The 107,146-nt window shown below is 33.4% G+C and overlaps 7 protein-coding genes, 1 long non-coding RNA gene and 3 other non-coding genes across 14 annotated transcripts in view; 2 read left to right on the forward strand and 9 right to left on the reverse strand.

Annotated features, from left to right (window-relative positions):
* The window catches only part of LOC147387790 (Ribosomal RNA processing Brix domain protein), a 3,827-nt gene extending 3,814 nt beyond the window's left edge, over positions 1 to 13 (forward strand). For all 3 annotated transcript variants that reach the window (XM_086421646.1, XM_086421645.1, XM_086421644.1), the window contains one exon: positions 1 to 13. This exon is cut by the window's left edge and continues 246 nt beyond it. The gene's annotated coding sequence lies outside the window, so the exon portion shown is untranslated.
* A 21,677-nt stretch (positions 14 to 21,690) lies between these two features.
* On the forward strand, positions 21,691 to 26,234 carry LOC147387791 (uncharacterized). Its single transcript, XM_086421615.1, has 3 exons — positions 21,691 to 22,099; positions 22,225 to 22,675; positions 25,345 to 26,234. The coding sequence occupies exons 2-3, from the start codon at positions 22,239 to 22,241 to the stop codon at positions 25,562 to 25,564; spliced, it is 657 nt and encodes a 218-aa protein (XP_086277741.1). The 5' UTR covers positions 21,691 to 22,099; positions 22,225 to 22,238; the 3' UTR covers positions 25,565 to 26,234.
* A 3,146-nt stretch (positions 26,235 to 29,380) lies between these two features.
* On the reverse strand, positions 29,381 to 34,324 carry LOC147387792 (large ribosomal subunit protein uL5z-like). Its single transcript, XM_086420996.1, has 5 exons — positions 34,179 to 34,324; positions 33,969 to 34,076; positions 33,837 to 33,879; positions 32,553 to 32,748; positions 29,381 to 29,784 (listed from the first exon to the last, which is right to left on the reverse strand). Exons 1-5 carry the CDS (start codon positions 34,179 to 34,181, stop codon positions 29,586 to 29,588), a joined length of 549 nt encoding a protein of 182 aa, XP_086277122.1. The 5' UTR covers positions 34,182 to 34,324; the 3' UTR covers positions 29,381 to 29,585.
* On the reverse strand, positions 30,797 to 30,937 carry LOC147387793 (small nucleolar RNA snoR77). The gene has a single exon (XR_015171645.1). It is a non-coding gene; the product is annotated as a small nucleolar RNA snoR77 (small nucleolar RNA).
* LOC147387794 (uncharacterized) lies at positions 31,305 to 32,546 on the reverse strand. The gene is made up of 2 exons (XR_015171319.1): positions 31,716 to 32,546; positions 31,305 to 31,637 (listed from the first exon to the last, which is right to left on the reverse strand). It is a non-coding gene; the product is annotated as an uncharacterized LOC147387794 (long non-coding RNA).
* Positions 31,325 to 31,466, reverse strand: LOC147387795 (small nucleolar RNA snoR77). Its single transcript, XR_015171644.1, has one exon. It is a non-coding gene; the product is annotated as a small nucleolar RNA snoR77 (small nucleolar RNA).
* LOC147387796 (small nucleolar RNA snoR77) lies at positions 31,751 to 31,892 on the reverse strand. Its single transcript, XR_015171646.1, has one exon. It is a non-coding gene; the product is annotated as a small nucleolar RNA snoR77 (small nucleolar RNA).
* Positions 34,325 to 36,755: 2,431 nt separating the features above from the next.
* LOC147387797 (Rho termination factor) lies at positions 36,756 to 47,151 on the reverse strand. 2 transcript variants are annotated; one of them, XM_086421498.1, is made up of 3 exons: positions 46,992 to 47,151; positions 38,352 to 38,693; positions 36,756 to 37,302 (listed from the first exon to the last, which is right to left on the reverse strand). In XM_086421498.1, exons 1-3 carry the CDS (start codon positions 47,092 to 47,094, stop codon positions 36,992 to 36,994), a joined length of 756 nt encoding a protein of 251 aa, XP_086277624.1. In that variant the 5' UTR covers positions 47,095 to 47,151; the 3' UTR covers positions 36,756 to 36,991. The 2 variants fall into 2 exon arrangements, with proteins under 2 accessions (XP_086277624.1, XP_086277623.1); XM_086421497.1 differs by having other exon boundaries at positions 36,756 to 37,305; positions 46,992 to 47,150.
* Positions 47,152 to 52,805: 5,654 nt separating this feature from the next.
* Positions 52,806 to 54,740, reverse strand: RLP51 (receptor like protein 51). Its single transcript, XM_086421802.1, has one exon. The coding sequence runs from the start codon at positions 54,641 to 54,643 to the stop codon at positions 53,183 to 53,185; it is 1,461 nt and encodes a 486-aa protein (XP_086277928.1). The 5' UTR covers positions 54,644 to 54,740; the 3' UTR covers positions 52,806 to 53,182.
* A 14,854-nt stretch (positions 54,741 to 69,594) lies between these two features.
* Positions 69,595 to 79,294, reverse strand: LOC147387799 (ras-related protein RIC2). The gene is made up of 2 exons (XM_086420381.1): positions 78,832 to 79,294; positions 69,595 to 70,310 (listed from the first exon to the last, which is right to left on the reverse strand). Exons 1-2 carry the CDS (start codon positions 79,050 to 79,052, stop codon positions 69,875 to 69,877), a joined length of 657 nt encoding a protein of 218 aa, XP_086276507.1. The 5' UTR covers positions 79,053 to 79,294; the 3' UTR covers positions 69,595 to 69,874.
* A 7,773-nt stretch (positions 79,295 to 87,067) lies between these two features.
* LOC147387800 (NAD(P)-binding Rossmann-fold superfamily protein) lies at positions 87,068 to 96,640 on the reverse strand. The gene is made up of 17 exons (XM_086421073.1): positions 96,480 to 96,640; positions 96,129 to 96,362; positions 95,190 to 95,351; positions 94,292 to 94,342; positions 94,072 to 94,206; positions 93,844 to 93,867; positions 93,579 to 93,690; positions 92,495 to 92,620; positions 92,297 to 92,346; positions 90,537 to 90,695; positions 90,333 to 90,428; positions 90,109 to 90,224; positions 89,898 to 90,021; positions 88,723 to 88,836; positions 88,070 to 88,150; positions 87,381 to 87,558; positions 87,068 to 87,259 (listed from the first exon to the last, which is right to left on the reverse strand). Exons 1-16 carry the CDS (start codon positions 96,540 to 96,542, stop codon positions 87,412 to 87,414), a joined length of 1,794 nt encoding a protein of 597 aa, XP_086277199.1. The 5' UTR covers positions 96,543 to 96,640; the 3' UTR covers positions 87,068 to 87,259; positions 87,381 to 87,411.
* Between the last annotated feature and the right edge of the window lie 10,506 nt (positions 96,641 to 107,146).

Below are 107,146 nucleotides of genomic sequence, written 5' to 3' on the forward strand. Positions count from 1 at the left end.
TAGCGATTTGACATCTTATTTTCCAACCGATTTGCCCCTCTCACAGGTCGTGTGAAAAGAGCTTATATTGAAGCATCAACTTCCAATATAGAATGAGATTGATTGCACCCCCTTCTATGTTACTTATTCTTCTCCCAAGTTCTTCGATTTGGGTTTTCCCGGGCGAGAAAAGCTCTTTTGAGCTTTTACAAAGGTGCCTACTTGGTGAGTAGTTAAAGACTGATTTATTATCAGGATCAAAACTCCACCTTCACCTATATCTGAAAAAAATATTAAGAAGAAAATACTTTTCAAGTTCTGAAGGCTAGGTTATGAGAATGAAAGATTATCTTGGAAAAAATATGAGATTGATCACCCTTCGGATTGATATTGTAGCTGCTCAGATCAAAAAATTACCTTCACCTATAAATTTTTTTTAAAAAATGCTTTTTTTTTTAAGGGTGTCTTCTTATTTCTTATGTTGTATGTAAAATGGTATAACACAAAAGTTTTAGTGGCAATGTAAACTGATGAAAACGGCCACTAAATTAAATTTATCTGATTCATATGTCCTTCCACTGATTGTGCTAGCCAGATCATCCAAACCATTTAAAACAAGAAAATGTCATTTACCATTGAACGGGCACAGCAATGTAGCCTATTACTAGGCCTCAAAGATTGCCCCAGTTCACCTGTCTGATGCGGGCAACAATGCCCATAATTTGCCATTTTAGAGAAAATGGGTCTTATTTAACATCTCGATTTCACACTTTTACTTCTCGATGTCATACATGTCCATGCCCAATGCAATGTCTGTTATAACTGAAAATGCAAAATCATAACTTCATCAAAGCTAGTAATCTTCAGAGAGTCAATTATGTTAAGTGAGCATTAATCTAAGACCAATAATGAAAAATCTTAACCAGTGTAAAGTGGAAGATTCAAAACACACGACTTGATAATGTCCAGCCCAATGTGTCCATTTATGCCAAAAGAAAAACTCATTATGCCCCTTCAAACAATTGAACTATTTTGGATCACTAAAACATCCCAATTCCAATCATTGAACAGTGAATCTGTTACCTGTTACAAAAGCCAGCAATCATAGTTTTCTCTCATACCTAGAACTCAAATTCAAGAACGAGTTTTCACTTAAACAGAATATCAAAGCGAGCAAGATAAATAAAGAAAATCAAAATAGAGCAATAAGAACTCTGAAATCAATTACTGTCCTTCACTTCATAATTCAAGTGCATCAAATTAATCTTTTGGAACATTAGTTACAAGCTACACCACTACAAACTGAAAGCAATGCTTTCGAATTTAGTAGATTACACGGAGGACTCACAAAATGCCCATGGTGTGTCAATTTACATTCAAAAAACGGATGTGTGGTTAACATGGGATAAACTCGTGCATCCTCAACAATATTACAAGCACAAGAAATGGAGAAACAAACTTGTATGAAAGAATTAATCAGCTAAATAAATCATCACCTAGTATTCACGTAGGCTTTTCTTAGGCATACCACCACATAATGCTTATTATCTAACAAATGGGCCTCTGGAAGATTGGAGATCTCTCTAGCAGAGTAATTCCAATATGCACTTTACTATGTTTTTTAAATTGCTAGTTATGTTAATGTACTTAGTATTGAGGGTATTTTTTCAATTTGAATAATTTCTTTGATGAAGTCGAATAAATATTTTTTTTTTCGTGTTTTATTTTAAGAAGAAATTACTACAATTTTTTTTCGTCAAAAATATCAACTAAGCTCAAAAAATGATTTAGCAAGAAGTTTCCTGGTGATTACCAAGTGAAAGAAAATTTTTCATTACAAAACATATGCGGTGCAAATGATTTGTTGTGTACCAAGCAGAGCCATAGTTTATTTGCTAAGAATAATCAAATGTGTGAGATCATTGGAGGGAATGGGCACTAACACTTCCTATCTCAAAGAAGAAAAAAAATCTGATTTTGGTCTGCTTTACGCATTTGACATGGAAAGATTGGTCACTCGCACGAGCGATTGATGTGAGTAGTGACCAGCGCACGAAGTCATGTCTTCGACGCAAGCCAACGACAGATGTAACCTCCAACCACATCAAAAATCAACCCTCGACTCATCTTCATGTGGGTCACTATGGAATGATATAAGCACACTAAGGAAAGATATGATTAATTTTAATTAGTCATTTGAAAAACAGTTTAATTCAAATTAAAATTATTAGGGTCTTTGAAAGTGCCATTGGATTTTGCAATTGCAAATTAAATAATTTCTTTTAGAATATTTATTTTTTAAGATAATGCTTCGATGGATGACTACAATATGATTGTCTATCACATCTTAAATAATACATTAAAGTTCGCCCGTGCACAAACATCCACTTTACGGCTAAAGAGGTTCAAAGTGGAAAAATACTTGAAAGGGTATTATTAAAAATCTGAGGTCAAAGAGAAAAAATAATAAAGTTGGAGAGGTATAATTATGAAAGGGGGAAAAGAGAAAAGACAATAAAGTGGGTTAAATGGGTAAAAGAAGAAAGTTAAAAAATAGGGATGTTAGTGAAAATGGGGTAAAAGAGAAAATATAGTAAAATTGAAAGAGTATTATTAGAAAATGTGTGTGTGTGTGTGTGTGTGTGTGTGTGGTGGAGGGGGGGGGGAGAGGATAAAATAGGGTAGTGTGGACCCAATTGTGTTTTATTATAGAGAGATTTACTCGGCAAACCCAGTTTGCTTTATGAAGCTTGTTAAACCTCCAAACATTGCTTTATGAAGCTCGCTACCCAGCCAACCTTGGAGTGGGTATCACGTCATAAAATTCAAATTGATGATGTTAATTTGTTACTTAACATACCTTGGAGTGGATTGCATAACAAAAAAAAACATGATCTAATGTGAAAGGGTAATAAAGGACAAAATTCTAAGAATCTTTCTTTTAAATAAAAAATAAAAAAATTTATCATTGAATTTTAGTTTTAAATTTGTGAGTTCGGTAGCCATCCATTTTCAACACCTCGATCAAGCTCAAAATGGATTTTATTTTTCTTTTGAATATGAGTTTTTCCATAAAATCTAGAAATTGGTGGTGTTGTATTGCCAATTTTATAATCCATGAGGCCCAATGACACTTAGTAAGATTGAAAATCTTATTAAACTAGTCAAGTTAGTCAGATTCATAAAGTGAGGTTTGTTCACTAATCAACTTGATAAAGTAAGGGAGTTACTGTTAATAAAATTGCAACATATAGGTCTTGCCAGATACATCTCTCTTTATTTTATGAAAATTAAAAAAAAAAAGAAAAAGAAAAATAATTTAAGAAAATTTATATATGTTTTTAATATGAGAATATTCTTCCAATGGATGGCAAAATTATCCAAACACTATTTTCGGAACATTGCCCTGGAGCGAATTTATAGTGGGGGCACTTGCCCCCACAATAAATTTTAAAGTCTATGAATTAGTGAGTTATTGTGATGAAAAAAAAAATCTGTCACTATTGTCCCCACAAAAAATTTCTCCACTCAGAGTTGCCCAAGTAACTATTTTATTTTATTTTTTCACTCTTAATTGCGCCCACATAAGCAAAATCCTAGTTTCGCCTTGACATTGTCCCTAGGCCTAAAACTAAAAACCATAGTTTTGAGAGTTAAGTTTACTCATCTTTGATGAATCAAATGAGAATATATTAAATTTATAAGTATTTTAAAAATAGGTTTCAAAATATATGTTTTTTTTTTCTTCACAAAAATTTAATGTTAGGGTACAATAACTTGGAGTTTTTTACTTGACTTTTAAAATTTTCTAGTTGACTTGACAAGTTGGTATCGAGTTTTAGGAATTTAGGGTATGTTTGATTGCACATGGAAAATAAGGTGGAAAATCAATTTCCATGGAAAATGACATTTTTCAAGTGTTTGATTGCACATGGAAATGGAATTCATTTTCCACCCCATTCAAAAAGTCCATTAAATCATGGATTTCACTTTCCCACCCATGTTTTCCATCATCAATTATTCCCTACCACCACCACCATTACACTAACCTTGCCGTCGTCGTCATCGCCGTAGTCACCATCGCCGCCGCCGTCGGCTCCGTCTCCGACCACCTTCTCTCTCTCTCTTCTTATTTTTCTTCTTCTCCATCCCTCACCTCCTCCGCCACCACCACCACTAAGTTCTCCCCCCATTTTTCTCACTTACCTTCATCGTCGTCGCCGTCGCCACCGCCACCGTCGTCGTCGTCGTCGCCGCCACCGCCTCCACCATCGTCGTCGTAGCAGCCACCGCCACCGTCGCCCTCGTCGTCGCCACATCCTCCTTCTCCTCTTCTTATTTTTTCTCATATTTTTTCCATGATTTTATCCAAGTGAAATCAAACAATGGAATTTGATTTTCCAACCGTACCTATTTTCCACAACTAATTTTCCATGGATTTCAAATTCCATGGAAAGTGACTTTCCATGCAATCAAACATACCCTTAGTTGATTTGATGAGTTTTCAAACTATCGTAAAATTCAAATATCTTATTTCACAATGGAAATTTCTCAAATAGTTACTAATATTTTACTTTATTCAGAATATGTCACTGAAAATTTTGCTTTTCCTATTTTATTACAATAGGATAAAAAATCCTTAAACCTAATGAAAATTACAGATCTGCTATGAAAACTATATTGAAAAGCAACTATCTCTACTCACATTGATCAAGAAAATCTAACAATGATGTGATATAATGGTTGGATTGTGAACCATCCAATTTAATCAAGATATGCATTATTTTGTATTCATCCATGAAATAAAAATAGTAATAAAATCTGAAACAAATTTTAAGCAATGTAAATCATAGATATATTTAAAAATGAACATGATCGAATGATTGAGAATTATATCAACGCAAAATTCAAAATCACCAACACTATCTATATTATTACACACGATTAATTTTCATCAGTAGTCGAATTTTGAACCTTTTAATTTTCTTAAGATACTTTTTTCTTTTCTTTTTCTTATTTAAAAATTAATAATAAAAAAATGAATACAATATGATGACGATAAATTTTTTTGTAAATCATACATTATTTAAAAATGTACATAATCAAACGATTAAGACTTTTATCAACAAAGTGGAAAAATCACAAATTTTATTTATCCTTTGAGAATGTTTTGTTTGCACTATGTGATAGCTCTGTCAACACCTTGACACAAATATGTGTCCACACAATGTGTTCACAAATCTTTCACAAATTAGTCATTGGAGTAGAGCTTACTAATATTTAATTATGTTTAAAAATTAATAAGTTCATTAATATATCAAGGCTCTTTACATGTTTATTTGACCTATCGATGTAATCAACATTCCATCAAAGTGATAACAAATCCTACACAAATGGATTTAAACCCATAATTCAGTTGGTTCTACATATTACAAAATAATTTTGAGGTCGTGAGGTTTAAGTTACTCTTACCCATATAAAAAAACCTATGCAAAAAAGTTGATATGCACTTCAAAAAGTCCATAGCTCCTATTCAAATATGTTGTCAAACATTTTTGAATTTGGTATTTCATCGTCCACATGAAAGGGATATTGTAATTTTATTATCTATTAACACTTAGAAAATGTATGTAACGCTTTGTGAAAGATTTGTTAACACCTAGAGAATGATATGTTAATACTATGTGTTCATAGACCCTTCATAAACAAACCGTTAGATAAAAACTTACAAATCTTTGTTCATATTTAAAAATTCATATGATCATAGCAATATCAAGGTTTATTTTTATGCTTCTTCAACATATCAAGCAGACGATTGAGATGAGCAGGGGCGGATTTAGAGTGGGGGCACTTGCCTCCATAAGAATTTTCAAGGTCTATAAATTAGTGAGATATTGCAATAGATTTTAGCGGTAGATAAAAAAATCTGCCACTATTACCCCCACAATTTTTTCCCAACTTAGTTGCCCCCATAACTATTTTGTTTCATTCTTAGTTGTTCCCACAAAAAATTTCTACTCCTGATTGTCCACACATGGGTAAAATCTTAGCTTCGCCCCTGGAGATGAGATAACTATTTTATAATTTTAGATTGAATGGTCTAAAGAAAATACGTATCAATATTTCAAACTTAGCATTCTAGTTAATACTTTGCAAAAACAAAAACAAAAAAAGTATCTTCGAACGTATCTTCATTTATCTACTTCTATATTCATATCTTATAAGCAAATACAAATCAAACTGCTTGATTCTGAACGATAAGTAGTGTTAGAAGAAATACATAGTGATTTGAGGTCCGCTCAATTAAACGACTGAGGTAAGAGAACTATTTTTACATATTCAAATCGAATGGGTAATTAGGTTAAAAATAAATATGATTAAACAAAGATAAAAACATATTTCGTGCGAGAGTATGTATTAATTATTGTGACAAACATAACATGCTAGATTAAATCCAATAATATATAGCATAACGGTTGAGAGGAAAAAATACTAGAAGAGAAATAGACTTACTAAATTGTTGACCTCATAAAAAAAAATCTTATTATTAAATAAATTTAATAACCTTTAGATTACATAAACTTTAAAAAAAATTAAAATAGGGTTGTAATTCAAATGGATAGTCTCTTAGCAAGTCAAATGGTCCCAAGTACAAATAAAAAAAATAAAAAAGAAGCCAATGCTATTTATTGCACCCTTTCATAGCAAAAAATAAAAATTCATCAAACAACTTATTGTTTGCAAATGCTCAAAAAACCATTGGATTTATTTCCTTCCTCTTTCATTTTCTTATTGTTTGCAACTTATTGTGTTTGATGCTTCTAAGTTTTAGGTCCACTAGAAAAAAAAAAAAACCAAATCTAACCAATGAAGAAATTGTTGTCAATCTTATTTTTGAAATGTAGTTCATCAAGGATAATCCCACTTTTATTAGACCAACTCAATTCAAATATAAACCATCTTATATGAACAAATCATTTTCTTTTCTGAAATATATGTTTTTATCGTAAAATTGAGTGAGCTTTTAATTTCTACAATGAAAAATTTATTAACAGATCATAATAGTAAATACTTAAGATCATTCTTTTGAATACATTCGAAGTTAAGAATTATTGGATGCTCCATTAATTATGTGTTATTAATTTATAATATAAAAAATGTTGGGTTATTTCTTCTATTCTTGATATATGAAGAGTTGTCATGAATTTAACCTAGATCTTTTGATGATCTGCTAATGATTTGTATGACCCGTTTAATTCGCCCCTAGTCAAAATATTAAACCTATTGAGTTTGGATTTGAATCCGACCCATTTACCCTCTTTGTAACCCTAAGATAGTTAGAGAAATATACGAAAGGTAGAGAAATTGTAACCTTGTTCTTCTTTGGTTATCATAGTGAAATCGTCGTTTTCGCCTGTGGACGTAGATCGATGCTTTGACCAAACCACGTATATTTTGTGTCTTGTGAGATTATTTATGTTCTTGTTGATTTATACTTCGGATTTGAGGGTTCTTTCTAACAAAAAATAATTTAAAATAGTAGTAAGTAGCTTCAAGCCTTTGGATTTAAATATAACGATATCAACGACATCAAGGCCCACAGACAAGGGGATTCAAACTCAAATGCTACTTTATCGAGTTAGTAAGGGAGAATTATCATAATCACAAAAAAAAGAAAAAAAAAGAAGGAGGATGATCACACCATGTCTTTCTTTCTTTTTAATATATATATTTTGCATGTACATGTTTTGAGCTCCTAATTCAGATCCTATAAAAAGTTTCAAGAAGATTTTGTTTAAATAGTTAACATGGTAGTTGTAGAAATTTTTTGAACTTGGGATTTCGACCATTTAGTCCGATCCCCTATGCTTGAAAAATGATCATTTACTTCTGTTTAGTCTCATCAAATCCAACCCTAGCAAGAAAATTAAAAGTATTACAATAGTAACATCTTAATCTAAAAGAGGACTACATTCACATCCACCACCCCAAATCACTAAATTATCTTTACTTGTACTCATGAAGTCGATGTTATTTATAAAATTGTTCTTATTCTCTTGTTCATCGCATACACTATCGTCCTTGCAAAAAACTTAGGGCGAGGGTGGAGGTGATGGTGGTAGTAGACATTTTCGATGTTGTTGTATTAATCCATAGTGTTGTCCATGGGGGTTCATACATAGGGATGAATTAACACCATGTGTCATCCTCTTCTTTAATATAGTGTTTGATTTTCATCAAAATCACACACGTAACAATTTACATAGTGTTTGAAGGATATACGTATTTTTCAATATTTTTTAAGTTGATTTCTTCAAGAATATCAACCGTTTATGAAAGTTATGTCGACAATTTATTCAAAGTCTATATTTTTAAATTTTGTATGATTTGTCAACACTTTGTCCAACATTGAAATGGAGATTTGACATGAAATAGTATATCTCAGGTTTATCAAGTGGAAGTATCCATCCATAACCAAAAAAAATAAAAAAATAAAAAAGAATTAAAAAATAAAAACTCTAATAGAAATTTGACTTGTAAAAGAAGCTTTAATGGAGATTTAGAATGTTGAAAATAGTATTTATTGAAAGATCCATCCTGCACAATGTGAAAAAGCCCAAATTTGACGGACAAAGGGTTCGAACTGGCATTGAATTTTTCATTATCAATTTTTTTTTTGACAAGCCGAAACTATCAAATTAATGAAGGATGGGAGAAACTCGGCAGCTCTAAGCTGTCAAATCGGTGAATATCTAGAATTTCGACGGTCCTAGACCGTCAAAATTCAGTTTCTAAAATTCGTGGGCCTTGGCCCGTCAATTTTTTCTGTCGAATTTTCCAGTGTTCACATAGTGCTGAACAAAGAAAGAGGAAGAGGAGGAGAAGAAAAAAAAACCTCCTTTGTTTGATGGCACATGAAAAATATGTGGGAAAATCACATTTCTCTTGTCTTTGATTGATTTTTGCCATAGAAAATTGTTTTCACCCTTTTCGAAAATCTAGCCTTTGACGGATATCATTTCCTACATATCTACACAGAAAAATAAATTCACCCTCAAATAAAATCCTAATTCATCCCCCCCTCACACACACAATCATAATCGCCACCATCATTGTCGTTGTCGCTTCAATACCATCTCCGGCCACCCTCCTCATCCTCCTTCCAACTTTGTGTTAGGTTTCTACTTTCTATTTTATTATCATAGGAAAATATTTTCAATTAGAGAATGGTTAGGAATTTTATTTGGAGTAAAATTAGTGGTTATTTAGAGATTGCTTAGTAGTGTAGAATTCTATTTGTTTAAGGAATCTTTATCTATATAAAGAATTTAACTCATTAATAAAAAGAGGAGAATAGTAATTGCTTTAATTGTGTTTTACACAAGAGGAAGTCCCTTGCCTTTATAATCATGGGCTAGATAGGTTGGGAACCTATCACTCTATTCTCTTTCTTTTTCTTATCCTCCCTTTGCCCCACTCCTACTCATTTCCCCCTCTATCTTTCCCTTCTTCTTCTTCCTTCCAATCCTCTATTTTTTCTTGATATTTTCTAAATGCAATCAAACAATGAGTTTGATTTCCACCCTACCCATTTTCCATGTGTTTAGGTTAATTGCACATAGAAAATTGGAAAAAAATTCATTTTCCATGGAAAATCTCATTTTCACGTGTTTGATTAGCTTTTACAAGGAAAATAGATTTTCACCGTCATCCAAAAATCTAATAAAGTGTGGATTTCAGTTTAATTTCACCTTTACCCTGGGAAAATGAAATCCACCACCAAATAGAAATCGTAGGGCATGTTTGATTACATGGAAAGTGACTTTCCATAGAATTTGAAATCCATGAAAAAATAATGGTGGAAAATGAGTAGGATTGGAAAATCAAATTTCATTATTTGATTTTACTTGGATAAAATCATGAAAAAAATATTTGATGAAGATGAAAAAGAAGAAGAAGGAAAAGAGGAGGATGAGGAGAAAGAAGATGAGAGGAGAGGGAGAGGTTTGGGAAATGAGAAGAATGAGGGGGGAGGAAGTGGTGGTGGTGGTGGCGGAGGTAATGAGGAAGAAGAGGGGATAATATAGTGGTGGTGGCAGTAGAAGTGAGGGAATGAGAAGAAGAAGAAGAAGAATAAGAGTGAAAGAGAGAGAGAGAGTGTGTGTGTGTGTGTGTGTGTGGCCGGAGATGGTAACGACAGCAATGTTAGTGTGATGGTGGCTATGGTGGTGGTAATGGTGGTGGTAAAGAAGAAGTAGGTGGTCGGAGATAGTATTTTTGAAGTGAAAAATATGGGTTGATTTCACTTTCCCACCCATATAGGTGAGAAAGTGAAATACATGTTTTGGTGGACTTTTTGATTGGGGTGAAAAATCAATTTAAATGGAAAATGCAATCAAACATATGAAAAATGTCACTTTTATGGAAATTGATTTTCCACCGCCACTACCATCATCTTCATCATTATTGTTACCACTACTGTCATCAACGACCTTCTCCTTTTCCTCTCTCTCTCTCTCTCCACCTTTTTTCTTCTTCTTTTTTCTCTTCTACCCCCGCCACAGATCCGCCCCCCTCTCTCCTTTTTCTCTCATTCTTTCTAATCATTTAGTTTCTTTCCGAAGGCAATCAAACACAAAAAAACTAATTTTCCCACCTATGCATTTTCCCCATCTATCTTTTCATGAATTTCATTTTCAAGGAAAAATGAAAATCCATGCAATCAAACAAATCCTTCAAGTTTTCCATGGAATTTAAATTTAAAGGAAAATGACTTTTTATGTAATCAAACACGCTCTAATGGAGATTTTTCTTCTAAAAGAAGATTTATTGGGGATTGGGCATAAACCCAGAGCTCAGCTGGTTTGAAATATTGCAAAATGACTTTGAGATCGTGGGTTCAAGTCCAGCTTACCATCATAAAAAAGTTATAAAAAAGAAGAATATTTAATTGGGATTTAGAATATTTAAACTTATCACGTCGAATGATCATTCTAAAATAAGTAAGAAGTATAAGAAGATGACGAAATAAGAAGAGAAAAAACGCTTGTAAAACAAGATTTTTTTTTTTGCTTTTATTGTACTTTACCTACCACCTACTCATATCATTGTTGTCAAATCAAGTCAAAAGCTCATTTTTAACTTTTAAGGGCGTTTTGATCCAATGCACCATTTTTTGTAACGTTTTTAGAATAAATGAAAAAAATTAATTATCATTTGAAAAAATTTCCTTTTCACAATTAAACGATGAAATTCATTTTTTTCAAAAATTTTATTTTCTCCTCCTCCCTTTTGTTTTTTTTTTTTTTGGAAAATTAGTATTCCCTTGAAAACAAATTCCTAACAATTATATAGACAGTGAGGGAAAGAGTCAAAGTTATAAAATATAAGTACTCATTGCCCCCCACCCCCACCCAAATCCCTCCACTCTTAGAAAAAAATAAAAAATCAAATTACCCCCTCTTATTCCATTATTTCTCGCATGAAAAAATACCAAAAAGAATATGAGAGGGGTTTAAGGAGGAGGGCAATGGTGGAGACAAAGAAGAAGATAGACAGAGTACAATTTAAGAAAATTGGGAGATAAGATTGTCATTTTTATTTTATTTTTCAAGTATGGGCTGATTTGAAAGAATTTGGGGGACAACCCGACAAATAACCTTCCCATTATTAAAGGAAAATGTGGAACTTGCTTTGTTGAACTCTACATTCAACACTACATTGATGTGGTAGTGCATAGAGAACTGTATTACTACGACTATACAGTGGAGTGGTAACATCCTCAAGGAGTATAATGCCACGACTATATCCTTGATCCCTAAGGTGGACTTGCCTTCAAGGCTAGCTGACTTTAGACTGATTTCTTGCTGTAATGTTATTTATAAGATTATTTCTAAAATCCTTACTAACAGAATCAGACAAGTGACACACAAGTTGGTAGGCTTAAACCAATCAGCCTTTATCAAAGGCTGCAACATTTCAGACAACATCCTCCTGGCTCATGAATTGGTTAGGAATTATCAGAGGAAGAACTCTAGCCCGAAAAAAACTGTCAAAGTTGATTTGAGGAAAGCTTATGACACTGTGGAGTGGGGAGCTATTGTTGGCAGCTTAAGGTGTTCAAATGTCCTCAAAGGTTCATATATTTGATTTACATGTGCATTTCTACACAATTTCGCTCAATGACTCCTTTGTTGGTTGGTTTGAGTGTAAGAGACGTATTAGACAAGGGGACCCTCTTTCCCCATACCTCTTTGTTCTCATCATGGAAGCTCTTAATCCCCACACTAGGTGCAAAAGTCAGAATATCACTCACTTTTGCTTCGTCGATGATCTCTTGATTTTCTCCAAGAGGAATCGCTCAAGTAATTTAGCCATTCAGGCAGTGCTAACGGAATTCTTTGCGCTCACTGGCCTAAAGGTCAATTTGGAAAAGAGTTCCTTATTTATGGCGGGCCATGACCGTGTGATCCTTGAAAAAGCTATGGCCACCCTTGGTGTCAGGAGAGGCAATCTGCCCGTGAGGTACTTGGGTCTTCCATTGCCGTCTTCAAGGCTTTCTTACAGAGATTGTCTCCCTCTCGTAGAGAAAATGTCCAAAAGAATTCTATTGTGGAAGGGAAGGTTCCTTTCTTATTGGTGCAACTATTTTGTTCTCCCTTCCAAGATTGTGAAGGAGTTGGAAAGGGTTTGTGCTCGGTTCTTATGGTTTGGGTTGGATAAACAGAGTAGTAACAGTGCGGTCAGTTGGGAAGAAGTTTGCAAGCCTTTCAAGATGGGCGGGTTAGGTGTGGTGAGCATATCCACGTGGAACTCTTTTGCCATTGCCCAATATGCTTGGAAAATTGCCTCAAGCGAAAGCTCTCTTTGGTTGAACTGGGTTAGCAAGCACTTAATCAAGGGCAAGAATTTTGGTCGATGAAGATCCCGAGAGAAGCTTCATGGAGTTGGAAAAAAAATCTTAAAGGCTAAGCAGTTAGCCTTGAGTAACATAGCTCATCTTATTGGCAATGGCTCGTCTACCTCTCTTTGTAATGACCCGTGGCACCCCTTGGGGATGCTTAGGGGCTGTTCGTTTGGGCTTCGAAAGCCCGCTCCTTATGCTCTTTTAACTTTTAAGCCTAAAAAGCCCAATAAACACTGTTCGTTTGGGCTTCTTCAGCTCTTATCAATATCAAAAAAAGTCTGAAAATGGCTCTTATCAAGAGTCCTCTAAAGAGGACTTCTTCATTCAGCTTCTGCGCAAAGCAAATCACCGAAAACGATTCAGGTATAAAGACTAAAATACCCTTCGTCTTTTTCTGAATTTCCAACAACATTACAAACCTAAAACCCTTCGTTTTGTTGATTTCCAACACAGACAACAGCACAAACAGCGTCGTTCTTGTTGAATCTCTCAATACCTCTCTATAATCTCATCTTCTTCCCCAAAATTTCTCATCAACTCCGCCAACTCCGCCAACTCCTCTTTGTAATATCTTCTTCTTCAAGCTTCTTTCAACTCCGCCAACTCCGTTAGGGTTTCTCAAATCAAACAAAGGTAAGTTTCTTTTACATCACTTTCAAGTTATATATATATATTTCTGATTTAAGTTCTGTTCTTAGTGATTTTTTTAAAGAATTTTGATGTTGATTTTTGGATGTTTTTCATTGATTATATTTTTAGGGGTTTTTTTCTGATTTTTTTGGGATATATGTGTTATGTGAATGGGTATCCACCTTGGTTTTGGATTCCTTTTTATTGGAATCAATTACAATGTAATCTCTTGGAATGGAGTCGATTGAACAATTTTATTGGATTCCTTTTTTGGGATATATTCCTTTTTCTTCTCTTCCTGACTTCGTCTAAGAGGCAAATATGATGAATAATTTTCCACCTGAAAATCTGAATTTTATGAGGACATTCCAATTTTCAGATTATTGTCCATTTCTGATTTATTTTAGTGATGAGCCCAAACAACCTCCAAAGCAGATTTTGAAGTGAACAGCCCATCAGATTAATACCCTGTTGCACCTGAATAAAGCCATGCAAGTTTGCAACATCTTCACCATAAAGAACTTCAACCCTCTCTAGATTCCACCTTCTATTTGTCCACGCTTGTCCCAACTGAAGAGAACCGCTGGCGAAAGGAAATAATTCAACTAGTGCGTCATTGCCTCTCCAATTATGAAACATCAAAGAGATATTTTTACCATTGCCCACAATAAATTTGACATTTTGAAGCATCAATGGCATTAATTTGACCATAGCTTTCCAAATAAGAGAAGAATTTTGAAAATCTTTAGCTGTATACATGCATTGATCCTTAAGGTATTTACCTTTTAGGAATTATGTCCATAAGGACTGAATAGTGTGAAATTTCCAACATAGTTTCATCATCTTAATTTTGTGGGGTCACGTTCAATGGCTAACTTTTTGGCAAAACATTTTTTAAAACATGAGTTAGAAGTTTTGGAATGGGCTGATTTTTGGTGAGGATGATCTCTACTGTGAGGAGATCATCCTCACCAAAAATCAGCCCATTCCAAAACTTCTAACCCATGTTTACAAGTTGAAAAATCGTGGACTGTCCATTTTTTGTAAACTGTTTTTGATGGGGTTAGAAGTTTTGGAATGGGCTGATTTTTGATAATGATGATCTCCTCACCGTAGAGATCATCCTCACTAAAAATCAGCCCATTTCAAAACTTCTAACTCATGTTTTGAAAAATGTTTTGCCAAAAGTTAGCCATTGAACGCTACCCAATTTTGTGTATGTCTTCTAAACGACAAAGTCCTAGACCTCCTTCCTTCTTTGGAGTTGCCAACTTATCCCATCGCATAAGGTGAATTTTTTTCGAGTCACAATCTTGTTCAATTGTATGAATTATTGATTTAGGAATTGGAAGGATCGAAAGAAGGTAAATTGGCATGGAAGCAAAAACATGCTTTAATAAGGTTAGCCTTCCTCCATCCGCTAATAGCAGATTTCCAACCTTCCATTCGCTTGAGAATTTTTTCAACCAAACCATTGCAGCTCTCCCTAGTAATCTTGGACATTAATGTAGTAGTGAACACACAGCAGAGAACCATATAGTGGTGCTATGCTTCTAAGGATAAGCCTACCATATGCATAGTTATAGTGACTTAAGGATATGTAATATTTACAATAATTTGAGTTTTCAGTATTTATAGTAAAAGTGTGATAATATTACATTAAGCAAGTGGAAATAATCAGTCAAAAAAATGTATATTGTCACCATTAGTTTCAACTATAATGTATATTCATACATTTGCAAAAGAAATAAGCCCACTGGATGAAAGGCCATTTATTTTTGATGAATTAACTGTAGTTAGTAGATTGTTCATATAATTTATTTCTTTAAAGCAATATTTTGTGTTACCTTATCATGTTATCTACATTTCTCCTTATGTTTTCATATAAGTTTCTTCCTATGAATATCTTCTTTTTGTTAGGACTTCTTTGAATTAGTTCATCTATGTCATCTTGTGTATTGGATATGGTTTCTCATAATCTAACTTGGAGTTTGTGGGGACTATTTATGGTTAGCAAGTTAGGTTAATTTTTCTTCTTTTAAAGTTGTGGGATAGTTCATAATCAATGTGTCAATCAATTAATGATTGAAATTAGTCGAGATTACTGTTTTAGCTATGTTCTATCATGTGTATTGGATATTCTATCAATTAATGAGGAAAATTTTATTTAAATTCACCTCACATGAAAATTTTATATAGATAAATGCAAATTTATATAGTTATTTGCTTTATGAATTTATTGATTATTCCTTATTCATTATTTATTTTTAAATGAATATTTAAGTTTTCAGATGCCGAGACAAAAAGTAACAGAACCAAAAGAGACAGAGTCAAAAATTGATTCTGCAAGATGGACACCCTATCTTCATAAGATTTGGGTTGATATCTGCGTGGAATTGGTTAAGAAGGGGAAAAGACCTGGTACTTCACTGAATGTATCGGGGTATTCATCTCTGATGAAACAATTCCAAACAACGACAGGGATCAATTACACTAAGAAGCAACATAAAAATCATTAGGATAAAAGTAACGATGAAGATATCTATGTGGTGAATGTAAAACATGTCTATTGTGTTATCTATGTTATTTGAGTGCTATGGTTTGGATTTATATAATTTGTAATTGTGTATTTATACAGACTTATGGATTCCGATGAAGATATTTCCACGCATGATGATATGTCTAGTAACGATGAAGTTCATGATATGAATACCGTAGATGATGATCTATCGTTAGATATTTTGGTAACAGGTGCCATTGTTGCAATACAACAATATGCTGACACTTTTATCTATAGGGAACCACATAGGAGTTCTGTTTATACTGGAGCAGATTATGTGCGTCATATCATTGATGAAGAGAGTAACACATGCAATGATTTATTTAGGATGGAACGACATGTTTTTCTAAATTTGTGTGACATATTAGAAGGAAGGGGTTTGTTAAAAGATGAAAAGAAGATCTCGGTCCAAGAACAAGTTGCAATGTTTGTTTATACTGTGGGTCACAATGAAAGACATAGGGTACTGAGGGCCAGTTTTAGACATTCATTAGATACAATTAACAAATATTTTCATATAGTTCTAAGAGGCTTAATTGAAATTTCAAAACTTTTGATCGTTCCTCCTAATCTCAACGAAGTCTCGATGCATATACGAACCAATGAAAGATATTGGCCATATTTCAAGGTATTTTCTTAATGATTTTCCTTTATTTACCATTATTTCTAATAACGTCAAATATCGTTATTTATATTTGAAATATGTAAATATAAGGACTGCGTTGGGGCGATTGATGGGACACACATTAGTGCACATATCCCGTTAGTGCATCAGAATAGATTTCGAGGACACAAAGGCATAACACAAAATGTTATGGCTACTTGTACTTTTGATATGACATTTACAAATGTCGTAGCTGGATGGGAGGGATCAGCTAATGATTCTCGCGTGTACCTCGACACTATTACGAAGTCATCATTACAATTTCCACATCCTCCTCCAGGTTAGTTATTTTAAAGTTAAGATGAAATACAATAGTAAAATATAGTAAAATGTAATTTTCACATCTTCGTTCTTAATATGTTATTTTCTTTTTTCAAGACAAATATTACTTGGTCGACTCTGGATATCCATTGATGGAAGGCTACCTTGCACCTTATCGGGGTGTAACATATCATTTACAAGATTTTAGAAGAGAGTCGAGGTCAAGAACAGATAAAGAATTCTTTAATTATATGCATTCTTCACTTAGGAATGTCATAGAGCGATGTTTTGGAGTTTTAAAGGCAAAATGGCCAATTTTTAAACAAATGCCACGTTACAAATTCGAAACACAACGAGATATTACATTAGCTTGCATGACACTCCATAACTTCATAAGAAAGCATGCAATTGCAGATGAAGAATTCTTACGTTTTGAAGAAGAACAAATTGTGGAAGATGAAGGGGGTACACCTGAACATGATAATAATGGTGAGCCTGTAGATCGTCGATCTCGTGTTACCATGGAGAGGACAAGGACTGGAATAACTAATGCATTATATGTCGTTTATAATAGAGCTTGAGAGCTTTGATTTATTTTAGATTTGTTCTTAATGAAAATTATATTTCTCTTTTTGTACGACATTGTAATACTTTTTATTTGATAAAATGTGATTTGTGTATGGGATGTTATGTGGATGTTCGAATGTGTATAGGATGTTATGTGGATGTTGGAATGTGTATAGGATGTTATGTGGAGGTTGGATTGTGTATGGAATTTTAATGTGTATGGGATATTATGTGGAGGTTGGATTTTGTATGGAATGCTAATGTGTATGAGATGTTATGTGGATATTGGATTATATATTATGCAGGTATTTTCTTTTTCAGGAAAATCTCATATGTCCATTTTTAAGAGGAGATGCTGTCGAAATTTCGATAGAATTATAAAATTTACAAATTTTGTTAAAGTAAAATAATTAATTTTATAATATATATATATATATATATATATATATATATATAGTGTAATTATATATTTATTAAGACATTCTGATCATTTTTTATTATAATATTAATAGTAATATTTCTCTTAAAATAATGATGAACTATAATGACTTAAAACATATTGATGTACGTATTATGTATTTTTTTAAATGTTAATGTGCATTAGATATTGCGTAGATGATAGATTATGTATCATGCGATGCATTATGCAGGTATTTTTTTTATCAGGAAAATTTCATATGTCCATTTTTAAGAGAAGATGCTGCCGAAATTTCGATAGAATTAAAAACTTTATAAATTTATTTAAATTAAAAATAATTATTTTTATAATTTTTTAATATAAATTCATTATATTTATATATGTATTTAGTGTAATTATATATTTATTAAGGTGTTCTGATAATTTTTTATGCATTCTGGGTGCATTATAAACATTAAGGGTATTTTGGTCATTTTATCAGAATCCAGTAATAAAAAGCTATCAAACGAACATGTTTTTTGGCTTCTGTGCTTATGTAACGAACAAGCTTCTGCTGGATATGGCTTTTCAGGCTCCAGGCTTCTGCTTCTTCTATAAGCCAGCTTCTGAAGCTGAAGTTGACTTCTGTAAAGAACAGACCCTTAATACCTCATTTCCTGAAGAGCTCATCAATGACTCTAGGATTGGGCCGAATGCAAAGGTTGCAGCCATCATCAGATATGGTAATTGGAGGCTTTTAGGGGGAAGAGGAAATCTCATGCATTATATTGACCAGCTTCTTCCTCAAGTCTCTATTTTGGGGGGATCCTCAGACAAGGTGGTTTGGAAAGGTCGTTCGAATGGTACCTTCTCGGTGAGTTTAGCAATAAGATCCATGCTAGCTTCTCCTCCTTCTACTCCTCTTAATTGGGTCCACCTAGTTTGGAGCAAGAACATGATTCCTAGGCATAACTTCATCGCGTGGTTAGCAATCAAAAGGAGATTTAAGACCTTGATCAAGCTAAATGAGTGGGGTCTCATCAATGAAGCTAAGTGCAACCTGTGTAGAGTGCAAAAGATAAGGATTCAAACCATATCTTTGGGGGCTGCCCTTTTTCGAGGTAGGTATGGGTTGGTATTCTCATAAAGCGTCTCATGCGAAGAGTCTCCAATACTTGGGTTGGGGAGGTTGAATAGGCTGCCGAAAACTTTAAAGGAAAGTTGGTTATTCAAAGGGTGAAGTAAGTGGCTGTATGTGCCTTTATTTACCACATTTGGAGGGAGCGTTGCAATAGAATTTATCAAAATAAATGCTTTGATCCGGAGTTGATTATTCGCAAGATTGTTGAAGATATTAGGATCAACTTCGAGGGATTACTAAAAGACATTGAAGACTCTGATTTGAATCGTGCCTTCACTCATGTTTGGGGCCTTCAGGCTAGCTTTATCCACAAGGCGAGAAGGTATTGCGCTTGGCCTAAACCAGATAGAGGTATTTGAGCCATTAACTCAGATGGTTCCTTCTCTACGAGTAGAGGAGGGTTTGGTGCAATCATTAGGAAGTGAAGGAGAAGTTTTGACTGCTATTGCTGGATGTGAAACTCCGATCTCTGTCATTTCTCATGATCTCTGGGGCATTCTCCATGGGATCAAGTTAGCATTCTCTAAAGGATGCTCTAAGATTCAGATTCAATCTGATTCCTTACAAGCTATCCAAGTCTTGAAGGGTAGGTGGAGCCCCCCATGGAGTGTTCTTCATGTGGTCCTTGCTTCACAAATTTGGCGAAGTTTCCTTCTCCCAAGCATTTAGAGAGGCCAACAAGGCTACCGACATGCTTACTTCTTATCAGAATAGCTTAGGTTGTACTGAATTAGATTGTGAGTTGCTCTCTAATGACATTGTTTTTGTTATTTTTCAGGACGCTTGTGGTGTCCCAATTCTTCGGTTGTAGCTAGTCTAGGTCTGCCTTAACCCTGTTGACCTTTCAAAAAAAACTGTATTTATTTTTTTTACTTCGTATCTAGAAGAAATAAACTATGGTTATCTATGCACTGCTATGTCAGCACGATGTTGAACGCAATGTCCAACGAATTTAGTGTAGCATGACTCTTAAAGGAAAATGTTGAATTGATTTTGTTGGACATCGCGTTCAACACTACGCTGATATGGCAATGCATATAGAATCGTACGTTTTTTTAATTTGAATCTCAAGGAAATATTCTATGGTTATCTATACACTGCCATGTCAATACTAGTGTTGAACGCAGTGTCCAATGAAATCAGTGTAGCACAACTCTTGAAGGAAAATACTTATCTGACTTCGTCGGACATTGCGTTCAACACTGTGTTGATATGGCAATATATAAAGGATCGTAGTTTTTTTACTCGTATCTTGAGGAATTAATCTATCGTTATTTGTGCACTGCCATGTCAGCATAGTGTTGAACGCAGTGTCCGACAAAGTTAAAGGAAAATGCTGAATTGACTTCATTCGACACTATGTTGATGTGGAAGTGCATAGAGAACCACAATTTTTACTAGTATCTCAAGGAAATAATCTATGGCTATTTGTGCGCTACCACATCAACATAATGTTGAACGCAATTTCCAACAAAATCTGTGTAACACAACTCATAAAGGAAAATGTTGAACTGACTCCGTTGGACATTGTGTTGATGTGGTAGTGCATAAAGAATCATACATTTTTTTTACCTTTATCTCTTAAAAATAATCTATAGTTATCTCTGCATTGCCACATCAACACAATGTTAAACGCAGTGTCCAACGAAGTCACTGTAGCACATAGGCTTGTTAATGGATTGGATAAAACCCAAAATTCGATCTGATAACTTCAGGTTTGGATGGTTGTTTTGAATTCCAATAAGAATCTTGACCTGATAAGGTTTTGATCCAATATCTTATTAGATAGAATCTGAACCAACCATATATTGATTCAATAATTTGTTTGAAAGTATAAATTATATTATATATTTGTTGAGATATCTACAATTAACTTAGATTTTAAATATAAAAAATGAGTTTGACCCAATCCGATTGTTAATGAATCAAATCTATATCTTAGTATTGAAATCCGATAAAAGTCCAATCTAATCCTTATTGGATCGATACCAAATTAACATTGATCCAATCCATTAACCCTAATAGCACAACACTTCATTAAATCCAAATTTTATTTAAATTTTAGGATTTTTTTATTATCATGTGTCCTAAGGGCCCACCTTAAGGTACATTAAATACACCTTAAGACGTACAACAATTTGTATTTAATGTACCTTAACGTGTTCCCTTATGCACCTTAATAATTAATGTAACCTTATAAATGTGGATTTCGGTAAACTACCGACGTCCCAACCAAAGTTGGTGGTGGAATATATATAAACCACTTTTTAAAGGTTGGATGATTTGACACGCTGGCATGGACACGTGTCCTCGTATTATACGTAAACACCTCGAACCTGTAATTATGCTTAATTGATTCATTAATTCATCCACTTTGTCCCACTGAAATGTCCACATCACTAATGTATCATCTACGATTGAATCGCACTGGTGCTTGAATGACCATTTTACCCTCCATTCCCACCAAAATAATTCTTAAAATCTTATAAGAAACCAAAACAATCCAAGGGTATCTTACGTCCATAAAAAACTTTTCTTCTCACGGAACAACAACTACCATTTTTATTTGCAGAGAAAACGAAATGAAACTAAACGAAGATTCCGTTTGGTTCTTTTTTTTTTAAATAAAAAATCTATTAATTTTTTAAAGTAACGGAGCTGGAAACCCTAGATTTTGATGTCTCGTTTGTAGAAGAATTATATCGATTAATCGATAAATCAATTGCGAATTTGCAGGATTTAAGTGATTACGAAGTAATCGATGGAGACTTTGAGGTTGTGAGCTGGTCTTGAAAGAGTGAAAACGAAGTTTTATTTGTTTTTTAATTGTTTTTTGAGGGATCTGAGCTGTTTGATTTGAGGAGGCAATCGAGATTTTTTTTATCTTAAAAAAATTTGGAGAAACTTTGAAGATTTGACTTTGGAATCTGGAAATAAATTATTTGGACATTAAGTCTGCTCGAGTGCGATCGGTTTGGAGTTTATTAGGCAATGTGAGTTTGAGCTCTGGATTTGCAGAGAATTGCGTAGATTTTTGTTTTTCTCATTTTTGAGAAATTGAGAGATTTTGATTCACATTTTTTTGTTTAATTTTTTGATTTGTTGATTGAAATTGTAGAATTTGATGATGCAATGAGTTGTTCAGTAATGGATGATCAGATACAAAAACAGCAAGAAATGAGTGAGGATTCATCGAGTCCGATTGATTCGGTTGCGAATGAGACTGTAATTGTGATTAGATCAGCTGAAACAGCGAGTGTTAGTGAACAAGATGGAGTTTCGAAACCTAAAGCCAATGTTTTGGAGATAAGTAACGTTTCGAAGGTAAAACTGAAATCGAAGATCTCTGAACCAGAGAGACATAGTTGCGTAGTTGATATTAAATGCAATTGTGGAGCATTGGATAAAGATAATTGGGATGGCGAGAAGGTTTGCAGAATCTGTCATTTGAGTGACGACCGACCGTCCGAAACATCGGATCTGATTCAGCTTGGTTGTGGATGTAAGGATGAGCTTGGTATTGCACATCGTCACTGCGCCGAGGCTTGGTTTAAGCTAAAAGGGAACAGGTAATTGTTTCTCGTCGTTTACGATTGTGATCTCTTTTATGTGCATCTTGAATATTGTGGATGAAATTAGTTCTTAATGTGCAAGGTTTCTAATTGAATTTGCTTCCACATGTTCTAGCTAAGGACATTGAGTTTTGCTTTTAATCTTGAATTCAGGCTTAGATTACAATTACATGTGAATTTTCTATTTTGAATTGATCGGAGAACTGTGAAATGGTGAATTATGAGGTTTAAAAATTCATTTTAATGGATGATATAATTGGGACCCTTTGGCCTCAATCAACCATCTTCATCCCTAACCCTAAAATTGTACTGAACTTTTATTTTTCTTATTGGATTACTTTTTCCTGTTTTCCCAGTGTAATCAAATAAAATATTAGTAGAACTAAATATAAAAAAAAAAGATAATTTGGTGTAGTAGAATTTCGATAAAATGGATCATGCACGGAACCATTTGAAAGTCTATGGTGGATAAGTATTACTCAAGTCAATATGGTTGCGTGAATTATGAATCTATAAGCCATAAAATATAAAATAGGGAATAAAATATATCAACTTACCAAGCAGTAGTTGATTAGAAAACGATCTGTCAACTAAGAAATACTAATCACTGGATTTAGGTTTAAATATGTTGGCTTAAAAACTTGAATTTGTCAAAAGACAATTTAACAATGTAGGCTTAAAAAATATCAACTTACTAAGTAATGGTTGATGGAAAAACTACATCTGCCAACTAAGAGATACAAATCACCAGATTTAAGTTTAAAATGTTGGCTAAAAACTTGCACCATGCACAACTAGTGAAGTTTTGGTTAATAATTACAAAACAAATAAGTCAACCCAAAACTTGAAGGATGAATATTCCCAACACTCATGGCCACAGCCAATGCCAAATTCTAAATTTTTATGGTGAAAATCAATCTTCCAAGATCACCAGTGTAGAATCTTAGTGGAATTAGCAAGGACAATTTTGTAGGTAAGGATTCTGGGAAAGCCCTCTTACAAGTAAAAGGAAGGGTATCTATCCCTTTTATGGTCTTGACCCCATTTTTTTTCCCTCCATACAACTGTGGTAACAATGATGTCATCTCATAGTGGGTTTGCTTGCTGTACTTCAAATTCATTCTGTTAACAGCAGTTGTGTAGATGTTGGCTTATAGTTGTAAACAGAAGTGTAAGGCTCTACTTTTTTTCGTGGTCATTCTTGGTTGCTTCTGTGATAAGTGAAACCAACACCAGAATCAGACAAGTTGCATCTTGATCTAAGCTACATTGCTTATATCACGTCTATTATTTCTGAATTGTATGTATAGTGACACCGAAGTTTTGTAAATTCTGTATCTACCTGATGTCTTATTGTCTTATATTCTTTTCCTTTGTGCCATCTAAATTTCCAAGGCCTGTGAGAAGTTATTGTTGGCATTATTGTAATCTTCAGTCCTAGAACCTAAAATTGTAACTATCAAAACGGGAAATTGTTAGTAAATCTTACATTTTGGAGATTTATCATTGATAGAATAAGTTTTCTTATGATAGAGACTAATTTAAACCATTTAGCCACATGTGCACAAACAGCCAAGACATGCAAGTATCTGTCATCTTTGAGGTGGATTAACAATCAAAGATTAATGTTCAAAAGAAGCATAAATGGTGTTTAATGTGCATCAATTTGCCAAAGTTGGTGACTTCAAATCTCACCAAATAGGAGTCTATCATTATAGACTTACAAAAGAATCAGTTATGTGCCACATATTTCCAAGCTTTTGTCTAACAGGGAGATAACATGTTTTATTTAATAGTCTTAACCAGACATTGCTCTGCTACACCATCCCTGTGGGTGGCCAACAATTCTATATTGAGTGTTTACTGATGTAATATGAAATTGTCTGTACATCAATCTTCTTTGACAATTTAAATTATTTGATAATTTTTGGGGGGATTGAAGTGTTATAACGTAAGGTTTATTTACCAATAAAAAAGTGAAGAGGCAACCCCGCTTCTCAAAGTACTTACAATAAAAAAAGAAAAAAGAAGCATCACTAGTTTTTCTTATTTGGTGCTTTTTCTTTCATTATAATATATGGATTACTTAAATCTATGTGAAATGGAGGCTTTCACTTCAATCATACAATATATGTATAAATGGGAAGTCTGTTGGTCTTGGATCAATGAAGGTGCAATTGTTGAAATGCCACGACTTCCAGTATGTCATGGTTTACAACTTTTAAACAAACAACTGTTTCTATGCAAATTGTTTGCTCCATCAGACATTTGGAGTAGTTTTCTGGATATGACGTGTTGAAGGGAAAAAAATGCATACATTTGAAGATAAGTAGTATATCTATACAATTAGCAAAAAATATAAAAAATGTAGCATGGTTACTTAGATTCAGTAGTAAGGAACATCAAAGTTACTATTGTACATTGGTCCAATATTCTCAGGACATTCAGCGCACATTTCCTTTATGGAATGTGTGAATTTTTGTGAGACTCTAGATTAAGGCATCAATTATTTTTAGCTGATATGGTCTCCCCTCCCATTATTTCTATTATGTGGGATCTTGCTCATTATTTCCATTTTAGTGTACTATATTTATAAATCAAAATAAAGGCGGGAATCTGAAGGTTTATGTTGTATAATTATTATTTTTGGTATTGGTTGTTGTCAGATGTTGCGAAATCTGTGGTGAGGCTGCAAAAAATATCACAGGTGCAGGGGACAACAGATTCATGGAGGAGTGGAACGAGAGGAGATCAAGTGAAAGCAATACCAACCCCTCGAATAGCAGGGGAGGATTCTGGCGAGGACAGCCATTTTGTAATTTCCTCATGGGATGCCTGGTAATAGCCTTTGTACTCCCATGGTTTTTCCGTGTAAATATGTTTTGATAGGGTTGAGAATGAGATACAATGCTGGTGCATCAACAATCACGTATTATCTTCTTTCATGCCGGCATGTGCGAAACAATATGGTGTGGTTTGATCTAGCATGGCCTGATCTCTATAATCCCTATTCTTACAGTCTTGAGTGTGGCCAATTATGTTTTTTGTTTAGGCAATCTGTTTAGCACACATATTGCACTAGTATTTGTTAGACCTTAGTATCTAGGATTCCTCTAATTGTTTGTCGTTTGAGATTGCTATTTATATTGGTGGATTCGATGCACATATGATATGCTTGATGTTTTTACATTGGGTTTTGTTAAATATTTGTCCGCCCACTGTATTTTGATTGTTCGTTGATGAAGGTCAATTTGATTATTTAAATTTGCATTTTTCTACGTCTCAAGGTGTAGTACGCTTGGGTACTTTTGAGACACTTTGCACTTGCACTTCACACGTACTTGTTGATGTGGAGTTCGAGGTACCTTTCTTATTTGTTATACCCCCTTTGATCTTTGACAAGTTAATTAACATGATCTCAAATGGTCGATTAAATTGTTGAATAGTGTAGGATGATTAAGGTATGACACCTAGGCATCAAAGGCATGGTGCCTAGGAATGGGCATGACATGCATATGCTTGTGGCACCTAGGAGCGGCAAAACACATATGAGTGGGCGAGATGCGCGCATAGATTTGGGTAACACAACTTGGTGTATGGGCATGAGCAATAGAGACTATTTTGACTGAGTTGATGTTGATCATCAATTGATCATAGTGAATAATGTTTGTTTCGGAAGAGTGTGACCATCCATCCCTGTTTGATTTTGATAATCATTGATCAGATCAATATCGGTTTTTTATTACAAAATCCCATGAGTAGATGTGATCTTGGCCATCTTGTCAAACCTTTGGGGTTTATGGAGTTGAATTTGTCAATAATCTTTTGCATAGTTAAGGAATAATATCTTTTTAAAGCCAGCTTAGCTTACCCATCCAAATCCAAAAAATAAAAATATCATTTTAAAAGGAGTGGTGCTCATTATGTTGTAAAGCCATACCAGCAAATCAAACCTTACACGACTTTAAGAACTAAAGTTTTTGTCGAGTTTTGAGTCGACCCTACCCATGGTTTTACAAAAAAATATATATATATATTCCAGCAACATGTCTATTTTTAAACAGATAAAAATGCAAATAGCAAAAAAATAAAAATAAAAGCAGCAAAATTTCTAAAAAATCGGCACCATCTTCTAGGACTGTCCGGTTTGGTACCAAAAAAGGAATTTATTAGACAGATCCAATCGAGTCCATTATGATATGTATCGTTTTGCATCATTTCCAAAAATATCCAAATCTGAAAAAAAAAAAAAAACAATGTTTTAGGATCCATCATAATCTAATTTGATCCAATTTAATAAAAATGTAGTGTATACATATATAGGGTTGGGTTCAAGGGATTACAAGATAGCCAAAGTTTTTGCACAATATGTGAGGAGATTATCCTCACCAAAAATTTGTTCATTCCAAAGCTTTTGACCCCAGTTTACAAGTTGAAGAATTGTGGACCGTCAATTTCTAGTGTTAATTTGTAAATCACTTTTGATGAGATTAGAAGTTTCTGGGCATATAGATCATCCTCACCAAAAATCAGCCCATTCTACAACTTCTAACCCAATCAAAAGTGATTTATTAAAAAAGATTGTCTATCTTGTTATCCCTTAAACCCAACCCATACATATAATATACATCATAAAGGGAAGTTTTATTCACATGCCATGAAACTCTAAGGGCGGATCAAAATTCAAAAAATGCACTGATCTGTTCTTTACAAAAGTCAACTTCAACTCCAGAAATTATCTTCTGGAAAAAGCAGAAGCCCAGAATCTGAAAAACTACATCCAATAGAAGCTTATTCGTTACATAAACACATAAGTCAGAAATTGCTGGTCTCCTTTCATTGAAATCTCATTTCTCATTTCGAGCTTTGTCTTCCCTTTACGCCATCAAATATTTTTTCTTCGATCTTTTAGAGCTCTCCAATCATAATAGATTTTTTTTTTTTTTTTTGGTAAAAAAACAAAACCAGTGAAATAGATTAGGTACTTGAATGGGAATCCATTCAATTTTATGGAAAATGACTTCTTTATTAGGACAAATTTTTATTAATAAAGAGGACATATATCCTCAATAGAAACAAACAGACAACAAATTCATCACCATCTACATACTAAAAAGTCCTCAAAGAAAAACCTTATTTACACCAGTAAAACAAACAGGCCTACAATACTAATGATTATTCCCTGTGACTAGATTTTGATCCTTTCCTGGAAAGATTCGCCTGTTCCTTTCTTTCCATACACCCCCAACAAACCAAGGGGATGAAATTTCAAAGAATCATCTTCTTGAAAATTATTAGCTGTAAACTTTCAACTTCGCAAAACCAAACAGAATGAGCTAGGAGAAGCCAAGAACCAGTGAATTTTTTTTTTTTTTTTTTATCGATAACGAAGAACCAGTGAATAAGAAGGTGATAAACTGATTCCCCACTCCATATGCACAAGAAACAAAAGTCAACGATTACAACACCCCTCACCTTGAGGTGATCACTGGAAGGAGTTTATCCAAAGCAGCAAACCACAGAAAGAATGACACTTTTGAGGGGATAGGGAGAGACCAAATCTCAGAAACAGGACCAGAGAGCCTTGAAGAAACATCAGGAAATAGAAAATTCTAACCAAAAAAGAAAAAAATCACGACACCAACCCAAATCATGGAATATCTTTGAGTAGAGAAAGTATGAGGTGGATAAGAGTTTGTAAGAGAGGCTATCTAACTAATCTCCCAACCTTTAAAGTTTCTTCTGAACTCAAAGTCTAACCAAGGTCGTGTCGTGGTGGATAACATTCATCAAATACCCAAACCTCTTGGGATGAGGGGGGATAAGAGAGAATTGGTGCAAGGGAAAATAAGAAATTTTCGGATTTTGGGTTTGGAAAATCTACGATTTTACAAGTCTTATGATTCTTAGGACGGTTGATCATTCACAAACATAGATGTAAATAAAGTGACGAAATTACTATTACACAAACCATGGTTGCAAATTCACCACGTCATACATAATTTCAAGCAAGGTAAAAGAGACGGAGGGACACTCCGTTAATTAATTGCTGAGGGAATTTAGTGGCAAAACCCTATATCTTCTATCAAGCCTTTTTCCCTCTAGTCTTTTTTAATATTTTTATTAGCCCATCCTATCATCTTCACCACCATTATGTACATTTCAACTATTACTTATTTGCCTCTGTTATTTCCTACTCTATGAAATATGATTAGTCTTCTTGTTCAGTTGTATATATTTATCCCAATATACAACCAACAATCGCATCAATCGGGTCATACAGCATAGGTGACTGTTCACAGGCTCGATAGAAACAAAATACTAGTTGTCTATGTAAGCTTCACCTTGCACTACAACACTTTTGGTCTTCCATTTTTATTAGAGCCTTCAACCTGCACTAAAGAAATCAACTGTTGTTGTCATCCATCATGGTTTTCAATGTATATTGCCCAAACCATCTCAATGAACTTCTTTGACGGAAACTATTTCTAAATTCCCTCAAATATACTCATTTCTAATTCTGCATTTCCTGTTCTATCCCATATAAACCCCCTACATCTCAACTACACTCCTATGCAATGTTTCTCAGTTGTCTCAACATTAGGCTCCATGACGACTGAAACCAAACACCTCTTATATTCCAATTTATTGATTTTTTTTTAGGGGATTCTGAGTCTTAATAAGTTCTAAACAAGAAAAAAATTCATAAGAAAGCATTCATTCTCACATAAAAAATAAATCAGTCAAATGGTTAAATCATGAAAACTATTAGCAATACTACAACCATAGCTCGAAATTCTGATCATTCGAAAAAAAGGTTCAACTCCTGGTCTAGCAAAAACAATATAAAGTAACCTGAGATTCCCAAGACTTGAAAACCAATCCAACCATTGATGGGATATTTCTACTACCCCGTGATATTCTGGGCCTTATTAAGGATCACACCCTCGTATTTGACCTGGAACCACTTCATTGAGTCCTCCTTGGTGACCCTGTGCTGGATTCCAACACGAGACTTACACCTACGACGACGACCCACACGATACCCAGGGCGTTCCAGAACAACATAGAAGTCCATACCATAAATACCTGTTGAAGGATCGTACCTGAAATAGAAGACATTGGTCAATGCAAACATATGATGTCCAGTACATTCTGTAATTCATAACTAGGTTGATATTATCTTCTAAAAAGAAGTTCCAACTACAATTAGCGCAGAAGAGCTGAAAAGCTTTACAAGCTATGTCAAACTCCCTAACTGAGCTGTTCATGTTCAGGCCAGATCAATATCTCCTGCTGTAAAGTAACTACTAAACTTCATGAATTTTGAATATTGTGAACTTTTTTTTTTTTTTGGAAGACCAATATATAGTTAACTTCTGTCAAGTATACACCTCTTAAAAAGTCAAAAAAAAAAAACAGCATACCTATATAATGTTATTACAGTAGACCAGTAAAACAAAACTAGAAACAGATTCTAAAAACTCATTGTGAAGACAATTGACAAACCAGAAAATCTGTAATCAAGCGAATCTGTCTCACAGCTTGTAGAAATCACAAAGTAACTATGGTTGAAACTGGGCGAAAATTTGCTTTAAAAAAATCCATGATTAACTGTATGGCAGCTACAAATAAGCCAAAGGACCTTAAGACATATTGCAATCCACCACAACAAGAAAAGAGTTTTTGATTAGTATAAAAACTTGCACAGTTTTCATAGAAATAATAAAAAATGTAGAGATTTTTTAATTAATAATATAGGAAATAATATAACATACATTAAAATATTCTCATAATTCAAAAAAATACAAAAATAACAATCCGAATGTGAAATTAAAAATGAAGAAATTCCACTACACTTGTACATGAGTATTTGAGAGCTTGAGGGTGAGTCACCAAGGATTGTAGATTTTAAGATATAATTTTTTTTGGTGATCTCACCACATATTCAAATCCTTCCACTTATATTTGAAAGGTCGTGCAACCCCTGGTTGGATTTTATTTTCTGAACAACACCATTAAAAATCAGAATTCCATCTAATGTTTTTTTCCAAAACGATAGAAAAATGATGGAGAACAAAACCTTTTATTTTTTCCCCCAAAATACATTGGAGAAGAAATGTGCTTAGGCTTACTAGACCAGCTTCAGAGAATGGATTAAAAAACCCATCTCAGCAAGTCTGAAGAGCAAAGAACAATTGATATTCGAGCAGAGCAACGCCTCCCCAGCCATTTCACTTTATTCACAAGGGGCCACCTGCTTCTCTGCTCGTTTTTGTGTTTAAAATTAAACATAAATGAAATCGAAGCAAAATAAATCTAATACCATTCTAGATCAATCACATATTCGTTTTTGTTGGTGGTCTCACCACATATTCAAATCCTTCCACTTATATTTGAAAGGTCGTGCAAAATAAATCTACTACCATTCTAGATCAATCACATATTTGTTTTTGTTGGTGGTCTCACCACATGTTCAAATCCTTCCACTTATATTTGAAAGGTCATGCAACCCCTGGTTGGATTTTATATTCTGAACAACACCATTAAAAATCAGAATTCCATGTAATGTTTTTTTCCAAAACAATAGAAAAATGATGGAGAACAAAACCTTTTATTTTTTCCCCCAACATACATTGGAGAAGAAATGTGCTTAGGCTTACTAGACCAGCTTCAGAGAATGGATTAAAAAACCCATCTCAGCAAGTCTGAAGAGCAAAAGAACAATTGATATTCGAGCAGAGCAACGCCTCCCCAGCCATTTCACTTTATTCACAAGGGGGCACCTGCTTCTCTGCTCGTTTTCGTGTTTAAAATTAAACATAAATGAAATCGAAGCAAAATAAATCTACTACCATTCTAGATCAATCACATATTCGTTTTTGTTGGTCTCACCACATATTCAAATCCTTCCACTTATATTTGAAAGGTCGTGCAACCCCTGGTTGGAATTTATTTTCTGAAAACCACCATTAAAAATCAGAATTCCATGTAATGTTTTTTTCCAAAACAATAGAAAAATTATGGAGAACAAAACCTTTTATTTTTTCTCCCAAAATACATTGGAGAAGAAATGTGCGTAGGCTTACTAGACCAGCTTCAGAGAATGGATTAAAAAACCCATCTCAGCAAGTCTGAAGAGCAAGAGAACAATTGATATCCGAGCAGAGCAACGCCTCCCCAGCCATTTCACTTTATTCACAAGGGGGCACCTGCTTCTCTGCTCGTTTTAATGTTTAAAATTAAACATAAAAGAAATCGAAGTAAAATAAATCTACTACAATTCGAGATCAATCACATAAGATATGGGAAGAAAAAAAAATCCAAACCCAACCCTACAACACTATGTAGAGCGACAGAGGAGGTTTTGATCTCACAAGAAGAAAATATTGAAAGAAAGATAAAACGACAGACCAATTGGCATCTACTCAAAATGCCTAAAAAATATCATATTTAGGGTGGTGTATTGAGCACGATATATTGTTTAATTCCCTCACTCAATAACATTAAGTAAGTCACTAATCCACAAGAAGTAACGACCTGAGAGCTTTATACCATTAAAGGACATATCCATCAATCAACGAAACAATATCATTATCAGTTTAAACACCCCAACAAATAATCCATATGTCCAACCTTATTTGCAAACAAAAACTTAATTTTCCAAAATCCTATAGAATACACAAGTTGAAATAGAGCTTTAGAGAACTATAACATTTAAAGATACAACAAAAAGCTATTGGTAAGGTGTTGGAGCATGACCTTTAACAAATTGTAACCGAAAAGTCTCAAATCAAAGAAATTGCAATACACACAACAACATTGATAAATAGCACACCAATTATGTTCAAAAACAAGGAAATGTGGGGCTTACTTGATTCCAAGATCGATGTGTTCCTGAATACCAAATCCAAAGCAACCAGTATCACTGAAGTTCCTCCTCAACAGCTCGTATTCTTTCACCTTCAACCCACTCTCGAGAAGCTGCATAGCCTTCTCACCCCTGACGGTGACATAACAAGCAATCTTCTCGTTACGTCTGATCCCAAATGATCTAACAGTGTACCTTGCTGTTGGAACCAAAACATCAATGGTCAAAAATGATAAATTAAGACAAAACACTGAGCAAACTTATACACAGAATTAGAAGCAGTAGAATAATAGTTATGATGATCAGATTGCCAAAGAAGAATTAAAAATAAAAATAATGATGAAGAGTGAATGATCTGAGTTGAGACACCTCTTGGACCAATTCAAGATGGTCAATATCCCAAATCCAAAAGGATTTTGATAAATTTCTAATGATTAATTTTTTAACTAACTAATCATACTTCTAATTAAATTCAAACTATTAAGAATCCAAATCCTGTTGATCTCATCAACCAATCTACTAATATGTAGCATTACCCATTATATTATCATACTCCCTACTACTAATGTTTAGGTAGGTAACACCATAGTCACAAAATTTCACAAAATTTTCTAAATATTCACAAAATTCTCCAACTAAGGGACCAGTTAATTAAATGGGTAAATCAACAAATACATCAATTAATTGCTGAATATAGTGACATTTTTACCCTTCACCCTAAAAAAAATCAACATTCAAATATCAAGAACAAGATGTGATTTTTATGCAGGTATAACATGAAAAGATTGGTGAAGAAACCCTAAAACATCATTGGTACAATCCCTCAAATTTTCTCAAATTTCTTACAAAACGTTCATGTACATATCCGAATGAATCGTACTGAACCTCTACCAAATAGCTTCTGAATCTGAACTTTATTACTATGGGTCGATCCCAAAAATTTTCAAAAGTTCATAAAATTCTCTTAATAAGGAACCAGTTGATTAAATTGGTGGATCAGCAATTAATAAAAAAAATTATCCATTAGTCACTGAATACGATGACATTTTTACCATTCATCCTCCAAATTTTATTTCTTCAACATCCAATCTCAAGAACAAGATAGGGTTTTAACATAGGTTTAAGATGACAGGTTTTGGGAAGAAACCCAAAACCATCATTTGTATAATCCCCAAAAAAATCAAATTTCTTATGAAACTTTCACGAACTTATCAAAATTAACCGTACTGGACATCAACATTTGCCGAATTCGAACTTTATTACTATGGGTAATTACAAAAATCTTACCTTTGGAGAATACAGGGGTTTGTCCACTCAACTGTTCCAAGACCTGTGCGTGAATCAAAGAAGATTTTAGGGTTTGGGGTCTGATTGGTTGAAATAGAAGTATGTAACATATTAACGTGGGTAAGAGTGTACCTTAGCAGCTCTGGTGAGGCGATCTCCACTTTCACCAACAGAGATGTTGAGGACGAGCTTCTGAACCTTAATTTCCCTCATTGGGTTCGAGAGTTTCTTCTCTGAAGCCTGTTTTCATTTTAGAGACAAAGATACAGTAAGAAAAATGGATCACAAATCAAAGAAGAAACACACACACACACAGAGAGGGAGAGAGAGAGAGAGACGCACCATTGCTCTCCACAGCAAATGTTGGGGTGGAAGAGAAGAGACGGACCAAAAAACCCTAGAAATATGAGACTGGTGATCCTAGGGTTTCTGTTTATGGTTTAGGGTTCAAATTACCATAATACCCTCAGGTTCCCTTTGAAACATGCCTGGAATCGGGGGTTTGGAAGTAATTTTCTGCCTTAATCGAAATAATTCTTGGGCTTGGTGTAGTGGGCTGGCAATGGTTCGGGCCGGATTGGATCAGAGTCTTTCCCGAACCAATTCGAGAACGATGGGATTAGAACCATCCAATAAGATATAGACCGGACCTTGTTGGATCTGATTTTTATCTCAGTATGAAGATCCAAATCTAATTCGATAACAATAGAATTAAGTAGGAGTGGTCAAAAAATCCAGAATCGAAAATTCAGACCAACCTAGAACGGTTGTTTAAACTAGAAATCGGATTGGAATTGGTTTCTTACCCGGACCGGAATCATCTCGATCCTCATAGGTTCGGTTTCAAGTTAAGTGTTTAAAACCGGACCAAAAACTGAACCAGACTAATAATCGCATTTATGGGGAAAAAATGTTATGGATTTCGGGTCAAAACCCAGAACACAATTTCATGGGTTTTGTGTGGGGTGGGTTCACCTTCATGCCATCAGTTTGGGTTGAATTCAGAATCCGTTAGGTCGGTCCAAGTTTCAATTCACCCCTAAATTGGACCAAAACCTGGTAAACCAGTTCGGCCCAAATTACCCGGTTGAACACCCCTAGAATCAAGTTTATATCAAAGCAAATCCGATTTGACATAAATAAATAAATAAAAACCCTGATATGTGACGCTCCCCTCTGACAAACGCCCCCCTACACCCCCATCACAGAACTGTATATCAAATGCCTTGGGATACACAAGAAAGAGACATTTGATCTACAATTCTGTTATAGGGGTGTTTGCCAGAAAGGGGCGCCATATTATCACGACCCTAAAAAATATGAGTGAACTTTATTTATATAGGCAAAATATATAATATAATTTAAATAACTTCTCATTTATCATATAAAGCCCCTCAAATCGTTTTTTTTTTTTTTTCTTCTGTCGATGGACCCCTATGACTTGTATTTAAAGTTAATTTGGTGAATATTGGCTTTCCAATTCCTACAAAAGCAAGAAACCAAAAGTGAAAGCGGCTCAAACTCACTTCTTGCTTCTCGTGGTTGCATGATGGATGATGAATATGTGCTTTTTCAATTTGTTGATTTGCTAAACGTAACTTGGTTGCATTTCCAATCACCTACGTATGATCATCAATTATCATCACTAATTTTGTTATTCCTTGATCTCTCAACCTCCATCTATTTCTCATGATGTTATTCCTTATCAATAATAATAATAATTCTTTTTTTTTTTTTTTTCTTTCTTTCGATCCCAACGGAATTTTCGTTCCTTGAAATACAAGAATTAATCAACCAATGACTTAGTTTAAGCGAAAGCCAAATCCACTTCACTTCCATAAAATCCCCCACACTCCCTCATTCATTCACCACATAAACTAGTTCTTATTTGCACTCTTACACATAAACATTACTAGAAACTTTGTACAAATCTTGGCAAACTTTTTATAATAAAAAAATATATATCCTAAACTATACCAAAACTTCAAAGAAAGAAGAGGAAGATATATAAATTTACCAAATTATTAGATAAGAAGACTAATAAAACCTCCCAATGGAACTATATACAATCTTCAAGTATCTTTCCACCACTCTCTTTTAAATCACCTAACAAAGAGTACAGGTAACAATACTTCAACAAAGGATTTGTTCATCAAAGAGGGTAGTTATCATGCAAAGATAATTGAACTAGAACCTCTTAATATTTCCAGTTCACTAAATTCGATTTTTTTTTTTTTTTTGAAAATTCATAAAAATTTATCAAATAATGGATTAGACATTCTAATGCCCCTCCATACCCTCTTTCATATAAAGGTTTTGATTGTATTTTATTTTCTGAAACATTCCAACTCCAAAAACTGCATCTCCTCTCCCTCTACTCCATCTTCATTTTCATTTTCATTTGAACGTTTATTATTTTTTTTGCAACCTTGATTTTTTTCTCCTAAATATCCATCATCTTCAACACTTCATTCTCCTTATTCCAAAATCTCATAACTATTTTTTTTTTAAATGTTTATCCTTCAACCTCAAGATTCTATCTTCTTCATTCTTCAACTTTCAAGAACAATATGACTTTTATGGAGGTTGAAGATGATAGATTTTTGCGAATATATCCAAAATTATGATTTGTACAACACTCTTTGAATGGGTAAGGAATCTGAACTTGGATACCCATGCCCATCAGTTGTATTGAAAATGTAAAATAAATAAGCAATAAAAAAACATATTCTATTAAAAATGTAAAATAAACAAATAAATAATAAGAGGAAAAAGGCTCTATCAAAAGAAACTTGACACACTTGGCATTCTACATACCCATGAGCTTCGTATTGAAAGGTAAATGAACATATATTTTCACAAATTTAGATTGCCAAAAGATTCAGAAAAGAGTGTTTCAAAGAACAAATCAATTTCAGATGAGATCACAAACACCAAGACGACAATTTGATTCAAAATTTAACATGTAAATTTGAATTTCCTCCACAAATAATTTTACAAGGAACTTCAGAAAGCAATGTTACAACACTCAAATGAACCCAACAAAGCACATGAAGAATACAAGTTAAAGGATTAGAGAACATTCTTTTTCTCAAGAAGAATGAAGAAAACTTGGACAGCAAAATCTCTTTGGCAGTAAATAACTAGGATCCCATCTACCCTTTCAACAGTGCAACTAAATCTGCTTTCTTCAGCTTTGAGTAACCCTTAATTCCTCGGGATTTTGCAAGTTCTTTCAGCTCAGTAAGCTTCATATCCTCAATTCTTGGTGATTCTAATTCCTCGACAGGTGATCCTTCTCCGATCACCTCAACAACCTTTCCTTTTGGGATCGATGGCGTTGGAATTGGAGATTGCTTCACAAAATTTGATGGGGGTCTTGTTAATTTGACGTCAGGTCTTGAAGAATTATCCTTTGTTCTCGCTTCTTTTTTGGGCGCTCTTCTTCTCCGTGGCAACACCTGATCTTCTTCTTGGTTAAAAAATTTAATCACAATTAGAAGAATTGAAATCAGAAAGCATTCAGAAAGACGAGATTAATGGAAGACATGGTTTTAGACATAATTGAATGGAGGAACAAGATTCATTCAGCCGACTCCAACTTTTTGGGATGAGAGATTCTATTGCGACACTAACTTTTGCTAATGCCACCCCAATTCCCTGTAAGGTCTAAAGAGAACTTGGCCGATCCTCTTACCAAGGGACTTGCAAAAGATTATATTTATAAATCAATGAAAGGAATGGGTTTGATGTCTATAAACTAAAATCATCAACAACAGGAACCCAATCTAGTTTTGTGACCCATCACTACGGTTCAATGGGAAAAACAAGTTGTGGGAATGATTGTTTAAACACTAGTAACAGTTAGAATATCTTTGTTCTAATTAACTCATTTTTGGTTGTTTGACAGACTAGCGTTAACCCTGTAAGATGGTAGGATGAGAATATTTTTTCTCTTAATGAATCTTTTAACTTATTTAGTTGAAGTTTTACTACAAGGAAAACTTCTGATTGATTTACCTATTTGAGTGTGGAAGTCAGGCTGCTACCCATGGGGTTATACACTCCCCTAGAGCACTCATGAATCTGGGATAAGGCACGTGGCCATAAATGTGCTAGCTTGTAAAAGAACACTAAGTACTTGTAAAAACTATTGTGTGTGCTGTTTTTCCAGTTTCTTAAATAGGGTCCTTAGTTCAAGACTAAATGTCACTGAGCACCATGAAGAGCATTGAAATGCTTACACTACGTGAAGGTTTATGGGGGGGTATTAGCAAAAGTTGGTGCGGCCATAGAAGCTCTCTTTTGGGATAAGGCTTTGATAACGATGATGATTAAGGATGACAAAAAAATACGAAATGTCGAAGAGTAAGGAATAGCGTTAGAAGTTAGCACAACCAACTCATAATTCTATGTGAGTAGGTTCAACCTAAAAGTACACAGTAAAATAATCTAATGCCAAACACAATAAAGTAAATATTTTTCAGTAATTAATGTGACACAAATGCATGTTACCTTTTACTTGCTTCCTTGATTGGCGAAGAACATCCAAGACTGATTCAGTTGATTGCTTCTTTTCATGATTATCAGAGCTTCTCTTTTTGGTATTTGCAGACCCACTCTTTGAAATTGAAGATTGTATCTTTCTAAACAATGCAATTATCTCCTCCTGATCAGATAAGTTGGAGGATTCACCATCAGATGATTGAGGACTTCTCTGATTTTTATCCCCCTTCGCCGTTCTACTGGAGACATTGTTTCTTTGAGGAAGACGCTCTCTTCCATTTCCTTCATATCTTATGCCCCACAAAGGTGATTTGAATAGGACACTCTGACAAGCAAAGGGTGAAGTCCCATCTGCCAAGTTCAATAAGCTGCATCAAAAAATGATCCCTCAGTTTCTACTGGAATTGCAATTTAAGTCTAGTGCCAAGCAGCTAAGAAGCATGAAACAAACGTAAATATGTAAGTGTGCCTTTGCTAGGTGGGATCATGATTCGACATACAATTCTATTTAGGAATGTTTTGGCTAAAATGTATCAATATGAAACAATCAAGTTTGTAGAAGCATGCATGCCCATACATGATAAAGGGTTGGGATCACGACACAACATTATTTTGACAACATGTCTGATATGGGTTAGAAGTTTTGGAAGGACTGATTTTTTGCAAGGATGATCTCTATGAAACAATCAAGTTTGTATCCAAATTTCTTCTATTACTACCAACCAAGCGTGACAAACTGCCAGCTAGCTCCCAGGCCATAATCATGCCATTAAAAAAACCTTTTCTAAGTCCATTTTTTTAAAAACAGATTTTATTAAGTTAAAACACATTTTTTAACTTTATTTTTGCACAAAAAACATTTTTTGAATATGTAGCAAGTTTTGTCTCAGAATGTAATGATATGCTTCAGTTGACTGGAATACCGAAACTAGACGATATTTTAAACCATGGGTGGCATAGAATTCTTATAATTATTTCAAATTCTAGGCTCCTAATACCTGATAATTCAGGAAGATGGTATCTCAATAATTTAGAGCAAAATGGCTTCAATTATTTTTTGCAAGTTCTCCCCAAGTTTTGCATAGCTTCTATGAACACTGTCGAACATAATGTAAGCTCACATCCATGACAGTAAAAGTCCTACCTCCAGACAACTCAGTACCTTTGTTTCGGAAATAAACACAGAAGAAAAAAACCCAAATTCAACCAATCCCAATCTAGGCCAACCTACATGTCACGCCCCAAAAACTCAACCCGAATCCTCATGATTCCCAAGTTGAATCCCGAGGCATGATATAAAACCCATATCATGATACTCAATACATAAACGTAAACGACAAATAATATAACTATATGTCATACCTGATCATTACTCAATAGAGCAGATGCGTATCCTCAAACATCAGAACACTTGACATATATACATAAAACAGTAATGACATAATATGGTATTCATAATTACATAACAAAAACGACAGCTAAAGACTTAAACCTAACTCTAGTTTAAGCCTCATTACTAGTAATACCCATGCTCCACTCCTGGAAGCTTGGACTGATCTTCTATAAGGCCCTAACACTGAGCCTCCTCGGAAGAATCACCTAAACTAGGTGCGCCTGAAATTTGTGATGTCGTAGGGGTGAGTAACAGGGGAGTTACCCAATAGGGGAATCTTACAATTCTAAATAACAGCATCCTATATGCAGTTTAAACATTCTAGAAATTCATAAATCATGCATATTTGATATTCAACACAATTGAACACCGATGTCATAAAACTTAGTAGGAAATTGAAACACTTAAAAATTTGAAGAAATAATTGTTCCTAATATAACATCAAATAATAGAGTACTATAATAGAGAGTTGAGGGTCACGACTGATGTGAACATCTCAGTCAAAATAAGATTATTCCAATACTTCACCAGTGTGGAACCCCACCGTTAGTTCCTGATTCTATGGCCAGCCTCTGCCATAATTTGGGTAACTGTTTTCCGGCTCAGGTTGGCCGTTGACCAAGGCCTTAAGAAACGGGCAAAATCAAGTAGGTCATTCTTTCTTAAGTACTTTAGACTATTAATGATCATTAACTAGCCATCTTCATCTATGCTAATCTGGCGTGCATGTGATCCTCGATATTCTCTATCAATCATATAACTATCTACATCTTGTTCTCTATTAAAGATAGAAAAGAAATTCCCAGATTCCTGTTGTGATGATGTGTTCTTATGCATCCCATAATACATAAGAACTCAAACAACGCAACTATTATCTTAGAATAACACATCATTCCGGAAATATCACAACATGTTATTCTTTATAGGTTTTCACAATCTCTTTAATAAATTACTAAAATACTACATATAAGTATTTATTTTCTTTTCAAAACGTAATGAAAGTAAAACATACACGTGTTTTAAATACCCAGTCCACTCTTAAATGTACAGTCTCATCTCTATTTTCTTTTTCTTTATTTCGTGTCTTACACAGTCTATGACTGAAGCATCACTTCATCTTTTCTCTCATTTTCGTGTCTTATACGGAATACGCCGAAGCATCTTACTAACTGGGTATTTTAAAAGCACGACATTCAATTGAAAACTCGTTTTCATATTTATTTTAATAAATTACTTTTCTACCCAACTTTTTAATTAGAAACATTTCTTGGAAATCCATCGCTAAAATGATTAAAGTAAACTGTCTACCAGTTTAACTTATTCAAAAATCATGTATGCTTATAAAAAATGTGAACAAAATATATGTATTGTGTGTAAAAACAGCAACTTATATAGTTGCTGTATTTTCTTTTTGACAAGTACAAAAATACGTATAAAGTAACAAATATTTTGAGCATTCAATTAAAGTATACATAGTAAAATATTAGATAAAAATAGCAACTTTCATAGTTGTTGTATTTTATATTTAACACGTATAAATACGTATAACGTACGTATAAAACACGTATAACGTATGTATAAAGCAACAATTTTTTTTTATATCCTATCTAGCATACATGTTGTCAATTTAATACAAAAACAGCAACTTTCATAGTTGCTGTATTTTGTTTTTAGCATATATAATTACGTATAAAACATGTATAAATCAACTACAAACATGTAATAATTCTTTTTAAACAAAACAACAACTACTAGCATGCTTTAAACTCATAAAAAAAAAAATAATAATATAAATATGTATAAAGTATATGCATGTTGTTAAAAAATTTACAAAACAACTTTAGTTTTAAAATTACTAAATCAGAATTGTTTTAAAAACAAAACAAATTCTATTTTTTACAACTATAAAATCAGCAATATATATATTTTTAAATTACTAAAACTATTATAAAAAGTTGTAAGGGCCTACCTTCTTTTTTTTCTTTTCCTTTCCTTCTTTTCTTTCTCTTCCTTCTTTCTTTTCTCTTCTTTGTTTGTATAAAAAGTGAAACAACAAACAAAAATCAGCTAATATCATATTTGATATTTTCAAAAAAAATATCTAGATATTACAAAAATTCTAATTCTTTTAGAATTTCTTAAAAAGATCTTAGTCAATTTGACTTAGTCAAAGTTGTTTGACTAGTCAACAATAATTGACTTGACTTGAGTCAACAATGGTTGACTCAGTCAACCTTAGTTGACTTGGTCATATTTTTATTTTTTTTTAAACATTACACTACAACTTGGTTGAACTCAGTGGTCTAAGATGACTAACAGCGGTAAGTGTGATTGAAGTGACGATTAGTCTATTATGAAACTACCTCCAATAAGAACACGTTGATCCACGGTTACCATAATGGAGGTGAGACTTGCATAGCCAACAACTCAACCAAGATAAACAACTCTTATTGTACCTATGTTTTTGTAATGTTTAAAAAAAAACCAAGTCAACTAAGGTTGACTGAGTCAACCATTGTTGACTCAAGTCAAGTCAATTATAGTTGACTAGTCAAACAACTTTGACTAAGTCAAATTGACTAAGATCTTTTTAAGAAATTCTAAAAGAATTAGAATTTTTATAATATCTAGATATTTAAAATATCTAGATTTTTTTTTTTGAAAATATCAAATATGATATTAGCTGATTTTTGTTTGTTGTTTCACTTTTTACACAAACAAAGAAGAGAAAAGAAAGAAAGAAGAGAAAGAAAAGAAGGAAAGGAAAAGAAAGATAAAATAAAAAAGGAAGTAGGCCCTTACAACTCTTTATAATAGTTTTAGTAATTTAAAAAAATATATATTGCTGATTTTATAGTTGTAAAAAATAGAATTTGTTTTGTTTTTAAAACAATTCTGATTTAGTAATTTTAAAGCTAAAATTGTTTTGTAAATTTTTAACAACATGCATATACTTTATACATATTTATATTATTATTTTTTTTGAGTTTAAAGCATGCTAGTAGTTGTTGTTTTGTTTAAAAAGAATTATTACATGTTTGTAGTTGATTTATACATGTTTTATACGTAATTGTATATGCTAAAAACAAAATACAGCAACTATGAAAGTTGCTGTTTTTGTATTAAATTGACAACATGTATGCTAGATAGGATATAAAAAATAATGGTTGCTTTATACGTATTTTATACGTACGTTATACGTATTTATACGTGTTAAATATAAAATACAGCAACTATGAAAGTTGTTGTTTTTATATAATATTTTACTATGTATACTTTAATTGAATGTTCAAAATATTTATTACTTTATACGTATTTTGTACTTATCAAAAAGAAAATACAGCAACTATATAAGTTGCTATTTTTACACACAATACATATATTTTGTTCACATTTTTCTTATAAACATACATGATTTTTGAATAAGTTAAACTGGTAGACAGTTTACTTTAATCATTTTAGCGATGGATTTCCAAGAAATGTTTCTAATTAAAAAGTTGGGTAGAAAAGTAATTTATTAAAATAAATATGAAAACAAGTTTTCAATTGAATGTCGTGCTTTTAAAATACCCAGTTAGTAAGATGCTTCGGCGTATTCCGTATAAGACACGAAAATGAGAGAAAAGATGAAGTGATGCTTCAGTCATAAACTGTGTAAGACACGAAATAAAGAAAAAGAAAATAGAGATGAGACTGTACATTTAAGAGTGGACTGGGTATTTAAAACACGTGTATGTTTTACTTTCATTACGTTTTGAAAAGAAAACAAATACTTATATGTAGTATTTTAGTAATTTATTAAAGAGATTGTGAAAACCTATAAAGAATAACATGTTGTGACATTTCCGGAATGATGTGTTATTCTAGGATAATAGTTGCATTGTTTGAGTTCTTATGTATTATGGGATGCATAAGAACACATCATCACAACAGGAATCCGGAAATTTCTTTTCTATCTTTAATAGAGAATAAGATGTAGATAGTTGTGTGATTGATAGAGAATATCGAGGATCACATGCACGTCAGATTAGCATAGATGAAGATGGCTAGTTAATAATCATTAATAGTCTAAAGTACTCAAGAAAGAATGACCTACTTGATTTGGCCCGTTTCTTAAGGCCTTGGTCAACGGCCAACCTGAGCCGAAAATAGTTACCCAAATTATGGCAGAGGCTGGCCATAGAATCAGGAACTAACGGTGGGGTTCCACACTGGTGAAATATTGGAATAATCTTATTTTGACTGAGATGTTCACATCAGTCGTGACCCTCAACTCTCTATTATAGTACTCTATTATTTGATGTTATATTAGGAACAATTATTTCTTCAAATTTTTAAGTGTTTCAATTTCCTACTAAGTTTTATGACATCGGTGTTCAATTGTGTTGAATATCAAATATGTATGATTTATAAATTTCTAGAATGTTTAAACTGCATATAGGATGCTGTTATTTAGAATTGTAAGATTCCCCTATTGGGTAACTCCCATGTTACTCACCCCTACGACATCACAAATTTCAGGCGCACCTGGTTTAGGTAATCTTTCCGAGGAGGCTCAGTGTCAGAGCCTTATAGATGATCAGTCCAAGCTTCCAGGAGTGGAGCATGGGTATTACTAGTATGAGGCTTAAACTAGAGTTAGGTTTAAATCTTTACCTGTCGTTTTTGTTATGTAATTATGAACACCATATTATGTTATTGTTGTTTTATGTATATATGTCAAGTGTTCTGATGTTTGAGGATACGAATCTGTTCTGTTGAGTAATGATCAGGTATGACATATAGTTATATTATTTGTCGTTTACGTTTATGTATTGATTATCATGATATGGGTTTTATATCATACCTTCGGATTCAACTTGGGAATCATGGGGATTCGGGTTGAGTTTTTGGGGTGTGATAGTTTCACTTCAACACCAACACCAACACCACCTTAGCACCCTCATCATTGTATTTAATTACTGTGCAGACAACAATGCATCACGAGGCACAATGACATGTGATTCCACACCCTTCTCACATATATTTAATTGACATGGGATTATTAGATGTCTACATTGGACTTAGAATGTTCTATGCCTTTGCTACCTATCACTTGAGGGAAAAGTTAACTCATTCATACAAACTTATTGACTAATTAATTATTAAATAGTTATCCCAAATAACACATTTAATATTAAATAACAAAAACAACCACCACAACAATGATAACGATGTCTTAAAATCAATATGCAAATTCCATATCAAATATGAGGCTATTTGCTAATATAGAAACGGGAATACCAAGAAGCCCATCAAGCAAAGGGATCACATGACCACAGTAACCAAGTTCGGATTCGGCTATTATTTGACAAGGGAGTCTGCTCAATTAATTTGATAAATTCGGAAAAATTCAGGATGGGTAGACCCAGAAGAAAAAAAAGTGGAAGGATAGAGTCATTGTTTCCAGACACTAAGGCGTGAGGCAAGGCGCTTGGTTGACTAATGCCTCAAGGCGTAAGCCTTACAGGCATGATATTTTTAAATAAATAATATGATATTAAAAACTAAAGATTAGGATAGGTATTGCATATTTACAAATTTCAAATCCAAACAATCGGATTTCAAGTTTTAATCCATAACAATAAATAATAATATAAAATATTATTACTACACATTTTAGCAAAATAAAATTATATTGTAGTTGAATAGTTGAAAGTCTCTATAATAACTAATTATTTTATATTCATTATTAAAATACAATTAAATATGATTTTTTCACAAACTTCATCTGAATATTACTAAATACTATGAAAAATGATTTATAAATCAGCTTCACACAATGATTTTCTATGTATATTTATTATTATTTTATATTAGAATTCATTTCTAAGTGTTCCAATTATATTGCGTACTACAATAATAAATAAAAAGAAGTTAAAAATAAATAAAAAAAATTTAGAAGCTCTTAATTCAATAATAAAAAAGAAATAAAGAAGTAAATTAGCAAGAAAAGAATATGAATGAAGAAGAATGCATTATTTAAAATAATAACAATAATAATGTGGGGCATGTGCCCCACATTGAGGCGTATGCCTTTTAAGTGCCTCATGGTTTGAGGCATAAACCTTAGCTACTTTAAGGTTTCAACATTATGCCTCAAGACAGTTTTAATGAGCCTCATCTTGAGGCACGCCTTGAGAATTAAGCCTCGCACACCTCGAAAAACACTCGATAGAGTAAAAAAAATGTTCCAATCATTTCGAAAAAATCGGTTTTTAATAAATAGTACTATTTCCCGACTAATTGATTGATTGCTGGGTTTTTGGAAGACCACTTTTCAGTGATCTTTTCTAATATTCGGCGATTGTTGTGCTCATGGCCATGAATTTGAAGTATCTACATTACATAGGTCAGTAATTACTCCCAAGTGATTGAGTCATCTAGCCTGGAAATCCAAAGTTAGCACTAATACTGATCCACTAATAGCTTAGTTTAACCTATAGATCATGTTTATCTACTTCAAGCAGTAAATGCAAGAATGAAAGTATACAAGTACAACCAATAATTGAATATACTATGAAACAAAATTTGAAAAACAACGAGTTTTCTACTGACCTCCCTCATTAATGTCGCATATTAAACACGCCTACATGGATTCGAAAACCTTAACATTGTCTACTTGACTGTTTGACTTGGACAAATTCAACCATGTTTGACCAAAAAAATCCCTTTATCTTTTACATTTTGATTTTTTGCTGTTATTTCAAACCCATGTCTCAAAAATCGTCATCAATTTAATGATTCTTGAAAAATTGGATCCCAGATTACAAGAACTCTAATCAGGTTGATATAGAAAAAGTACAAAGAAATCCTAATTTAAAAAAAAAAAAAATTATAACTAATCTAATTTATATCTTAGTCTCCATTAGAAGATAATCTAGTATATCATTCATCCTATCTAACACTTTATTAATCCAAAGTTTTAAATAGTCAATTATAGTCAGAATTAGTCAAAATCAAAAAATTAGAGACAACTTTTTTTTTTTAATCTAGTGAAGCATGTCTAATATTCCACATTAATGAGAAGGGAAAATCTAAAAAACCCAAAAACAATAAACAATAAGTATTAAAATTAAATTAATAAATAATAAAAAATAAAAAATAAAACTATATTTTTCATGAACAAATCTAAGTTTTTTAAAAAATGTAGGAAAACTAGGGTTTCTGAAAAGAAGATGAATAAATAAGAATTGGGTTTTGAAAAGTAAGGTTACCCTTTTGAGGAAAAATGGATATTCCAAGCTTGGCTTCTGTGAAAGCTGAGAACTTGGGAAAGTGAAGGCCACAGTTTGGGAAGACAGCAACAGCAACACTCATCTCTCTCTCTCTCTCTTAATTCCTTACTTTTCTTTTTGTAGAAATCTTAGTATAGGAGAAAATGGATTAGATATACATACTTGTAAACCTAAATTGTAGGTATGATTCCTAAATGCCCATTATTTGCACATGATATTACAGAAATGGCAATTGTCCCAAAACTGCAAGTATGATTCCTAAAGTACCCATTATTTGTTCATGATATTACAGATATGGCAATTTATCTAGACTTCTTGTCTGAGTTGGCACCCTTTTCTGTCCCATGTGTGTGTATGTGACTGGATTGGATGAGGCCAAGAGGCTCATTTTATTGGATATTTTTTCATCTTAGGGCCACAAAGCATATCCAGGAGATGTTTTTATTTGCAATCATGCAGTTTGAAGAGTCACAATATCAAATTCTTGTTCAGGTGAAAGTGTGACTAGTAGGACATAAGATATGTGATTTGAAATCTGAATTTAGCAGGTTTGAATCCTTGGAATATATTTGAATAAAAAATAGGTCGAATTAGGCTTGATGCCCTATTATTCGATTCTGATCCAAATTGGATTCAGATCCATCACTATATTTGCTAAGATCCGAATGATTTATTACTTTGAAAATTATATTTTTAGCTTTTTTCAAATTATCTTTTTTTTTACTATTTTAATATAACATTAATTTTTATAAAATAAAAAGATTATAATGATATATATATATAGGGTCCTGTTCAGCAACAAACATTTTGGCAAAACATTTTTCAAAACATGGGTTAGAGGTTTTGGAATGGGCTGATTTTTGGTGAGGATGATCTCTACGGTGAGGAGATAATCCTCACCAAAAATCAGCCCATTCCAAAACTTCTAACCCCAGTTTACAAGTTAAAAAATCGTGGACCGTTCATTTTTTGTAAATCATTTTTGATGGGGTTAGAAGTTTTGGAATGGGCTGATTTTTGGTGATGATGATCTCCTCACCGTAGAGATCATCCTCACCAAAAATCAGCCCATTCCAAAACCTCTAACCCATGTTTTGAAAAATGTTTTGCCAAAATGTTTGTTGCTGGACATTTCCCATATATATATATATTGAAAGGTTTTGAAATTATCCAATTTGATTAGGTTAGATCCAAATCCAAATTGAATGAAGTGAAATGATTTAGATATGATTTTATCTAGAAAGATCCAAGTCTGATCAAATATGGATCCAGATCCAGATAAATTTTTTGGATCTGAATAGATATACTTAGATCCGACCTAGGTCCAACACTTTACCAATAGTTGAGATTCAATCTAGAGACATTTTGACTTATATTGTTATTAATGTAATTTTTATTAGAGATGGACAAATATTTCTTTTGATAACTAGGTATCCCTTATACAGGAGGCCAAACCTGTATCTGGGCGTTGCCTAGTCTCAAGAACTAATCTCGGGGCATGTGCAACACCCACACGTCCATGCACCAGGTAAGTGAGGGTGCACCCTCGCGGGTGGCCCTTGAGGTATTAATGCTCATATTGGGTATAGAACTCACGACCTATTGACAAATATTATTATCCGTCAATCTATTCAATGTTGGAATCTGAACTACCATTATGTGGGTATTTTTGTATGTAGATTAAGATCTATTGTTCAAGTAATCAAAGCCATGAAACAAATAGTTCATCACAATAAAGCTACTCGGAGTTAATTGACATTAATTGACAAGAGATCGATGATTAGATTCTCTTGCGACAAGACATTTATTGTGAAAGTTGAAGTCCTTTAGAAGAAAACTAATCAAGAACATATGAAACGATTCTTACTTTACGAACACACATAAAGTAATTATTACTACAGTACTAGGGGAATCATCTATTTACATTGTTGATTCAAATAATTCTAACAAACCGACTAGTTGCATACCACTCATTAGCAATTGCACTCCATTTAAAAATTTCCATTCACAATCTATTTGGATGATTACACTTTAAAAATAATTAAAAAAATATTACTCTCCTTCTTTTTTTCTTCCTCAATTATGCCCATAGAAATTATTGTTAGTTTCATAATTTTTTGCAAGGAATACTTAGTTGTTTCTAAACCAAGTTTACAAAATTGCATATTTCAAAATCATTTTTCAAGAAATACTTTGGCTCCAAAGAGAATATGAGCAAAATAATTCATGACAAAAATAGAGCATGAGTAAATATCACGAACAATGAATACAAAGCTGCAAGAAGATGAATAAACTTTAAACCCTAAAATATTACATATTGAAGTGCAATCAGTAGGTTAAAAGAAGTGGTTTGGTGGTGTGCAATTATTCGGTCCCTAATTCAAAATAGATTTCTTTCTATAAAATGTGTAAAAGATAGATAGGAATAAATTACATCCAATAGGATTTGAAGCTTGCTCCCACATAGGATCAAGGTTGATCTAGAACCAAACTGGTAAGATTAAGATCGGATCGATTGGTTTTATAGATCAGATCAAATCCTATAGTATATTAAACAAAATATATAATACACTTCATATACTTTTTTTTTTTTTTCAAAAATGTATTATCATCTAAATCCCTATTAAATTCAGACATGATTGATCCAATAGAATATTAGATTGGACTTACTATAGTTGCATACTCTTATACATATAGACAAAATGAAATGTTGCACATTATTTACAATCTACGCCACTATGAATGTTTGGTCCACAATGGAACACACAATGAACGAGCGTGTTTGGTGATTTCTAGTTGTTGGGTTTGATCATTTTCGACAATGGAACATTATTCGATGATTCAAATTTCAGAATGAGAAAAAATTATTCACATCCTATGATTAAAAATTACCAATCAGGCTATATTTTGGTAGGTAGGGCAATAAAAGAGTAGACCACAAGTTTATGGGCAGGAGGGCCCAAAGAGTATTAATTGGCTATTTTTGGGTGGTGGAGCAAACTTTTCGCTATGAAAATTATCAAAAGAGGATAAAATTTCTTATTAATTACAAAAAGAAAAATATTTATTTCAAAAATTATCAAAAACGATTTAAAACGCTGAAGGATCCAACCTTTTAATAACTTTTTAGACAGTCTAACAAGTTACTAAAACTCTAGACGGTCCAACGAATTAAATCGTTTTTTGTAATATTACTATTTTTTTTTTAATAATTAACATAAAAAAATTGATGTTTTCTTTTTATAATTTAAAAAATATATATATTATTTTCATGTAAAGAGATTTATATATATAAAAAATTGAGAATCTACTTCCCATAAAAATTGTTTGTGCTGTTATTAAATAAAGTTCTACATATTTTTAGGAGGGTTAAAAATATTAATTGTTGCTTTATTTTACACAAACCGGTAATATGTGCAAATGCATATGTATTTAGTTACAACCTTTCATAAATGCCCTAAATTATGCACATGTGTCCATTCAAAGTGATTTTATTTCTCAATACCCACTAAATTAGCTATCTACGTCATAATTTTATAACTCGTCCAAGACCAAGATGGGTTGTCCGAGTTAACTCGGTATCGGAGTTGAACGAGACCAACTTAGAAGTCCCTTTTTTTTTACCGAGATTTAATACCTCACATTTAATTTTTTGAATGAGACGTCTTAAATGTATCAGAAAATTCATCTGAGACGATTCAGTATTGGGCCTGGACGAGACGAGACGCGAAACCGAGTTTTAAAATCATGCTCTACATACCTTGTCGAATGTTTTATCTTAGTTCATATGGAAATGCTTTTTTATCTATATTTCTCTATCATTTGCCTAAAGGACAAAAAAAATATTATCCTTAGATACAAACGTCCAAAGTCCTAGGAGACCGATCAATCTCTAACCAGAGCTCTTTTAACACCACTAGAGAGTTGTTTTGCTTAGAGAAAAGTCACCATATGTTTTGATAGCCAAGTGACACTAGTGGTTAGTAATTAGTAGGTGGAGTCAAGTTTTGAATCATTGTGGTATCAAGGGAAAATTAATTAAAGGGGTTAAAGGACTTTTTTCTAAGTAGTTCATAAGTTTTTGATGATATCTTAATAATTTATTTAGTAAACTTTCTTTTCTTAATAATTTTTTTGAAATATCCAAACTATTATTTTTCTATGTTCTTCACATAGTTAGGTTTTCCAACAATGATTGCGAGGATTTCAAACAATTTGTTTTTCATGAATGATGAATAGAGAATGATATATTCTTAATTTTGAATATTTAAATGTATTTCGAAGATTTATAAAAAATAAATAATAAAAAATGAATTTGAGATTCTAAAACTTTTGATGATTACATTGTAACTTTTGATTTCAAGTGTCCGCCTTGCAACTATTAGATATGCATTTGGGGTATTTCAAAAATATCTTCCCAGTATCGAAATCGAAAAAAATAAATAAAATTTGGATCACATTTTTAGTTTCAAATTCATCACTTTTTATTGTCAAGTTAGACAGTTTTTATGAAAATATTGACTAACTCGACAGTAATTAAACAGAGCTTAAAAAAGTCGAGTTCATCAAATTAGGGATTGTATAAACCATATCATCGAGTTTGATAATATTAATATTTTGAGTTCAACGATAATTATTGATAAACTTGACACTTTTAAGTCATATAAAATTAACGAGGACTCAACAAAAAAAAGTGTGAGCATGACAATAAAAATGTTGAACTTTACAATAAATATGTTGAACTTGATAATAAAAAGTGGTGAACTTCACATTGTAATCCAATTTTTTTTTTTCAATTCGACATTGGGTAAATCATCTTGAAATACACAAAATGCATACATCATAGTTGCAAAACGAACATTCAAATCAAAAGTTATGACGTAATCATAAATAAATAAAAATAGAATCTCAACTTCATTCTTCATTTTTTTTAAATATAAATCGTCAAAATTAATCAAAAAATATATCTAAATTTTCAAAATTAAGAGTATATCATTATCCTTCCATCATTCACAATAAAAAATCATTGGAAACATCGTAATGGCCGTTGAAAAATCTAGCTATCTAAAGAAGATGAAAGAAAAGATAGTTTGGGTATTTCAAAAACATTATATCGAAGATGAGGTTCAAAGATTATTAAGAAAATAAAAATTTACTAAATGGACTATTAAGATACCACGCCAAAACTTAAGAACTATTTAGAAAGAAAGAAAAAAGTCCCTATGCCAGGGTGGTCCTCTTACATATTGACCAAGATCCACAGCTAATACACATAAATGTATTTTTCAGAAGCTTTTTTTTTTTTTTTTTTTTTTTGTTGTGAAAAATCATTTTTTATGCGCAATAGAATTAGAGAAAATAGATTAAAAAATATTTCCAAAAAAACGGAGACAAAAATAATACGATCCTTTGAAGGATATCGTATGTTGGATTGGTTTAATTGAAAGAATTATGCGGAATATATCTCTCCATAATACTCTAACCTCTTGGGAAGAATTGAAAATAATTTACTCCATTTGTCTACAATTAATAGAAAGTTATTCAAAACTAATTAGGCTAATTAAATAATCAACTTTTTATTCTTCCCTACATAAGTAGAATAAAAAACACTAGTCATGGAGATCAAAAAAAGATTAAATCTAAATTTGAAAATCAAATTATAAAACCTAACAAACAAAAAACTGCAAATGCAGAGGGGATGGACACCCATAATATAAACAAATATTAATGAGACTTCATGGTTTGCCGATCCTGTACAAAAAACATTATAGACTGATAAACAAACAGAACTCCTAAAAACAAACTCAAAAGGCAAATTCATTAAACCCAAACACCATGAACTAAGAAAAGTTACAAAAAAGTGAAGACTTGTAGTTCAAGAAAAAAAAAAAACCCATTTCAGGATTAAATAATAAAGCTCCTCACTCCTCTCTTTTGGCAATTATAATACACTCCACAACCACTACTAGGAAAAAAATGGGAACCATAGCTCTCATCACCAGCTGTAGAATGAGAAAAAGAACAATAAATATCACACCACCTTTAATGATTTCTCACCATTTCTTTTCTTCCTTGCAACCACTCTTCATGATGGAATGATTCCATACTAATTTCCACAAAACCCATCTGTGATTCAATGTAATTTTTTATCTAAAACAAATCAATTTCATTCATCCACACCACTTGGAGAGAAGAACTAGGAACACAATTAGAAAGACTATAGATGAAAGCCCAATTGCCACTCCAAGAACAACCTTACTCGGTCCATGCCGATGTTCATCCTTATGTGTAGAATTATCGGAATTGTCATCCGCAGTTTCGTCATCGCCACTTCTATCATCAAACCCAGAATCCGATGATTGATCCGGTGGTGGTGGTACCGGTAGCCCATCTTTATCACAAGGAGCAATCCCAAGCTTCAATTTTTTCGAAATCGTCGAATGATTGTAACACAAATTACTATTCTCACCAACCTTGAAAACTACTAATCTCTTGATAAAAGACGCATTGAAGGGCATTACACCATGAAAATTATTGTTCTCAAGATTAAGATACTTCAAATTCTTCATCCCTGAAATGAACTTAGGAATAGTCCCATTAAACTGATTTGAACTCAAATCAAGATGAACCAATCCAGGGATCTCCGCCATCGAATCAGGAATCGAACCCGACATTGAATTTGATGCAAAAGACACATTTCGAAGCGATAAAAGATCTCCAATCGAATTGGGTATCTCACCAGATAACCCATTTGAAGAAAGATTCAACAAAGCTAGATTTTCAAGCAAAGTCAATGAAATGGGTACATTTCCTTTAAGTCGATTACCCGATAAATCAATATGGGTAATGTTCAAATTCCATTTTTTGGGAAGATGAAGATACCCAGTAAGATTAGTATGTGAAATTGTTACTGACCTGAGTTTCTTCAAGTTGGAAAGAATGATCAAAGGGCCACTAGCACTAATGGGTACTCCAGAAACCGTTAGATCGGTGAGATTGTGAAATCTTCCGAGCCAAACACCAGTTAATTTCTTGAGACTGTTAATGCAAGTAAAAGAGTGAAGATTCAAGCTGAGCTCTGGGGGGAATCTACTGGGTGAAATTGGGCAATTGATGAATTGGAGATCTTGCAATGTGGATAAAGATTTCAAAGCTGTGGTGGACATTTCGATGTCGGTGGAACAGTTGATGAGGCGAAGCGAGACGAGATGGCGAAAGGGTTTGGAGGAATCACAGAGAGTGGCATTGTGGAAGGAGGGTTGGGTGCAGGGATCTTTGGTGGTGGGAATGTTGAGAGATTGGAGTGCTATGAGTTGTTTGGGATCAAGGGTTGATGGAGAAGATGAAGGTTTTGTAGGTGAAGGTGTTGAAGGTGAAGGTGTTGAAGGTGAAGGTTTTGAAGGTGAAGGTGCTAAGGGTGAAGGTTTTGAAGGTGAAGGTTTTGAAGGGGTTGAAGGTGAAGATGAAGGTGAAGGTGTTGAACGGGAAGATAAAGGTGAAGGCGTTGAAGGTGAAGGTGATTTTGTTGGAGAGATGGGAGGGAGTGAGGGTTTGGAGAGAGAGGAGATGGTGTGGGTGTAGGATAAGAGCAGTGGGAGTACGATAAGCAGGAATGGGGGTTTGGGTTGCATTGTAGATTTGCAGAGACAGAGAGACAGAGGTTTTCAGGGATCTTTGGGTTAAAGAGTGTGAAGAGAGACGAGTGTTGGATGTGTACTGTGGAAGTAGGTATTTGAGTGTGAGAAAGAAAATAAGATTAAAGCGAACTGAAGTTACTTAAATAACCTTGTTTTTTGTGGAATATTACTAGCTTTTTGTTGATAACGGTTATAAAATTAAAAATAGTTCTATTTTTAATCATGATTTTTAAATTTGGTATTTCGTCTCGTTCAACTTCGATACTGAGTCGTCTCGGACGAGTTTTTTGATACGTATGAGACGTCTTGTGAGATAAATCAATAAATTAAACTGTGACTCGTAAATCTTGGTCAAAAAATGATTTTGTGAGTTGGTCTCGTTCAGTTCTGATATCGAGTTAATTCAAACGATAAGTCTCCACCTCGCATGAGTTTAAAAATCATGTTTTTAATTGATTAGAGTTATTATAGCTAAAGTAGCTTACTCTAACACACCAAACTTTTAATTAAATAGATGTCGTGTGGTGGGGATAATCTTTTTTTTTTCCTTTTTTATTCCAAAATGCATTTCCTTTTTTCATTTCCAAAGCTAAAATTAGAGAGTTTCTATTGTCACAGCAACCTTTACTAACGCCACCCCAAGATCTAATTCTTTGGTGATTTACATATGAATTGAGGTGGCATTAGCAAAAGTTGACATGGCAATAACAATAGAATCTCTCAAAATAAATTTTAGATGATATTATAAAAAATATTAGATTTTATATTAAATAGAATATTTAATAATACATGTCACATCTAGAAAACTTTCTAATAATACTTTTTTAGAGAGATTCTATTGCAACCCCAACTTTCACTAATGGCACACAAATTTATTTGTCGTGAGTTGAATATGACAAAATCTTGTGTTCGGCACATTGTTCATTTTAATTCTAAAAAGATACATTCATCATTTTTATAACCTACGAACTTGTGAGTTCATCACTTTTAATATGTACAAATTCGTAGATATATCAAAGAATTCATTCACTCAAAATGCATGTTTTGAGAATTAAAATTAACAGTGTACGGCAATCAAAATTTGGATATAAGCTGTGCACATTTTGGGCAAATCCCAAGAACTAAAACACATCTTTGCATGTGCTTACCAAAAGGTGGTGTGGCAATAGAAGCTCTCTTTTTTATTACAAACCACAAAACTAAGTTACAAATGAGAAGTAATGATATTTCAAAAACTTCTAACAAAAAATTAAGAGAACTACTATTGGCACCTCAACTTTTACATATATTACACTCAATTTCTTGTACCACATTGTTCAAGCAATTCCATGAGTTGTTTACAATTAGGATTAGGCTGATATAAAATCCTAAACCCAAAATGTAGAAATCTAGGGGAAAAAAACAAAGAAAGAGCTCCTACTGGCATCCCAACTTTTACTTATTCTCAACCATTCATTTATTTTCTCTATTTTTAATTGGGGTGTATTAAATAAAAGTTTGGGTGTCAATAGCAACTTTCAAAATTAATTCTTAAAAGAGGAATGTATAAAAAAAGACACTAAATTTACTAAAGTCGTGTCAAGTTTGTAGGAATAGGTAGTTTAGGAAAATGATCCTTTCAAATGTAACCATAAAATTTATGTGAATAAAATTAATAGTATAAGAATATTTTTGAAAAAGAATGGCAAAATAATTGTCTAACAACAAATTTGACAAACTTACCTCAAGATCCGTAAATTGAGATGAGAATGATTTTATTGAATTTTTATGAAAATGGTGATATAATATCAAAATACACTTGTTCAACAAAATGATCTTCTCTTATTAACAAATCTACTTTAATATGAAACTTTCTTTAATTGTTTTTGTACAGAATATATTATTGAGGATACCACAACTGTAAAGATTCTGTTAATACTTTATATAAACTCAATCCTAGTCTCACAATGTGATAAGAGAAATATTTCCATAGCTCTAACTCTCTGAGATTACCTAACTCCTTCACATGTATAGATCCGTTTCATTATTGAACAATACCCATATGACTTGGGCAAGTCATCTTAGTCTCAGACGAGATTTGAAATCATGTTCTTAGTCTAATCAAGCACGGCGATTGGAAAGAAGAAATTCATACATTATCATTTTCTTATATTTGATTGTAGAGAGGATTTTCCTTAAGTGAATAGGATTCTTATCCCATGATTGATTCAATGCAGCTTAGAGTATCATTCCTTAACACTCCCCCGCAAGTTTGGAATGTATGTTGATAATTTCTAACTTGCTGAGTAGAGTTGAGAATTGTGAAAATTTTAATGGTTTTGTAAAAATGTCCGCTGGCTGGTCTGATGTGGGTACATGAGTCAGCTTGATCATTCCTTCTTGAACTTTTTCTCATATAAGGTGACAATCAATTTTTATATGCTTTGTTCGTTCATGGTAGACTGGGTTTGAGGCAACATGAAGCGCTGCGTGGTTGTTACAATATAAATTGACAGGATGTAAATGTTTGATGGCTAAATCTTGTAAAATTGTTCTTAACAAGATAATTTCACAACAGGTGGTAGCCATAGATCGGTATTCGACTTCTACACTGGACTGTGATACTGTCGTTAGCTTATTGGCTTTCCAGGAAATTAATGAACTACCAAGAAAAATGCAATACCCAGTAACTGATCGTCGAGTGTCACAACACCTAACTCAATCTGCATCACAGAAGGCATTCAGTTTGATTGAACTTTCTGTAAAAAAGAAATATTCCTTGCCTTGGTATTTGTTTCACATATTGCAAGACACGATGAACTATTTCTAAGTGTGGTATTCATGACTTGTCCATAAATTAGCTTAAAACAGAGACTGCATATGCCAAGTCGGGTCGTGTGACAGTCAAATAAATTAACCACCCAACAAACCTTCAGTATGAGGATGGATCATTGACATAGTCGTCCTCAAACTTATTGAGAGATAAATTTTGTGCCATGGGGAAGGAAGTTGGTTTTGCACCAAGATATCCAATATCTTCAAGAATCTTGAGAGCATATTTTCGTTGTGAGAGAGTAATGCCTTTGTTAGATCGTACAACCTCTATACCAAGAAAATATTTTAATTGTCCAAGATCCTTCAATTTTAATTGATTCTTCATGAATAATTTGGTATCTTATTATCTTGCAAATTGTTTCCTAGTATGATGACATCATCTACATAAATGAGGAGAGCAGTAAATTTACCATTCTGGGATCGGACGAATAAGAAATAGTCATCCTTCAATTGCTTGAACCTGTTTGAGAGTAGTGGAAAATCTAATGAACCATTGATATGAAGCTTGTTTGAGGCCATACAATGATTTGTGATGCTTGCAAACTCGTGTCTCCCCCTTTCGTCCAAAACCAAGAAGTAAAGACATGTAAACATCTTCGTCAAGATCTCCATGCAAGAAGGCATTATTGACATCAAGTTGATGAAAATGTCATCGTTTAGTTGAAGCCACAACAAGGAGAATGCGAGTTGTCACAAGCTTTGCAATGGGAGCAAAAGTCTCTTGGTAGTTTAGACCTTCGACTTGGTTATATCATTTTGCTACCAATCTTGCTTTATAGTGTTTGATTGTGTCATTTGGGCGGAATTTAATCTTGTATACCCATTTGCACCCAAATGACTTCTTCCCAAGCGGTAATGATTGTAGAGACCATATGCCATTAGCTTTAAGTGTAGCAAGTTCTTGTTGCATAACAACGTGCCATTTAGGATCACAAACTACTTGTGCAAAAGAAGATGGTTCTTTTTCAACTAAAAGAGAAGTGGTGAAGGCATGGTGTTTGGGAGATAATCTATCATATGAAAGAACATTGATTAAAGGATAGGTGATACCTATAGCTTTGACCAAGGTCGAGTTCCATGCTGGGACGTTTCGTGAAAGAAGAGAAGTACCAACATGATAGTCACGCAGATAATTAGGTGTTGTCGTAATGCATGTCAGTCGTGATGAAGGAATTTGTGGATCCAAAAGCAAGATTGGGGTAGGTAGATCAATGGGTGGAGAAGGTGTTGGTGAAGGAATGGCTTGGGAAGGAGTTTCGATATTTGAATGAAGAGGAATTTTTTCTTGAGAGAGATGGTCAGGTGGAAACACTTTAGTTTTAAGGGGAAATTGTGGAGTGGGGCTATCATCGTCATATGTTGATGAATGATGAGACATTAAAGGTGGGTCTACAACGAAAAATGGAAAAGGAAAAACAACCTCATGAAAAACATCTCGTGAAACAAAAATTTTATCAGTTGAGAGATCATAAACCCTGTAACCTTTTTGAGCATATGGATAACCGAAGAAAAGACACCGGTGGCTCTTGGATCAATTTGGTGGGACGCTGGTAGTGTGTTGAGACAAAACATAGGCAACCAAATACTCGCAGATGGTCATATACAGGCTATTTGTGAAAGAGCATTTCAAAAGATGTTTTCCTTTGAAGAAGAGGTGTGGGAGTTTGGTTAATGAGGTAAGTAACAATCAAGATGGCGTCTCCCCAAATCTCTTAGGGAGATTGGCTTGAACTAATAAGGTTAGGGCTACATTGAGGAGGTGACGGTGTTTTCTTTCGGTTACTCTATTTTGTTGTAGAGTGGAGACACAACTAGTTTGATGAATGATACCTTTATCGAAATAAAAATTCCTTATTGTAAATTCAGGTCCATTATCACTTCGAAGAACTTTGACTTTCAAGGAGAATTGTGTTTCAACAAAATTGATGAATTTGGTGAGATATGAATGAGTATCTGATTTATAATGCATCAAATAAGTCCATGTGCTACGAGTATAATTATCAACGATTGTAAGAAAATATCGTGCCCCTGTAATTGAAGGAACATGGTACCCTCTCGAAATGTCAAGATGGATTAATTCAAAAGGTGCTTTAGTACAAATAGAACGTGTTGGAAAAAGAGAGCGAGTTTGTTTAGCATTGGACAAATTAAACAATCATAAATAGTACAAAATTTCATGTCCGTAATTGAATGAGAAAGCAAACTAAAAGTCTTATTTGATGGATAACCAAGGCGTTAATGCCAAAGTCTCGGGGAACAAGAGGCTAGTGCGGTGACTACGTTGCACTTGGTTTTCTGTGGAATATCAAGGTAATATAGTCATCTTCACTCAGTTCCAGTCCCAATCATCTTTCCCTATCGTTAGTCTTGTAGCATATAAGTACTATTAGTGAATATAGCCAGGTTGTGGGAGTTGTGCACAAGCTTGCCAATGGAAATCAAGTTTAATTTAAAAGAAGGAACACATAGCACATCATGTAGGATGAAATTAGCAAAATAAATGCTACCTATGTGTGTGACAGTAGCAATGGCTCCATTGGGTAGATGCACAGTTCGATTGGTGACACGAGATTTTGTGATCAACAAGTCAGCTGAGTAAACCATGTGATCTGTGGCTCCTGTGTTGAGTACCCAACACATTTCTTTGCCAATAACAGAGGCACAAAAGATTGTACATGACAGATCACTCATGGCAAATGCACTACCGACATGGTTGGCCATCGAATTGGACTTATTCTCGGTAAGTAGTACCATGAGATTATGATATTGTTCTAATGTGAGGGTGAATGGTGTGGAAGTTGCTGGTGTATTGGCATCTACATGATCGGCCTTGGAGGAAAAATTCCACTGCTCTTGTTGATCAGGTTTGTTGCTTGTAGAGTTCATCATTTGCAGCTTTCGACAGACATCAATGGTGTGAGCTTGCCAGCCACAATAATCACATTTGAGATGTGCTCGACATGTCTCTGAGGTATGCCCAATTTTGTCACATGTCTCACATCTCATATAAGAATTTTTATGTGTGAAAATCCTCTCAAATTTTCGTGAGTTATTCTTCACATAAAAAATTGAGGCTTTAGTCAGTGGTGTGCCTCTGTTCAATATTTGTCGTTGTTTTTCATCCTGGAGGGTGAGGAAATGAGTTTTATTGACGGTAAGAAGTGGATCCATGAGCATAATTTGTCATCTAACACCAACGTCGACTTCATTAAGTCTTATAAGGAATTTCATGGTCTTTAGATTTTATTGGAACTGCAAAACGTCTTTCATAGCACCACACGTGCATTTGGGGATGCTACAGTGTGTAGAATGTTCATCCCATAGGCCTTTAAGCTTGGTGTAATAAGCCCCAACAATCATGTTGTCCTGTTTACAATCATGTATGGCTTCTTCAACATGAAAAAGATGAACACTGTTAGTGCGTGAAAAATGATCTTTTAAATCAAGTCAGATTTCATGAACACTTTCATTATATATTATGCTTGATCCAATATCTTGTGAGATTGAATTAAAAAGCCATGCTTTTACAAGATTGTTGCAATGCCTCCATTGTTGGAGTTCTGTGGTGGAAGTCTCCGGTAATTGTTTGATGGTGCCATTAACGAAGCCTTATTTATTCTTGATGTTGAGAGCCATTAGCATAGCACGGCTCCAAGTGCTATAATTTTCTCCATTCAATGGTTGTGTGACGAGTACAAGCCTAGGTTGATTGGAAAAATGAGGGTAAAGAGGATCATTTGGATTATCGAACTTGCTAGCTTTAGGCTTGGCTGAGTTGTGAGTTTCGCCTTTTCCTACCATGTTTATCAACTAGAGAAAGGTGGGCAATTTTTTGGATGTAAAAAAAATAATAGGTTCAAAACCTTGGTTGGTCTGATACCATGTGAAGGAAGTAGGCAATCTCAAAGAATTAGAGCTATGGAAAGATTTCCCTTCTCACATTGTGAGACTGGGATTGAGTTTATATAAAGTATTAATAGAATCTTTACAGTTGTGGTATCCTCAATAATATATTCTATACAAAAATAATTAGAAAAAGTTTCACATTACAATAGATTTGGTATAAAGGATTTTTTTAAGTGAATGGGATTCTTATCCCATGATTGAATCAGTGCAACTTAGATTATCATTCCTTAACAATACCACATCTCACGCAACAAACGAGATGACTCAAGCAATATTTTGAAAATCTCGGCTAAGTCTATAAAACTCGATCGAGTCAACTGAGCTTTTGTATTTTTAATTAATATAATTATTTTTTATGATTTAAATATTTATTATTAAAAAAAAAAAAAAAGATCTTGTGACTGCATCGTATATTATCTTACTTTATAAAAAAATTATAATTATTTTTATGTAAGCAGGTGCTAGGTAACTTAGTTGGTGAAGTCTCCAGGTGATGATACCATAAACTTGGGTTCAACTCCCTCCAGCATTGAGTTATTGAACTCACTAAAATCAAGCTTACCAATAAAATAAAATAAATAATTTTTATATAAACACACACGCACACGCACACATATAATTGTAAACCAAGTTAAATGATTTATCTCATTTGAGACAACTTTGTCTCATCCATAAAGGAGATGAAACTTCAAACTGAGATTTGAAACCATGGGTAAAAAAGATTTTGTGTTTCTAGAGAATAATTTGTAATGTTGGACTTTTGTTGAGGTTTTATGTGGATTTTCTTCTCTCAAAATTTCACACTTGATTAACTAAGAAGGATGTTGTTCTGTTGATCTTCTCTGGAGGCAAGAGTCCAAGTATTGTGTTGAAAATCTTTGCTTCTTTTCTAGATGATGGCTTGTGATCTTTTTATTTTCTAAAGAGTTTAGGTCTTCTAAAATGAAATAATCTAGTCCCCTCCCAAATGACCTAGATTTTGGTAAATAGACTTAAAGTGGAAGTGATTTTTCAATTATGTCCCACCTCAATGGGGTTTAATTATTAATGTCAAACTATTCTCATTCTAATTTTACTGGTTTTAGGATTGTTTGGTGGGTACTAACTATTTTTTTATGGAGCCCACAATCAAGTAGTTTCTTTATTGGGCAACCATTTTGGTGAATTTTGGATCTATCATGGCCTAACTATCTTATTGGATGTGTAGTCCAATATTTTTTATGGATCCACTTGGACTATTGATTTTACCAACAAAAATCCAAACCCAAGACAAGGGCTTAAAATTAGTCAAGCTCGAACCGGATATGAGTATATCCATATCCAGATAATTATTTGAATCCTTATAAATAAAATCATATCCAAATCATTTTACTTTTTGGTCGGATCAAATAATTTTGGAACGTTAAACATTTTTTTTTGTATTTCTTTTCTATATTATTCTATGTTATTATTATAATTCATTTTATTTTATAAAAATTCATATTATCTTAAAGTAGTAGTGTAACGCCCCTAAATCCTAACACAAATCCCCATGATCCTATGCTAGAATCCAATGTATTAAATAACACACCTCATAGATGATAATAATATAAATAGACAACACATGGTTAAGATGATGATATAGTAGCGAAATAATAATAAAATTGAATTATAAGCATGATAACATACCGACAAAATATCTGAGTCCACAAGCGTGCTCAAATATTAAACTCAAAATATCATAATAATAAAAAAAAACGACATAATATTGCCAATATACAAGAGTCTTCTCACTAATAACAAATCGAACTCTCTTATTAAAAAATAAAGCAAAAGACCCGAAACCTGAACTGCAGTGAGACTAGTAAGAATAACCCTAGTGCTCACCTGGAGTAAACTTTGATCGTCAATTTGTCCAACAGATGGTTGAAACTCCTCTTGAGGTTTCTCAATAAACTCCTCAAATGATAGTGGATCTGCAAACTAAAATGGTAGGATGAGTACGGGAAAGTTATCTCATAGGTAAACAATTATATCAAACTAACAGTCTCTTAAATATGAATTTATATTTGTTCTAAAGTATTTGAAACATATGCAAGTTTTTCAGTGTAAAGTTGTACAAATAGACCAAAAATATAAATAGTTTGTCTTAAAATAATTTATAAATAATCCAAATTAAAATCAACCTAGTATATCAAACAGATCTAAATACAAGTAGATGTAGTGTAATTGATAAAAACATTGAGAATCACAACTAAATACTTCCTAGCTAAAATCTGATTATTCCAGACTTCACCGATGTAGAACCCCCATCATTAGTTCTTGATTTTGTGGTCAATTACCACATTTGGGTGACCATTTATCTAGTTCAACTTGATCGTTGACTGTGATCCTAAGTACATATCTTTCACAAAATGTCAATACGTTATACAAGTCTAGATTGTTAATGATCATTAATTAGTCATCTTTATCTAAGCCTATCAAGCTAACATATGATTCTTGAAATATATTTCTACTCATCTACCAACTACATTTACATTACATAGTTCACTGGTAAAGATAGACTAAAATATCACGAATCTCAATTGTGATGTTACTTTCTTATGCATCCCATACTATATAGGAATTTACCATTCCAGTATGTTACTCTTAAAACGATGTGAGAAAGTATCCCTTCAAGCATTTATAGACTCTTTAACATAACCCAACATATATATATATATATATATATATATATACTTTTTTATGTAAACAAAATGGCAATTAACATAAAAGTGTGTGGAATGGATATCCAGTTTCCTATTATGCAACCGTCCAATATGACAAATAGAATTAACAATCTCATTCTCGTGTCTCATACAAAAAAAAATAAATAAACATGCAACATTGCCACACAATAATAAGAAATAAATAAGCATATAACATTGCTTCGCGATAACAGAAAGAAATTGTTAAACCTAGATATTCACTCGTCAACAAACGCTCCTAAAGAGAGTATATACTCTCATTAATAAAATATAATACATCACATCTTCAATGCGATTCTTGGAAACTTCAACATTCAAATCGTTTTCTTTCTCAAATTCAACTAAAGCTTGTACACTTTTTGAAATAGATAAAAGTAAAGCTTTCAAAAAAATTTAAATATTCAAAAATCATTTTATAAAATCTTTTGAAGAAAAATAATCAAAAATAAACTTCCAAGGTGATTCACACAGGTTCAGGTGACCGGCATAGGTATGGTCAACCGAACATGAGAGGTGCTCATTTTTCACTCTTTCATAGGGTGATGGGTCGGTCGACCCAACCTCTTCATGGAGCGATTGATTTCTTATTGGTCAATTGGACAAAAAAAAATGGATATTTTTCACTTCTTCATGGGCGGCAGGTCGATTGACCCAACTTCTTTATGGAGAGACCGAGAACTTATCGATTGATCAAACCAAGAAGTGCACATTTTATACTTCTTCATGGAGCGACAAGTCAGTCGACCCAGATTCTTGATCAGTTGATAGGGCATTCGTAGTCATTTTGAAGTTGTTATTTTTTTTAATGGATTTATGTTTTGAAAATTGCTTTTTGGAAAGTTTGGGTGATTCTGTGATAAAAACAACTAATACTAAACACGAACTTTGCAAAGATGTAATTTTTCCCTAATTTATAACAAAATATTAGATTCTTGAAATCAACAACTAAGATGCATAAAAAAATTATGATTATTAGGAAGATCTGAAAGTTGCCTATCTTAGATTCAAGCTATGAAGGCTACCAAGAGTTCTCTAGATCAAGTTGAGTTAAAATTTCATGCTATAATGTGGTCAAAATCTCTACTTCCCCTTAGAACTTTTGATGAGTCGACTGATTCCTTCTCCTACACTAAAACCCCATGAAAACTCTACGTAGATGATAACCACCAAGGTAGAATGCGAAGAGGAGGCTAGAATTTTCTCTAGGACTTATTTTTAGAAGAGAAGAGAATATAATGTAAGAAATCTGAAATTTCTTATGTTTTGGTCTTTATAGTGTCCCATTTCGCATTTATTTTATTTTAGTGATAACTTGACACTCGAAACTCAAAATTTCACATATTTATACTCTATTCTTAATAACTTTTCACAATGGATCTAATGGTGTAATTGGATTTATCAAATTCTAACTTCAACAATCATTCTTTCTTTGGTACAAACTTGACACGAAATTCAAGGATTTGACAATTTTTTAATCTAACCTCTAATTTATGTTTGCTTACAGGTTAAAGTATATATATATTTTTTTACTTTTTTAAATATATTGACAATCTTAGATTTTCTCAAAAATTTGTAAATCAAAATATATAAATCTCACTTTGTCAAAAATCTTATAATTCTATATTTTAATTTTTTTTTCTCGAGACATGAGTTAAAATTTTAAGTCATTACAAGTAGAAAAAAAAATATTTTGAAAAACATAAAAATATAATTTTCAAAGTAATATATCATTCAGATCTAGGCGGATATAGGGTTTGATCTATATCTAATCCAGATCTGACTCGGGTCAAAGGACATCAACCCATTTTCTATTCGGGTCTACTCCGAGGGTCAAAATTTGACTCACTTTGTGCCTTACCGAAGACCAACGCAACTTATTCCAACTTAATCGCATATCTATGACTTCTACTGTTCTAGTGACTTTCGTGTAATTTATGAATGATGTAGAAATCATTCTACCATTTTAATGGCTACAACTACCAAGATACAAAAAGTTTTCTCCACCTATACGCAATAACATGATAACAACACCAATCGTACATTTGATAATGACACATATTGCACCTTTAATAGGTGTCGAAGGGGGCCCTATTAAACTAAAATAGTAAAACTATAAGGAGAATATTAATTACATTTTAAGAAGTAAACTCAAGTTAATCTATAAATACAAATATAAATTTATATTTTTGATTCATTCATGAGTTTTGCTAGAAAATCTTGTAAGATTACCTCTAATTTTTCCCCAAAAGTGCTTGAGACATCACAACGTTCTAAAAAATCCCCCCCCCCCCCCCCCCCCCCCCCCCCCCCCAAACAACCACTTGACCTACCCCATTATTTTTTAACAATCAAATAAATTCAATATCACAGAAATTAGGTTGCTCAAAGTAAAAAATTGGTGTTGCAATAAAATTTGTCAAAAATAACTGTCGATAATATTATAAGAACATGACTTGACAAACAAGACTATTTTGGTACTTTTACAGCCCCTTTTGAGCTGGAAAATGCTGGTTTCCAGCTCGATCTTGGCTTCTTTTTTTTAAGCTATATTTGGCGACGTGGAGTAACGTAGTCATCAAGTTCCAACGGGACCTTATTGTAACACTAAAGCGTTTCGGTCGAAACGTGATAATCTACACCCATGTGACACACACACTCAATCCCCTCTCCTGATGTGACAAGTTCTTGGGATACGACATTTCATTTCTCATTTTTAAAATGTGTATCCCGAGGCATATAAATTTATGATTTTCGAACTTGTCACATTAGAAGAGTTGATTAAGTGTGTCACATAAGATAGTCAGATTATCACGACTCTATTTTAAATTAGGAAAATTACTTACTTAAAAGACATTTATGTAGGGATATCTTTTTTTTTTTTTTTTTGAGTCGTGATTTTCTAACTCAAAGTTTTTCACTCTATCTACATGGTAAGGGCTCAGAACCATAAATCTTTTTCTTTGGGATACACAAGGAAAAGAATCTACGATTCTATGCACTTACCACATCAACCGAGTGAAAATTTTCGAGTCAGAAAATCATTAGTCATGTTTTTAAAGTTATGATAAATCGATGCTGGAAGACATAAGTGGTCTATACGCGACTGACATGGCAAGGGCACCAGACCATAGATCTTTTTCTTCGAGATACACAAGGAAAAAGTTCAATGACTTTGTGCCCTTACTGAGTAGAGACCGCGTATGTTTCGCAATGTTGATTTATCATTAATCTTTTTTTAAGTAATGATAAAATGATGCGCTAAATTGTACGTGATTGGCGTGGTAAGGGCACACAATCGTAGATCTTTTTCCTTATGTATCCCTAAGAAAAAAATTTATGGTTCTGTGCAGTTGTCACGTTAATCACGTACAGACTGAGTACCAATTAGCCCATCATTTTATCACTACTCTTTTTTAAATGGTCCTTGAATTTTGGGAGGTAGTTTGATAGTCCATTTAGTGATTTTTTTTATTTCTTAATGATCCTTCGTTATTGTTGGGCACACCACTTTTTATTTATTGACGAAGTCAACATTTTTATTATCAAGCTCACTGTTTTTCATTTATTGTTGGGCTCACCACATTTTATTGTAGAGTGTGACATTTTATATTGTTGAACTCAATAATTTTTAAAAATTGTCGAACTCGACAATAAAAATTCGTGAGCTCGACACTAGTAAAATCCATCCGTTTGAGCTTTTCAAGTTTTTTCAACTAAAATACATGGAAAGATCGACCAAAAACTTGACATAACGACTTGTCAAGAAGATTTCAAACCAAAAGAACCATCTTTGAACGATTTTCATCCAAAAATGAAGTAAAAATTTGAAAAAATCCTAATTTTTAACATAAGTCTTCAAAATACTCGAAAATGACTTCTTCTTCCTTCTCAAATCCTTTACATTGAAATACAGTCTCTAAAACTCAATTGAAATGCTGAAAATCCATTTTTTTTAATGAAAATGGTTAAGGCACAAAAACCATAAATCGTTTTCTTCAGGATACACAAGGAAAAAGATCTATGGTTCTATGCCCTTACCACATCAACCGAGTAAAAACCAAGTGAAAAAATTTGAATCTGAAAATCATTAGCCTTCATGAAAATGGTGCTCTGGGTTTCGGTGTATAATTGAAATATCCTTCGATTTTTTAACTAATATATTGTATCACCGCTAGAGTAACATAAAATTAGGGGTGTTGAACCAGATGGCATGCTTTCCCTATACATTTGTCGAAAAAACAAGGGTTAGGACCTTAATCTTGAGCCTACAAAGATAGCGTTAGATTTAAAAAAATTCAATCCATTAAATTCGGACTGAGTTAAGACCTGATAATGTCCAAAACAATCAAACTTACTACTATATTTTGTAAGAAGTGATTAGGTGTACTCCCCAAGTCATGTCTTCGAATCTCTATATGGCTCTCCATAGAAATGTGGCTACTTACCTGTCTTAACACGTGACAGGGTGAGATGATGCGTGCGGCCCCAGATAGATTAGTCTCACCAAAAGGTGGGGATACTCCGTGGGCTAACAAAAAAATATTTTGTAGATGTTTTTACGAATAATTGGATGAATTATCTTATGATAAAAATAATTAATATATATTATAAAATAATAAGTTTATGGAGATTTGGACCCCCATTTCTATGAAAAGCAATACCAAATGGTTCCAAATAATTTCAAAGAGTGAATGAATTTATTTATTCATTAAATTCGAAAATCAACAAGAGCGGGCCCAACCTACCCCCTTTTGGGCTGGCTTCACTATCAACCAACCCAACATTGACAGCCCACAATACTACAAAAGTCCATTAAGGAGTAGGAACCAAATAATAAATCAAGAGTGTTACTATTGCCACACCAACATTTACTAACTCCACACCCACTGTGTGCAATTCTTTGGTTAAATACATAGGAATTGGTGTGGCAATAGGAGCTCTCTAAATCAATATGGGAGAAACACAAATGGAAGAGTTTGTCTTACAGGACCTCTGCCCAATAAGCCAGAAGGGCAGGAGAGAATAATTTTCCCACCATTCCTGGAAAATGTAATCCTCTCATACTTAACCACATCCCCCAAAATAAAAATCTAACTCTGCTTTTGACATTGTCCAATCCAATCCAATCCAATGTGCAATCAAACATCAAAATCCATTTCTTCAAATAATTCATTTTCTTCATGATCATTTTCCAAAGAAATTCAATTTCCCCTAATAAAATACATTTTCTTTCTTACCATCATACATAAAGGTTGAAGATGATGGGGCTTCCAATTTTTTTTTTCAAGAGAATGAAGGGAATTTCAATTCTTTAATCATCATCAAAATCTAATCCTAAAGATTTGTGACCGGGAATTGCGCATTAATCTGTTCAAATTGATGCAAGAAATGGGTTGCAACATTGATGCCAAATCGCTCTGTCATACATCAATCAAAATTCTACTGGATTACATGCATGGGGGGTTGTAGCACTAAGTGAAAAAAAAAAATGGATGAAGAGATCTAATCAAGAGTTTCTCTCAAATAATTTTGTGGAAATCGGAATCCCAAAATGATCTGATCTAAAATCAATAAAATGCAATAAAATATAACACTATTCAAACCCCCCTCTGTTCATCCAAAAAACTCCTATAAATACTCTATCCTTGCTTTTTTTTCTTGTCCTGATTTAACATCTATGAGATAATCTTATACAAAACCAAGGTGTACACAAACAACAAATGCAGCAAAAAACACCCAAACAACATAATTTAACACAAATATCTGATACACCTGAAGCCTAGGTCGAGCAACACCCAACTTTTTTTATAGCCGACACGTCATCTTTGACATTTATCTTCTCTCCTTTGGAGGGTACAGCCGAAGCGGCTCCCTCGTCACCTGTATCCATGGCCTTCTTGCTTACAATACGATGTATCTGAGTCAGGACCTCGGCAAATGCATTGTCAACGTTGGTCGCTTCCAAGGCAGATGTCTCCATGAAATAAAGAGATTCTCTCTCTGCAAAAGATTTCCCATCTTCGGTTGAGACAGCAACAAGGTGACGAAGATCAGACTTGTTCCCTATGAGCATGACGACGATGTTGGGATCGGTGTGGTCTCTCAACTCCTTCAACCACCTCTCTACGTTCTCAAATGTAGCGTGTCGGGTTACGTCATAGACGAGTAATGCGCCAACAGCTCCTCGGTAGTAAGCACTAGTAATGGCACGGTACCTGTGAACCCAAGATTAAAAAAATACAAATTGCAAGCATGTATCGCCATTTGAATATCTAAATTTTTTAGCCACACAACTAAATACTAGAGCGCACATGATATAAACAAGTTCATAATGGAAGTATTATTAGTTAAAAAGGAAACATGTAAGAGTAACACATAAAGGTCTTGGAGAATCCATTATACAACCCCAAGAAATAAATTGCAGTAACTTTCAGAGATCCTTATCCACATTCCACAGCCCTCACTAGATAGAACGAGATTTGAGACGTCAGGTTTTCTGAAAAAGTGAGATAATGATGGATAACGCGGAGAAGACGGGGACTCATATTAAAAGTATTCAAAGAGACTCAAAAACATTACAAAAAAGCAAACCCAACATTTTAAGCATTTTATCTCAACAAAGTTAGAGCATATTAAATAACGAAATAATACAAACTAAAATGCAGCTGCTCAACTAAGTGCCATGTCAATATTGGTTTCACACACTAGAACTGACTTTATTTCCTATGAATATGAGCTTAGAATATGTAAATGAATTAGGAAACTAAGGATGCATCAAACAAATGGGACGAACCAACTCCTATCTAAATAGAAAAATCTTAGATGAAGACACTCTAAACTCCTCGATTGTCTTGGACCAAAAGAAATAAATCCAACAATTCTAATAATGACTTATAGGATAATGTGTTCCTTCCCATCAAATCCAGGCTTAGCTGGAATAGGAAGCAATATGTGGCGTAAAACCATCAAAATCTTAATGATGTTGAAACAATGGTGTTACTTCAAGGTTTAAAGACTACCTCTAAAGATAATTTTGGAAACCCGCTGATAGCCAAAAAGCAATATTGTCCAAGCTCCAAATTCGTGGGTAAGACTCAAGTCCAATCAATATTTTGAATGTAAGATTCATAGGTATTTTCTTTGGAGTAAAAGATATCAATAAAAATCCTCCATATTTCATCAAATAAGAATGAACCAACGATAAAGTTTGCTCAAATAGTAATAATTCCAATAATAAGAAACATTTTACTTGACAATCTCAAATGGACCAGAGACATTCAAATTCATATTTTCAAATTAAGGAAGTTTCTCTCTCTCATCAAGGAAGTATCAACCCTTAACTTTCCAATAGAGTGCTAAAAAATATGTTTCTTGTTATCCCTACTGTGTGATGTTTCATGAGACAAACACAGGTTAAAGAGAGTCATCACCCTACCCTTATTGTACTTGTGCTTGGAGTGGAGTTCACTCCAAATTGTGAGAGAACCTCACAATTAAGGACTCTCGTACGCATTGTAATATTGGTGTGATGTCCATGTTACATAGCTCACGAAGTAGTTTGTTGAGTCTCTCTCAATCAACAATTTTGAACTGTTTTTTTTTTGTGTGTGTGGTGGGGAGGTGGGGGGGATCAACAATTTTGAAGTAGTATTAACTTAAAAGTCTTACTTTGTTGCTAGATTTTTGCTAAAATGTAAACTCTTTCAAGGTTTGTCAAATTCGACCACTACACATTGTGTGTGTTAATCATCATACCATATGATTGTCCATCAACAGAGATTCCATTGCAACAAGAATCAATCTCAGATAATGCTACCATGAAAATGTTCTTCTAAATATTGCATCAGAAGAATTATTCCTCATGGAATATTAAGATTTTGAATGTAGAATAAACGTGATGTCATGAAATCGAGAGAATATGGAAAAAAAAAATTGGAATAGAAATGAACCCTCATCTATAGAATGCTTGTACAAACAAAATTCAGTAGTTATCATATATTTAACTCCAACCACTTAGAAGAAGTTCCTGGATAAGACTACTCTTCAAGAATCAAGGGCCATTTAAATTATATTATGAATGACAGAAGTTCATATAAAAAAGGTGGAATAACTTAAAAACTGATTATCGAACGTGGAAATGTTAAAATGGTCTGTTAAACGTGTAGAAACACCAAATAAGAAAAATGATATCACCATCATCGTCTTGGTCATCATCATCATGACATCATCAACGCCTTATCCCAAGGATTTGGGGTAGGGGTTCCTCCATTCCACTCTGTCCAGAGCCACGTCTTAAAGAAACACGTCATAATTTTCATTTTCAATGAAAGCATGCACTATTTTTCTTTTAAAGTGTTCAAGACTTCAAGGTCTAAGAAACGTAAAAGAACAAAAATAACATGTCTTCTATTTTTTTTATTATAAATGGAAAAAATTCATTCAAGAAAAACAAAAAGCTTTACAGGTCGAAATCATATACTAGAACAAAAACAAGGAAAATACAAGCCAAGGCCCTTGTGAGACATTACACCACCTCATTAACAACATCATCCCATTGGAATACAAAGTTTCCAGAATACAATCTTTCCAAATTCTATAAAGCTCAACAATTACTTATATAGCAGCACTTTAAATGATAGAATAATGTTCTCAAAACCCTCTTCCTTTCTATAGAAAACCCTCATCATCCTTCCCTACCATATGTCCCAAAGAATCGCAAATGGAAGCATTCTCCAAAGGATATGCCTCCTAGGAGAGAAAATTAAAATGGACCAACTACCTAACACCTCCCTCATAGAGCTTAGCTTAGCATATTCCAAGCATCACTAGACCGGCTATAGAAACACCCTCAAAAATTTCTTGTCAGGTATAGATACCCCACTTTGTACCAATTTGACCTGACAAATGGTCAAGGTTGTGTATTCTCCAATGATGATCAAGCAAGTATGTACTTTGATAAAGATTGTGGTCATCTTTCTTAGGATGTATGAAGATTCTGTGAAAGACTTTGAAGGCCAATAGTGTATTTTTCATCTAGGATACCTATATTTCTTAAAAAAATCATAGATATTTCAACCAAAATGCAAGCTCTTGAAAAATGGAGGCATTTGGCCAAAATTAATACAATGTCTCAGAATAGTAGAAAAACCCTGGATTGAGGAAATTTATCATTTTTTTTCGCAAATGAGGACCACATCAGTTGGAGCCATAGTTTATCAAATAGAAAATATCCAAAATCGTTTTTTCAAGTTGAAAAAAAAAAAAAAAAACTAAAATTGGTAAAACTCCAAACAAGTCAGTAAAATGTCTGAATTTGGCCTGTGAGGCAGAGTCAGGACAAAACTATGGCTAATTGACTAGTGTGGCTGCCTGTAGGCCACACGGTAAATCTGCACATAAACTTCTAAAAATTGCCAACTTTTTTTTATTTGAATCAATTTGGGACCCCTGCCAAAACCCTAATGTACTATTTTTGAACTTCTAGAAACCTATTCAAAAAACCCCAATTCCAAACTTAACTAAGAGATTACCAACTTTCCATTTTTTTGCCCAAAATCTCTCCTATCTGAAAAAGATTGCTCTTTTGGATTTAGAAAATAGATATGACTTTCCAATTTCGGCCTTAGTAGCTCTCAAGGCCTAAGAGTCTATATAAATAGGAACCCTAGTCATTCTAGAAGGATCCCAAAAAACCCCATATTGATTGCAATCTCTCTACACACTCCTCGGCCCACAATCAGTGAAGCACATCAAAGCTCTACCAAATGACAGACCAACCATCACTTCTAGTGAGTGATTTAAGTGTCAAGATTCCTAGCCCACATCCAAGATTCTCTGAGGAATGTAAGACCTCACCTTTTCCGTTCTCCTCTATCATTATTTTCGACTTTTCGAAGGTAAGTACAGTTTTACCTTCTTTTAATTCCACTTTTGATCTATTTTAAGCTCATTTTTAGTTGATTTCTAGAAGTTTTAGAGTCAGGTTGACTGTTAGTTTACATTAAGATTATGTCTTTTAGTCTCTTCATAATGACATCATGATAGGCTTGATATGGTTTCTGTGAAGGAATGACTTCCACTGAGATTATATTTAGTTCATTTTTCTGTTCATGATGCTTTAAACATGTTAGCATGCATGAATACTCGGTTCAAGCAGAAATAAAGAGTTTAAATCCTCACATACTTAATCTATAACAGGATTTCTAGCATATTCTTATTAAACTGGTGAATGTCATATTAGATCTCAATTAGATGAGGTTAGAGCTTTTTTTATCTGTAAATTCCTCCTAGGAATCTAATATGTAACATAAGATGCCTAGTGGAGAAATTTAAACTTAAAAACTCATATATTGTGTTTTTAGAAATATACATTGCAGCAATGTGATATTTTTCCTTTTCAGAAAATCTTAACTATTTAGAGTTTGGAGTCGCCACCATTCATTGGATTCTAATCAACTGATCCAGCATAGTAACTCTACCCAATGCCGCTAGCCACACAAAGACAGAAACCTTTGACAGAACCTTTGTAACCCAAATGAACGAGGCTGGGAAAGCAACCAAGGGCGAGAGCGGTAGAGCGGCAACCTATGCATAGACCTCACTGTGAAAACTCCTTCTTTAGTACCACTCCAAAGTCAACGATCCTCTGAGTTTGCACTAAGCACCTCCGTATCCAACAGCTCCAAAAGACTGCCCACTCTACTCACTTCCCAATCATTGAAATGCCGTCTAAACCCAAAATCCCAAGACTTTTCCCAACCTATGTTGATCAAGAAGGATTCAATTGGCTTTTCTTGTTTGGTTGACAACCATAGAGATCTGGATATAGGTCCCGCAAAGTATTAGCCCATAAAGGTTACCGCATGACGAAAAATCCGCCTTGAAATATATCCTATATACCTTAAATTATATACTTTCTTTTTTTATATATATTTCTTCTAACGAACTAATCGCCTTGTTTCAATCTCTTAATCTTTTAAATTATAATGGTGGTTGAACCATCACATACTTGATTCTAACCCATGGCTAAGGCATTTAATTAGTTTTCCTATTTATTATATTTTAAAATTATAATGGTCGGCCGAGCTGCAACACACTTTATTCTAACTCATGGCTTTGGTCATTTAATTCTTTTTCCTATTTATTTTATTTTAAAATTATAATGATCGGCTGAGCTGCCAAATACTTGATTCTAACCCTTAGCTAAGGCCTTTTAATTATTTTTCTAATTTAGTTTATTTTAAATTTATAATGGTCGCCTGAGCCACTACACAGTTGATTCTAATCCTTGGCTAAGGCCTTTTAATTATTTTTTATTTTAAAATTCAAATGGTCAGCCGAGCCGCCTGAAATTTCTACTTACCATGTGATCAAATTTTACATAAACTTCTTAATTTCTTACAAAATGGCCTAGGGCTGTAATATGTTCAAAGATATTTTAAAAAGTAATTTAAAAAATAAAATAAAAGAATGTTAAATTAATACAACCCCTACCCAATTCTATTTGGCCAAATAACTTGAGGGTAGAAGCTACCTCAAGAGAGAGAGATTTTTTTTATTTTATAAGTAGAGATTGATCCTACGTAGGGTTGCTCCTTGTCCAAGGACAAGAGGTAAGGAAGTCCCCGAGTAGTAAACAAAAAACCTCGATTGACGAACTGTCAGGTACCTCAAGAGCGGGAATAACCAAGTCGAGGCAACTTTTGATTCACTAAATACTTTGAAAGGTGACAGTTGCCTCAGGAGAGGTTGATCCTAATCTTAAGTGGCAAATCCTTATAAATATATTTATATATTTATTTACAAAGAAGCTTTAATCAAATACGAGACAATTTTTTTTCATTTCATTATGATTTTTCTTTGAATTTGTAATTTGCATGGTTTAATATTCCCTTGCCTTGCTTAATAACTCACGGACTTTTCATGTCCATAGATAATTACAAAGAAGAAGAGAACTAGGGATAGATGAGAATTGGACGGCTGTTGGTTAGGAACAACTGGGTCAATTTATATTTTGTAATACTAAGATGATTGAAAAGATATTGTTTCAATGTAGATATATTAATTATTAATGAAAATTATAACTTCCGCAATTTCTTTGAATATTGAGTAATCAGGATCCAGTTTTTATCAAGATTTGCCTCAGAAAATCCTATTATAAAAATGGGTCGTGACATCTAACTTGAAACTCAATTTGCATGCATGATTCCAAGTTAATTTCTTCACTTATATCAATCCAAAATCCCCAAATATGACTGACTACTAAGAATTGGGAGAATTGGGTGCCTAACAACTTCCCCAGTCTTCAATCAAACCTCCCTACCCAAATTTTTATGGTTAGACCATGAGTCATTTTTTCTTTGGAAATAATTTTTAAAGAAAAATATATTTTGGATGATCATTGCACACTTTTGAATCAATGAATGGTAATGACTCCTAAGTAGTTAGGATTTTTCCAAGAAGGGAAAAAAACACACATAGCCATATACACTATGTAGATGATCAGTCATCCTAAACAAATGTATCAGACTAATCCTCTTTTAGCTTCCAATTGGCTGAACACTCAAAAAGATAGAAATCAATGATTTTCATATTTCAATGCTTAAATGTGTTTCACATTGATGCCAACATGCTTACATCATATTATATCATGTTTTGCTAGGTGAACTGTGAACATCATATTAAAAAATCTAACATGTAATCCATACTAGTTTAGGCCATCTTAACAATGCTAAACCAATAGGTATTAATAGAGAATAGCTTTGCCAAGTAAGATTGGGTGCTTAAGACCTTACAATTCCATAATATGATCCCTAAACCCTAGCTTTGATTTCAAACCTCACCCTTAGCCATTACGAAGTCATCTTCGATTCCTAAACCATAAAACCAAGTTGCAATTTTGAATCCTGATCTATTTTCCACTTTTTATTCTAGAGCTAGAGTCAACATCAATCTCAAACTCAAACCCTGGCATACATGCTTGGTTATAGTGAAACAAAAGATGGTTCACAATCTCCTTGCTTACTTTGTGCATAAAGAACCATTAAGTTATCCATGGTGAGAATTCTACCCAAATAAGTAGTCCAAGCAAAGAATGCTACTTTTGAAGGAACATTAAATCCCACAAAAAGAGGCCAAAAAAGACATTCCAAGAATACATGCATGATGGATAAAAACATATACGAGAATCAATCATTGTTCCATAAATATTTCATAAGGAAATTGTGAATAACAATATGAGATTGGAGATCATTTTAATCCCCAATGAATGCTATGCTAATTTCTCTCTATGGATGAAATCTAAATAAAATTCCTACTTTAACTACCCCATTGCCTTCTTGCACCTCATCCTGCTCTTTCTCAAAGATTCTTTGAAAGCTTAGCCATTTTAGACACAAAATCTTTGAATCAGTGATTGAGGATGTAAATCACTTTATTTTGACATGATACATGCTAGGACATTCACCATATAAAATAGCTTTATCATACACAGACAATCAAGCAAGCAAAGACCAAGTATTACCAGCAAACTAACTGTTTTCATTGATAATTTCTAGTAGTTTATTGCAAATAAAAACATGACCTTAATGCCAGTTATTTTGGATATTTGATTTCTATCAAAAGCAACAACGCTAATAGTCAAGAAAATCATTAAACATTGGAAAACCCACTCACTACAATCAAACCAATCTACAGCTCCCAAAGTATCAAATTAAACTTGAAGAAGCAACCAGATCAGAAAATTCCATAAATCATTATGCCTGCTAGATATCACACCCTAAATGTTTTGCAATGAGGATGAGAAAAAGACAGAACACACAAAGCACACTCATGAGAAATACAAAGAAGCCCCACTCCCATCCTCAATTTGTATACAGCCAATTGAAGAAAAAAAAATTATACTTGCACTAACATCCAAATTCTCCACCATGGGCAAAAATGAGAATCAACTACCAAACCAAATTTCATTCCACCCCCTAAAAGAGACCCAATTTTAAGCCCCTAAATGTTGGAAGCATGTGCCCACGAAGCCATTTACCTATTATTGATGCAAAAAAATTTCTTATAATTTATTTTATTCATCAACATGATATCATGGGGTACTTAGTTATTTTAATGAAATGAAATAAGATTCACATGTAACATTAAATGACAAAAGGTACACACAAGATACCTGTTTATCCAAATAGATATATTAGCTGAAATTCTCTAATTGAGCGTCTCAAGTACCCTATGCAGAGCATAATTATAGTGATCCAAGTACAAATCCCTGAACTTTTTCAGTTCTTTCTCTCATGTTCTCAAGTATATAAAACAAACTACCAAATACAAACAAAGAAGCCATCACAAAATCCATCTATGATTAAGATCTAACAGTCCACAACAGATCTAAGCTTAACCCAATTGCAGAACAGATAAACCAAGGATATAGACAAATAACCAACAAACAATCCTAGGTTCAGGATCATCTATGAATCAAAGTTATTACTAGACCTCTCAAAACCAGATCACTAAAAGCTACTCCACCAATCAAACTCGTCTCTAAATTCTAGTAAAACCCCACATTTCTTATCCATCCAACTCAAAAATAAATAAATAAATAAACAGAGTAACCAATAAATATCCTAAACAAAAAACTGATCCAAACCCAAGTACCAAACATCTAAACCTTCAAATTACCAAAAAAAAATCTCAAATACCCGTATCAAAAAACCAAACTTTTGAAGAAAAAAGTACCTTTCTTGGCCTGCTGTATCCCAAATCTGAGCTTTGATGACCTTCCCATCAATATTCAAGCTCCTTGTAGCGAACTCCACCCCAATAGTGGACTTAGACTCGAGACTAAACTCATTCCTCGTAAACCTAGACAACAAATTCGACTTCCCCACCCCTGAATCTCCAATCAAAACTACTTTAAAGAGAGAATCGTAGTCATCTTCAGCTCTATAAGAAGCCATTAGTACTCTTCTTCTCTGCAAAAACTTGCAAGATTTCTAGTTTTTCTCTGAAACTCTCTGCGATTTGGGAAAAAGGGGAAGATGGGCTGTTTTGTGTTGGATTCCTATATAAATTTGCTTTGATTTTCGGACTTTTTGAGAGGGAAAATTTGAGAGATTACTGTCGAGTCTTGGCTGGATTCCAATGACCGAAATTAGAGACAATAAAAGGTTGTCTGTCGAACCTGTTTGAGGAAGATGTGAAATGACAGGAAGAGTATCTTTTATTGGGTAGAGTTACAGTTTTAATAAGTGGATCTAAAGGGTATTTTAGTCATTTTATAGAGAAGGGTTAGTTTGGTCATTTTGAGTTTAAAGGGCTGGGAGGTCGTCAGGAAAGTGAAGATGAAGAAGCTTAGGACAAGGTTTTGGGATTCGCAATGATTAGCGAGCTGCAGTGATTGGAAAAGCTTTTGAAGCGACAAGCCCACTTCAAAGGATTGATACAACCATCTCTCTTATATGACACGTGTCTCTCTTCTTTTTCTGAGTTTTGACCAATCATTGAGATATTATAATGATCATATATCTTTTAATCTTGATATTCTCTTATAAACTAATAAAAATGATTTACCAAAACCTTAATTTTTCTTCTCAAAATCAATCATCTTTAACCTGTTGGATAACGTCAGAGAGGTTAAATGGGGAATATTGTCGGTTTGAAAATATATGGAGGTATGTAAAATAATTACTAAAATGTAGAGTGACGTGTCGAACCAAATGTCATATGGAAAGGATTTCTGCAAAATTTTGAAAAGGATAGGCCATTTCAAAGTCGATGGGGGATCTACAGAATGTGCTTTCAACTTTTGCATTAAGCTCGAATCATAATCAACGTTGAACGAAACACGACCTATTTTGCATGGAATTACTTTCAGTTCTTTGCTAGATTTTGGTACCAATGGAGAGCTAAAATGGTGTTAGAAGGAGCTAAAAAGTGAACTTAGAATACTGGAGTATAGAAATCGTGTTAGAGATGTGTTATGTTATATACAAAAGTTTGGAATCTCATTTAATAAAAATAACTCTCACATGTTGAATTCTTACAATAAAAAAAATAAAAAATAAATAAATCAAATTACCTTTTTTTAATGACAGGGTGTCCGACCCATTGGACAAGGCAACTGGCCTCTTAGAGCACCATATCTTGCCTAACTCCCTCAGCACATGTAATATCCCACCAACCACACATACCTCAAATTACCCTCGCAAGAAAAAAAAAATAGAGTTGTTATTGACACTCCAACTTTTACTTATTACATCTCATTTTCTTAAATTATTTATCACACCCCAATTGATAATTAAAACACACTCTTCAAACATTACAAAAGTTTGGCTCAAACTATAATCTTAACATTACAAAACGTTATCATTCCTTCACACAATTTCAATAGTTGTTCACAATTATGATTAGGCTCATATAAATTCTTAAATCGAAAAAAATAAAAATCTAACAAGAGAGAGAGAGAGAGTTTTTATTGGCACCCGAACTTTTACTTATTCTCAATCATTCACTTATTTTTAGGATTGCAATTTGGACAGGTTAGAGGGTAAACCCAAGTGGTAGAACCCTTAACCCGACCATTAGGCCTAAGCACACTAACCCAAGCTTGATCTTTTAAAATTGGGTTGAGCTCAGATTAGCCCAAATTATGTTATTTTGAACAAGTTGACTGGGTTAGCTCATTGAATATCCCTAATTTCATTTTAATTAATCAATTAATTTTATATCTAAAAAAAAATATAACATAAAAAACAAAATCACTAATAAATAAAATCACATAACAATCTTCAAATCCATCATTGAGAATTTAGACAAATCATATTTAATCAAAGCCCACATTAATAATATCCAATTCTCCACAAGCCATAGTAATAAGATAGAATCAAAAAGTTAAATAGAAAAATATAAAAATATTTGTATATTAGTATATAGGCATCAGATTACTCAATCCTTCAACCCGTATTGAGGCCAGGTTGAGATATTCTAACTCGAGCTCAACTCATTTTCTACATACCTCTACCTAGGCTCACCTATCAATTAGGTTGAGCACGAATTGAGTTCTGACCAGCCCACCCAAGTTGTAACGCTACTTATTTTCTCTTATTTTTAATTGGGGTGTGATAAGTAAAAAAATTAAGGTGTTAATAGCAATTGTCGAAAGAAAATATCAGGTTCCTTATAAGACAAAATCTTTTATGCAAATTAATAATTTTTTTTGTTCCACTAATAAAATAGTTGTTATGCGAAAGCGTAACAAGAATAAAGATAAGAAAGTAAAACGAACACACAAGATTTACGTGGTTCAGCAAATTGCCTACGTCCATTGAGGAGATGGAGAAAAATTCACTATCAACAATAAAAATTACAACTCTCTATCCACAATTGCAAGGAATCTCATAGAGCAAAAATAATAATAAAACCCTACTTGAAAATACAATATATATACCCAAAAAAATTCATCAACTCCACATCGAAAAATGTCATTTTTTATACTGCCTTGCCTCTTAAAATTCAAGCCCAATAAAAATAATAGACACCTCACAACAATAGTAATAAAAATTATAATTGTACATTAACATTAAAAAATATATGTAATGAAAATAATAATTTAACGACCACACTTGATCAAGCTCTATTCAGAGATCATGTATTAAATTATTAACAAGCTTTTTCACTCATTTTCCATGATCACAAGGTCTAATTTTTTCAAAATCGTATATACATATAAAAAAAGGGGTTGGGATCCGTTGACTCCTAAGAATCACTCATGAAAAAAAAAAAAAACGCCACATGATCCCAACCCTTTAAACACAAAATCTAATGGTTGAGATTTATCAGTATCTGAACAACACAAATCTCAGATATACTTATCCCAAGGATAAATCTCAACCATTGGATTTTACATTTAAAGGATTAGGATCATATGTTTTTTTCATGAGTCAAGGGATCTTGACTCTTTAAAAAAAAAAAAAAATTATGTGTTATACATGATAATCACATCCTACGATCTATTTGTACTTTTTTGGTCGTTGAAAGAGATAATTAGACCTTGATCGATGCAATAATCGATAAAGAAGATAAATAAAACTATGTTGAATGAGGAATAATTCCGGGATTTAGTTAGTTAAAAAGGGTATTGTAAATGTTCTACGTTCACTCGACAAGGGTCGGCCGAGAGCAAGTTCCACCATGCAACCTATTTTGCATGGAAGCAAAACTCATTCAAATAATGTGTAATAGTTTCTTACTATTTTGGGTACAATCAATGAACATTAATTACTCTTCAAATTACGTAAATTTGAAAACAAGTTTCCACACTTTGTGATTGGACCGACTCCCCGATTTGATTGAATTGGGCAAGCCGAACCCACCCAAACCAATTAGATTTTAATTGAAAATTAAGTGTATTTTTTTTTTTTTTTAAACTTCGATTAAAACAACTCCTTAATGATAAAATCTTATTTTATATTAATCATAAATAACTAAATTCTTGACCACAAAAATAACAATATTTCAATAAAAAATAATTCTCTCGATCAAATTATTCGAATCAAGAATCAGGTGAGTTGATGTTACCCCGATTCACAATGAAAAACTCGTGGACCACCTTCCCATTTCGTTCCAATTCACTCATGTTTAATCGAACTTGATTGGGTTTTAAAATCATGATTGCATTGTAGTGTACAAAATGCACTAAATCAATTCGATCCATTGGCACTCCTACTTTATTGAACCCTAAATTATAATATGAATTCTATTTTAACTAGGACTTAAAATGGTATGAAATTTATCCGAAACCAAGAGATCCAGATCCAAATTTAGTGGGTTTGGTTTCTTCAAGTATATCTAAATTAAAATATTGTTCAGATACAGGTTGATGGACCTTGACCCAAGTCAGATCCGGATCAGAAATAGTTTCATCCCTAAATCTGTCAAGATCCGAATGATATATTACTTTGTAAGTACGATTAGGTGTAATGGTCAAAGTCTCTTTTCAAAATAAAGAGGTATTGAGTTCAAGTCACCATTTAATCATATTTTAGTAATTTTATTTGAAATGATCTTAAACAATTTGACATTATCCGACCTGAATTAATTAATTCGGTTAAATCAAATCCAAATATGATTTTAATGAAAGTAAAATGTTCGAATATGGTCCTAGTTAATATGATCTGAGTTGGATTCAAATCCGAATACAAAATTTGGATGTAGATATGGACATACTCATATCCGGCCCGCATGAATCTGGCCTGTTTTAAGCCCTAATTTTGATACATTATTGGCCATAACACTTCTCTTGAGTCCCAATCATAGTTAAGGCTGTTGATGGATCGGGTCATACCCAAAATCCCATCCCTTCAATCCAGCAACTTTGGATCGAGGTTTTGGACTTTCATAACGATCAAATCTGAATTAACATATCAAATCGGATTTGATCCAATCTGGGTCTGCTATGATTGTTCTCAGATTGAGTTTGGATCCTTATGTTGAGATTCAACAAGGTACAATCTGATTTTAATCGGATTAATTTGGGGCTCGATCCAATCTTTATCGGATTTGTCCCGAATAGACCCGATCGTTGTAAAGCCATCAATGTGGCTTGCATATCATACCATGAATGAACATATACATAATGCAAATCATTTTCCAATTCGTCAAGAGTGCATTTTTTTTAAATAACCAGGTATCCCTATAGATTAGGGTTGGCAATGATCCGAAATATACCCGATGACGAAATCGGTTTGAACCGATCCGATTTGGAAAACAGGAAAAATCAGATTTTCGAATCAGAATCTTAGATTCAAAATAATTTCGGATTGGATTTGGATCTACCCTAATTTGTTCCAAACATATTTTAATAATGGATAATGTTGGAGCAACATTGTGGGCAACATCACGGGAGACATTTCTGATGTGGAAGTGTGTAGGAACCATAGATGCTTTTCATCGAGATACAAGTGGTATCTCGATGAAAAGCATCTATGGTTCCTACACACTTCCACATCAAAAATGTCCCCCCATGATTTCCTCCACAATGTTACTCCAACACAACTCTTTAATAATTTGTTTATTATTCTTAATTTCATATAAATACAAATACATAAAACGTTTTAGTCTTTTTAGTTTCCCTTTATATTTGTAGTTGAAAAATATATATTTTTTAAATTTATATGATTTTATATTTTTTGAACATTACTCATTTGAAAATAAGGCATGTGTTCAGATCGGATTTAATTCACATATTTATTAATCCATTCAGATTGGATCGGGTGCATATTTAAAAAAAATTTGGATCAATATTGGAGTTGTACCAATTTGGTATCGAATCGATTTGTTGTGAATCCTGCAGTAGACAAGGGACCTGGCCCGTTTCTTGGCTTTGCCCAGGTAATTAAGGGTGCGCCTTCACTGGTGGCCCCTCAAGAATTAATGCTCATACTGGGTATCAAACTTGCATTATTACTAAAAACCGAAAGTAATATTTTGATTATAACCTGAATATCCAATTGAATCGTGACCCAATGACATGATCCTCGAGTGCAGTAGTCAATGTCTACTCCAATTTATGAAATTGCAAATTGTTTTATTAGTGAAAAAAAAAACTAAACAGGTCGATTTTTTTACTACTTGGCACCGATAAACTAATGCCCTCACCAATACATGTTAATAAACTTAAAATAAAATTAATTAATAGTACAACATAACCTTTTCACACTTGAAGATTACTTGTTCACTAATACATAATCATAGACTTATTTTTGAAATATGTTTTGCTTGACGTGTTTATTAGTAAATATTATTTAAAGAATATAGTCATGACTCATGATTGTATATTGTTCATGTTGTAATAATTATTCCTTGCGATGAGTAATTGATTAGGATAATATGGCATTACGACACTCCTATGATTCTATTATGTAAGATATATAAAATTTGTCTAAGATGATTAAATCTACGAGACGTGATTATAACCATACCTTCTTCATCATCATCAACACCAAACATTGAATGATCTTGTACGTCCGTTCAATTTTATTGAATTCCCCATTGTATCTGATGGACCCCAATGAAGTTTATTTCTCTGCGAATATGTTGAATATCAATGGTTAGTTGGTCTTTTAAAAACTTCAACTTGCATGTTCATTCTAACGGTGACACGATTGACTTTCATCCAATATGTATAAACTTGTGTTTCCCTTGCTAAACTAAATTCGAATTGGTTTGAAAGAAACTATTTTGCGATATTGTTCATAGAGGGTTCGTCGAAAACCAGAAACTAATCAATTTGCAAACCCAATCATTTAAATTTGCTGAATTTTTTTTATTGGATTCGGTGAACTAAATGGTGAAAGATACAATGTTTTTTTTACTGAGAAATTTACCAAAATGGAGAACTTTTCATATTTATTTATCAAAATAGAGCACTATACATCTTATTTTCAAAAACGTTAGTCAATTGTTTTCATAAATATTTTATTTAACCAAAACGGTAAAAACAGTAATTTTCATATTTATGCTATCGAAAATATCCTTTTCTGATCTCATGTCAAAAGGATCTTTCCAATAAAATGGTATTTTCGGTAGTAAAAATATGAAAATTACTATTTTTACCATTTTGATAAAATAAAATATTTCTTAAAATGATACATTACTGTTTTCAAAAAAAAAGATATACAGTTCACCATTTCGAAAAACAACCGATATGTCGTGAATGTTTTGGTAAATTTAGCTTTTTTATTTAATTTAGAAATTCAATTATACTTCCCCATCCTCCAGACACATGAATACACAAACACCACACCAGAAGGAGAGGAGGAGGAAGAGAATCAAATTTAGAGGGAAAAAAATTGGTGCAACACTTTTGTTTTCTTTTAAAATCATAGTTGTATGGTAACTTACATGCTTGAAATATGTATATAAGCACAAGCGAGGCGGCCAACAAATCAAGAAATGAATTATCTTTACCTACCCCTACGATTACGAATAAGTTAATTCTAGAGTGGCGAATTGCCTACCCAAATTCCAACCAAGTGAACCAGATAATATAGGTCTCAACTATCTAAATCAACTCTCTTAGTTTATTATCTATTGAAATTACTTCATTTTCTTGATTACGTTCGCTTCTAATTTTATAACCTTCCCTTAAGTTGTATAAATTTACAACACTCTTAATTTATTTTATTACAATCCTATACTCTTACCATGTATTCAAATTGAAAGAAGAGAAAATAAATAAATTTCTCTCTACTTCTCTTGATTGGATTGTTAAGTAGGGAGAGAAGGAAAAAGAATTGGAGAGGAGAGAAAAAAAAATGTGAATTTTCTCTCTCCAAAAATGGAGAGAAGAGAAAACCCTTTAAAAATATTTTATAATTTCAACGTTGCCCCTAGATTTCTTTTAAGATATTTAAAATTTCGAAGTTGTCCCAAGTTCTCTTTGTGAATTCAAACATGGTAGTTAAAAATTGAATTTCTATGCTTGGATTGAGAGAAGTGGAGAGAAGAGAAATTCATTAAAAGAAGAGAAAAGAAGAAAAGAGACGAGAAGAGAAACTCATTTTCTCTCCATCATGTTTAGATTGACTAGAGAGTACTTGGGACAATTTTAGAATTTTAAAATATCTTAAAAAAGATCTAAGAGCAGAATTGAAATTATAAAATATTTTAAAAGGTTTTCTCTCCACTTTTTGGAGAGAAAGAAAATTCATCTTTTTTTCTCTCTTCGTCTCCCCATTTAACAATCCAAACCAGAGAGATGGAGAGAAACTCATTTATTTCCTCTTCTCTTCTCTCCATTTCTCTCAATTCAAACACATCGTTAACGAGCTTTTCTTCTCTCAATTCAAACATAGCCTTAAGGGTAGGCTTGTTTCCTCGTTTGTTGCTGATTTGGCCTTATTAACCCGGATGACCCTTACAAAAAAAAAAACTCCAAAAGATCTGATCAAGATCTTTACAAACACCTAACGTATGAAAAGCAATCTAAAATGAACTTATTTAATTTACTATTAACTCAAGAGTCTCAGACATTATAAGGAATCTAAATCTACATGCATGACCAATAGCTCCATTACAGGCTCAAAATTTGCTATAGTTTTTATTTTATTTTATTTGCTTTAGTTTCTGTATAAACTTGTAGCTGTTCTCATGTGTGTCAATATTCCTGCAGAAACAACACAAGATTTGAGAGAAATTTTGAAGTAATTTGAGAACATTAGCTAAACAACTGCAGCTCAACATAAGTAGAAAATAAATAAATTTACGCTCTTTACTTGTGTACTTACACGTCGAAAGTGGAGTCATCATACATGGGCATCAAACCAACATTGGGCTTTGTTCCAACACTTCTTTTCCAGTAACACCATCCTTCAAAGTTTTGAAGTAGATATCGTAATCCTTCTCAGGGGGAGGGTTTTCAGGATCCACCGTGAATGGCTCACTGAATGGAATGACACTTTTAACCTGCAAACGAAAACAAGTCGTAGACTTTAATACCTAATACATTTTAAGCTCAAGTGTTCTCCGCTTTAAGCCTAAATATATAAAGCACATATTAGGTTGTTGTCCTTTGTAACCATTTGGTACAGGATTAATGAACCATTCTATGACTCACAGTGGATTTTAATGTAATTGAAATTGGAAACAATGGGACAGTTCTGGATTCCATTTTATTGGAATTGATTAGAATCAGGTCTCTTCAAACCGAGCCAATTGAGAGCCAAAAATCGTTGAAAGAGAACAAAAAAATTATGAATCCTGTTCTGATTCCATCAGTTTGAGGAGTGGAATCAGATCCAATCAAATTTTACTTGGATTCAGAACCGACCAATTGACACCCCTATTGCATGCTAATATGCTATGTAATTTTTGGCCATCTGTATTTTCTTTACTTCAAAATTATGTGATATTATGAAACAAACAATGCTAAATGGAAACCAAAGTATAAATGTTGAAAGGTGCATAAGAGTGTGACCTCAAATGTCTTGTCACGTGCATATGGGCTTTCTAGAGCGGCAACACATATGCGAGCAACCTCTTCCCTTGATATCTTCCCCTGTGAATTGACAATGTTCTTGTCAGAAATCTGAGGTAATACGTAAGAGTTTTCTCTTCGGTTGAAAATTAAATGTGACGAAATTGCTATTTAAACCTAAAAACAACTACCTATAGTGCTTCCACCCAGTAAGCAAAAGCTCCCTGATTAGGTGGCAAAGATGATCAATCTAACATGCTCCACAGGAGCCCGAGCTTAATATACATTACAAATAATGCTTACTGACTAGGGCTGTCAATGGATCGGATTAGGGTTGATTTGGTACCAATCCAATAAGGATCGGATCGGGCCAAATTCGAATTTATATACAAAATCTAAATAAACTTCACAAATCTCAATAAATATATAATGTAATTTATATACTTTCTAATATATTATTGGATCAGGAAATGGTTGATCCAGATCCGATCCAATAAGATATCGGATCGAAACCTTATCGGAATCCTAAACATCGATCCAGACCTGAAGTTATCAGAACGGATCGGGTCTGATCTGATCTGATCCATTGACAGCCCTATTAACAGATGAACTATAGGAAAACAATAAATAAAAGAACTTGGAAATGTGAATACCATAATATTGTCTCCCTGGTCGAAAATGAGATCAGCTCCAGCCGGTTCCTCAGTTAATGCACAAGGCCTTACAATTGTATAAGAAATTCCACTTTCTCGGATCACATCCTCTCCCTGTTGTAAAATTTAACTCAATTAATGAACAAAGAGGTGCCACTATCATGATATATGGATACTAAATAATTCACTAGGTATTAAAAAAAAAGGAGAGAATTATACAACACATACAAACATATATTCTGAACAGGACAAAGCTCCACAAAAAATGCTCCCTACCCCGCCACAAAAGATTTTCCATGTTTATTTGAGGTGTAATGGTTTTCTGACACCCCCTCTGACACGTGCTCCCTGACATGGCATGTGCTAGAACCATATAATTTTTTTTCCTTGGGATACACAACTGCACATATTTATGGGGATGTGCAGTTGTGTATCCCGAGGGAAAATTCTATGGTTCTAATCCATGCCATGTCAGGGGGCGTCAGAAAATCACAACTCTTATTTGAGGGGTATATGATAGAAAATAAAATTTCTTTATATTATTCCTCTCTAAGCCATGATTTTCTGACTCGAAAATCTTCACTCAGTCAATACTTGGTTGACGTGGCAAGGACACGGAACCATAGATCTTTTTCTTCGGGATACACCAGGAAAAGAATCTATGGTTCTGTGCCCTTGCCACGTCAGCCAAGTATTGACCGAGTGAAGGGTTTCTAGTCAGAAAATCATTATTCTTCTTCTATAAGGGTATTTTGACCACTCTAAAAGGCTCGTCACTTGATTATTTGAGGGTCGTTTTCACACTTCATAATGGAAAATACTCTTTTTTTCTCTTCATATTTAGCTTCTCCTTTGTAATCATGTACTTAATTTTTGGAGTGTTTACTCTTTCTTACAGATCTCTGGCCAAATTCGACAAGGTCTACTAAAAAATGAGGTAAAAAGATATGTATCTAAATAATTCCACCAAATTCTTTACAAATTTCTATATCAGACACTATATTTCGGATCTAAAAAACACCAATTTGAACATATCCATCACCATCCAATCAAAGAATTAGGTGGTTCATGAGAAGAACAGCCTGACAATAGTTGTATAATTCCATATCCAAAATTCCACTTTTTTATCCTAATATATAATGAAAGAAATAAAATGCATAGAGAGAGTACAAGACCTTCAACTTGAACGTGAGAATAAAGTCCAACTCCTTATTCAACCGAACAGCAGGAGGTTGTTTACTTAAATCAAGTCCAGGCCTGTCAGGTCGGGTAACTCCCGCAGAGCTCACATGTACAAACCTATAATCAACATAACCATTTCAGATGATGAAAAATGGAAATTTTGTATAATAGATAATCATTTTCAGGAATTTATAGAGCGAAAACCTTGGAGTGATCGGGTCTTTTATATACGCTTGTATGGTTGATACTGGAAGCTGAAATGGGCCTTCGGCAAAAGTAGGATTCAGTTTTCCGTCATATTCAAACTTGCTGAACATAAGCTGGAGAATATTTGATGGGATCAATAACACAAGCACATAATTAATTCATGAAGCGGAAAAGAAAAAAAAAACCTAGCAAAAACAAAACAATTGAATATAGAAGCACACCTGCAATGACATAATCTTGCTTGGATCAAAGGGTGGAGCGTCAAATACAGTCCGAGCTCGAAATATAGGCTTTAAAGTAGAAAATGGCAAGCGTATCTGAAGCAAAAAAAGACAACAAATTGAAATAATAGTTATTGCTAAAACAAAGCATGCTAAGTCATTGAACACAAAGCAATAATATTACTTAAAAAAAAAATTACTTACTGATTGCCATTGATCTTTTACGGTGTCAAAGCCTGTTGTATAGCCCACAGTGTCCCAATTAGGGCTTGTACGAACAATAAGTTTATACCGCCGTCCATCACCTTTAACTCGCAATTCTAGACCATCATATGCAGAAAGATCCTCAGGCACAGAAAAATTCTGAAAATGGACAAAAATTATGTTTTAAGTCCGATCCGGTGATCCAAGTAATACAAATCAAAGGGCTTAGAGAGATTCATACATAGTAACAAATAAAAATGGATGGATATTGTGTCTAATCAACTGGAAAAGGTCAAAAGCAGCAATCTTGGGAAAACATTTACTTTGTATTTTTTTACTACACAAACAGTAGAAGTTTGATGATTTATGTTCTTGAGACACTTCTTTGAATAGTTGAATAAACTAAGAAAGTAATCTATCAGAACCAAAACATATTTAGTTGGTAATGTCTCTAACAAATGGGTATTTGTGAGCTATGGCACCAGAATCATTCAAATTCCCAGCATACCCCACTCTTCCGACTATTTTTCCTTCTACAAGTTTGTCAGCCAATGATGTTGTGTTCATCTTTTTTGGAATAGGTGCCTAAAGATCTTTTAGGCATTCTTCATTCAGAAGTGAGTAACAGCCCATCCAATGCAAATAATGTGTTTGGTCTGAAACAATCCTCTTGTACTTCGTTCACAACACAGCTGAAAACGGAACAGCTGGTGTGGTTAAGTGTGCATTGTTGAAATATTTTGATATTTATTTTGCATTAGGGGAGTCACAATGTATCGTGATTCAAAAAAAAATTGTTTTACATAGGTAGATAACGCAGATATAACAGTAACACCTAGAACCTGTTTTATTTTTTGGGGAATAATGGCGTTCAGTTATTGCGTCATTTATTGTTCACAATGTCATAATTTATAAAAATAATGACCGTTATGACAATACGTAGCACTTATCATACCATTTCCATTTTGCAAAAGAGAGAAAAAATGGTTTTCAAACTTCAATAATTGTCGTTACTTACTTGTTCTGAGCATAATGTTGATATCAACTATTATATCAGTTGTTTATGTTCAAAATTCAAATTTAATTTTGAAACATGCTTTTTTCCAAAGTCCAAACACTTTTTAATATTGCAGTGGGACCATTGTCATGTAAAGCCGCACTGCTAATGTTACTTTGGAAATAACAGTAACGACCACTACACAACCAAATAATATTATTTGAAACCTTGGGATATTACCCAATGCAAGATTGTATGATCCCATCTCCTTCAATGAAGATTGCAACTTGTTGGACTCGGTGTGATGATGGTCCAACCCCACCTGGTCCATTGATAGCTGTAAGTAACCTTGATGAAAATAGGTTACGTGTTATAACAACTTCAATGTAAGCAGATCACGTGTGAACCAATACAGGATTCTGAAATAAATCAGCATTTTGATGTATCCTAATAATCCCGTCTTTGAGGAATAATTCAATTGCAGGAGACTTGTGCAACAAATTGATCCTACTTAACAGTTGAAAAACAGTGGAGTGTTTTGGATTTCAGTTATCCATTGATCAAGTTACAGGAGAAAAGTGCCAAGAAGTGGTACAGATTCCACAATTTTCACTCGACAAAGCTTTTATTTTAGTATTGATTGAATGTTTAAGAATTATAAAAATAAAAATAAAAACTCAATAATATCAATTTCATACCCTAATCATGAAACACTATAGGATAGGAATCATAGAGAACTAAAATCAAAACATCTCAGGCTTACCCTTGTTCTGATACTAGTAAACCCACCATTGTTTGCAGTGGAAACAACACCTGAAGGAAAGCAAGAGAAAGACTTTCAAACAAAGAAAATTAAAACCATAACTTCATCAGAAACCCATACAAAGTCTCTGTCATATAAAGAACCTAACAAAAAAATACGCATAATATAAAAAACTCTTCAGGTACCAAAAATACAAACCTTTGAAAATCCCAGCTGGTCCACCGTTTTCATTGCCGGTCGGATCAATTTGATAATTACTTTCACTAACTCCTCCCATGACAACATCATCTAAAGCACCCCACGCCAGTTCTTTAGATGAATTATCTGCACAATGGAAACTAACTATAAGAGATGTACACAGGACAGAAAACAATGACACTTGGAACGAGTTTTTGAAACTAGAAAACTATTATAAACTCGAGGTTTTAAATATCAGGGAAGTTGCTCCTTGGTATAGTCAGGTGCAACTTGGAACATTCATCTCGGTATCGGAGAGTACCGATAAGAATTGATCATAAAAGGGATTCAGCCAAATCAATCAATTTACAATAAATTCTACAATAACCCTGTAAAGTTTGAAGCATGTTTGTTGAGTTTAGTCCCACATCGGACACTCATTGCCTTGTCTCTGTCCTTATAAGCTCCTGAACCTCTCCACTCATTGCCAATAGGTTTTGAGTTGGACCCCCAAACTTATCATGGTATCAGAGCGGGCCTTTCTCTCCTCCACGTCACCCAGTTCACATCTTCACATGCTTTGGCCCAGTCCGGCCCACACGCGTGGGGGTGTGTTGAGTTTATTCCCACATCAGACAATCATTGCCTTGTCTCTCTCCTTGTAAGCTCCTGGGCGTCTCCACTCATTGCCAATTGGTTTTGAGTTGGACCCCCAAACTTATCAGTGTTGGCCAAGTCTGTCCCAACTCAAGAAGGCTTCAGCGTTGGAGAAGTTATGCATCGAAACCAAGTTTTGATAGCATATAAGCTTCCACCCTATATTTAAAATGCAAATGGGAAAATGTATATATATAGAAAGGTGAATGGGTTAACGACAGCAAAGTCTCTCTGTTGATTAGAATGATTGGAGCAACCTACAACAATGGTAAATAACTTCAATAGGTTCTGCAACTTCAATGGGTTCTTCTCATTTTAAAGATTCTTTGGACAGCATCCGTTCAAAAAGCTTTCAAATTCCCATAATAGGACTCCAAAAATAAGAATCTTTACTTATTCAACACTATGGATGTATATCAACATTTTCCAACAGCGATAAAGAATGTACCTTGAAATCCAAATAGCAATTTTCCATTTTGAAGTCCAACGCTCCCCTTCACAGCATTAATTAAATTTTTCATCCCAATGTACTCCACCATTTCAGGTGAATCGCCTTTTATCTACTAGCACAACCAAATGAAGCATCAATTTAATCACAAACCGTATGCTTGAAGAATATAGAAGAATCGAGGAAAGGAAATCGAGTGCCAAAATTGAAATTTCTATTAAAGAACAACTGACTCCTGACACAATATAGGCAATCATTTCACCACCTCTGGTTCAAAGAACTTGATTCCCTGTATAAACACCAAGAGATTTGAATGTCAGAGTGGAAAACAAGAATAATAAATAAATAAAACCCATTGACATACTTCTAAAATGTGCTTTCAAACTTAAAGGGAAAACAAGAATTAAGGTTCAAGATAATGTACTAGTTTAACTGTCGTGAAGAAGAAACAAATAATAAGCTCAGTTTGTTTGATTAAGGCCGAGACACATACTTGGCTGTATTTTGCTCTTTCAGGTGTGTCCCCTTCCTTTGGGCCAACAATGACAGATGCCACACTAATGACTTTTTTCACTCCTTTGAAGTACTCTGGAGCTAAAGTGCTCTCCTTAGTAATGTCTCCAACTACCTAAAATAATACGATACAAAATTAAGAGTTTCTTTCAAAATTGGAAAAATGCAAATAATTGAGACAAGCAAAAACCTACGCTCACCAAATCAATGTCCGGACCTAGCATCCTTCTTGCTTTCTCTTCATTTCTGACCTGAAAGATTTTTTCATGTGAGGAGAACACTTGATGGAAGGAAATGAGACACTAGTTAATAAGTCCATGGTTCAGACTTCAGAGTATCATTCCATCTAAGGATGTCTTAACCGAGACATTCTTGATCCAATATAGTACCAATCTAAGGCATAGGGGGTCAGTATCAACTTATACCATAAGACTAGTTTATATAATTAAACGTTATCAATGAGTCGAAGTAGTATTATTTTCATTAAACATCATATTTTAACTTTTGTCAACTATTAAAAAAGAATTAGTACAATGAATCTTCACATCTTTTTGTAACAAAATCCATCGTAAATTTTCAAATATTATTGTGTTGTCTGGATTGAATCATCTCATTCTGTCAGCTGAGTCGAACAAGGCCAAGAATTTAAAAATGGTATAAAATTTCATGATGTTTTTGTAACTTCTTTTTCTTACCGACATATGGGCAATCTACAATCCAAGTAAAACACTCAAACTACAGGAAAATATAGTAATAAAGTTTGGATTCTGTAACTATTCTGTGGGGGTTCAATTTGATTAATTCGGATATTTTGCGAAGTTTTGTAATAAAAAGTCAGCAAATTTTCAGAAATTATACAAAATATTTTGTTTGGTTTTCTTACCAAAACCGAAACCCTATCTTCTTCTTGATGTTTTAATTTTTTGAGGTTAAGAGTAAAAATGTTATCATATTCCACGCTTAATTGAGGAATCATCGATTAATTCTCCGATTTAATTGCTAACCCATAATTCGGAGAATTTGACGATTTTTTTTTTCAATTCAGATAATTTTTTGACATGCAAGAAAAAGGGAAAAAACCAGGTAAGAGAAGAGTACCAGTACTCGGACAGGTGACCCTTTCTTGCGCAAGACATCAACTACTCTTCGCCCAACACCACCAGTGGCTCCAGTCACTAGGATTACATCAGAAGTTCCCATTTCCTTTACCGGTTCACTTGATGTTGAGCTTGATAGTTTCTTAATCAGAGATTCAAAGAACTTCACAAATAAAAGGGTCCCATTAGGAACACCCATAACCAGTTCGAAAATTACAAACAAACTACAACAAATCAACAGCAATTAAGTATACAATGTGTTGCAAAAACTGAAAAACAACTAGAATCGAAAGCAATATTTTAAAAAAATGTAAAAACAATCACATACAAACACATGAATCTCAAAGAATTATGGTGGTGTAGTATAGGAGAATTAAAGCCTGTCCATGGGTGAAGAACAATCAAAGTTTCTAATATACATGAATTTAAAAATAAAAATAGGCATTATTGATGGTTTATTTATGAGTTCAAACCCCAAGTTCCCAATTAACAAGGACAACCAATACAGAAATTTATCCAAATTAATGAAAAAGATTTACTCCACATTTCCAAAAATAAATAAATTACCCAAGAGTAGATGAACAATGATAAAAACTAGAGACAAACAATCTATTTTAAATCAATAACTGAGAAAAAAGAAATGGTGCCCAAACCTTAGCAGGATATAGAGGCCCATTAAAGATTGGGTGAAGAAGATCAAAGCTTCTAACATGAATTTAAAAAAGTATAAAAATAGGCATTATTGATGGTCTGTATATGAGTTCAAGTTTCAAATCAATAAGGAAAACCCAGTACAGAAATTTATCCAAGTTAATCAAAAACACTTACTGCATATTTCCAAAAAAAAAAACACACACTAACTGTAGATGAACAATGATAGAAATAGAGACAACAAATAAATTTTAAATCAGTAATTGAAAAAAAAAAATGGTGCCCAAACCTTAGCAGGAGATGGAGGCCCATTAAAGAAATAAATAGTCTTCAAAAATCTTCCCAAATCCCAACCTTGCTTTCCAGCTTCTGCAACTATGGACCCTTTATATGTTCTCAAAGACAAAGAAGTGGAAGTTTTCCTAATTGAGAATGGTCGTAGTCTATCATGAAGTTGAAGAAACTGTTTTGAATGTGGGGAAGAAGATAGCAACCTTCGATGTACAGTGTTCTTAGAAAATCCCTGCAACACCAACTAATTCAGTTACCCAATACTTACTGTAGAGTGCAGAAGTAGAACAATTTAAAGATATATAAAGTGGAATATAACATAAAGAGTTATGGAGATGTGGGATTGTACCTGAAGGTTGAGGATTGTGGTGGATGAAGAGTTTGATAATTTTGTTGAACAAAAGCACTCCATTTTTATTTTTTTTCAGGGTAGAGGAATCATCATAATGATGGGAGTGAGTTTAGGAAGTAAAGGTTTGGGAATCTTTTGAATGCTGGAATAAATGCTGGCCACAGAGTCACTGGATTTTATTTTTGGCTGTGATATTACCACACCTTTGTATTTATAAGGAAAATTATTCAAAATAATAATATATTATTAATAAATAATAATTTTTATGAATTTAGAAAAAAAATTAATAAACCAATGGTTAAATAATTATATTTACCAAAATACATTTTTGACTAAGAAATTAGATGGTTTGATCGTCGATTTTCATACCAACCTGCTCCCAACCACTAATTTTTAATGAAAATCTTCAGTAGGAACATCGATTTTCGTTCTATACAAAGGGCCCTACGGTCCCTCTCTTATTCACTCTCATTTCAACAAAATCAGGTAAGTTTTTTAAAACAAATTAATTTTACTATATTATTAAAATTTTATTTATAAAATATGATGTTATTTTTGTAATAATTATAAAATATTACAAAATAATAATTTTTAAGGAAAATTACTTGTATGTATTATGTATAATAATTGTAAAATAATAATTTTTATTATTTATAAGTATTAATTACCATTTTTTAATTAATATTATAGTTATAATATTAAAAATAATAGTTTTTAAAATTAAAAATATATAATTTTTAGGATTTCATATTTTTAAGTAATAATTATAATTTATAAATATGTAATTATAAAATATAATAATAATTTTTTAATATTTAATTTTTATTTTTTATTTTGTAATATTGTTAGAAAATAATATAATTTTTCATTATTTCTAATAATTATTATTATTAATTTTTAGGATTACAAATAAATATAAGAGAAAATTATTTAAAAAAATAAAATATTAATTTATAATTATAAAAAAATCCCATTAATAATTATTAAATATTTTTTTTAATTTATCAAAGTAATAATAAATTGGTTGTTGGATCGCCGATTTTCAAGTTGACAAAAATACCCTCATGAGAATATTTTTTCCTAAATATAATAATAATTTTTTATCTGATAAAAAATTTGTAATTATTTAATTTATTAGATTATTTGTTTTATCTAATAACAAATATCATAATTACTAATAAATTATTATTTTTAATAATTACCTATCAAAAAAATTATTACTAATAAATTATTTAATATTGTTAAAAATTCTTTAAAATTATTATTTATTTAATAAGTACCAATATTTTATTTATTTATTTGTAATTATAAAATAATATTATTTGTTTATCTAATAATAAATATCATATAGTATCTATATTTTTTTGTTATAATATGTTGTAAATATTATTTGTTTCGCTTTATATAATAAATTTTTATTTAACTTTGTAATAGTTGTTTATTAATAGATATAGTAGTCAATGATGGACGCATTCTTGGGGATCGACGATTGATTTAGTTATCATTGATCGTCAAAAATATATTTCTAATGATACTTGACTTGGTCAAGTAGATAAATTATTTTATTTTATTATAGATATATTATTTAAAATTATTTCATTAAATTATACTAACTCATGCATTAAAATTATCCTGCTATAATGGGAATTTTTTTAAGAAGTGAATACTAATTGAGGCACAAGAAGCGCTTGTAGAGCATGCTAGATTCGGCTACTATCATCAGATCAGATGGTTACACATGATCTATGCTTATGTTATGTGCTCGTAGAGAGATTTTGTAAACCAACATGTTTCATTTCTCATTCAAAAATATGGCTATCACTTTGGAAGATATGCTACATATTCCAGGTTTACTTATAAAAAATAGACGTCATGTGATCATACTACATGTTGAAGGTTAGGATTTTATTGATTTGATAGTCTGATGTTTGAGAGTTTAGCCACATAATGGCAAAGGCTAAACAAAAAGGTACCTCTTTAAAATGGTTGTGGGGGGATTTCGGGACCCTGCCAGATCAACAAATGACACTAACAAAGATATATTTATTATTTATATAATATATTATTTATAAAAATAAAAAAAAAATTAATTAATGTTCTATCAGTTATTTTGTAGGTTGCCTATTACACTATAGCTTATTTATTAGTTTTACATGGATTTACATACTTATGCAATGCATCCACAAGTATTGTCTCTGCAAAATTACTATATATATATATATATATATATATATATATTTTGAAGATTTGTCAAAAATATTAGAGTATGCATGGAGTGTTGTTGTCCTATTATTTTTGTTTAATGTATTATCATAGTTTGCAAATAAGTTGACTAGCTCGACTTTGGGGTTGTACACCCTTTTTACAGTTACTTATTATAATACATTATTTTTACATTAATTTATTTAAATAATAATAATTACTATTTTTTCTTTATGTTTATCTTATATATGGGCTCATGAGCACTTGCCCATTATTACTTATAAGCGTCTTGGATTACCTTGGGCACTACGATGGATGACAGAAGGGTGAAAGTATGTAAATAATCGTGGGTAAGTTGGACTTGAACCCATGACCTCCAAATTGTTTTGCAATGTGTCAAACATACTGAGTTATGGGCCTAAGCCCATCCAAATCATAGTGTACCATTTTATAGGCCACATATGGATCTTTTGACAACTAACATGGTAAGAAAAGATATATTTTAAATTTTATTATGAGTTATAATAATTTTTCAGTTTTTTGATAAATTATTATATTTTTTCAACTTATATGACGTCTTTATTACCTTATTCCTAATGGTGCTCAATACGAGCTCCACATATGTACTTTACGACACATGAGGATAGTCTTCATCAATCGTGCATCATCTATTAGAGGTTTATAGAGTTTCATCTAGCAGACAGATGCATGAGACAGTTTCGATTGTATTAGATTATCCCTATTCCGTTGTCGATTTTTCAGAATATGATGAGGAGACAAGATGGACTCTCTTAACATGCTATTAACAATTGGATGAATAGATACTCATCCGGTGATTTATATAGAAGCTTAGGACTTAAATGATAAATTTAAATTATAATTTTTATTTAGTATTTATACTTAATAGAAAAATATCAATAATAATAGTATTTTTTTTCTTCAATACAATAGACTTTAGAGGATGTTGTGTTATGTATGGTTGTCCTCGAATTCACAATTCCTATGCTATTAACAAGGAGTCGTTATATATTCCTTCACGATATAACGAGGACCTAGCTTATAAAGAGAGATGTTATCAGGAGGTAAATAGTTTTTAATGCATATTTAATTTCATTATTTAATAATATTATTTTAAGCAAATTTTATGGAGACACGTTGTGAACGGATGAGTCAATGCTTAGTACCCAAAATGAACACAGGAAGGAAAAGCTTAAGTTATTTGCTGGTGGGGAGGGCTATTATAGCTCAGGTCGATCAAAAGGTTTTTGAGATTTAGCAATGCCAGGTGAAGAATAATAGAGCAATAAGGGTAGTGGAGAGAAGAGATAAGGGCAGGTCTGAGTTTGTATTGTTTGAAAAAGAAAGAATGTGGTTGATACAAACATTGGAGAGTGCCAAGCAGTGGAAATCGGGCAGTCTGTTCAGGAAGAAATTGTCAGTAATGGGTCACTATAAGATGGCACGAGGGTATGAAAACGAATATGGATGCTTTCTAAAAATCTCAGAATATTCAGGAGAGGGTCGGTTCCCATCCTTGTTAATTCCTGAAGGTGATGATAGTTCAGGTTGGGACAACCTTGGGGAGGCCTTAGTTAGAGGAGGAGTAGTTGAAGTAGGTCCTTGGAAAAGTGGGCTAGACGTCAAATATAGGTCTGATGAAACCAAGAATGACTTTCAAAATTCACCAGCATCCATACATGAGCTTGGCACATCGGAAAACTTCGAAGAATGGAGGTGGACAATTTTATGCGAAATAGGGGACCAAGCGGTTTGTTGGAAAGAGGTGGAGAAAGCTGTTAACTCCTTAGTTTCAAGCTCCAAAAAATTCACTCCAAGACTGTGTAGGCTTAATATAAGAATATTCGTATGCCACAGGAAGAAAGACTTCAATGTCTTTAAAAATCTAAAACTACTTAAGGTCCAAGAGGTCACAGTTGGGCTAAGAATGTGATTTGCTAACTGTAATAGTATCGCAAAGAGCTGAAAGCAAGCGGGTACATGGATAGATATCATCGAGTTGCTTTTCCATAAGTGGGAGCCAAAGTCATTTGCATTCATTGGTGATTTGTTAGGCAAACTTATGGTCATCAAGGAATCTACAAGAACCTTGGAGGATCTCATAGCGGCAAGTATTCAAGTTAGATGGAGGCCTCTATATATCCCCAAATGAATTAGAATCCCTGCAAGGAATGCCTAATTAACAGTAGGCATCAAACTATCTGAAAATTGGGAAAACGAAGTGGAGAAGAAGAAGCTTGGTGTTGGCAAAAGAGACATGGATACATCACACCTTTTGTCAGGGAAGCATTGCTGCTAACATGACAGGGACTGCAGGGGCTAGTTCCATAGTTGGAGCAACGATTGGGCCAAAATAATTGGGCTGCAACACCTTAGACTTAGAGTAGGCCACCTTGAGGACGGCTCATACCGTATACACGCTGGACAGACCATATGGACTAGGCGATACAACATGCTGCATCCAATTCGAACGCGAGCAATAGACCTATCTATGATTCGGTCCAACTTCCAAACACATTAGGCCCAGCAACTCTAATGTTTAATGCCCAGTCCGCTTGTGAGTTGGACCAACAGTTTGATCTAGTTGCTCAAATGTCCACAGAGGCATGTATCTAGCTCGATGTTAATCTAGTTCAATTAGATGGCCCAGGTAACCAAATGAGATCAGAAGAGATGATTCTAGCGTCAACAGACATAATTGAAGTTGGTGGTAACTCCAACAAGTCCATAAGGTCGAAATACATGGGTTTATTCTTAGAGGGGGATCTTCTCTAAGACATGTTGAAAAGGAGGACCATTGGGACGTGTGGTCTGGGCAAGGAAGTACATCAAGAAGGCAATGTAGAGGAGATATCAATCGTTGAAGGGACTTTGGAGCTGGTCCATGAGGAGCCAATAATTTGCAAGCAGGTTTTTAGTGTTGAACCACATCTAGAAGGGTTTGATTTGATGTAACAGGAGGTGGCAGATGATCGAAGGTGGGGGGGAATGGTTCGACATAGGGCAAGACGAATTCCTTCAGTTACTACAGTCTGTAGAAGGTTCGAAATTTCGAAGAGGTAGCTGCGGTAATAGGGAGATAGTTTATGAAAGAGAACATGTTAATTCTGTTCTAGAAGATGTTATTCAAGTGGTTACCGGGATGGATAGATACTACTCCATTGGCCTTGGTAGTTATAGAGGATAACTCGAGGAGTTGGGAAAGGGACAGATCGAAACATCAGGTTGTAGAGATCCTAGTTGACTGGATCAGTCACAATCTAAACGAAATTAGTTGGGCTGTTGGACCGACCAAAGAAGGGTAGACAGAAGGAACTGGTATTTTGTTAGAGGTGGCATTCAAGAAACGGAATGGGATTGGTGAATGTTACGATACAGTGATTAAAGAGAAAGATACCTTAGATGAAAACAAGTCATTATTCGAGATGAAATGGAACTCATTCTAAGGGCAGAGGTTGATCGGGAGGAGTCTCGACAACAAGGCTCCCTTAATAAAGGTAAAGGAATAAAGATGGTGGATGAAAATAAAGTAAAAAAGTTAAGGGTCAAATTGATTAAGGAGATTCAGGAATTGCATAAATCAGGGGCCATGGTCAAGGCTGGAACGCCTTTAGTCCTAAGAAGCAGGAGGAAACTTAAAGTTGCTAATGTCGATTAGAATTATCTCTTGGAATGTGCGCGGGATTAACAACAAGATCAAAAGGGCTTCAGTTAAGGCAACCCTTCAATCGTATAAATCACATATTGTAACCCTACAAGAAACTAAAATGGACCAAGTGGATAATGTTATGATACGAGATATCTGGGGTGGGCGAAGCTTGGGCTGGAAGTATGGGTGATATGGGACAAGAGATTGATCGATGTGGAAGATTCCTTAGTGGGAGTGTTTTCGGTATCTGTATTGTATCGGTGTATAGGGAAGGAAGATAGTTGGGTGTTCTTTGGAGTATACAGTCCTACCAAAGAGTGGGAACGGAAGCAATTTTGGGAGGAGTTGGATGATGTGGGTAACTACTGGAACCGTCCGTGGTGCTTGGGTGGAGACTTTAACATTATTAGATTTGCATGCGAGAAACAAGGAGGATCAAGATTAACAACAAAGATGAGGAGATTTGGAGAATTCGTAAATCAAAATAACTTAGTGGATATTCCCTTCTAGGGTAGAAGTTTTACCTGGTATAACCAGCATGTTATGCCCACTCTTAATAGACTTGACAGATTCTTGGTCTCAAACGTTTGGACTTTATTATTCTGTCGGCTCTCTCAGATGGTTATTCCAAATCTGGTGTTTGACCACTGCCCCATTCAAGTAGAAGTAGGGACGCTCAACAGAGGTCCTATTCCGTTCCATTTTGAAGTGATGTGGCTAAAACACCACAATTTCAAGGAGTTGGTAGTTGATTGGTGGGAAAGGTTATCTTTTGCAAGAACGACAGGGGAGGTATTCAGAAAGAAATTGAAGGCATTAAAAAAGAAACTAAAATAATGGAATAAATAATCTTTCGGAAAGGTGGATGTACAGAAAAAAAAAAGATCCTCTTGAGAATTGAATACTTGGACCGTAAAGAAGAGTTAAATATGATTTCGACGAATGATAGAACAACAAGATTAAATCTTCAGGAAGAGTACCAAAGATACTCTTATGGAAGAGATCAGTTGGAAGCAGAAATCCAAGTGTAGAGGGCTTAAAGAAAGGGATGGCAACACTAAATACTTCAATTGCATGGTTAATGCCCGAAACAAGAATAACCACATCTCGAGATTGTATGCGAATGAGATTTGGTTAGAGGGATAAGAGGTAGTTGCCAAAGGGATTGTCGATTTTTACTCAAAGTGTTTACTAATGGGACGAGAGTCAGACTGAAACCTAAATTATTACAGTTTGATAGAATATCTGAAATCCAACGTGAATGGTTGGAAATACCAGTTGTAGAAGAAGATATTTGGGATATTATTTCAAGCATGAAGAGTGATGAAGCATTAGGGCCCGATGGTTTTCTTGTAGAGTTCTACAAATCTTGTTGGGAGATCATCAAGTACGACTTTATCGCATCAATGGATGAATTTTTTAGAGATGGAATGCTAAACCGCAACTCTAACTGTACATTCATCGTTTTGATTCCAAATGGGGTAGGGACTGAAGACATTAAAGACCTGAGGCCTATCAGTTTGGTGACCACTAGTTACAAAATCATTACGAGCATTCTTGCCAAAAGATTGAAAAGGGTAATAAGTTATAATCAGAGTGTGTTTATCAAAGGGAGACAGATTCTGGATGGGGTTCTAATAACGAACGAGTGCATTGATTCAAGATTTTAAACTTGTCTGAGACCGAGACATATCGCCCGAGTTAACTTAGGTGTTGTTTGTTAAACTGAAAAAAATAAGTGCTAAATAGCATTAAGCGCTGAATTTAAATGCTGAAAAAGTTGTTTGTTTAGATGCTGAATCATATTTGTTACACATTGGTGAAGCTGGTAAATTGTCTTTATTACCCTTACAATCATATTATACATTGTTTGCATGTTTCAAATGCCTATTTCTTATCAAACACAATAAAATATATTATTTCTTATAAAATTAAAATACAATTCATTTTTAAATAATAAATAATACTCAAATCTTCAATTTATAAATAATAATTTCTATTTATAAAAGCCCACAAATTTCAAATTAAAAATAATAATGTCATACAAGTCACAAAAAATTGAAATCAACATTAAAAGAACTTAATTTTGGATGAATAATTTTCGATGGAAATGAAGGATGTGTAATTATAAAAGCACCCTATGAATTAATAAGGGCAACCCACACCATAACCAATTTTTTTTGTTTTATATGGGTTAAAGTTTTTGGAATGAGCAAATTTTTAGTGAGGATGGTCTATATGGTGTAGAGATCATCCTCACCAAAAATCAGTACTTTTTGAAACTTCTAACACGTCAAAAATAATTTTCAAAAAAAGAAAAGAAGGGACGATTTACAATTATAGAACTTGTTTTGATAGGGTTGGAAGTTTCAGGATGTGCTGAATTTTGATGAGGATGATCTCCTCATTGTAGAGATCATCCTCATCAAAAATCAACTTATTCCAACACTTTTAACCCATATAAGACAAAATAATTTAGCCATGGTGTGGGTTTATTAATTTGTGGAGTGGTTATATACTAATGAGGAGATCATCCTCACCAAAAATCTACTCATTCCATAACTTTTAACTCATATAAGACAAAATAATTTAGCCATAGTGTGGGTTTATTAATTTGTGGGGTGTTTATATACGTATCCATGGGATATAAGAGGTAATATCTTTTTAAGAATAAGGGCATATTTGTCCATGTTCAAAAAAATGAAGGGCATATTTGTCCGTGTCGAAAAAACGAAGTGCTTACCGCTTCAACATTTTTTTTCAGCATCAAAATAGTGCTGAATTTTTTTCACTTATTTTCAGCAATAAACGTTGAAAATATAGAATAAACAAACGCGTTATTTTAATAAAAAATGTTGAATTTAATTTTTTTAGCAATAAGCACTGAAAAATAGCGCAAACAAACACTGCCTTAGTATCGGAGCCCAACGAGACCAACTCACAAAGTTTTATGAGACGATCGCGTATTGTGAGATAAGCGAGTCGTCTCGAACGATATTTACGAATATCTCGGACGATACGAACGAGACAACGCAAAAAATGTTAAATTCGCGAGTTAAACAAGACACATCGGATGAGATTTTGAAAATCTCGTTCGAGTTAACTGAGACAAACGAGTTCAGCTGGATTGCATATTTATCAATTTCTGTTGGGTGTTGTTTTGTGGCTATATTTCTTCTTGGAACCAAAGAACCAAAGTGAGCTATAGATATTATCCATCTTCCCGTCCATTCCCAAGATTTTCATATATAAGTCATTTACTTTACCCTTTTTATATATATATAATTTATATGAATGTTGGATTTGACTAGTGGAACTATTTATTAAAACAAACATCTTACATATCATATGATCCTATTATGGAGATTGAAGCTAAAGATTGAAGGGAAAGTTAATCAAAGAATTTCATGGGAACATTGGTTCAAGAAAGTTTTATACTACCAAGTTGCTCTAATTTATATGCTTACTCGACTAATAACAAACGAGAGTTTTTTTTTTTTTTTTTTAATTTTATCTATATATTTTTTGGGTTCATTTTTTAATAGGAATCATTTCTGAATTTTTTAGATTTTTTAAATGGTAAAAAACCATTGTCTCAATGTTGAATGAGACAACTTGGATGAGATGAGACATATCGTCCGAGTCAACTTGGTATCAGAGCTGAATGAGACGAGAAGAAATACCGAGTTTAAAAACCATGATATATATATATGGAAGCATTCGACATCAATAAAAAAACCTCACCATTGGATCTTAACCGATCAAACGGTCAGAATATAATTTTCACAGCTGTAGACCACTCATGCGGGACGCACAATCTTTTTGTCAGATTTTTTATTTATTTTCAAATAAATCCCTTCTTATGTTATTTTACAATTAACTTTCCACATTTTACAACTACCTCCCCACTCTAAAATTCAAATAATATTGATATTCTATTTTTATTCGATTACCTTCTTCATCACTCCTCCTTCATTGAAGGTTGGAGAAATTGCTTGATTGCAAACTCGACAAAATTAAATGATCAACCCTTGTAACTCAGGTGATGACAGGAAAACCAAAAGAATATATTAAATTGGTCGAGACTTGAACGAGAAGTTGAATGTTTTGGAATGTCAAAATGTTTCGATTCAGGTTGCCTCAAATCAATTTCTTATATTGATTGAAACGTTACATTTGGAACAAGATTTAAAATTTTGATTAAAAGTGATGTGTTAGCTCTTTCTTCACACGACGATGAGTTAGAATTATCCAACAATTGGGGATCTATGGCATAACCATCCAATTGAATTGGCTATTTTACGTATAATTTGGTTAATAAACGTATTATTCGTTAATTATGCTTGGATGCTGGATCAGGTTGTGATTCAAACTAACCCATTGACACCCTTATGGTTGCCAGCCCGATGCAACTTGTTATCACACGTCAGGGTCCTTCGAAGAAAATGAAGAGAGTTCATTTCAAGCATGAGAAAATTCACTAATAAGCACAGTAACAAAGTTTAGATTCTGTAATTATTCGATGGGGGGTTCAATTAGATAATTTCATATATATTTGGGAAAGTTCTTTAAAAAAGTAAGTTACACTTTCAATTTGGTTAATTTGGATAAAATTGATAAAGTTTCATAAAAAAGTAGGCAAAATTTTGGGAATCATGCAAAATATTTTTTCGAATTTCTTATCAAAACTTATGATCTTCAACCATATTTGAATGTTAAAAAAAAAAACTAAAATTTTAAGGATCAATTCCATTTTCATAATCTTATAAACAATCATTCATGATTGGAGAGGTCA

This window comes from Akebia trifoliata, chromosome 13 (genome assembly GCF_017979445.1).
Source record: "Akebia trifoliata isolate Shusen 1 chromosome 13, ASM1797944v1, whole genome shotgun sequence".
NCBI classification, from domain to species: Eukaryota; Viridiplantae; Streptophyta; class Magnoliopsida; order Ranunculales; family Lardizabalaceae; genus Akebia; species Akebia trifoliata.

Excerpts from the sequence above, each read along its gene's own strand:
- LOC147387800 (XM_086421073.1), bottom strand. The coding sequence starts at position 96,542 with ATGGAGTGCTTTTGTTCAACAAAATTATCAAACTCTTCATCCACCACA. Across the intron at positions 95,352-96,128 it reads GGCCTCCATCTCCTGCTAAG|TTCTTTGAATCTCTGATTAA; the intron begins GTTTGGGCACCA and ends TTATTTGTGAAG. Across the intron at positions 94,207-94,291 it reads TAGGTCCGGACATTGATTTG|GTAGTTGGAGACATTACTAA; the intron begins GTGAGCGTAGGT and ends GTATTATTTTAG.
- LOC147387799 (XM_086420381.1), bottom strand. The coding sequence starts at position 79,052 with ATGGCTTCTTATAGAGCTGAAGATGACTACGATTCTCTCTTTAAAGTA. Across the intron at positions 70,311-78,831 it reads GATACAGCAGGCCAAGAAAG|GTACCGTGCCATTACTAGTG; the intron begins GTACTTTTTTCT and ends TTGGGTTCACAG.
- RLP51 (XM_086421802.1), bottom strand. The coding sequence starts at position 54,643 with ATGCAACCCAAACCCCCATTCCTGCTTATCGTACTCCCACTGCTCTTA.
- LOC147387797 (XM_086421497.1), bottom strand. The coding sequence starts at position 47,094 with ATGAGTGTTGCTGTTGCTGTCTTCCCAAACTGTGGCCTTCACTTTCCC. Across the intron at positions 38,694-46,991 it reads ATCCATTTTTCCTCAAAAGG|ATGGGACTTCACCCTTTGCT; the intron begins GTAACCTTACTT and ends TGAACTTGGCAG. Across the intron at positions 37,306-38,351 it reads ATCAAGGAAGCAAGTAAAAG|AAGATCAGGTGTTGCCACGG; the intron begins GTAACATGCATT and ends TTAACCAAGAAG.
- LOC147387792 (XM_086420996.1), bottom strand. Across the intron at positions 33,880-33,968 it reads GCCTCACCAGAGCTGCTAAG|GTCTTGGAACAGTTGAGTGG; the intron begins GTACACTCTTAC and ends ATTCACGCACAG. Across the intron at positions 32,749-33,836 it reads AACCCCTGTATTCTCCAAAG|CAAGGTACACTGTTAGATCA; the intron begins GTAAGATTTTTG and ends TGGTTCCAACAG.
- LOC147387791 (XM_086421615.1), top strand. The coding sequence starts at position 22,239 with ATGAGTTGTTCAGTAATGGATGATCAGATACAAAAACAGCAAGAAATG. Across the intron at positions 22,676-25,344 it reads TTTAAGCTAAAAGGGAACAG|ATGTTGCGAAATCTGTGGTG; the intron begins GTAATTGTTTCT and ends GGTTGTTGTCAG.